Source organism: Thermobia domestica, chromosome 15 (genome assembly GCF_964235325.1).
Source record: "Thermobia domestica chromosome 15, izTheDome1.hap1.1, whole genome shotgun sequence".
NCBI classification, from domain to species: Eukaryota; Metazoa; Arthropoda; class Insecta; order Zygentoma; family Lepismatidae; genus Thermobia; species Thermobia domestica.
Window position 1 is genome coordinate 20643670 of NC_137468.1, and position 144179 is coordinate 20787848.

The 144179-nt window shown below is 35.5% G+C and overlaps 1 protein-coding gene and 1 long non-coding RNA gene across 2 annotated transcripts; one reads left to right on the plus strand and one right to left on the minus strand.

The window, feature by feature from the left end:
• Positions 1–34653: 34653 nt before the first annotated feature.
• On the minus strand, positions 34654–109766 carry LOC145672101 (ly6/PLAUR domain-containing protein 6B-like). Its single transcript, XM_081741369.1, has 5 exons — positions 109149–109766; positions 66199–66319; positions 57887–57967; positions 53992–54122; positions 34654–38449 (listed from the first exon to the last, which is right to left on the minus strand). Exons 2-5 carry the CDS (start codon positions 66299–66301, stop codon positions 38270–38272), a joined length of 495 nt encoding a protein of 164 aa, XP_081597495.1. The 5' UTR covers positions 66302–66319; positions 109149–109766; the 3' UTR covers positions 34654–38269.
• Positions 109767–120915: 11149 nt separating this feature from the next.
• LOC145671824 (uncharacterized) lies at positions 120916–131013 on the plus strand. The gene is made up of 3 exons (XR_014128534.1): positions 120916–121128; positions 126627–126765; positions 130899–131013. It is a non-coding gene; the product is annotated as an uncharacterized LOC145671824 (long non-coding RNA).
• The last annotated feature ends 13166 nt before the right edge of the window (positions 131014–144179 follow it).

The following is a 144179-nucleotide window of genomic DNA, read 5'->3' on the forward strand; positions in this document are numbered from 1 at the left end:
TCTACTGTGGATATTGAGGCAAACTGAAAACTACCACAGGTAGTAGCTACAGAGCAGATGGGTTCGTGTGCTGAATAATAAATCAGATCGTTTCGTCCATAATTTAATTAGGTGAGAGTTTTCTACTTCCCCATTCTCGTCTCCAGCCAACGTTGAAAGCCACGAAGGTTAAAAAAGTTAGATCTTGGAGTCACGAATACACCTTCCAGAGGAAGACTTTGATGTTCTCTTACCGAAGTTTATTTAATTAGTTACTCTCTGTGGTTTAATCATATATATTTCCCAAGGAATCTCTCTTACCCTGTCTAATTATAACAGGTATTCACCTACTTTTATGAAACAAGGCAAAAATGTTGTCAAAATGAATTAGCACAGTAGCGACAACTCCTAACTAAACATTTAGGATATAATATATATCTACCTGAACTTAAAGATCTTCACTTTCGGAATTTCGAATGTGCCACTATTTTAACTTCATAAATCATTTTGTTATACAGCTATCAAACATATAATGAAATTGAAACTCAGAAATTGTTTCTGTGTATAACAGAAAAAAATAATAGTATAACTGAAATCTTTATCCAACTTTTCCATTGCCAATATATAAATAGTTGATCAAGGACATTTTCTTTGTTGGCTTTTAACAAAACTGATGCACGTTATAACGAAAGGTAGTTAAACTGATCGGAAGTAATATTTCTTCTACAAATCAACTACTATGTTTTAAAATATAATTTTGTATCATTTGTTTTTTGAAATTTTATTATGTCCTTTATTTTTTCTAGTATCAATTCGTAAACTTTTACTATTTTATTTTTCTGTCACATTCAAATTTACAGCATTAACACAGCAAGCATTAACATTGACATAATGTAATGTAAAATTAGCTACACAAATAAAGAAATACGCACAATATTCTAGTACGTAAACAAAAAGCTATAGTAACATTTCCCTATTATTTTTGAGAAAAACACAGGTAGGATAGCTATGGTGTTTTCTAGAAAGACACTGAACCAAGAAAGATAACATTCTTGTTATTTCTTAAACGTGGCCTGCTGGGCTTATATAATATACAAACCACACTTTTACGGTGCATGTAAATGTAATTGATTACAAAAACTGTTTAATTTCTGAGAGCTCAAAGGGCAAGTCACGTTTCACACAACAGTCTTTGAACACGGAAGAACTAATTACGTTCTGAACATTTCTTTAGACGCTTACTTCAGAACGGTTTCTTTGGTTACTTGCCAATTAACTCAAGAGTTAAGAGTCAGAGCTCTAACATATGCAGTTTAAATATAATTAATTTGTTGAATTTTCGTGTTGCCATTAATTTCTTCCCATTAGACACAGTTAGGACATTTGCTTTATTTTGTTCGTTTTATTAGAAGCCACGAAAAAGCATTATAGTAAAAAGATTCACACTTTAAAATTGTATTCTCCAAATGTTAATTGCATACATTGACGTTTTTCATATTAGAAAGACAAACTATTTATAATTTTTAACGCATGACTCCCAAATCTATTACTTTTAACATGAATTAGCAAATTATTTTGTTTATCTTGTTTTTGTTTTAAGTTCTTTTGAGAGCCTCTATCAACGGAACCGAGAGGAGGGAGCGAACCAAAATTATAAATATATTAATAGACCTAGTAGTCATGCAAAGGAAAGGTACTGCAAACGAAAATGTTGATGCTTTGCCTAAGTTATAAATTTGTCTATATCTTTTGGCTCACTTCCTTCTTCTTCTTTTCCTTACACATGTACGTGACAGTTACTACCTCGATAACTTCAATTCCTTAATAGCTCGATTTCTCCATATTCCCTTGAACTCTCCGTAACACTCAATATTAAAATAAAATGGGGCTCCTTCAGCCGCTACACTGAGAAAAATCCGTTATCCGGACGAAAATCCGTATGTTGTACAAATGTATGGAATCCTTACGTGTATTACAGAAGTCAGTATGAGGGGCCGCGGTGGCTCAGTGGTAGAGCGTTCACCTCTGGTGCCTGGGGTCCAGGGTTCAAACCCTGCTCCCGCCACGTGAACTTTGTGGTGGACAAACACCGTGTGCGTGGGTTTTCTCGGGGTTCTCCCGTTTCCTCCCACTTTCTTCATTCCACCATTTCGTTCATTTTTCACCGTCTCCTTTAGCCTAACCGGCATAACCGTGGAACGTAAAACTTAAAAGATAAAGAAGTCAGTATGAACCATATGTTATTCATATGATACACACTTATTAACCTTCTTCCCGCATAGATGTTACATTATGCCGTTGCAGGATGTCTGACATGTTACATACGTCAGCTATGTATTGCATACGTCCATCTGTATTTGAGATCTTGACCGCCTATATACAGTTCTTTGGTTCGCCCGGAATATTCATTTATGCGTAACACTAATACGGACAGTACGTATAAAATGTACTTTTTCAGTTATGCGTTTGCTGTTCGATAAGTCCAAAAACTACAGGATTTACACATGCAACCTACGTTTTTACGTACGCCACAAACGTGTTTTTTTTCTCACTGTATGGAGAATCAAAATTTCACTAGGTATCAACGTCTCTGATTAACTTGGAGCAATTAATATTGTTCTATAAATCCAACAAGCAGTTACATCGATTGTTACGCTAACTGCCATCTGGAAAGAATCTATGTAACTGTTTGATGGATTGGTAGATCTACTGTTTGGGTCTATATCTGCAACTTTGCCTTGTAGTGTAATTTGGGTCTCGAGACGAGGACCCGAAAGGTATATTTCGCTTTATTTTGACTTGTAGAATAGTACTTTGTGGTTTGTGGGCGCCTTTTTAGAATACCCGATATATATTAGGTATATATGAGCTACTCGGGCCAAGATAATGATAAGCGACACTTCAGATGAAATTGAGTTATTAGATGAAATGAGTTGCGGTCGGACTAGAAAGAAGGGTACGAAAGTAGTTTAAATCGAGAAATGTAGTTGTAAATGGAAGGGTAACTTTATTTAGTATATGTATATCATTGCGTTGCATTGCATGATAATTTGAACTTTCTTTTCCGATTTCTTGAAAGTTAGTAAATGTGACATAGCACTGTCTGCTTCTGACCAATCGCTCTAAGAAGCTCTGGCTGGCTGACTTTCTGATCAACGTCTAATTACACTGCTTCAGTGAGATACTTCAAATGTAGACAGGACATAGAATTTGTGAAGCAAGGTTCCACTACGGAAGCAGTTATGGAAATTCAATGTGAAAGCGATTGAAAAGAATTGGAAACCCTTCACGTTAGAATCAAGAATTATAGTACTTAAATTTTCCACTTAAAATAAGAAGAAACTTCGCTTCTGTCCGAAAAAATTTCGTTTCAACCATATTAGAAAGCCTATGAAAGTACTATGTTTGTTTGCTTAAAATCGAATCGTTTTGGTTTGGTTTGGTTTATTTAACGTCCCATAAATATGCCTGCTAGGCCAAAGGAGACGTAGACCTACTGATTATAGTAGAATCCGAACCACTTTGGTCATTCAAATATACCTCCACCGGGAATCGAACGCGGGGTCACACGAACCGAAGTCAAGCGTACTAGTAATTAGATCAAGTGGGGGTTCTTAAAATCGAATCGTGTTTAGAAAGTTATCGTGAAATATCCTTATTTAAGAAATAAGAGAGTTTATTCTCTAATGTTTCTGATTCAGGCAAAAGAGATATTTCTGAAGTCTCGAAGAAGGCACAGGATATGCTTAATGGAAACTCGAGAAGTTTAACATGGTTTATTATGAAATGAATCTTTCATGTTTTGGGAAGATACTCTACTTATTTGCTACTTATTTCAACCAGGGCAATGATGGTGATTAGAAAGCTTCGAAACACATATACACAACACAACCAAAATCGATCGTTTTAAATTAAAGTTATGCAACTTATAACTAGGGCCAGGATAATTATGTACTAAAAACAATGAAAATATGTACACTCCTGTCCAAAATGATTGTCGCATATCTATAACTATCTTCTTGTAAGAATATAATTTGATAAAGATTTTGCAGGATACTTTTAATACTGATACTATGTAATATAATCGGGAAATGTATATTTGTGGTAAATTTAAAAGAAAAAGAATTATAAACATGATAGTTAGAGTGAGTAAAACAAAATGTTGCTAAATGGACAAGAGAGTTTTATTTTCGTTTTATTGTTCTTATTTACTGACTGCTTTTTTGACATGAAATTTGCCACATACACGTCTTTGCCGATTATACACATACTAACATTGTAAGAAATACCGGGCGAATTCGTTATCAAATTATATTCCTACAACAACATATTTATAGACATGCGACAATAATTTTGGACATGAGTGTACATATATATGTACATGAAATCTCAATAATAAGAGCACAATATGTAAAATGAAAATACCAGCATTTTTAATTACGTTTTCTACATTTGATGTGGTAAATACAATATTTATTCAATTACAATGTTTACTATCTGTTACTTTCCCAGCATGATCTCCGCAACATTAAGAAACAGAATGAGTTTCAAATTTTCAGTCAGAAAACTTATCTTGTTATCGCGTAGAAAAGAGTTTCTATGCACTAAATGGTCGTTTCACTTCACACAACGTCTTGCTTCATATTTATACTTTCAGAAATCATCCAAAGGTCGTTCAACTGTACATTACAGGAGAATTCTAGAACACTGGCCCGCCTACCTGTACAACAGATAGTAACCTACCCTAACATAGCCTAACCTCTCTAATCTCTAATTAATCTTAATTAACCTTATTTAGGAAGGAATTTTTAAATAAACTTTAACTTTGTTTATGCCATTGTATATACATCTAATGGGCGTCCAGCGTTATAGAACCTTCCCGTACATTACACACTCAATACATTTTAGTAAAAAATATCGTGAAGAACAAAACATTCTCAATTAATCTTTTCACTATTTCAACAGTCGATCTCCGTAACAGTAAGGAACGAAAATGTGTTTCAAATTTTCAAACACAAAACCTCTCCTGTTATCACGCAACAGAGCTTTGTACTGACTGAACGATCGTTCAACATTACACGAATTAATTGGTGCATACTTAAACTTGCACAAATCAGAAGGTGCGTATTCAATAGCCACGACATGGATTTAGCTTCACTTAACACTCAACTAATAGCATAGATTGTCTTATAGCCTGGATTTTTCTCCAAAACGAAAGTTATCTTCTTATTCACTGCATCCTCAACCGATCCTTTTACACCTACCAGAGAAACAAGTGTTGAGCGAACAATTTCAAGATTGTCTGAAAGGCTAGATGATGATTTCTCCAAGGATTCAATAGTACAACTGAGACATAAAAAATTGCTCTGAATGTAGGAAATATCATGCTTCAACTTCCCGTCATCAAACATTCGTTTCGCTATTTCTATGGAAGATGGATCTTCAGAATCAAAATGTAACACTTGTTTCACTGCATCAAAGTTCGTAACATAGTAACACACAACATCAATCCAGCTTCCCCACCTCGTTAGTACCGGCTGAGGAGGAAGAGGTAGTTCAGGGAACAGTTCTTTAAATTTCTCACCTCTACTGGGAGCCTTCAAAAATGCCTTCTTTGTATTTGAAATTAATGCATCCACTTGTGAAAATCTAGAACGAACAAATTTTGCAACACGATGAAATGCGTGGACAAGACAAGTTAGATGTAACAGCTTCGGATACAATACTTGCAAAGCTTCTGCAGCTTTGCACATGTACGGTGCTGCATCAGTCACTAGAAGGAAGACATTGTTATGCTTGATACCATCAGGCCACAAAAGTCCCTTAGCATCATTAAAGAGTTTTGCAATGGCTTGATGGTTGCATCGCGGCAACAAATCACTAGTTAACAGGATAGGCTAGCTGACTTCATTATCTTTCAACAAACCTATTACAACATTACCAACATGTCGCTCCTCTACATTAGTTGTTTCGTCAATTGACACCCAAATAGGACCATCATCGCTTTCCTCACGAATCGAGTTCATTGTTTCCACATATAAATCAGGCACGTAATGCTTTCTGATTGTAGATTCATCTGGAACTGTTTCGTGTGTGTATTGTTGCAGAAATTCACGAAGTACTGTATTGTTTAGTTTCCAAATAGGGGTATCAGCACATACCTTAGCACGGCACAGATCACTTGAAAACTGAGACTTCCGTGACCCTGGACTACTTTGAGCTTGAGATTAAGTTACTAGCAACTGCTTTTGTAGTTTAGGTTTTGAAGCTCAGGTCTGATGGCGTGATGTGGATATGTGTTGCACAACTTGGGAATGTTGAGCGCATGAGACACCCTTCTCACAAACCTGGCAATAAAGCACTTTTCCATCTGTGGAAAAATGCTCAAATTCTTCCGTGAAATGCTTAAGTTTTATTGACAACGGGGTTTTGTCCTTTGGCATCTTGGAAACAGGATTTGCTGACAGCACAGAAGATTAAATATTCAATAAAATAGCTCACACTTTCCCTACGGCATGCGTTGTGGCGGCAGGCGCTTCACTTTTGTAAATCAAGAGTTCAGTGTTATCAATTGCGTGAATGCAAACTTCCCCATCTGATTTAATATTTTTCGCTGAAGGTAAATATTACTGGGGCGAGTTTGCGACAAAAACACGATAGGCAATCGTAAAGCCGCGTCGCGATAGTAATTCGATTGAATTATTAATCTCACGTAAGAATGTGAGCGCTACTACCGCGACCGAGAGTGTACGATTGCTAATCAAATCAGGTTGTGTCCAACTCTCTCTACCAATCCGCCAAACTACGCTTCAATACTGTTTTAAAAGGGTGAAACGCAGTGAAACAATAAATAAATAAGTTAATAAATAAAAATTAAAAATTAAAAATAAAGCAAGCACTTTTAAATTCAAAGAGAGGTGAGTGTTTTCTTCTTTTCAGTCTATTGTTGAACAGTTTTTGTACGAAAAATCCCTATAAAACATGAAAATACCAAGAAATATGTAAAATTATGTGCTCATGAGTAAAATATGTAATTATATGTACATAAATGTAAAATATGTAAATATATGTACTTTTAAATGGGTGTTTTGCAATGGCTTGATGGTTGCATCGCGGCAACAAATCACTAGTTAACAGGATAGGCTAGCTGACTTCATTATCTTTCAACAAACCTATTACAACATTACCAACATGTCGCCCCTCTGCATCAGTTGTTTCGTCAATTGACACCCAAATAGGACCATCATCACAAATGACATTATTACCCTGATTTGGTATAAAAATATAACCGCTAGAAAAATATGTAATTAAATAATTATCCGGGCCCTACTTATAACATAAAATTGTTTTGTTAGTACATTACGTTCTCAGCCTGAATATTTTTGCCCAACCAATATTCATCTAAGTAATTCAAAATCGATAAAAATGTTTCAGAAGCATCATGGAAAGCATTTATTAAGTTTTACAAAAGTTGGATAAACTCAAAATTAATGAGGGAAATGTAGGCGGATATACAAATGCATGTAGCGTTGAACGGTAGATTCTTATTTCAAGTAGCGTGTAGATCTTGACTAAGAGTTAATTAAAAAGAAGAGGTTATATTTTAAAATGAGATATAAAATATTCTTTTCTCATATTCTGTAGTAAGGAAATGAAAGGAGACATCTTACTTTAATATAATTTTTCAGATTGATTTTAAATGACAGCTTCTAGGAAGAAGATGAAAGCTTGATCTTTTGTAGGTTTAACACAGGCTGTCTACATGGTTTATCTGGTTTCACGCTCTCAAAAGAAGGAAAAGAAGAAGAAGCAAAAGAGAAATACAAACGCGAATGTGACAGTTGCTTTTTATCTTCTTTTATAAGTAGAGGTATTATACATTCTGGTAGTCTAGTCATTTTAACCTGGTGCTAGAATCCCCACATATCTAGAAAGTTATCAAGAAATATCCTTATTTAAGAAATAACAGAATCTATTCTCTAATGTTTCTGACTCAGGCAAAAGGGATATTTAGTGTGAGTTCCTAAAGTTAAAGTGGTTTGCACGTGTTTGTGTTACTACAGTAATTAATTCATCAAATATTACAAAAGAGCAAGGTTGTATAACCCATTCAGGACAGTCATTTTTCTGTTTTGCTTTGGAGAAAGGGGAAGCACGATTGCATCAATATAATCAAGTTTCATGTTTTTCGTTAGGAAGTGTGTTACTATACTATTGACTATGAATTACATTAAATCCAGGAGAGGCAATTACCAAAACCTACCTGTTAAATGATGCTCCTATATAACTTACTTATTTTCCAACACATTGTACACGGTTTCCTTTCATCATCCCATAACAACAAGATCAGTCTAAAGTATATCGCTCTATGAATTCCTAATCACCTTTAATATCGTGATAAATTTTATGAAACTTGTTCAAGAAGCTTCGGAGGACTTTTGGGATGAAAATATCATAGCTTGTTCAACTTCTCAAGTTTATATTAACTAGCACTTTTTCTATTTTAAAACACTTTAGTCCATTTATAATTGAAAATTTGTCTGGAGATTAGTAACTAAATGAAATCTTTAAGTATTACGTCCCATGACTATACCGTTTAGGATTAAAGAAATGGTGATGATAAGAAATGAATAAAATGGTGGAATGAAGAAAGTGGGAGGAAAGAGGAGAACCCCGAGAAAATCCACGCACATTGTGTTTATCCACCACAAACTTCACGTGGCTTCAGCGGGGATCGAACCACGGACCCCAATACAAGAGGTGAACGCTGTAGCACTGAGCCACCGCAGCCCCATAATTAAGTAAATAAATGATTATTGGATAAGAATGGATGTTAAACGGAGTGAAGAAGAAATTGGGAGGAGAGGACATATAGTTAAAAGAGCGGAAGAGTAAGAAAACGATGCGTTCGTTGTTTGCCATTAAATTGTATAGTTTTCCTTCTCCCTCCGTCCGTCCAATCAGAAATTCATTTCCATTCAATAATCGAAGCTTAATCTTAAAAAAAAAAAAAATCATTTCCTTAGGGAATCGCTTTTGCTTCTTTCCATGAATGTCCCACATAACCTTCCAACAATATGGCTATTGACGTGCGAAAACTTCTTTCTCAGATGTTTTTACTATCTCCGAAGACTGACGTCGAATATAAAAGGTAGCTACAGCTAATATGACATCCCAAAACACGAATGAAGGTAAAAGCATTGTAATGTTCAAACCAATATCTTAACAATATCTACTAAGTCTGTACGGGCCGGATATTTTTTGCCCGGGCCCAGTCCGGCCCGGCCTGAGTTCGTGTGATAATCAAATGAGTCCGAAAGAAGCCCAAATTACAAAAACTTAATATTTAACGTAAAATCGTATTTTTATTTACAGCAATAAGAGGTTTAATTTTTTAATTGTGTTTTAAAAGTTCTTCAGAAAGAATGGTCCAATAAATATCGTTCTATAGTATACTTACAAAGTTAGGCCGAAAAGGCCCGAGAAGTATGTTTGTATATTTAAAAATTTACGGCCTGAGCCCGACCAGGGACCGAAGTGATATATGTTTTGTAGGTCCGAGTCTGGCCCACAGGCCGGGTCGGGCTTAAGCCCATGCAGACACCTAGAATCTACCTTCTCTTAAGCAGCCATCGCGCTCTTCCCATTCAATTCTGATCTCCATACTATTTTCAATAAGCCACGTAAATGGAGATTTTTTATAGAAGTTTCTCCAAATCTTATTGTGAATGGGGCATTGGAATTAAAATTCTCAAGTTGAATACTCTGTAGTTGATTATCGGTTTAGTAATCACTTTAAATTAAGATTAAAATCTACTCGTATTTAAAAAAATATGAACTGATTTTAAAACAAAAACTAAAATGGAGAAAATAAAAGTTATTAAGAGCAGACATTAATAATAATAATAAAACACTTAAAAGCAAAAAAATAATTGAATACTATTATCTAAAACAACTTTTTAAAGTCATGCCAAGAAAAACGTTAATAATTCATAAAATTACCACCAAAATACTTTTATACTATGCATTATTTATATTAGGAGAAATGTGGCTGAAAAATGTTCTTAACTCTCGGTTACATGCAACCCGCCTTACTTTGTTGAATTTCTGGTTGCAGTATATTTTAGAATATATTTTCTTCAGAGTTTCAGGAATTATTTGAGTTTTTTAAAATTAATTAATTAATTAATAGATTCCTTCAAGATATATATGTATAAAACTTCTTTGGTAATAGCTAATTTTATTAATGAAAACCGCATCGAAATGTCACCAACAGTTCAAGCGATAATAACGTACAAACATACGTACATAGAAACATACATGCATACATATAATATGTAGGTCATACTGAGAACCTCCTTTTTTGAAATCCGTTAAAAATGACATGGGACAGGGTGGCTCAGTGGTAGAGTGCTCACTTCTAGTGCGACGGGTTGCTGGTTTGATTCCAGGCCATGTGAGTTTCTGCTGGGCAACATCATCGTGTCTGTGGCTTCTCCTTGGCATCATCCAGTTTCCTCCCACGTTCGCATTCCACCAATTCATAATCGTTCTCTTTCATTAATTATTCATCTTTATTAACCTAAAGAGCATAAGTGAGGGGCATAAAAGTAAAATTGTTAATTTCATTTTCAGATGATAGCGCTAAAATTAAAAACAGGAAAGAATCAATAATAGTAAAAATGAAATGAAATTTTTGAGTTTTACGTCCTGTGATTATGCCGCACAGGCTTGGTAATGAATGCAATTGTGGAATGGAGAAAGTGGAAGAAAACGAGAGAACCCCGCAAAAACACACGCACACGATGTTTGCACACCACAAAGGCCTCTTAGCGCGAGCTGGGATCGAAACAGGAGCCCCAAGTACCAGAGATGAATGATCTATCACTGAGCCACCGCGGAATGGATAATAGTAATTGACGATTTAAAATAGCATGTACTTGTCCGCTTCGTTGAATGTATGACTTATTTGTTTAGATAAAACTTACGTATTTTTTCTTATTTCCAGAAAAATGTGCTTTCTGTATTAGACAATTTATTTTCCAATTATTTTTTCGTTGACTGTTATCACAAAATCAAAATAAAACGAATTTTCATTGTTCTCTATTTTGCTCTTTGTTAGTCTTCATTTGACACATATTATTGGTTGACTGCACTAAAGTTTAGCTTCCCTTCAGCACCGAGGCTGCAAGAAACGGGGATCTACAGCTGAACTTAAGAGCCCAACCAAACGAGCTGCCACCCAAAATCGAGACCTGGGTTTTTCGCTCCGAACCATAGCCAGGCCCGTGCTGGCCCACCGGGACGTGTCCCGGTGCGCCCTCCGAAATATCACAGTATAAATAAAGTTACAAGTTTTTAGTAATAAATACTTACAGTTATATTGGTAAAGAACCCTCGAAAGGTGCAATGCGCCCTTTACATTAGGCGCCCGTCCGAGACCACATCAAAGATGAACGATTTTATTTACTCTTCTGTATAGCACAGTTCTGTACAATAAATATACAAAGTTACTGTTGGCGAAGAACCCGTGAAAGGCACAGTGCGCCCTTTACATAAGGCGCCCTACGAAACATCACATTATAGATAAGTGGTTTTAGTTATCCTGTATACTAGCTTTGTTTAATAAATTCAAATACTGAGTGGTAGTACAGAACCTGTAAAGAATACAAGACGCCCTTTACGTAAGATGCCCTGCGAAATATAACTTTTTTTTTTAATTTCATTCTTCTATATTTCAGTTTTGTATTTTAAATTCATACAGTTGCTATTGGCAGAGAACAGTATAATCACTTACAAAAATATTATAAAGTTATATAACTATAAAACGAAACAATGTGATACATCAAGAATAGTTCAGATAGCCAAACGTACGATGCATTTATGTAATACTACACTGACACTAGTCTCTAATTTACGATTTTTACAGCATCGAAGCTTTCACAATCTCAATATGCATCCATATATCCGAGCATATTCATTGTTTCTGTGTGTTTTAAAGCAGTGATCGGATAATCAGTACCTGTTGTACTTCTGAAATATAGCTGTATTAATTTCCATAAAATGTGGTCTTCCTGTCACCACAGCACGGCGCGTCCTCAGGTTGTTGATCGAGGAGAAGGCCTCTGGGATATAGAAGTTAGCTGCGAATATACTGAGAAAGCAGTCGCGGACAGACAAGGGGTGATAATCCAGCTTGAGAATTTGGTGTGGGGCTAACAACCTCATCCTATAAAAAAAAAGAAAAGAAAAGAAAAGAAAAAAAAAGATGTTCAGATAAGTTCGCAGAATCCTCGGATCAGAACTGATAACTTGGCACGAACTCCGCAAAGTAAAATCGACATGAGATCTGGAACATGAAATATAAGAAGTTTCTATAGAGTAGGCGCGTTAAAATTTGTAATAAATGAGTTTAGAAATAGAGGTTGGACCTATTGGGATATCAGGAAGTTGGATGAGAAGGAAATGGAGGAGTCAAGTCGGTAAATTTTACGTTCTTTTACGGGGAACAAATTAAAAATTACCAACTAGAAACAGGGCTTTCCATTCACAAACGAATACGTAATATCAGCAATTACGTAGGTTGAATTTGTAAATGATAGATTTTCTTTTACTTCTCTTAAGGGTCGGTTGTGTAATATTATTTTTTAAATGCACATGCCCCAACAGAAAATAAGGATGGCGATTAAAAAAAAATACAGTTTTTATGAAAGAATAGAACGGGTATTTGATCATCTGCAATACCATATGAAAATTCGGTTAGGCGGTTTCAATGCGAAGATAGGACCAGAGGGTATTTTCAAACCGATTATAGGGAATAAATGTTTCCATAAGGAAGGTTGTGACAAGGGCGTTAGACTCGTGAACTGTGCAATATCCAGAAACCTTATTGTGAAGATTACAAAATTCCAACATCGCGACATTCATAAATATACTTGGACTTCATCAGATGGAAAAACACATATTCAAACTGATCATGTTTTAGTAGACAGAAAAGAACAGTCTAACACAACTGATGTTCAGTCGTTCAGAAGAGTTGATTGAAATAGTAAGAGAGAGACTATCGTTGAATAAAGGAAATATTCAATATCTGAAAACGGTGCGTTGTTTTTTTTTTTTTTTTTTAAATAGAGGAGAGTCATGTGAGAGGGGAGCCAGATTGAAGTGTCGAATAGATTCTCGGTTTTAGAAGGTTCGGAGTGCACTAGTGTTCAAAATACTTGGTTGAAAATAGAGATAATATTAAAATTTCAGCATTTGAAATATACGCACGCAGAAATACGTAGGAACAAACCATGTTTCAACCAGGAATGTACTAAAGTAGCATAGAAGAGAAAACAGAAGAAACTGCGTTGGCTACAAAATCCGAACGAAATAACTACATAAAATTTCATTGTCATCTGGCAGAAAACTTCTAAAACTTTTAGAACAAAGAAACGCGACTTTTGAAAGTTAAAATTAATTAACTTGAAGATAATAGTGAAAACAAAAACATTCGAGACATGTATAAATGCATCAACGAACTTAAGAAAGGCTATCAACTTCGTGCTTATATATTAAAGAAACCTAAAGGAACAGTTCTCACTGATACAGATAGCATCTTAAATAGATGGAAAGATTTCTCTGACGATTTGCTTAACACATAGCTAAAAACTAATGCGCGTGGGGAAAGTGAAATGCATGCAGCATAACCGTATATTCCAGAACCTAACCAGACAGAAATAGAAATCGATATTTAAAAAAGTTAAACACACATTTCCGGATGTAGACGAAATTCTGGTTGACTTAATTTTAGCTGGAGGGGAAAAATTGTAAAGCAAGATACACAAACTCATTTTCATTATCTGGAACAAGGAGGAATTACCACAAGAGTTAAAAGAATCAATCATTGTTCCAGTTCAGAAGATAAGCAACAAAACAGATTTAATAATTATCGAAGCATTTTTCTTCTGTCAACATCCAATAAATCTTCTTAAACATTGTATTAGCAACTTTGACTCCATACGCAGATGAAATTAATGGAGATTATCAGAACGGATTTAGGTAAAATCGATCAACTATTGACCAGATATTTATCATTCGACTAATACTTGAAAAGAAATGAGAGAATACAACATCCTGGCATATCAATTATTGACTTTAGACTCTGGTAGGAGGGAAACATTGTACAACATTCTTACAGAATTTGCAATACCGAAAAAGGTAGATTAATTAAGATATGTTTAAATGAATCCCAAAGTAAGGTTCGAGTAGAGAAATTCTTGTTCACGAGCTTTCACATTGAGAATGACCTGAAACAAGGAGATGCGTTGTCGTCATTACTATTTACTTTTTCTGAAGAACACGATAAGAAAAATCAAAGACAGCAATCAGGTCCTAGAGCTGAATTGTATTTACCAGATTATGGCGTATGCTGATGATGTAAAATTAATAGGTAATGATAGAATAATAGAAAGGAATGCAGAAATCTTAATTAACGCTTGCAGGGTTATAGGCTTAGAAGGAAATGTAGGGGTATAGGCTTAAAAGGAACGGGAATAGGAAAGGCGGAAACTTCATAAGGAGGAACTGCATAATTTTATACCGTTTACCAAACATTGTTAGGGTCATGAAGTCTAGGAGGCTCAAATGGACAGTTTATGTAGCCAGAATGAAAGAAATTAGAAACGCTTTCGAAGTTGTAACTGGAAATCCAAATAAGAAAATGACCGTTAGGAAGAACGAGGTGCAGATGGGAGGACAATATTAAAATGGTTCTCGCAGAGATTAAAATATAAAGTAGAAACTGGGTTCAGTTTTCTAAGGACAAAAATCAAAGGAGAGCTTTTGTAAGCGCGGCAATGAGCCTCCTGCGTCCATAGGCGTGCTATATTAAGTTGTTGATACATTTAGCTTCTTTTTACTTGACAGAAATGTTATTACAGGAACTAAAAAGTTTTTCTGTAGTAAAGAGGTTTTCGATTCGAGGTTAAAATGGCACCCATACTTTCTTTCAAAGTCTCTCTCTCTCTCTCTCTCTCTCTCTCTATATATATATATATATATATATATATATATATATATATATATATATATATATATATATATATATATTCCCGTTTGTATGGGCGCCCTTTTAGTAAACTTGTCCACCGCCTTCATTAGTATCCCAGCACGGCCCTGACCATAGCCATATAGCCATAAGGGAGATAATCCATTTGAAGTGCACTAACTCGTAATGATTGTCATTTGAGTCTAAACTGGATGCTCATTTTTGGTTTGATTAGGCTAGGACGGTTTGAGCATAAAATGCTCAATTTTTACACCATGCGACACCATATTACTACTGATGCAACTACTAATTTCTAGCGTTTTCGTTTACTTGGAGATTAACACGTCTTTCATTAGCTCCTAGGCAATTCGTAGCTTAACGTCGACTCCGAATACTTGAACAAAATATAACATTCCAGTCCCAGTGCTCAGGTCTTGTATATCACTTGTGTCAAATTTCTGAGCCCGCCTCTTATTACTTTATAATAATTTTAGATTGGCCTATCAGACATCGAGTATACATCACCAAATTTGAAATAAACCAATTAAATCGTCAAATTTCAAGAATAATTCCTAAAGATAAATAGAAATCCTTCTATGAATTTCGCCGCAAGTTAAATGAGTATCAATGTAGCGACATCAAACAACTTTGTCATTCAATCCGAAGACGATACTAAACGGCTACAGACAACTCTCTTCTGGAAGAACTCGATGGTAACCTCTTCACCACATATGAACAAGAAATTGCTGACTTAGGAACTTTCTCTCCGACAAATTTAAACACATCACTTCAACAACTATGGAACACCACGATATCGAACAACTTGCACATAACATCAAGTTTCTCATCGATTATTACAAAACCTCATAACAGCAGTCCTGACAGGCCGTCATCTGGATGACGTATCTGATCTTCTCTCTCCCATAGCACCTTTCAAAGTGAAAGATACATCTCTCGGCAGAAAAAGTGAACGCCAGGCCCAAATTGTATAATGACACAGCATCTAAAAGCAACTCTACCGATACTCTATACCGATCTCGCCGCACTTTTCACTGCAAGTCTTGCCACAGCATATGTTTCGCATCCTGGAGAAAATCCATTACAATTCTACTTACAAAACCATGCAAGTTCAAGAAATTTATCAAAAACTTGAGTCTCATAGCGCTTACTAACCTCTTTAGCAAATTAATGGAGAAAATTTTGGTCAGTCGTCTGCAAACTGCAACTGTCTGCAACTTTGGATGTATGCATCTCCTAATACCTCGACAAGCAGGTTTACGATCACAACATTCTACATCCGATCGATTCTTCCGAATCAGTCACCATATACAACAGCATTCACTCAAGGGTTAAGTACTGGAGCAGCCTTCCTGGATTCAACCGGTGCACTTATCTCCGTCTGGCATGACGGCCCACTCTCTAAACTGACTCACTACAACTTCCCCACTACCATTATCCGTTGCCTTTATAACTTACTTTTAAATCGGATAAAGAAGAGATAGACTCAACGATCTACTATTGGGTGCCATTCAGATCCAGCGAATGTGTTCCCTAGCGCTCGGCGCATGTATGTATTATATGTAAATGACACTCCCACACTTTCAAATCCAATAATGCAACTGGGACATTATTTTACGGACGATAGAGCCTACTTCATTCTATACACACCAACTGATCATTCTATACACACCATTGTATCCAGGCTTAAGAAACTGATTCATCAGTTCTCATGGTATTGTTCCAGGTGGAAAGCTGGACTAAACTATGACTCGCGGTGGCTCAGTGGTAGAGTGTTCACCTCTGGTGCATTTAGTTCTTGGTTGTTGAGTATTTGGTGAGTACTTCAAATTATATGCCCGTAGCCAAACTACCACTATAAAAATTGTTGCGGAAGTACCTTAGGATTCTGAAACATGGATATTTGGATAGGGCACATATATTCCTAAGTGAAGTCTTGACATGACTACGGTAGATCCCATAGTATTGGACTATGGACTTTTAAAGTTTATTTTTTCATATTTTCAGCAGCATATAACTCCGAAAGGAAGCATTTCTGCACCCAGGTTGGTCTGCACCTTTTGTCTTATCTTGGTGTCAGGAATCACCCCAAACGTTGTCGGTGTTGTTTTGAAACACCCTGTATAGTCTTATAGGTGAAAGAGATGCATGCGAATGTGAGGCTTTGTTTCCAAATCTTTCTTAGCAACTCTTTAGGTGAGAAAGTTATTTATCAGTAAAATTGCCTTCATTTTTACTTAGGGGCCGCGTTGGCTCAATGGTAGAGCATCCATTACAGTGCGTGGGGTTCCTGATTTGATCCCAGCTCGCTCCAAGTGCACTTTGTGGTTGGCAAACACCATATGGTTTGGTTTTTCAGTTTCTTTCCACTTTCTACATTGCACAATTTCATTTCTTCTCATTATCATCGTCTCATTTACCCTACAGGGCATACCTTCAGACATAAACCTGAAAGATTTGTTTTAGTTACTACTACTACTACTAGTACTACTACTACTGAGGGCCGGATTAACCCATCTGAAGTTCCGGTGATAGGAAAAGTATGTGGCCCCTACTGACTTCGCCTAACACATTTCAATAAAAGTACAGTAGGACACTTAAGGGAAGATGTTTCATATTTTTTATCATATTTATCTTATGATAATGATTGTATGCTGTATGATTCGTTTTAGATAACCAGTTAATATTTTGGACAGAGAGGAGTCTTCCATCCACCTGGAGGCCCGGGGCCACAGACACCCTAAGCCCCTTAATCCGGCCCCGCTACTACTATTACCACTACTACTACTAGTACTACTTATAACTATAACTATAATAATAATAATAATAATAATAATAATAATAATAATAATAATAATAATAATAATAATAATAATAACGAACTTTGATTCAATTAAGTTTTTAAATCCTTTCTCTTTTGTTAAATATAATTGATAATGAAAATGTCATAGAATATATTAACATTCACTCCCTGACAAATTCTAACGTTTTGAGAGTGCTGCTGGTTTTCCACGAGATTGCTGCCTAAATAAATCTCTTTCCAACCCATGTTCATTAGAATTCTTTTGTTTTATTTAATGTAAAGAACTGTCTTTCGTTTCAAAATTTTAAATGCATTGTCCAATATGATACAATACATGTTTTAAATTGCATTCATTACACGTCACTTCAAGTACTTTCTGTTATTAATAGCTCTACATATTAAAGCTTTGTCTCTGGTAATAGAGTAAAAACACACACTTGTATCTGCCATTCACTAATCTTCTCTAGAAAACCACTGGAAGGGTACAGAAGGAACGAAGAAAAAACTTAATGACAGTTAAAAATGTGAATCACGACCAGAAGAGCCATTAACAAAGAAAACCTCCTAAAAACAAGAGCGTTTGTAAGCTAGAAGTACTCTGGGAGCTGCCAGAGGAAAGGTATTATTGATGTTCTCAGCAACCTCTTTTTCTCTCTCTCTCTTTTTGTTATTAGTGTTTCTAGGTCTCACATTATGTAGAGACGTCTCCCTTTCCATCCGCCACTATTCGTGTATCTTTACATACTCAGGGCATTATATATAAAATCTTCCATTTGCTCTTTTGTCTTTTTGGTGTCCGAAGCCTGAAGGAAGACTTCGAGAAATGATATGAAGTTAGATGAGATAGGTGCACCAACACTCTCAAACTATCTATTTTTCCCTCCTTTTCACGATTCATTTTTCATTAATTGTTCTAACTTTTTATTTTTTTTGCTGTATCTTAAGAACAAAATTATGGTCTTAAAAATAGTTCAAGCGTAGGCTTGTTGTTTCCATAACTTTGAATTGTTTTCCCTTTCAGGACCGAAGCTATATGAGACGTAAACGTACAGCTTAATTTCTGATCCGAACTACCTGAGCTCTTGCTTGGAAATCGAAACCAGCCACTATCACATAGTCGTAAGAGAGTTCTCGTGCATATGAAATTTCATCAGATTAAAAGTGGTATGACTATCAGAAATAATAATACCTCTATCCATTAAAATATAATTAAAAGCATTTATCACTTAGAATGGAAGCTTGCCCTTCTCAATTAACGCACCTTTCATTTGTGTTTGTATTGCTCTTTGTGTTTGTGTTCTTCTTCATCTTGTTTTGAGTAGCGTTAAACAAGATAAATCGTCTTGACTGCATAGGTTATGCCTATAAAAGATCTAGTTTTCGTATTCTTCTTACCTGCTATTTTGAATCAAGCTCAAATCTTATATTAAAGTAAGATGGCACCTTTCCTTTGTTCACTATTAAGCAAGCAAAGACTTTAAAATCACAATTAAAAACTCTTCTTTTAATAGATTGCAACTCAGGTTCTACACTCCACTTGAAATAAAGAGCTACCGTTCAACGTGAAATGTATTCATATATCCACCTATCTACCCCACACAGTAACTTTGATACAATTAGTTGTATTTAATACATACCGATATATATGTTTCCATGAGGTTTATCTAATATTCCTTGCAGAGCCGGCTTTAAGCCGATTGGACCGATTGCTCCCAGTCGGTCCCCGCGCTAAGGCTGTTTACTCCACCGTCCAGTGTAATCTACGCTCCAATGCCATTTTAACAGCATATTAGGCCCAGAGCAATCATGTTGTGTGTGTGTGTTGTGGTCCCTATGACTACATTTTGCTTCTAATACATGTAATTAATACATGCCATTCTGCTCGGAGGTCTCCAATGCTTGCGGGGCCCCTGTTCAAGTGGCTAAGGTACCGTTAAGATGGCTCTGCTACTCTCGGTTGTCAAGTACACACAACAACGTACTGCAATACAGGTACATCCTTTTACTCCACAAGGGAAATTATGGCCTCTCCCTAATAAGTAAATAAATAGCTTCTATTAAGTTTCCGCGGGAATAAGTAAATATTTTCTGAATTAATGTTGCAGTAGTTCCCTTTTTTTTTACGTTTACAACTGTACAACAGCCTGAACAATCCCTAACACCCCCAAATTTCCTTATACACACCCCTGGGCTTAAAAATATTGTTTTGTTTGAGTTTGCGGAAAATGTAAGATAAGTGCAGGAAAATACGCCATGTTAAGGATGTTGGATTTTTTATGGCCTTAATTTTCATGAAACACAAATAGCAAGACATGTGCGTTGAAGAGTGGTCTTTTCCGCGTGTAGAAAAAATGTGGCAATGATTCTATTTTGTAGACGAGGTGAAATAAAAAAAAGTGTTACAAAATGGCGTATTTAGCAACACGTGCAGGTATTTACGTCAAGTCTAGAATACCACTAGAAACCTGTAATTAATCTTGTAAATACATACATCGTCTGCAGTTTGAATCTGATAAGAAAATCAATAAGATGTTACAATACTTGAGGGAAGGCTCTGAAGAATATGGGATGAAAGGAAATGTTAGAATGACAAAAGTCATGATGATTGGCAGTGTTGGGTAAGTTACTTGTAAAAATGTAACGCGTTACAAGTTACTTTGCTTTCTCTTAAAATGTAACACGTTAGTAACGCGTTACTTGCCCCAAAAAAGTAACTGTTACTTTTAGGTTCGAAAATTTAAAAATGTGAAAAAACTATGACTTCAATTTTCCGTACTACTATCACTACTGCTATTATTATTATTATTATTATTATTATTATTATTATTATTATTATTATTATTATTATTATTATTATTATTATTATTATTATTATTATTAAGTATTATTATTATAACAACACTGTATATAAAAATGAAAGATAGGCGGTTTGTATTTGAATAATAAAAAACTAGTTGATTGCCAACCTCGGTAGTCGTGAAGTATAGGAGTCAAGGACATTGTTCACGAGCTTCTGAATTTGGATTGAGGGTCTAGGTTGAGTATTCGGGCTCGAGCCAAACACTGTTAAAAGTTATAGGGCATTGGCCAAATATCTTCAAAACTGTTCGGCCTGGCCCCAACGACTCGAACAGCTCGGCTCACAGCTGCTCATTCACTATCGACCCGAAGTGAGCCGATCCAACAGCTCACCCAACCGACTCGGCTGCAGCCCTCGGCTCAGTAGAGCCGAACCGAGCAGATGGCTCATCCCTACCAAGCCAGCTCGAGCCGATGGTTCACCCCAAGTGAGCCGGCCCGAGCCATCTTCTCAGTTGAGCCGAGCCGAGCTGAGCTTGTTATAAAAATCTCTTGTAGTCTCGCTATCGAGAAGAGACGAGATGCGAGCAGTGTCCCTTCTCGTGAGCAACACTAAAAGTATTCCATATTACAGTTTAGATTACATTTCTCATGGCTTTCGTTTTCCAGTGTAATCAGGCCATGATTTCAAGACGAGTTAAAACGAACGAGCCATTTATCAAACTCGATTGAACTTGAAACCCGACGCGAAAAACTGAATCGGCTCGGAGCTCGACTCGAGGATATTACCTTTGACTTGACTCGAAACTCGACTTGAATTCGAGTCGAGTCGAGTTTTAGCTTGATTCGTGCTTATCCCTATGCGTTAGAAAAAATGGTTTCTTGTTATTATTCTGCTAAACTAATTATATAATAATAACAATGTTTTTACGTAAAATTAAAAGCACAGAATATAGAGAAACATTACACTACAACGAATAAAATGAGAACATATGAACTGGGAGTGAATCAAAACTTGCCAGTAACTAAAATCGATACATGCTTTTTAAAGCTAGTTTCAAACTCTATAATCAACGGGACTCTAGGATAAGCAAACTGATCTGAAAGAACTCCAATATTACATACGATCAGCAAACTATTTTCTAGCAATAAAGTAGGCCTACTCATCAGAACACAGTTTATTCATATTAACCCCTTACTGTAAATCGTTAATTATGGCACCCTAGCTGTTGATAAATATTTTCCGCCGGGCACTTCAGACACTTTACTTTTAAATTCTATGCACTATCATCCTCAGCTCTTAAGAAGAAAGTATTCTTTCAAATGTTCGAACGGTAAAATATTTTCGTTCTCCATCTTTATAAAAAGAACACCAATCAAAGTAAAATAGACTACCGGTATCATTGCACTCCTAGTTCACTCACTGAATGTATTGATTTGGAGCTGTCAAAATCTACGACAAAATCTTCCAGGTGCTTGCAATCAGTACACGTGATTTCCCTAAGGCAGTCCTCATCTTCAAAAAACAGCAAGTGGCACTACGAACTTATCTATTTCTCTTTGTGTCTGTGACTGTCGGTCACTGACATACGTAGTTCATGCTCGATTGTTTTATTCTGAGAAATTCACTTACAGGAAAGAAACATTTGTTTCCGAAAAAATATATATGCATGTATTGTAGTTACTCATCCGAAATGTAACGCGAAAAAAGAAACGCAAACTAGGTACGTTACTTAAAAATTTTTAAACGCGTTACCGTTACAGTTACTTTGGAAAAAATGTAACGCGTTACTAGGAAACGTTACTTAAAAAGTAATGCGTTACAAGTAACGCGTTACTTGCGTTACGTTACTTCCCAAGACTGATGATTGGAACTAAGAGGTCGGTGTCAAATATAGAAAGTACGAGGAGAGAAAATAGAACAGGTGACTAGTTTTCCATACCTAGTTAGTTTTATTATTGATGATATGAAGCATCAATGTGAAATAAAAGCAAGGATAGGAATGGCGAAAGAAGCTTTTAGAAAGAGAAAAGTCTATTTTATGGAACTTTGAATAAAAAGTTGAGAAAAAGGTTCATAAAGTGCTTCCTGTGGAATATTATCCTATATGGGCCAGAAACTTGGGCATTACTCAAAAATGATGAAAGACAAATGAAAGCTTTCGAAATGTCAGTGTGGAGAAGAATGGAGCGAATTAGCTGGGTCTAGCGGAAAACGAATGACAAGGTGTTAAAAATGGTTGAAGAATAAAGATCAATTTTAGATATTGTTAAGAGGAGGAAAAGAAATTGATTGGATCATTGCTTAAGTAGGAAATGTATCGTCAAGCACGTGCTAGAAGGTATGGTGGCAGGAAAGAGAGGGAGGGGGCGAAGGAGACTACAATTGATGGACTATATTAAAACAGAAAAATCCTACGTGAAGACGAAGAGGTTAGCTTAAAACCGTGGAACACGGAAGCTTCTCGGACGAAGCAAGTGACCTGCCTTTAATGGCAGAATACTTATCATAATGATTCCTTTATGCACTGGATGAACGATAAGAACAGAAACACAGGACCTTTTAAGTCAGTTAAAAAGATATTTCTGCTCTGCAGAAGGACTCGAATTCCCGGACGAGGAGCAAGGTTCAATGGTAGAGCGCTTTCCTCTAGTAGAATGAGTGAGGGGTCTCTAGAGGGATCTCTTTTTAGAGTGTGGGGTCTCTGGTTTGATTCCCGCCTAAGTAAGTTTGTGGTGGAGAACATTGTGTCCACGGGTTTTCTCGGAGTACTTCTGTTTCCTCCCATATTTTCATTCCACCAATTCATGCATCACCATTCACTTTTCTTACTCCTCCGTCTCCGTTAGCCTAGGTCTTAATCGTTGGACGTTAAGCTGAAATATTTGATTTAATTTAATTTCGAATTCCCGAATGTGTTTTGTCTCTCGCTAGTCAGCCGAATACCTTAGGCTTCTTGATTACACATTTGAAGCCAGCAGCTTACGTCAATAAGCGTTAATATAATGTTGCCATGCCACAATAACCCTTATTATTATTACTTCTGTATTGATTAAACTAGTGACTCCAACTTTGTTTACCTGGCGCCCTAGGTCATTTTTGTTCTTTTGTCACTGATTACTCGTAGGAACCCTGACCCCTTCTTCAACCCAGATACCGCTTTGAACTCTTCAATAATAATAATAATAAAAAACTAACTAACTAACTCTATGGCCTATGGAACCCGGAGGTTCAGTGCCGCGTTCACAAAAGCTCTCCACTGACTTCTATCCTTAGCTAATTGCATCCAGTTTCTACTTTGTATTCCTATCTCTGCGAGATCCATCTTAATATTGTCCTCCCATCTGCGCCTAGGTCTTCCTAATGGTCGTTTTCCTATGGGTCTACCAGTCAAGACTTTGAAAGCGTTTCTACTTTCTTCCATTCTAGCTACATGACCTGCCCACCTAAGCCTCCTAGACTTGACAACCCTAACAATGTTGGGTAAACCGTATAAACTATGTAGTTCCTCGTTATGAAGCTTCCGCCATTCCCCATTCTCGTTCCTCTTGGGTCCGAATATTCTTCTCAGGATCCTGTTCTCAAATACTTTCAGTCTATGTTCTTCCCTCAGAGTAAGCGACCATGTTTCACAACCATACAGAACAACAGGCATGATTATCGTTTTATATATTTTAAGCTTCAAATTCCTCGACAGAATTCGCGACGATAAGAGAGTTTGAACCGAATAGTAACACGAATTCCCTGCTTTTAGTCGACATTTAATTTCTTCGTGAATATGATTTTCGTCTGTTAATATTGATCCTAAATATTTGAAAGTATCTACTTTATCAAAAGCATTATTTAATATTTTAACGCCTCCACAATTTGCCATATTACGGTCCCGACGCACTTCCATGTATTTAGTTTTTTCTGCATTTACTTCTAAACCCATGTCCCTGCAAGCGTTTAATAAGATCTCTGCATTTATTTCTACTGTTCTCCTATCATCCCCTATTAAATTTACATCATCAGCATATGCCATAACCTGGTGAATGCCGTTCAACTCTAGGCCCTGGTTGCTATCTTTGATTTTCCTTATGGCGTATTCCAGCACAAAGTTAAATAATAATGGCGACAACGCATCTCCTTGTTCCAGGCCATTTTCGACGTGGAAGCTCGTGGACAAAAATTTTCCTACCCGGACTTTACTTTGGGATTCACTTAAACATATCTTAATTAATCTAATTAGCTTTCTCGGTATTCCAAGTTATGTAAGAACTTTGTATTATGTTTCTCTCCTAACCGAGTCGTAAGCCTTTCTAAAATCAATAAATAGTTGATGTACCGGGGTATTGTATTCCCACTTCTTTTCGAGTATTTGGCGAATGGTAAATATTTGGTCGATAGTTGATCGATTTCGTCTAAATCCGCACTGATAATCTCCAATAATTTCATCTGCGTATGGGGTCAATCTTGCTAACAGAATATTTGAAAGGATTTTATAGGATGTTGACAGAAGAGAAATGCCTCGATAATTATTACAGTCAGTTTTGTCGCCTTTCTTGTGAATTGGAGCAATGATTGATTCTTTCCACTCTTGTGGCAATTCTTCCTTGTTCCAGATAAGGAGAATGAGTTTGTGTATCTTGTTCCACAATTATAATAATAATAATAATAATAATAATAATAATAATAATAATAATAATAATAATAATAATAATAATAATAATAATAATAATATCTTATTCTTACTGGTTTATAATTATTTCCAGCGTGACTCTTGCATATCATTGAAGTTTATTATTGTTATTATTATTATTATTATTATTATTATTATTATTATTATTATTATTATTATTATTATTATTATTATTATTATACATACTTTTGTACGGTACGTGACGTGATTCTCAGGGCTTCGACATTCTGAGAAATACGTAACTACGATATATTTTGTATTTGTGCGACTAGGTGACTCTCTCTTCAGTTTGGAAGTTTTAATTGAAGTAACCCCAGGATTTAAGGTATCCCCATGTTACGATACTAAGTCTTCATAATTCAAACAAATCTTACTTTCCTTACTATTGTATTGCTGCAAAATAATTCAAATAAGAAACTTTTGTGTAGAGCTTTTAACTTTCTTAGCTTCAAATTTAACGGTCTCAATAAATGTAGACGATTTTTTAAAATTTATTCATAAATAATGGTGAAATTCTAATTATTTTCATTTAAATAAAATAATAGTTTTCTTTCACGAAATGTATTACATTATCAAACATTTATTCCTAACAGGTTTTACAAAGTTTAAAGTATATTGCCTATGTGCCGAAACTACTGGATTTTTTTTTCAATTTTCCAAGAGAATACAATAAAGAAATGCCCCTTCTCATATACTGGGAAAACAAAGGTCGAATATTAAAATGGAAACATTTAAAAATGTGCAAAATTTTCCAGTCAAAATGCCCGTGTAGAAAAATATGTATTTTTTCAGAAAAATATTATTTTAAAAAAACCTTGCATCTCTATCTCTCACTCCTGTTTACACTTCCAAATTATGGTTCGAAAAGTATTAAGAGCAAAAACTGTAAGATATAGTGGGAACCGGTTTTCGGAATCGATTTAACGTATCAGAAATAGGTTCCACCTTCTTCATCAACTCGGAAGTGATTCAAATTAACCTTTCCCAGTTTCGACACTCATCGCTATAGAATAAAAACGGTAATATACGATAACGAAAAGTGTCAGAGCAAAAATTGTAAGATATATTGGGAAGCGGATTTTTGGAATCCATTCAAGGTCCAAGGAATATATTCAATCTCCTCCCCAAACCCTCTATCTAAACCGGAAGAGGTTCAAATTAACCATTTCCCGTTTCAGCATTTATGACTGTAGAACAAAAATGGTAACATATAGCGAAAAACGGTTTTCTGCAATCGACTCAGGATCTCAAAAGAACATATCGTTTATCGTTCCAAGACATGTTACCACGACTCTCCCGATCACTCTACTAAAACCATAAATGGTTCGAAATTACTATTACTATTATTTCCACAGAGCATAACCGTTAAGAGATATCGAGGAAATACGATTTGTTGCAATCGATTCATTGTATCAAAAATTGATTATATCTTCTTCATTAACATTATATTCAAACCGGAAGTGGTTTAAATGAGCCTTAGCATCATACAACAAAAATAGTAATATGTAGCAACAAGCTGTTTTCAGCAATCAATTCAGTGTATCAAGAGAGCATATCGTCACAACCTGTAATACTCTTCCAAAACCGGAGGTATTTCAAATTTAATAGTATTTCCGGTTTCAATATTAACTTTACTAGAGTGATAACGGTAAGACAGATCGAAAGGTGGTTTTATTTTTCTTTCTTTTTCCTTTTTTCTTTTACTTTTTTTCAATTAATCCATGTTCCCAAGATAGGTTCCATGTCCATTGTTGACATTATATTCAAACCGGCAGTGGTTCAAATCAACGATTTTCAGTTTCAACATTTATCATCATAGAACAAAATGATATTAGATAGCGACAAGTGTTTTTATTTTTATCTATTTATTTATTGGAAACGATTCACGGTCTCAAAAGAACATACGATCACAACCCACAACATTCTACCCAAACCGGAAGTAGTTGGAATTTACTACTATCTCCGGTTTCAATACTGATTTTCGTAAGAACTGTAAGAGATTCGATTTGGTGTTTTTTGCAATCGTGTCATATTCCCAAGAGAAGATTCAATCTCCTCCCTTAACCATCTAATCAATCTGGAATTCGTTCCAATTAATGATTTCCAGTTTTATTATTTATTGACATAGAAGAAAAACAGTAAGACATAGGTCTAGCGAGTAATTGCTTTCTGATATGAATTTAGTATTCGAGGAACAGGTTTTATCTTACATCTTATGAATCTATTCCAACTAGTAGTTATAAATGTAATGCTTCAAGTTTGAGTATTTATTTCCCATAGTAGTGTATCGTACGAGTAGTTTGTAAGCGTACCGTACTTTCATACTGTGAAACGACACTCACTTGTTTCTCCTAACTTCTGTACGTGAGGTGATTGAAGATACATGACCTGATTCCTGAATCTTCAACAGAAACAAGTTCCAAGTTTGTTCCTGTGATACAAATCAGTATCATTTTCTTCACAGATATAAAGCTCCATCACAGCTCATTACCTGAAATTATCTCGAGTATAGTAAATTATTTCATGTCCAGATTCGTATCACACACACATTCACACCTAGACCCGTCCTCTCTTTTTCTTGTAGGATACATTTCTCTTTTTTATTGTCCGTCTTAACAATGTAGCTGTAGTGGTTATCAGAAAGGCATATTTCATGGTTGTCACTTGGGTGGTACAATGAACTGTGTTGATCAAATCGATTCCTGGAGGCAACTAGAAACCGGACACAACTGTTATTACTTGTTTCCTAACCACAAGTGCATTGATTTAAAAACAATGAAAACAGCAACAGCAATAATTACTAGTAGTAATAGCAGTATTAGTTTTATTATCAAGGTATTTCCTTTCATTGTATTCAATGATGTAAGTTGCCATTTTCAACTATCTTGAGACCACCATTACAGGGAAAGGCAACATGAATAAATAAGACAGGACAGAATTCTTGCTTTGTATAATATATTTATGTGTGCTGATATGTGTGTGGTAAGTATTTCAGCTTTTTTACTTTAATATTCACAGATAATAATAAAAACGAAAACATCTAAGTAACAATGGAGAACATATTACAAACTATCTTTATGGAAAACACCTTGTGTCTGCTAATTATAATTTATTATTGGTTATAAACTCGTCCGAAACTTGTGTCTTGAAGCAATTTTATGAAAAAATATGAAAAAGGTCTAAAGAAAGCAATGAAGTCATTTCTTTTCTGGTGGATTTAATTCTGTAATCATCATTTAGTTCACTATTTCTATCAGGGTCACGCCATTGGGACGTATAGGATTGTACTATTAGTTCGTCTGTCCGTTATACCGCACAATAACCTGAAAGAAAACTATTATTTTGAATTCTAATTTTGACAATAGGTAGGTAGGTTGAGTTCATCAATGAAGTCACCCCGGTATCACGGGTAATGGTGACTTAACCAATGGCTATTAAGGTGGTCCACTTTATAACGAAAAAAATCAAATTTAATCTAGAGACCAAGGCACCACCCCTGTATTTATGCAATTTTTGTAAGAGAAGTGTTCCGTTAAAATTTTATTTTCATATTTCACTTAGAAAGCAGTGCTCAAAGCCACTACAAAAATTGTACCAAGCGAAATTTACACTCTTTTTGCTGGTTTAAAAAAGAACATTAACACTGAACAGCGTTGTTTTACTGAAAAATGGAATTTCTAGCTGGAAATATGTCTGACGTATGTTGTGAGACGAATATGTGTAAATTATCAGCAATAGCTACGAGGCGTTATTGATGCCCTTCACATTCACTACCGGGCAGATATATGATCATGTGAAGGTTCCTAAATGCGTAATGAGGCTACCACTGGCCTGTAGTCATACTACTGTGCACATCTTCAAAAGCTGTTGCCCTGGAAGAAAACATAAGCTGACCAACCCATCGATGTGATGAAGGCAATACCTTGATTCATCAGATTATGCAGCATTGTGCCATTGCTCTGTGGTCCAATGACATTGGGCACGTGGACATTCTCATTGTTATTGATAATGCCGTATGGTTAACACTGATACACATATGGAATGCCGTTTGTGGAGGCCAATGTTTAACAATTTATGCCGAACTGTGTGCTCAGACGCTCGTGTTTCTTCCACTATTAAAGTATGTTAAAATCAACTGATAATTATAGTACACTTTGCGCTCTATGCTGTTCTAACAGTCTACGACTTCCGACATCTTAAATGAGGTGTGAGCTCCCCCTCACCTGTGTTTTGACGCTGGTTTAACTGTCCTTTTTCCATGTTTGGAGACACTAAGTACAGTAGCTTCAGAAACACCAAAAAGTGGTTTTGTTTCCAAGAAGCTCATTCTGAGTCGTTTGACCATCACAATCTCACCCCTATCAAACTCTATTATATCGCCGGGCTTTCCTAACCTACAAACAAGCTAAGTGGCCGAATGAGATTCCTGTTGACGTGTAGGAAGCGGTTCTGTTCGTCTTATGTGAGCCTAACGACTGTATTGGAAAAATAGCGAGCAATATTGTTTTGGTTAGTCAGTGCATATTGTCTTCGTATATATGTTTATGATCTGACAATTGCTCTGAATTAGGCCCTCTGTTTATGTCTTTAAATTAATTAATCTTGTAGTAGACTATTATAAATGAAATTAGGAAAACTAAGAGAGGTGATAGTTTGTTTCAGTTTGTTACGAGTTTCAAAAGATACAGATATTTTTCTTCCTATTTGCATCTTATTACTTACTTTACTAAAACATATATTTAACAACTTAACAATCTTGTGAGATTTGGGATGAGAACCATTGTCGGCTCTCGTGCTCTATTGGAGGCGAGATAGTAGGGTGGAGAACGACCAGAACTGTGAAGGTTGATATTACATAATAGTGTGTACAGCTACCAACTGCACTGTATTGAAGCAGAGGTCGTGATTTGGAGTCCACATTAATAACCTTGGTATTGCATAAAAACAGAACACAAGAACTCAGAAACACAAAATCTTTTAATGAATTTACATCTTAAAATATAATCTAATCCTATAGTTCCAGAAAAAAAGTCATAAATGGTTAATCAACTGTACATTCTAATCTTAAATGTGTTGTCAATTCAATTTAAGATGTTTCACATTGTAAAAATATATTTGTCTATTTGTATTGTAATATCCTAGACGTGGTCTATTTTTGTAAAGAGCAATACGTGCTTCTTATTTGTAAATAAAACCATGTGCTGTGGTTTTCCTACTCGCTTAGCTTGTCTGGAGTTCTGAGAGACACCAACCTCTCTTTCCTTGCTTGGAACACTGAGAATTCCTAAAGCACTTTCAGTTAGCTTGCCTGAAGCTCTGTAGTATCCTTCCCTGTCTGCCTGGGTGTTGGGGTTCCTATTTACCCAAACTACATGAAGAATTTTGTATTGGTCTGCGGATCACACCTATAGTGACTTTGTGTTATAACTGGAATTTTATAATAAAAAAAAGTTGTGGGACAAAACCGAATTCTGTGTATTAAATTGGAATACTTATCAAGGTAATTTTAATGTATGGAAACAAGCAATTATCAAGAAAAGTAAGATTTATTGAAAAATATGAATAAGCAAAGTCAATATGATGCTGTGTAAGACGGGCTTTATTTTATTTTTTACATTTGTTTCAAAATGTTATTCATAATTATTTTTAAAAAGAAAATTTAGAAGAAAATTTAGAATTCTTTGTGTCAGACGTTAATGTTTATATAATGAGTTAGTTAAAGAAAAATGTGTTCATATTTGGACCCTTCAGATTATTGTAACCCTTAATCGATACATGACAAACAATTACATTCATGTTTCTTGAAAGCAATTTTAATTTAGATTTATAATTTATATATTAGATTTAGGCCTGGGAATATTTCTTCCACGTTTGTCAATTTTCAGCTTCCTCTTTTAACTCCAATATTTTTTTCTATTTTTCCAATCTTCATTCAGAAGCGTTCTTTTCCTACTCCTCGTTTTCACTTCATCTTTCGCTCTATGGCGGTATAAATAAGACAATTTCTTCGCAAGGTGTGTCCAATGCCATTGATCTTCTACGAAGAATGCTGGCTAAGAAGTCCTCTTCTCTTCTATCCGTTTTAAAACATATAACGACTCTATAGAAAAGCGTCGTCAACCTGGTCCGTCTTGTAATATATAAGTTATGAAGCGATAATTACTTTTCTTTATGCAAAAATCAACTCAGATATTCAAAGATCATTAGTCTCACCTTTATTGCTTGATATGTCTTAAATATTCTTTTTAAGACCGTAAAATACATAAATTCACTTGACTAGGTCAACACATAACATGTACATAGCCACAACTATCCCATAATAATCTCTTACATATATTAAAAACATTCTTCTTTTCTGTTAATTTAAAATGAACATTCTACTAAGTATATTACATATTTATGAGCACTTTTTGCCCACGGTACAGGTAAATATTATACAAACTAAAGTATTTCGTTATAGAAAATGTCGCCCGACAAAGGGACTGAATATAAAAGTCATGAGTAGGCTCGGCTTTTATATTCAAGAACCACTGGTCTGATTAGATTAATGTTCGTACATTACATATGTTCTTTATATTTTGATCACACCTCGTATATATCTTTATTACTTTTTGGTTAACCCTCATATATATATAAAATATTTATTATCATTCACATAAATACATTCACAATAAATCTTTGATTTCATTAATATTTATCTTTTATTACATTATTATTTATTCTTTATCATTAAAAACATCGTCGCTTAGAAATATAATTAACGAGGGTGAAACACAAATTATCAAGATTACTAGTTTCGATCATTATTACAAACGATGATGTGACAAATAATATTTGTTCTTTTCGGGCGCATTGTATAACAAATAAGTTAGATGTTGCAATTGTAATGTATACATAGTAGCACTAAGATGTCCAAAATAAAGAAGAATTTCACTCAAAGTAGTCATTGAATAATTGATTTTATAGAATGGATCTTATTCTTAACATAATCTTTGATAATTAAACACAAATCAATCTGATATAAAATAATTTTTGCCTTTAACTAATTATAAATTGAATTATGATTCTTCACATTAATAAGAAAGAATAAAAATTAAACATAACCTACGTTTGAATAATCAAATGGAAGTAAATAAATTTATTTTACAGAAACAAAAGACACCTTTTTGTTATTAAATAAACACATTTTTCATTACTATTGTTATTTTTCATTCTTATTTATTTGATCAAGAATGTTGGGTGCTACTAACTCTTTAACTAGATGCATTTCAAATATTTATAACCATCGTTTTCATTATTAATATTAACACAAACTTTAAAACGAAAATTCACAAGAATCTATAACCAACATGGGTTTAACCTAATTTCGTTAACGGTAATCATGTTACATTCGCACTGGCATATGAATCTAATAAAGTGCACTGTACTGCACAATCGTGGTTAGGTTCTACATTAGGTTGTACATGTCTTTCATCGTGATTTGAATTTGGATACGAAGTACCATCTCGTGAACAATGATTATGTCTATACATAGGATTGGTAGCATCTCTAGGATTTCGACATGTATTTCTATTATTTTTGTGTCTACTTCGGTTGATTAGGTTAGGCGGATTCCCTACATAACCTTGTCTATTTTGTTCATTTTGATTGCTAGAGTATACTCGTCTTAGGTTCGGTTCATTATTATTCATACTTCGGATATTCAAATTCCGAACAGGGACCAAATGATCTGAATTACTCTTATTTTTACCCATTCCTGATTGTGTTAGATTCATAGCATGGTATTGAGTTTCGTAGCATTGCACAAGCATTAATAAATGACTGAAACTCATACACTGTGTGGAAAATAAGATCTGCTGTAATTTAAATGGAAGCAAATTGCGAATCGATGCAATTATTCTTGATTCCGATTGCAAGGGATTAACAACCTTTAATTCATTATAGACATTTACAACAAACTCTACAATAGATTTGTGCAATCGAGGATTGAAATGTTGATTTCTAAGAGTGGCATCTCTGTTTGCCAGCAAAAAGTCATTTTCGTAATTCGCGATCAATGCCGCTTTAAATTCCTCATATGTACTAATGTGATCACGTATTGCCTTAAACCATAAGGAACAAGGTGGGAGTAATACATGGGGTATTAATTTCATGTATTGTGATCGGTCGATAGACATTATATTACATTCGTCTTGGAATTTCTCCAAGAAAGAACTAGCATTTTCATTGCACTTACCACTAAATTTACTCATGGCTTTGATTTCGCTCATCTTGACACTTAACTTTACCTTTCTTTTCTCACTCCTTGTTCTTGTGGTGTGATTGTTCCGGTCCGTGGCGTGTTGTGTCATGATACCATTTATATTTCGTTCATCAGTGATCTTCGGACAATTTTCCTCTAATATAATATCCTCCTCAGATTCCGGCGAAGGCGTATTTATATCCGGTGATTGGGGAAACTCGAAGCGATCACTACCCAGATTATTGCGATAAATGGTGTCTCTAGCCTGTAACGTTTTAATTTCTTCCTGCATAGTAGCCAACTGGATCTTTTGATGTTTAACGGAAGATTCTATTAACGTTAAATCCTTTTTTATAGCACAGATTTCATGATTTTGATGATCGTGCTTTTCTTGACACTCATCGGCTAACCTTTTTAACTTCTCTTCAAACTGCGAGGATATGTCGTTCATCACCTGGACGATTGTTTGTTTCGTATCGTCTGATTTCAGTTCTATCCGTTCTATTCGTTTACTTAATTCTTCATACTGCTTGCTAGCTTCGTTGAATTTCAATTCTATCTTCTGTTCCATGGTCTGGTTAGCTTCATAGAACTTCTGTTCCATGGTCTTATTAGCTTCGTTGAATTTCAATTCTATCTTCTGTTCCATGGTCTGATTAGCTTCATAGAACTTCTGTTCCATGTTTGTGTTAGATTCATTGAGCTTCTGTTCCATGGTTTGTTTTATCTCAGTCGTCATTTGCATAATTTGTCGCTGCACAGCTAACAAGAGTCGATCCTCAGATGACAAACTTGGTGTTGCACTAGTTTCACCTGGATTACTGGTATTTGATTCCTGTTGCACAATTTCACTATCCATTATTCTTTTGATGACCTTACCGCTTCGTAATACGGTTAAGTTCGTATTCATAAATGGTAATATCCAAGTAAATTCAGCCCTACTTTCCTTCTTCGGGAACTGAATTTTCAAAAGTCCCGGGTTCCGGCACCAAATTTTTATAACGACTCTATAGAAAAGCGTCGTCAACCTGGTCCGTCTTGTAATATATAAGTTATGAAGCGATAATTACTTTTCTTTATGCAAAAATCAACTCAGATATTCAAAGATCATTAGTCTCACCTTTATTGCTTGATATGTCTTAAATATTCTTTTTAAGACCGTAAAATACATAAATTCACTTGACTAGGTCAACACATAACATGTACATAGCCACAACTATCCCATAATAATCTCTTACATATATTAAAAACATTCTTCTTTTCTGTTAATTTAAAATGAACATTCTACTAAGTATATTACATATTTATGAGCACTTTTTGCCCACGGTACAGGTAAATATTATACAAACTAAAGTATTTCGTTATAAACATCTTCATTTGTTACTGTTTCTGTCCATTTTATCTTCTTCATCTTACTTCAACACCACATTTCGAAACTCTTTAAATGTAAGTAAAGGAACATTACATCAGAAGTGTGACAAATAAGTATTTGATTTTTTATTTGTCTGTCTATATCTTAGTTTTGCTATGTACTTAGTCGTGTCACAAAATAATAGTATTAGTACTCATATTGCATTTGATCGTTGATTAAAATAAATGTACGCATTTTTTGTAATAAGTTATTACAATAAATTAATACATGGTTCTTTATGAATTTGCAATATACTTTAGAAACACAAAGTTCACTTGGAAAAAATGACTAGACAAATTAAACAAAATTACATACATTTATTTTATTTATTTCTTTTACGAAATAGAGGTAAACTCAAGTGACTAGATAAAAAATATGTTTCAAGTTAGAAACATTGGAATATTTACCGTTTATAGAAAACACGGTAGACGTCCTTGTATTGGCTTCTAGATATAAAAAATCATACACACACAATTATTATTATGAATTGAAATCAATCAGATTTTGTGAATAAACAAAAAGTGGTATTTATGTTAATACATTTAACGATATTAAATATTTCCTACTGGCCTTATTTTCAGGTTGGAAACTTTTGACCACCTTTTGCCAGGAATATAGATTTACAACAAAACTATATATATTAATCATTTTTTGTATATCATATAATTTACACAGAATAATCTAAATGTAAATGAACAGAAATTAAAAATTTTTATAAGGAAAAGTTTGAGAGTAATGTGTTTATGTTAAATTTTATGTTCAAGTTATGTTGTGAGTTTCTTTACCGCAATCTTTGAAATATCGTAAACATAATTATGGGCCACCCTGTATTATAAGTGATAAGTATTTTCTTGTTGATTTTCTCGTGTTAGTGGTACAATAGGTATATATTTTTTTCATATAGCATTGTATAAATCTTATTTTTTAAACTGTTTTTGGCACAAAAATACTATTTTGAGCAGTCGTGCATATAAATAAATACATTTTTGCATTATCACACGGTTTCACACGTACATATTTCTCTGATAATCCACTTTAAATGTATCGTTCACTTAGTTTTTAATCGTAAAAACGTTGCGACCCTATTTTTGCGAGGTCTCTTCACTTGCATGCATACAAGTCTCACATATACACATACAAATAGTTTGAATATAAGCACATGTTTGGACCATTAACACATTTGGGTATTTGAAAACTCTTCCTTGAGTAAAAATTTACACAAATTTGGGAAAGCAGTCGTTCCGTTTCCACACTTCATGAACCCGCTACTTCAGTGAGATTTGTGGTTGAAATCCTCTGAAGACAGCGTTTTCCAATTCCTTACAATGGAATGACACTCTCGTTTGAGAACAGAGGTTGCGTTATTATATTTATATTGATCTCCTACGACCAATTTTTATTTACCTAAGCTGGATAATGACTGACCATTGATACATTTGATTGTCAATTCGATATAGTATTAGCATTGGCATGTGTGATACAAATATCTATTTTTATATAAATATATTGAAGGATGTTCCGTAAAATTTTCAAATATTTCTTACAGATTAGTCATTTCCACTGCAGTTATAATTGTCCACAAAGTTACGTAATACCAACAATGACGTCAACTAGAACTTCAGTCTTTAGCAATTTTTTTTATTTTAAACTAAACAAACAAGAGGTAGATGAATTATCAAAATATTATTAATCAATAACTTCTATAATCAAATTACGATTGATACACTTTCTCATTACTATTTTGATAAAACTTGGATATATAGTGAATGAAAATATGAAAATTTAAACAAACATTGTAGTAAAACGAAGGCGTAAACAATCACTCCAGTAGGACAGATACTCATAAGTCACAAAGAGGTATGACAATTATGCGGTGGATTTCTTTTATATTAAGATTAAAACTATATTCATGCATATTGTGTCCTATGCATTCTTTTAATATTAAAGAAGGTCCTCATGTAACTGAAACTATGGTTTCAGCTTTAGAGCTGGGAGAAAAATGGTTGACAACAGAAAAGACGAAAGTAAAGAACCAAAATAGATATCATAAGAACAAATTTAGCTATGATTGGGAGTTCGTTTACAGTAAGTTGGGAGTTCCGAATTGTAAAGCCCTCCACTAATCTGTTCGTTTCGCAAAAGAGTTTTCATCTTCAACATCTCCATCAATTTATTAATCCTTTTACCCTTGCAACGTTACGTTCTGAAACATATTTTTATACATTTCTAACAAGCAATTTGTTTTCAAATTCTAAACAGTTCTTCTCTTTATTTAACCATACTTCAAACTCTACTTATATTTCCTCATTAGTACTTTGTTTCATCCAGCTAATTTTTCTTCAAAAACATTTCGAATACCAGTAGTCATTTGTTGAAGTAATACGATGTTAATCTCCTTTAAACAGTACAAAACTTCACACGAAACGATTGATGAGTCTTTGTCAACTATTTATTTAACAATACACAAAATACTTACCTCTTCTCCCCAAAAGCGTAACCCTAGTATGGGATTATTAAATAATGATCTCGGATGAACATGTTGTTGGTAATAATTTCTTATTACTTTCCTTGTTTGGTGTGACGGTAAATTTAAGTAATATTCTTAAATTTTAAATCAAGTATTTCGATGAGAATAAACTACGAAATTTACATGTTTAAGCAAACAACCTCTGTGATGCATCGATTTCAGTTTTATTCCAGCTTCAATGTGCTATATGAAAACAGATAGATATCCGACTCGTATAAACTTCACTTTACCATATAACAGTTCTTTGATTGGCAGAAAAGAAGCGTTGGCTAATGTGTCTGGACTATCAAATATGGCATTAAATGCTTATCCTATATACTTTTAAGACCTTTGGTACTTTTTGACTATGTTTATCTGTGCTTTTCAACACGGAAACATTAAGCTTCAGTGCTAACCATTGAACCAACGTCCTCCCTTAAACGTTGGTCCTCAGTATGGTAATAGCAGGTAACGACAAATCTGATAATCAGTGCACAAAGTGTTTACAATTAAACCCATTCTCTATTAACACTAACATCATATGTCAGGTACTTAACAAGAATTTGTAAATGCTGATTCTATGCAGAATCTTCTCTTTTGTTCGTATAGGTTAAACACTTCTGAAACTGACATAGATGTTTTATCAGAAATATAATACTCGTACAATAGGAACAAATGAGTTATTTCTTTAGTGATGTGTGCGGGATATGCAACGTTGAACACAAACAATTTCTTTCTTATATTTTTTCCGCCAGGCATATTAACAATAAATGACTAGAATGATGAGTGTCCTTATTGTCACGTCAGCTCACACTGTCTCCGAATTCTCGACATGGCTAATAGAATACAGAAGAGAAATAGCCATATACTCAGGTATTTCTGTTGACTGTGTGAGTGAGTATTAATTAAAACGGCATTGGAAGAATCTGTAGGGACTTCTTCATTGCAATACTGTTCATCACAGCAGGAGGTGCAAATCTGAAAGCAAAAATAATATTCGTTACAGCTATGCGAATAAATATGATTATACATTTTATGCTCTATACCTAGGTTACTTATATGTTTTAAAGACTGGTCTTCTAATTTCAAAACCATGGCGAAAATTTTGAGTTTACAGAAATATCTTGAATACTATTTAACCCTAGAACGGTCGGGCTGGGTCTGTGAGACTCATCTACTTACATTTTAAGTAAAATTTTCAACTTAAAGTTAGCGGTTTGAGTTGTAGTAACTTCCTATACCTTCCTAAAAGAACTGATAAGAGACGCGAGTGTTGCAAACCAGTTTGATTTATTGTTAGTTTGCTTTTAATAGAGCTCTAAACCTTGCGTGGATCTGTCAAACCCAGCCCGACCATTCACATAACTTTTTTTTGTCAGTGTTAAGAATCTTGTAGGAAGTTTACCTTTTAATTAAGACTACCTATTCGACATTTTTTTGAGTGCGTATATACGAACAACATTTCAGTTGGTATTTTGAGCAACTTTAGAACATAATCGAACGAGAAACAGTTTCTGCAAGTAAAATTCATAGAATTTTATATGATGATGAAAGTGAACTGGAAGATTCCGATGTAGATCCTGATTATGAATTACTTAGTGACCATGATAGTAACAATGAATGTTGTGAGGAAGAGGATTCATAGTGAAGAATATTTATCTATTGCCGCTGCTGAGAAAACTCCACCCACTCCGCCATTAGATAACAATCTTGCCAACAATGAAAACTAAAAAACTTTACACTCTGACATTCAGTACATTTCAACATAGGCGGTGCCTTAGGTTATGTTAAATAAACTTCTAAGTTTTCTTTATGATATTACTTATCTATAGCAACATGTAAGTAAGTATTCCTTTTATATAATTTTCTACAAAAAGCTCATATAATTTACTAACAAAAATGTGTAAACAATTAGAAATATGTTTCTAAAAATAAGCGAAAACACCATTTTTGAGCAAAATGCTTTTTTCTGTTTTAGAAATACTTGTAGTTACAAAAAGTATGTTCTATTTTTTTAAAAATATTTATTACAAATTAATTACGCAGTTTTATTTTCCTGGGTCTCTCAGACCCAGCCCGACCGTGTATGAAACTATCTTCCGCCCGACCGTTGTAGGGTTAAAGACGAAACGTTATTTCTTCTGAATTAAAAAATGACTGAAAATAATAAATTCATGAATTTACATTTAAAATGCAAATTTTGAAACATCACTATCGATATTTTGATTTCGACAAAGACTTACAAAAATTAAAAAATAAAATCGAGTTTTACGTCCGACGGTTACCACGTCTAAGCTAAAGGAGACGATGATAATGAGAAATGAAAAAAGTAGGAGGAAACTAGATACTTTTAAAATCAAACTAGATAGAACAATCTAAAAATTAGATTGAAAATCAATTGAAAATGTTTAAATTATATAAATTATGAATAGCAATACGAAAAGTTTATATATCGTCGCATGAGAAACAGAGTAACTTAACTCCAAAAATGCGGTTTTCGGTTTCTTCATATTTTCTTCACATCTTTGTAAGAAAATAATATTTTTTGTCCTCTCGCCTGTAAACGTACGAAAATGGAGTTACCTTTCTCTGGTTCTCATGCGACGCTATATATATATATATATATATATATATATATATATATATATATATATATATATATATAAAGTTCTGCATTGTTTCAGACATTTTTTTAAAGTTTTAGTAGTTTCTATTTTCAACAAACTAAAACAAAAATTATCTAATTATTAGAACATCATGAATATAATAATAATAATAATAATAATAATAATAATAATAATAATAATAATAAGTAGAAGACCATTTGAAATAATAATTATAAAATTATTTTCTAATCTTCGTCTTAGCTTCAATTCGAATTTATGTTACATTAGTATAAGAATATGAACTTTTTCCAAGAGAAATAGGAAATTGCTTTTAGCACTAATAGACAATCGTTCTAGGAAGGTAATGCGTAATGTTTTCTCATTCTTACTTTTATTGTTTGTACAAAAACATTGAAAACTTCAATATTATCAACTTTTCTTTCTATTTATCGACTGTTCATTTAATAACCTTTAACATAAAGACTCGAATATACACTACAATTAATCACTTACATAAGGGTCAGTCCATATGTCGGTACTGTTGTCATTTTTATCACTAAGGTTATTTTTTTATTTTTTATTTGGGAAAGAATCAAATTGTAACATATGTGTAAAACTCATGACGATACAAAAAAAAAGAGAAAATATTGTCGCAGTTGCATTAGTGTCTCTAATTTTTGTTTGCAAACAGATTCGTAATTATTTCCCCTGTGCTCACTGATGCATAACGAATGTTTTCCAGTAAATGTTAATTCTAATTTGGAGAATTTTATAGTTTCACAATGTTTCTCACTACATAGTTTTCTATCTACGTGTTTGGATATTTTGATAACAGATTTCCCTATTAAATGTTTAATTTTCTCTATAAATATTTGTCTTAAATTGAAATTGTTTTGAATTTACTACATAAGCAAAGTTGCCCGAAGGAGGGGAGCTCAAGTAATAGATATTCTACGTAAAAGCAACCTATTGTAGAATGATGATGCTTCTTACCTTCAGCACATAATCTTAACGTTAGAGAGTCAGAGAGAGAAAAATCCTGGTTTTTCCTCCTCTATGACCACCCATCTTAAACCTCTACATATCATTGTTCGTCTCACATAATTTCGGCTCTCCAAAGACATTCATATTTATTATTATTATTATTATCATTATTATTATTATTATTATTATTATTATTATTATTATTATTATTATTATTATTAATGAATATGCCACCCTTACATAATGTTGTAACTTTACACATCTTTGTTTAAAGTGCTTTCTTTAGTAATAATTTGAGCAACCACGTCACAAAATTCAAAATGTATGAGGGGGCATGACGTTTTATTTCCCCTCCTCTCTTTTCAGCACCCTCCAACAGAAGGTATATAATTTCTGAGAAGCAGGGCAGACAAAATGAATAAGAAATATATTTAGAGCATCCTTTCCTCCTTCGTGAATGTAATATCACGTAGCATTTTTTATTCTACTGAAGACGACCCTAGGCCGTTATGGTTAGGTAACAAAAGAAATACCTAATATATTTATAGCGCCCCTTATCTGTAATATTACCTCTTCTTTATTTGTTCGAGGCTTCCTTACACAACCAAGGGTGACAAAAAGAATAGGAAAAGTGTCTAAAGATTACAAAAGACTTTATATTTTGTCAGAAACAAGGCAGTATATACACAACATTGCTTTCGTTAACAAGTGTTTCACCCTTGAGTCGCTTATAAAATTATGCAGAATAACTTTTGCCGATCATTGTTCTAGAGGGATTTGTCCAGGATGGTTTGGTGTCGAGCTAATAACGATAAGTATATTTATTTACATCACTGTTAAAGAAATAGCAAACTTTCTGAAAGGAACTTACTTAGGAAACATCTTCCTTCTACTTAGCCAGAGCCCACTCTGAAAAATTGCATCTGGCATTCTGAGTAAAAGTTCTATGGGACTATTAGAAAAATATATTCCCGTTTTCACGCTGATGGTAGAATTTCTTAAACAGTTATTGAATTACGTTCGAAGGGTAGGCGTAAATAGCGCCCCCGCAACAATGTGGCGTGGGGACCGCACAAGCTGCAAGGCCAAAAAATATACAGAAAGTACGCAGGGGCGGAGCAGGCCAAATTTTCACACACAACCAAAGTTACTTTTTGGCGCCCTTCCCCTAGTAGTAGCCTATATTTTACATTTTATCATAGTGTTTTTAAAAGTTTAAACCAGGAGCGTCATTTCAGATTTTGCTTTGAGGGGGGGACAAGACCTCTTGATATAAGTAAAATTTCGCGTTTTTCAGTGATTTACTACTATTCTAATGATAAAATCTATATACATCTCAAACTCACGGGGGGCAAATGCCCCTCCCTGCCCTCCCTAAATGACGCCCCTGTTTTAAACCCATTTTTTTTAAAAAGAAATCCATTACCTAGGAAAAGTTCACAAAGAATATGGCCCGCTATAAACAATACCAACTCCACCCCCCTGGTCTAGTGGCTAGCACGCCTGCCTTCTGTGGTACCGGGTCCAATTCCCGGTGGATTACTGTTGAACGATAAAAGTGGTTCGGATTCCACTATAATTAGTATCCACATCTCCCTTGCCCATTAAGGCATAACCGTGGAACGCTAAACTCAAGCAAACAAACAAACAATACTTAATTCCCGGCACTCTTTATTCTACATGCCATCTCTCAATTTTTCGATACAGTCCCCTTAGTACTATGAAACTCTCTTCTTCCATAGTGAAATGGAAAAAGATCATATAATTGCCACTACTTTACAAGAATATAAACCAAAAACGTCAGTAGAAAGCACATTATAAAATTTACTTTTTGAGGCTCGTTTTGGTGCCCCTCTTTCTCTGGCGCCCCGGGCAATCGCCCGGCCCTTAGTCCGCCCTTGAAAGTACGGACGCATAACTAAGGACTGCGGAGGAGAGGTTAACCTTCATGTTATGCCACTGGTTTGACGTGTTTGAAATGTCTAGTAAGTGATCAGTTGGTGAAATAATTTCGACGGTTACTGATGTTTAAAGTTTAGCTAAGACAAAGCTACCTAATCAAATACATTTGATATCGCGATGTCACAATTTGATTTTTCCTCACATAAAAAAGATAAAAACAAAAGTAATAAAAACCCTTACTCGTACTGGGCTCCTAACTAACTAACAACCTAATTCTTACAGACTAGTTGCTCTGACCAACTGAGTTTCGATTTCTTACGCGAAGAAGTCTGTTATATTAAGAGGCATGCTTTTCATTATCAAAACTGTTCGAAGTAATACGAACATGGCTTAAGAACAGAGACGGAACTGAATTACCACTCGATTGACCTTGAGGGCAAATCACCAAAGCGTAGCTATAAACGTAAGTTCAGCATGCATTTCTCTGGAGTTGTGTTCAGTATTCCTATCTGCCAGTCATGCTTGTTCGTAGGAGTAATATGTTACAAACCTAACCTTTCGATAGAGCACAATGACAGAGAATCAAAATTAATGAATTCTTGCCCTTGTGAACTTGGGATACAACCATGTGCAATAAAACTGTCGCGTCTTCTGAAGTGATATTTTATCGAAAATAACTCGTTTTCCTTTATATATCCGAAGTTTTTGAGGGTTTCAAAATGAGGAAACGTTACTGACAAACAAGGACGCATTTAGGGGTGGGTCCAGGTGGTCCGGACTCCCCTCTGAAATCCCAACTTCTCTGTAAATTTAACCTAAATTTAAGGATTATCTTTTAAATTTTATTATAATTTATCCTAATATTGAAGTCGGACTTCTCCCGAAATAAATTACTGCATACGTGCCTGCTGACAATTTTCAATATATTACTTAAATAAGTAAAATAACTAAATTAGGAGCAAAAAGCTTCAACACGGGCTAACTTTTGTCCACTGCCAATATTGTTAGAAGGGATATTAATAGCAAAAACTGCTAGGCAATGCTGAACCTTGGAACTTCACTCCGAACAGCAAGCTTATTATTGAGAACTACATATGAAACATTTTATCAAAACTTATCTAGTTTTTACCTGGCATGAAATTATTATATACACCAAAATTCACTCTCCTAAAATGTGTATCTAAACATTGCTCTACGTATCTACGAAGCAATGAAAATTATTTATCGAAATATGTGAACAGGGAATTCTAACAGCCAGCTATTTTATTTAAATCGTAGTAAACCCTGTAACCGGGCGTTAACGTGAAGACAAAGCTTGGTCCATTGGAAAAGTGTTGGAAGAATATAAACTCAATGTTCGTAGGTTCGAATCTATCCACTCACCATAACATTTTGTTCTTATGTGTAACGATGAAATAAGAAAGAAAAAATGTATAACCGTTAAGACAAAACTTCAACCAAGTCTGAAGAGAACAATACTAAAATAGTAATACAATGACGTCAACCAAAAATTATTTCATGTAGCGTTTGGACGAAATTACAGCTGTTAACAATTGCAGAAATAAAAACAGGCTGTAATGCAGTCTAGACTTCTGAATGCATTTACTTCCTGAAAACTTCCGCCTCGTCATTGGTATGCCGTTAATCATTGTAAAACCTTTCAATTGGAAGTGAAATGACACAAACTAAAACAGTTTTAAATCAATAAATGTCTATGTGTAGAAGTAGGTGTCTTTTATCTGTAGTTCTGAGTTCCTTTTACTTTGAAGTGACAAATGAGAGAAGAAAGTATGGTGTTCGAAAAAAAATCAAATTTGAGATTTCAACGAATTTACACGTATTATAGCCCCTAACACCGAAAAAGTTATTTTTCGATTCATGTCCATCAGTTCGTCCGTCCGTTCGCTACACTTTTCTGTGCACTCGCCTAGAAGCCATACCTGAAGCCATACCTCGCCTAGAAGCCATACTTGAACATACCGTAAATTAGTTGAAAAATTTACGGTATGTTCAACTTATCTGCACCAAATTTTAGTTTAAGATTTTCATAGTATTTCCTATAGTTTTTTTATTTCCCTCCTACTCCCAAAACAAGGGTAGTTTCCTGTACGATGAAAATAAAGAAAAGATATTTTCTCATAACTGGCTCTAACGATCTTGTTTTCTTTCTTTTTTTATAAATCAATATTTAATTAGCAACCCTATTTTGTGGTATAAGGCATTTATCTGGGAAAAATCTACAAGGGGTAGTTTATACTAAGGGGGTGAGTTTTTTCTCAGTGATTTTCTCAAAATGGACTCAAATGTTTTCGTTCATATTTCATAAATAAAGATTTCATTAATAACTTATCAATATGGCATAACTCGTTTGTCCTAAAAAAATGCGAGGGGTAGTTTATTCTTGGTGGAGTGTTGTCTGGGCGATTTTCTCAAAAACGACTCAAAAGAGTTTATTCATATTTCAAAAATAAATATTTCGTTAATAACCGAACAATATGGCAAAACTCGTTTGTCCTGAAAAAATATGCGAGGGGTAGTTTACTCTTGGGGGTGTTTTTCCTCCACGGTTTTCTCAAAAATGAGTCAAGCAATTTTGTTCGTTCTCAGAAATAAATATTTCATTAAAAACCTAGTAATATGGAATAACTCGCTTACCCTGAAAGAATCCTCAAGAGATAGTTTATTCGGGGAGTTATTTTTCCCTCACGATTTTCTCAAAAATTACTCGGACAATTTTATTGATAATTCATAAATAAGTATTTCATTAATAACCCTATATTTTAGTATAAGTCATTTCTATGAAAAACAATTACAACGGATAGTTTATTTTTGGGGTCAAGGTTTTTTCCCCGACAATTTTCTCGAACGACAGGCGATTTTGTTCAAATTTCGCAAATAAATATTTCATTAATAACCAAAAGTATATCTTAACTCATTGTTCGAAACAATTCACAAGAGGTAGGTTACTCCTGACGTGTTCTTTTTGAACGACTTTCCCAAAGTGACTCATTTGATTTTTTTCATATTTCATAAACAATGATTGCATTAATTGGTCTATTATATGTCTAATGAAAATGTGCTCAAAGTGTGAGTTAGTTTTGTAGTATGGATTTTCTTCAATCGAAGTTTTTTATTCGATAATCTGACATTCGATGTATTTGAATAATACGATAATTTTATTCGTATTATCCAAATACACACTTCAGTAACAACTCCGGCCTAACACAGTTAAGAAATTGAATTGAAAAAGTTTAGTGCGGTGGCCCTGTAATTGAATATTTTTTGAGAAACTCCCTAGCTTTTTGTGGTAAACTCAGGCTTTTCTTTTTCGAGCGACAAAAGAGAGAAGAAAATATAGTGATTGTGAAAATAATATCAAATTCAGATTTCAACGGATTTACATGTTTCATGGCGTCTACATACCGAAAATGTGACTTTTCGACACCCGTCCTTCCGGTCCGTCCGTTCGGCACACTTTTATATGCACTCGCCTAGAGGCCATACCGTTCAACTTATCTACACCAAAGTTTAAACTTAGGGTTTACTTAGTATTCTTACAGGAGCTTTTCCATTTTTTTTCCTATCACCTAAAATAAGTGTGGTTTACAAACAGCCGAAAATCGAAAAACGCTATTTTCTCAAAAATGGTTTTAACAATTTTGTTTATTTTTCATTAATCAATATTTAATTAACAACCCTATATTGCAGTATCAGATATTTCTCTTAGAAAAATTTACGAGGGGTAGTTTATTCTTGGAGGTGACTTTTTCTCGACGATTTTCTCAGAAAAGACCCTGGCGAATTTTGTACACACTTCATAAATAAATATTTGACCTTACAACATGGTATAAGTCAATTGACCTGAAAAATATATGAGTAGTAGTTTATTCTTGGACTTGAATTTATTCCCAGTGAGTTTCTCAAACACGACCAGTTGGCAACCCTGTATCTCGGCAACGAAGCTGAATTCGAAAACTGCAAGAGGACCATTTGTCTCCTTTTGATGTCACGAATCACCTCCCGAAGTTTGTGGACATCTTTCAGGTTCACCCTTAATGAAGCTTCTTTTCGAAAAGTTAACTATTAACTTTAGGCATTGTTTATCTTTTTTTAAATCACAAATGTCGTTATTAATTTTAAGGCAGAGAACTACTTCTGAGAGAATAGATCTTGAAAAATAATTTTAAAACTTAGACTTTTGTTTTCGAGACATTCCAGACAAGACGAGCCATTTTACAAGCTATCTCGTGTCCAAAACATTTGTCTCGTATTATCTTGGATGTCACAAAGCGCGTCTTGTCTCTTTCTCGAGACATGTCTTATCCCGTGCGCATTCGTTAACACTTGGGAAGGATTATCTTTCTACTCAAAGCATTGTTTTTATAATGGATGCATATTTATGATAATTGCTGTCCACATAAATTACAGTCCTTTCAGTTGAATTAATTTTTATTATTATTTTTATTGAAATTGCAATATCTAGTTTAACGTTGGACGATTATGCACCTACGCTAAGGGAGAATGATGATGAATGAAATGGTGAAATGAAGAAAGTGGGAGGAAAATGGAAAATCTCAAGAAAACACATACCCATGCACACGGTATTTGTCCACCTCAAATTTCACTTGGCACGAAGTGGAATCGAGCCACGGACCCCCTGCACCAAAGGTCCCTGCAATGCTTTATTATTATTATTATTATTATTATTATTAATAATAATAATAATAATAATAATAATAATAATAATAATAATAATAATAATAATAATAATAATAATAATAATAATAATTGAAGCGAGGTTAACGAGTTTCAACCGTACGACTCAACCAATGTTTAGGTGCCTGTTCGTTCGTCTGCTCCTCTCATAAAAGACATTTCATTTTAATGAAACTAGTAAGTGCCTTCTTTTAGCTCTGAGAAGTAACTATTGCTTGGAATATGAATCTGCAAAACATAAGAGGTAAAATTAACCAAATGGTGCAAGTTTCCACTTATATATACAAAACAATTTTGCAATATCAACTACGTGAATCTTGTCCCATAAAGAAGCCGAAACCCCTACACCGAAGAGCCCTCCGAGATTTGATCATTGTCCACACGGACTGAAATTGTCATTTGAAGCCAAGACTTTAATATGAAGCCAATAATTTCTTTAAAATAGACGGAAAATTCGGAAGTTATAAGCATTTTCATATTTTTGCCTTTTCCCATAAGGGAGCCGTAGCCCCCTATACTGAAGATTCCCCCGGAGATTTGATCATTGTCCACTCGGACTGAGTTTGTCATTTGGAACCAATACTTTAATACGAAGCAAAATATTTCTTTAAAATAGACGAAAAATTCGAAAGTTATAAAAATGTTAATAATTTTGCCTTTTCTCATAAGGGGGCCGTATTAGCCTACACTGAAGAGCCCCACGAGATATGATCATTGACCACTTGGACTGAAATTCTCATTTGAAACCAAAACTTTAATATGAATCCAAAAATTAAACTTTTACATCAATTTAAACTGACTGGGTTCCGGTTCCCCCCACTATTGTTTAGTTTAGTTAAGTGGTAATTTGTGACAGCTCCACATCATCAAAAGAATGTTTCAATTCCCCTCCCCTCCCCCAGGAGTTCGTGCTGGATCCACCACTGGAATCAATAGACACTCTTCCTATTCTTTTTGTCACCCTTGATTGTGTAGGGGCTCCCTCGTACAAATAAAGAAGCGGTAATATTACAATCAAGGGGCGCTATATATTAGGTATTTTTTTTAGTTACCTACCCCTAACCGCACAGGGCCATCTTTCGTAGAATAAAAAATATTACGTGATATTCCAATCATGAAAGGGGAGAGGATGCTGTAAATATATTTCTTATTCATTTTGTCTGTCCTGGTTATCAAAAATTACTTTCTGTTGGAAGGCTACTGAAATGAGAGGGGCAAAATAAAAAGTCGTACCCCCTCCTACATGGTTGCTCAAATAAGTACTAAAGAAAGCATTTTAAACTAAGATATTTAAGATTTAAACTAGGAAACTAAGATATCCTACATTATGTAAGGATGGCATATTCAGGATTATTATTATTATTATTATTATTATTATTATTATTATTATTATTATTATTATTATTATTATTATTATTATTATTATTATTATTATTATTATTTGAATGTTTTGGAGCACCGAAATTTTGTGAGACGAACAATGACATGTAGAGGTTTAAGATGGGTGGTCATAGAGGAGGAAAAACCAGGATTTTTCTCTGTCTGACTCTCTAACGTAAAGATTATGTGCTGAAGGTAAGAAGCATCATCATTCTACAATAGGTTGTTTTTACGTAGAATATCAATTACTTGAGTTCTCCTCCTTCGGTCTACTTACCTTATGTAGTAAATTCAAAACAATTTCAATTCAATACAAATACATTGTAAAACTTTTCCGTAATTAAACATCTAGGGAAAATTAAACATTTAATAGGGAAATCTGTTATCAAAATATCCAAACACGTAGATAGAAGACTATCTAGTGAGAAATATTGTGAAACTTTATAAAATTCTCCAAATTAGAATTAACATTTACTGGGAAACATTCGTTATGCACCAGCGAGCATATGGTGAGCAGTGAGCACAGGGGAAATAATTACGAAACTGTTTGCAAACAAAATTAGGGACGCTAATGCAAGTGCGACAACAGCATTTTTTCTTTTTTTGGTATCGTCATGAGTTTTACACATACGTTACAATTTGATTCTTTCCCAAATAAAAAAATAAAAAAATAACCGTAGTGTAGTGATAAAAATGATAACCGCACTTCCACGGGATCGAACCCGCTACCTTCAGCATACAGACTCGTTGCTTTAACTAACTGAGCTCTTTGTTTTTTTACGTGTTCCTGTTCCGGTAAAGACGATATTTCATTACGATCGTCCTACCAATTCGTCCTTTTCCATAGATAATTTCCACTATTTGCTCTATCTTTATGTTAATACTTAGCATATATTCATATATTTGGAGTTTGCAGATAATGCATATAATAAGACATACTAGAAATATTCGTTAAAAGTTTAGTTTGTAGATTTAATCTACATTTCTCTCAATGACATAGATGTCGCTGCTTCGTGTTGAAATGCAGAATTCCTTCGTGTTCTTGAAAATTTCCCACTTTAGCAGAGTTGGTAATTCTCGAGATTTCTGTCGATTTAATGTTTTTTGCTTCTAATTTCTTTATTTTAAGCTAATATCTAACACAAATATTAAAAAAGGGTTTGTTATTAACCTGTCCTGCTGGGGAAACCTTCCGAAATTTCGAACATATAAAGAAAACGGAGATATTTTCAAAAAACTTCAAAATAAAGAGACGCGTCATTTATTTTGCTCATGGTAGTACATGCCCAGAAAACCTGCGAAGTATGGAATTAAGATTGTAGCCCTATGTGATTCGAAAACCTCTTAGTTGGGTAATGCATTTGTATATACAGCGAAAGAGGAAAAGATCCATCCAAATGTCAGCATTCCAACAGAAACAGTTTTGCGACTAACTCCACCAATTGAAGGCACGAACAAAAATGTTACTGTGGACAATTGGTTTTCTTCTGTCGAACTTGCCAGCAAACTAGAAGAGAGACGCCTAACAATGATTGGCACTTTAAAACTTAACAAACCACAAATTCCAAATGAATTCAGGCCAGAAAAAAAACGTCCTGTGAACTCGTCAGTTTTTGATCACACAGAAACTCTGACCCTGTGCTCTTTTGTTCCAAGAAAAGGGAAGGCTGTGGTGTTACTTTCAAGTATGCATCATGATCAGAAAGTGGACAGCGAGAGTCACAAACCTGATATTATACTGGATTACAATCGCTCAAAAGGGAGGGGGGGAGTAGATACACTTGATCAAATGTGTGCGAATTATTCCACTTCTAGAAGAACCAGACGCTGGCCCATGGTAATTTTTTATGCAATCCTGAATATACGAGTAGCAGGAGTAAACAGCCATGTAATCATGAAAACAAATAATCTCCACCACTTACCAGAGGCTACTATGACATTAGAAAGAAGAAAGTTTTTGAAACAGTTAGGCTTAGGTCTTATAGAAGAACATATGCAAAGAAGAGGGATCCGATACTTGCTTAAAGATCTTCAAGAAGTTGTCAAAAAGGTTCGTGGAGACAAAGAGGAATACGTAGAACCAACAGCTGAAGCAAGCTCTTCAAAGAAGTTGCAGCTGCCGCTTTTGTCCAAGGTCAGAAGACCGCAAAACTAAAGTGATTTGTTCAAAGTGCCAGAAGAACATCTGCAAAGTGCACCAGAAGGTTCTTTGCCCATACTATGTATAAGTTAGTCTCTCTTTTGCACAGACTGTTGTATGTCAGCCTCTCTTTTGCCCAGGCTGTATCTAATCTGTCTTGTATGAGCTAGTCTGTATTTTGTCCAGGCTGTTTATGAGTTTGTCTTTTGTCCAGACTTTGTATAAGTTAGTCTGTCTTTTGCTTAAACTTTGTAAGAGCTAGTTTGTCTTTCGCCTACCTGTGTATAAGTTAAGCGTAGTACATACTGCAGAAAAAATTTCAACTTATTAACGAACATTTGGTAAAAGGGCGAGTCCGTTGTACCAACCGCTGATCCATTGTAACAAACCGGTTGCAGCAGTAGTGCATTTCCTAGAGCTTGTGGAATTAATGGTTTAGCAGCGGGTATCCCGAACTTTCCTTATATATACATATTCATAACCAGTTGAAAGTTTTTACTGCAGTATGTACTCGTCCATAGATGATATCTTGGCAGTAATAAAAAGAAATAAACTCATTCGACAACAGTATTAATGTATGTTTTTATTTTGAGTATTTTATAGTTACGTATTTTTTTTCACGATCATAGTTGAGAGTTAAAGAAAAATAAATAATCCGAGCCCGTTTGTGAGTGGCAGTCATTTTTGTTGAGTACGTCGTGCAAGTTAGTGACTTTGTGGACGTTAGCATGAAGTTGTATTTATTAGGACTGATTTATTCAAAACCATTGCAAGAAACTACTGTCATTTTATTCAGAACTTTCTGCTCTTCAATGTTGTGTCTTAGCATATAAAGCCACAGGTTCAAATCACAATAAATGAAAATTAATTCTTAACTTTAGTCTCAAAATTTAACAAATTCCCCTATTTGGAACTTATGTTTATAATAAAGGGGTAAAATGTAAAATTTTATTCTTTTTGTTTTAATTAAATATGGTACTATACTCACTATAGCTATAATAACAATACTGATATAAGCTTATATTCTTTTTGAAATTTTTGCAAAGTTTGAAGTATGAAATATCTGGTGGGACAGGGAATATGAAATTAATTATATTAGAGAATATAAACCATATAACACAAAACTATACCAAAATTTGAAAAAAAAATCAATATATTTATATTTGAATTTAAACAACGTTACAGATATTCAAATATTGCATAGGAAACGCATTTTTACACTACTCCTAACCATTTGTTTCTGAACTAAATACTATACCAACTCGAATCATAGAACACATTGTTTTAATTTGTTACTTCCATTTTAATGTTGAATTGTTCATAGTTTAGAATAAACTTATGAGATTCAAATAAGAAGCTAATTTTGAAAATTAAGTAAAATTGATAACCGATCACTAATAAAAATTAAATAGACATATAAAAATCAGAAGGAAATCAAAAGAGCACTGATAAACATGAAATTTGTTATTATAACTGAATTAAGAATAAGTTGAAGCAAGTAAACTACCATGTCATTGCACGCTCATTATTTACATCTGTTTATCATTTTCAACTTTGACTTTCCAATTAGATATCACTAATTCATTCATCGCTTTGCAATAACATCTAACACTTTTGATTAAATAGTACTAATTGCATCTAAAATGTCAACAATATCTGGATATTTTAAAATTTGTTTTCGTAAATATAAATAGATTTCTCGTAAATAAAAGAATAATAAAAATATTGTACAAAAAGATCTTTGGCGCATGGTCCAGAGCCAAAGTCGGATTAAGTCGAGAGCCAAGCAAAATTTAGAAATCAAAATATGTTGACACATGCCCTTATTACCCACTATAAAAAATATGATTAAGTTGTATTTATCATTGCACTGATACATACGCCTATAATACAAATGAAAGATTGAGTTTTCATGGTAACATTGTATCATAAATTGAAAATGGTCAAAAACTAATTTAAGCTCCTTCGTCTATGCACCAAAGAAATATGTATTATACAAATTCGAATTACGAACATAGGTAAAAGAAATTTCAGTTATCAGCATCAGAAACAATTGATCGAGACATGACGAAGGATGGCCAATAGAACATAAGCCCAGAACCCATTACTTTAAATTTGCTATTAATGAATGAGGCAAGATGAAAAAGTTCAACTCCTTTGAGGCTGGAATTCAGTGAAGTTGAAGAGTTATGAGTCTTAAGTTAAATGAAATTTATAGGAAATGAAATGGCACAATTTTTTATGATTGAAATTTTAATTGCAAAAGACATTCGGATATTGATAAATAACTAAGTTTAATATATATACAGATAAAAAGACTTCTAGAAACCTTTTTAAGGAATGGGAACGTGCACTAGATGGATAATTAAATAAATATTTTCAGAAAATAAAGAACATCGCAGCAGTAGATCGGGGCACGCGGTGGAAACTTCTTTGCAAATGATGACCTTGAGATAATCTTTAGTGAAATGACTGCTATCTATTTTTTTAATGAATTAAATTCTGTTTGGTTGCAAGCGTTACGATTGTGCACTGTCGCTAGCAAAAGGGTAGCAAATGTAAGTGCTTAGAGATAGTAGGAACCGCGAAATGAAGAACTTGAGAAGAAACCTTTGGGAGTAAGATGTTGTATATGACACGCAAACATAACCTTGGATTGAAATGATTCCAGGCAGTAGAAGACCACACTGTAATCACTGAGATGTACCCAATATCAATTCATTTGTCTTCTATTTCAATGCCTCTGATATTATTGATATCAACAGGTAATTAGTTACTTTTGAAAGACTTACCGTTTCATTTTTGGTTGATTTGCATCCAACAGTCTTCCACGTACACTCCAATGCGAGAGCACACCTTTTGTTGACAAAAGTGCTTTGCCCTGATGTGTCCATCACATGCACGGTTTGGCAGAAGGCTGTGCCTGAAAAAATGAATTCAAAATAACGCATTTGTTAAATATTTGAAAATAAAGAACTTATTCAGTTATGAAGATAATTTCGCAGTTATATAATAATGTTATTTTGCAAGGATAACAAATTTGTGGAAAGGATACGGTCATGGCTTATGATACATTGAAAAGCAACATGTTCCGTCCAGTAGAGTAACGTTCATTCCTATGAACTCAATTTACGTTTATAGGCACGAACTTTATTGTCTTCAATGTTGCCGTAATAGTATTTATTTAAAACAGACAAAATGAAAATTCTCCTCAAATATGATATGGAGGCTATCGGAAATGCATTTACATTAGGAATCGAGTTACAAGAGTGTTTAGCAATATCTTATTTTCACTCTTAAACGGCTTCCGTTCACAAATACTCAAAAAAGACCGCAAATCCTATGCTATTTCCTACACAATTTCATGAAGTATTACCAGGTTTATCGAATACTGTATCCCTTTGTTGTGTTAGTGAGGTACGAAACGACTCATTAGTAGCTCTAGGGAACAGTCCATTTTAATCCCCTCATTACTGGCCTTGCATATTTACAAAGCCGTTGGATAACAAAACTCTCCGGCGAAGTGTATTTTGTGGCTTAAGCATTCTAATGCACACACGCTCATGCATGCACATGGAGACTGAGAAGGAGATGGTGACAGAGTAAAATATGCATTTGGGAGAAGAAGGAGAACCTAAATAAAACACTAAAGTGTATGTCTGATGAAGATCTTGGTTAGAAGATCGAAACGTAACATGTAAAATATTTATTTTTATGTATAGTACAGTCTTGTTCAGCAGTTCAGTTTCTTATTTCTGTTCTTATTTGCAAGACGTGCAGCAATGTTCTGTTGTCAGGAAGAACCTATGAATAAATAATTGAAAGCAGAAACGCGTTTTTTTTTGTTTTTTTAACAAGATTCCCGTTAGCATCACCATAAGCACACATTAATTAAAGTTTCTGTATTAACGTAAACGAAAGTCTGGTAAAAAATGGTTGGAAATAAAATATAGACCCATTCGTTTTGTGAAAAAAAATATTAAAAAATCCTATATGTGTTATATTTGAAACAAAAACTGGAAATGTAATTATCTCTTTCGACAGCAGCAACACTTTACCTAAAACACACACATACACACAGATATATATATATAATATCAGTCTGTATGTACGAAACCTACATAAACAACTCGTAAATTAAACAACTCGGTAGCTTTTTGAAGGAGATACTATAGCGCCATACCCCTTTGGAATTGAGTATGAAATATGACCTCTCAACTGCCTTCAGAAGAACAACAGATTCCATTAATAATGAAGCAAAATGGTATTAGATCAGGTTTGGAAGTGTTGTTTTTCATTGGTTTTTAAACTTTCCTTGCTTAATATACGTAGAAATAAATATTTACATTGAGACGTTATATTAACTTCTTCAGAGTTTTTCAGAGAATCTGAGACTCCGACAGAATTTTTTCAAAAGGGGAAAAACCGATTTATAGGGCAGAGAACCGATTCGAAGGGGAGCAAAAGAGATTCCAAGAGGAAAAGAACCGATTCCATGGTGTAGGAAGACCGATCCAATGGAGGAAAAGACCTCTCTAAGGGGACAAAAAACAGATTCCAAGGGGGTAAAAGATCGATTCAAGGGGAACAGGACCGATTCAAAGGGGGTAAAAAATCGATTCAAGGGGAACAGGTTCGATTCAAAGGGGGTAAAAGATCGCTTCCAAAAGAAAAAAAGACAGATTCCAAGGAGAAAAAGACCGATTCTAGGTGGGGCAAAAGACAGATTCTAAGGCGATAAAGACCGATTCCAAAGGGGAAAAAGATCGATTCCAAATACAAAAAGAGCGATTCCAAGGAGAAAAAGACCGATTCTTGGTGGGGCAAAAGACAGATTCTAAGGCGATAAAGACCGATTCCAAAGGGGAAAAAGATCGATTCCAAATACAAAAAGAGCGATTCCAAGGAGAAAAAGACTGATTCTTGGTGGAGCAAAAGAAAGATTCTAGGTGGAGCAAAAGAAAGATTCTAGGTGGAGCAAAAGACCTATTTGAAGGGGAAAAAGACCGAGTCCAAGGGGCTAAAGATCGATTCTAAAGGGAAATAAGAGCGATTTCTAGGGAAAAAAAGCCGATTTCAAGGGGGAAATGACCGATTCCAAGAGGGTAAAAGACTGATTCCAAGGGGAAGAATGAAAGATTCAAAGGGGGTAAAAGATCGATTCCAAAGGGCGAAATAATAGATTCCAAAGGGAAATAAGAGCGATTCCAAGGGGAAAAAGACTGATTCCAATACGGTAACACCAATTCCAAATAGGGTAAAAAAAAAAAAAAAAAAAAAACGATTCCAAGGCAAAATTTACGAACCCTGGAGAGTCAAAGCAGTATCCGGCTACGATCACACTTCTCTCTCATCGCTTAACTGATAAATGAAATTCATGATAAACGAAATCTGGAGGTTGTGGTGCGAACAAGTTTTTAACCATACAATGCACCACCCGAAGTCCTCCCTTTAAATAAATCGTCTCTCTAGAGACAAAAGGCCGTATCTCATTTTCTTAACTTTTAAAGGAGACAAGTTTAAACCTCTTCTCATTACTTATTCTATCGTCTTCTTTTAAAATTTCGTTTGATCTCCTTGTCAGGTATGTAACTTACGAGATCAATTTAAATTTGGTCAGAACACGATAAAATAAACTTATGATAACATCTTTAAACTTGTTTCCTGAAAAAGTTGAAAAAATGAGATACGCATCTTTGTCTCGAGCGGGACGAATTGATCGAGATGTCAAAAGAGGTTGTAGTCGTTGAGAAAAACGTCCGTAGAGTATGCGAATGAGAAAAGGATTAAAATCACAACTCACGAAATGTTTACAGACCTTTCACTGACTCGTTGTTATCCATTGTAATGCAATGGCATGTAACCGTGTTTGTTGGTCATTGGTGAGTGCTCGCGGACAAGTCTGCGGTGCATTTAATGGAATTCAGCACATTTAACGATCTGCAGTGACGGTTTCATCTCGCCCGAGAAAGACATGATTTTGATTTTGTGTTTAGTGTCCCTTTCAGTAGCGACGTTATACGAGACGTAGAGCTACAGCTTAAAGTGGGATCCGAAGCATATGAGCTCCCGCCGGGAATAGAACTCGGGTCTCCCACGCCAAAGGCGCGTACAATAACCCACTAGAGAGCTCAAACACATTATAGATCTCCTCAAAATAGAACACCATATCACAAATAAACATATAATATGGAAACATTCTAGTGGTTAGGTATATACCTTTGGGGTGGTTGACCCTGGTTCGATTCTCAGTGGGAGCTCATGTTGTTTGCTTCCCACGTGAAACTGTGTGTCCACATGTACCCGCAGTGATGAAAGAGACGCTAACACCAATCCAAAAAAACAACCCAACGCCTTCTGTGGGATTTGAAAACCATCTAGTCAGTTTCCACACACTGTCTCGGGCGTTTGCGATTTAAACATAATTCGTCCATTGAGTTGATTTTGAGTTTAACGTCCCGTTCAGCAGCGAAGCTATATGAAATGTGGACCTACTGATTAACGTGGAATTAGAATTACACAAGCTCCCACTGGGAATCTAAGCCGGGTCTCCCACGCCAAGGGCGCGTACGATAACGTATATTAATTGGGAAACTACGGTATTCTCAAGAGTGAGTATACAACATGCATGCTGACGCATAGAAATTATTACAAAACAAATAAAGAGAGAGGTAGAGGAAAGCTTACCTTCTGGGCAAGGCCTGTCAATAGCGTACTTGTTACACACCTCATTATCACTAACGTTGACACAAGTGTAGCACGTGAGAGCTGAAACAAGTAAACAAAACCAAAATGGCATTATTTAAAATACTAAATGATGTTTACACAATGAAAGTTTAAAGCGCAATCACAAACATGCTAATTAGAAACCTCGCTACGACATAATAAACAAACAATGCATGTTAGAATACATTACAATCTCTCTCACAATGAGATGAAAAGAGGATGAAATTCATATAAAGACAGCAACGAAAAAGTTAAGCTTATTTTGGGTGCTACGACTAAGAATAATTAAATAGCAGAAGAGAAAGTTTTTTTCTTTTTTGTTTTTTCTTTTTTTACTATCATTGGATATTTTCATCGCTTTACCACAGTTGTTGACAACCTCGTTTACCTGGTGCCCTCTTCGTTAGCTTAGCGTACTTCTTGCTCCCTTTCGGAAACCCTACATACGTCAGGCTCCTCCCCTTAATTCTCGTTCATTGTATATCTTATGCTTTAACCGTTTTCAGTGGCGGATCTAGAAGGCAAAAACTGCGGGGTTAGCAACCAGACCCCAGAAGTTAATAGGTATATCATGAGCCTACTATTAACTTTGAAAAATATATAAATAATAGCTTAAATGATTTTTGCCAGTTAGAAAACTGGGGGGCCTAGCCCCTCCGGATAGATCCGCCACTGCTGCTTATGTGATTAAATATTCAGCATTAAATTCGCAAAGTCGACATTAATAATAATAATAATAATAATAATAATAATAATAATAATAATAATAATAATAATAATAATAATAATAATAATAATAATAATAACTATATTCTTACCAATTTATACTTATTTCCATCAAGCCTTCTGCATACCAATATCGTGCAGTATTATTCTATAGCCGCTTTGTTTTTAATGAAACAATAATGCTTACTCAATAGTTATATTGTGTTTGTGAGATGTTTAACGGCTCATTGTTACATTTACAATACAGTATTTATAACTAAGAATCAGAGGCGAATAGAGGTAAAAACTGAGGGGGGGGGGGGGCAGCAAGAAAAAAGACGATGAAAGATATATCATGAATTTACTAAAAACATAAAATAAATCATAAACAATAGTTTAAATAATTTTTGTCACTCAGAAAACTGGGGGCCGAGGCCAGGTCCGGGCTAGATCCGCCACTGCTCAGAATTTCGACTTTCTTCCATTTCAATCACGTTTAAGAGGAGTAACTGTTAACCTTCCAAGAAAACAGAAATTTGTTTTATATCTTCAAAGACGGGAGTCACACTGACAGATTTCTTAACAGTTGGAGTAAATTTGCATCTTGATTTTGAATGATTCCAACCGAAAGCAATATATCCAATTGGGAAGTTTCGGCGATTGATTGGGATTTAATAGGCACTTTTCCACTTAGGTACTTCTATACCCACTTACTTGTAACAGATTTCAATTCTAAGAAAACGGAATAATTTGGAAATTTTAAAATTATTACATTGTATTGTATCAAAATTGTTTGGCTTCCGTGTACGTTATACTAGACTGTGGCCTTTTTTTTACATTTTGTATTTCTGCAAATTTCCAACTACGTCGAATTTAGTCTTCTTTCACTATTTTTGATTGATTCAATACAAACACTCAAGGTCGATGGAAGGTAAATACCAACTTTGAATTAAACTCAAATAAATGATACAAGAGATATCATGGAACAAAAGACTAATTGGCGTGGGAGAGCCGGGTTCGATTCCTGGCGGGAGCTCATGTGGTTCGGATTCCACGTTAATTAGTAGGTCCACGTCTCATATAGCTTCTCGGACGTTAAACTTAAAATCAACTCAAAAAGACAGATAGACAAACGGTCAGATGAAAAATCCCATTGAGTCGAACGATAGCCTATCTATAGAATGAACTTAAAACCTCATGCACTAATCTAACCTAACTTATACTATGGAATTAACTCATTCACTAATTTAACCTAACCTATACTATGGAATGAACCTAACCTTTTACAAAAATCTAAACTACTATATACTAGGTGACCAATATCTGTAAAACTGTATTTCGACATTGGTCGTTCGAATTTTCGTATTCAGATAACGATGACAGAACAAATTAGGAATAACCGATTCTGTAACCTTGGTGCTAAAATAGGATGATAAAAATTCCAAACAAACAAAGCGTTATCTGTTTCCTCTCAACGAGATATTAATTATCATATATTATTTTATTATATAGTTTCTTCTATTATCAATCAAGGCTCATGGGTTGAAATCAAGTTATCGTGTTGGGATTCCATACACATCCTTCTAGCGTCTGAAACGAGGTTCAGTCAGATAGCCACGAACAATTTCTGGATACTGATGTCACAGTCCTAACACAGTCAATTGTTATAATCTTTATAGTACCCACTTTTTATGTGAAAGACATAAGGATTTACTAACAAGGAAACTTTTTCTGATATCACACGAAATGTGGAACGAGACAAAGTCAATCGATTTGTGTTAGTGAATAAGAAAATCCAGAGGCGGAAAAATTCCTCGATCACAACCGTTCCGTACTTATGGGGGGAAGAGTAGGAACACTGCCAACACAACATCTTGTGGATAATGAGACGAAACATGGAGAGAGTTCGATGAAAATATGCATAGAAGCGCAGTTAAACATACACTACAATGTGACATTACATTCGACAATACTCTGACAAGTGAAAGAAGAGGCGTAGCACGTAACGACATTGGAGGAGGGTGAGTAGCGTGGAATATAGCGTAGGGGAAAAGTTCCATAAAAGGTATGAACAGATACGAGCCGCACTTGACGGGGAATAGCATAGTAATATATCATAGACATGGTCAAGTACATGTGTGGAGAGGAGAGAGAGGGCAACGGCCCCCACCTTCCTGAACTGATCTTTTAATGTATAGTGGTGTATTGGACTTTGCAGTGCAATTCACACAGGGGCGTATATTGTCTTCTTTTATGTCATTATCATCATAAACATATCAAAATGAGTGCCTACATGTATACAATAGTCTATAAACATTGGACGTTACGAAAGGAGGAGGTCCGGACCCTATGGAAAATCCCCTCACACATGGGCGCCCGAAGGGGATGGAAGGGTGGGGTCTGACCCCCCCCCACAGCCGGCTCACGAAAATGTATTATATTTCATAAGATTTTCTTAATACAAATAAAAAATGCCAAATGTAATATAGCAACCAGGGATTTGAGCCCCCCTAGAAAATTTTCTTCGGGTGTCCATGCCTCCATTGCCCTGCTTCACGGTGCCGCCTAAAGGCTATCTATAGTTTTTTTTATTTATTACTTGACCATGTATTTTTACTGTACCATTCCCCTGACGTCTTGCTTCTCTGTTTTCCTCAATTATGACCATTTTTACTTGCGCTTCCTTCCGCCCCCTCCTCTGTCGTTATCTGCTACACCTCTACCCTAACTTTTCAGAGTATTGTCGAATATAATGTCACATTGTAGTATATGTTGTGATTCTACGCATATTTTCATCGAATTCGCTCCATATTTCGTCTCATTATTCTCAGCGTGTTGTGTTGGCAGTGCCCTTACTCTTCCATCCATAAGTACGGAACGGTTGCGATCGAGGGTTTCTCCCGCTTATGGGTTTTCTTGTTTGCTATCACAAATCGATTGACCATAGTCTCGTTCCACATTTCGTGTGACACCAGAAAAGGTTTCCTTGTAAGACCATAAAGAAATGATAAATAAATGTTTAACTGTCTCAAGTACAATGAACAATTAATAGTTTCGAGAGATACTGTTTCATCCTTCTATTAAAATCTTTTACTAAAAATAAGAGGCTACTTTTATTTATGGATTTTCTACATTATGGTTATTACTAGGTTTAATAGCCATATACTGAGTGCAATAAAACGCTTGATACCGCATTTCTCTATTGCTTATTGATTAGTATATTAGTCTAGTAAACAGTACGAAGCAATAGCACTTCAAATATTCTTCATTGACTAGTGTAGTAGCAAGATAACGAGAACACGATCTATTTGCCTACTCTTAATTGGTATGCGTAGTAGATACTTAACAAGGACATTATACGTACATACAAGCTGATTCTAATATTAGTGAGCTCTTACTGTTAAAATGCCTTCCTAAATCCACTCAGTGCATTGCAGTCGATTTGTGTACAACTTTACAATTAACTGGGACTTCTAATGCAAATTTTCTTTTCAATTTATTAATAAACTTAATTGTTAGTAATATCTACAGTATGATATATAGTGCACAGCGTACAGCATATAGTCTACAGTATACATATCTAGAGTTTTTTTTTCATTTAACACTTTTTCTAAATCTAATTTTATCTAACATTTTTTCCTCTGAATGTGTCTTTCCTAGTAAGATAGTGAAATCGTTCCTTGATTCAAATTGGGTTGCTATTCACCAAATGGTTACCCTTAACCTAAAACTGCCCTCCAAAATTGAAGCCCTACCCCCTCCCCTTTTCGAATTATCGTATGATCAAATTTGAATAGTTTTTTTATTTTGGTGGGGGTGGTCCAAACATTTTGAAAGTTTCAAAGATAGTAGATACTATCTAGATGCAAATGTGAAATCTCACTTTTAGGGCCCTAAAATGGTGGAAAAACTTTGCGAAAAACACTTTGTTTTCAGTTTTGTTTCTTTTTGACAATGTTGCCATCACTTTCAGGCCCCGAAAAAGTATATGTTGTACTTAAGGGTATAACAAATTTTTTAATCAAAATATCAGGGACGTGTCCCTCCCATTTTTTCCTACATTTTTTTGAAATTTTTAACACGCAGAAAAACAAAGAAAATATTAACGACAGTTTTGAAAAAATGCGCATTTGCATCTAGATATGTATCTACAATCTGTGAAACATTCAAAATGTTTGGACTGCCCCCACCAAAATTTTAAAAAAATGTTCAATTTTGAGCATGTATGATACGATAATTCGGTAAGGGAAGGAGTAGGAGGTCACTTTTAGGTCGTTTTAGGTCAAGGGTAATCTTTTTGGCCAATAGCGACCCAATTTGGATCAAGGCCCGATTTCACTATCTTACCAGGAAAGACCCTTTGAACGATTAAGGGAAAACAGTAAGCTGCTCCTTGTAGCTGATTTGCAATGCGCATGTCTCTGGGATGTGAGGTTCTAGCTTTCATTTCCGCATCAAAGTTTTGATGTTAACCCACCGTCGCGAACCAATTCAAGATCTTGTTGAATTAAGAGGTAGTATAGACCGGTCTAGAAAGCCATACATAATTGAATTTGATGTGTAGACAACCCATCATACTGTTGGACATAAACAGCATGGCTAGTCTGACTTCACTATGGCTAGAGCTAAAGAATTTCGTTTAGTTTAGCATAATACACTGAAATTATGCAGAAGATGCATTTTTGGCTTCAATACAGAACAAGTTATGCGATTTAAAAATGTACCAAAGAGAAAAAACAAATTTACAAATTAAAATTTGGGAACCCATTGACTCACGATTGAGCGTTTACTGTATTAATTTTGATATTGTATTGACATATTTAAGCTCATCTTTATTCTTATGATTAGCGGAATGGTTTGGATTTCATAAGTTCAAATACAGTTTGAGAGATTTACACCTTGTACGTAGTAATAAGAAATAAACTGAGGATTATTCAAAGGTAGTGATTTATGTATTATAGCATTACAGTCAGTTGAGTTTTTTTTTTTTAACAAATTTTCTTGTACATTTTGTATTGGTTCTAATAAGGATACTAGTTTTATTATAGGTTAATTAGAATATTAGCAACTTCTAAGTACTAAACTGAAATCTTAAAGGCGATGGCCACAAACTCATTTGAAGCTTATAGCAGTGGTAATTTTCAAACACCTCTGCATTCAAGCAAAAGCTTTTACTGTAATTCAATTTGCCGTAGAAAGGCCTGTCTCTACAGAATATTTGTTTCACGTTTCAGATCAATATTTCCTATTATTTTAAGGAATATAGATAGTTCTCGGCTTACTGTTGGGGTGAGCAAGATCGTGAGCACAAAAATCTTTCAATTTAAAGTTCTGACTAGGCATAGAGAGATGATAATTAAGGCAAGTGAATGATGATAAAGGAATGGGTGGAGTGGCAATGTGGGAGGAAGCGGAAGTACCCCGATAAAGCCCACGGGCATGATGTTGTTCACCACAAACTTTCTTGACCAAGGATCGAACCAGGGACCTCACAACCAGAAATAAGCACTCTACTACTGAGCAACTCTGCTCCCAGATCATCTGCAACCACAATTTATTTTATAGCAATAGAAGTAGGAATGTAGGAATGTGATTGTCGACAGTTACCTTCAAAATTATAAAATGCACTCCTTTTTTTTTAAAGTTCCGTGTCAATTTAAGTATTGCGAAGAGATTTGATTTTTTACAAAAATGCTCTTTTTGCACTATCACAGAAAAAATGGCTGATAGTAAGCCTCTCGGAATCATTTCTGGATATATATATATATGTTAAGGACTGATAAGATTTCAAGGTATGCTCGAGCAACCCACAATATGTCATTAAAAAAAAAAAAGTCGGTATGAGAACTTGGATATCTAACCATAACAGAAAAGTAGATCTTTCCCTCTGATCTGGTTGCAATATTTTTATGTATAAGAGATTTGATCGCTTCTTTTGTTTCTATACCCAAAGACAATGCGTACGTAACATCAGCCCACCAGAAGTAGAGAACTTCTTTCTGTCTTACATTGTATAACTATGGTTAGGTAAGATAGTTAAGCAACGAACACCATCTGCTTCTAACACGTTTTCTGAATTGAAATTTCTAGAATTTTATTTTCATTTCTTTTCGAAGCAAATGCAAAGGGATAGGAAAAGAGAAAAAAACTAAAATATTTTGCAACTCGCTTACAAAATTGATCAAATGGAAGACAAAGTGTTAGTGTTTCAGTGAAAGTGGTAAGGAATAAGAATGGTCATCGAATTTTCGAATAACGTTTCTTTCTTCGTCTTATCTTCTGCTATAGATCTTCCAAAATTTAACGATAACTCAATATTAACAGTAGTTAGTTAATTGGTCATTCAGTCCGGAAGTAAGAAAAACAAAGACAAGAGAGTAATTGTCATTTTCTTCGTAATAGGAAAAGTCAATATTATACTGTACACAGATTTCATGTAACCTTTGCATGTTTGATATTTTTGCCCTGTACAATAAAGGAGACGAGTGATTAGAGAAACTGAACGTTTATGAAATGTTTCGCGGAATGAGAATGTCGGAGAAAACAGGATAAACTCGATTAACTCTATTGTCACAATGTCCACCACAAACTCACATATCGTAGGATCAAATCAGCTTCGTAGTTGTGTAAGAATTACAGGAGAAGAATTGCGCATCTCAATATAAAACAAAGACCAAATGCATACTATGATTTAAATACTTTCAATACATTTTCAAACGCGACTTTCTTCTCATGTTGTTTAACTCTGCAACAAGTGAAGTAAAACACCATCATCTGAGACATATTCTCAAAATTACTAGACTTCTATAATACTACAGTAAAAGTTTTTGAAATCAGGTATTGTGGAATTGTATGTAATATAAAATCATGGAAAAGTCAAGATATCAGCATTAGTACAGTAGAACGTCTGTAATCCGTCGCCTTTGTGACTGGGGATATGGTCAAAACGCAAAAAGGTCGGACTATCAGAAAATACAGAAAAATTCAGATTTACAATGAAATAAACAATCTCTAAACTCAAAAATGACTGTGTTGTTGTCTACAGAAAAACCAAATGAACAGTAAGCACTAAAACTGCACAGTACACTACAAAAAATGCGCACAACGAAAGAAACGATACAAGACATGACATAGCACTAAAGCGGGCAGCGGTAACAGCAAGGAAACAACAATGCCTCAACGGCAGTAAACCACAATGGGCCTTGTGAGTCACCGACGAGTCGGGACAAGTTTGGCTCGAGCACGGTCGGATCAACCGGAGTGACGGACCAGCCGAGGTCGAACGAGAGGGGTTCTACTGTATTTAGAAATAACATTTACTATTATTCTAGAATTTCCACTTTATGATAAGACTTGTAAATAATTACAAGACTTAATTGTTTGAGAAACAGGACCATGGCTGTAACAATGTCATTACGTTATTGGGTATTTTTTTGATCATGAAAACGTAGAAATAGGAGAATCAAAGACAATATGCCCTTATGACTGTCAGCCTTCGCTATGTTTTATATGCCTATAATTGAAGCATGGTATCATTACATTCTTATGTATTACTGTAGAGTACTTACCCCATTTTGAGGATTCACTGTCGGGTGTAGTGGTTGCCATAGTAAATAAACATCGGAAGTAAAATACACAAATAATCCACAGAAGCCTCTGGCTCCAATCCATAACAGATGAATATTTCACCTTTGAAAGAAAGAGAACAATATTATTGTAATTATTGGAAAGTAGAAGAGACACTATTTCATCTTCTTATCTATTAAAGTAAATTTATAGCCTGTAAGATATATTCATTGAATTTTTTTACATTTTTTTCTTTTCAAAGGATATGATTCTGATTCAAAAGAATTTCGGAGTTTGTGCTGCCAGAAGTGTTTCAGTTCAACATTCTGTACAACAGTGTACTGAATCCTGACTATGGGTACCACTTCAACCGCATCTTGCACCACCCAATCATCAAGGAATATCTTCCCTTCGAAGAAGTGATCAAGATACCGGAAGAGGCGGTAGTCAGTGGAGAGATATCTGAGGAATACAATGGGTGAGAAACGGTTTTTATACTGCAACTCATTGAGAGCCTGTAGCCTAATTTGTGAGCGAGCATTACCATGTAACATGAGGACGCTATTTGGACCATTGATGCATGCTCACTAACAAGTTTCATATGCATTCATGTAATTCTCCACTACAAAAACCTGCAATGATGGTTGCATTTCGTGTGAGAAAGACATAATCGATTATTCCCACTGTAGACCACTACAGCACTAACAATAGATTTTTTGGGTTTACAAAAACCGTCCTTGATCACGATCCAGTTATTGTCTTGACCGTCTATAATTGTCAAAGCAGATTCATTTTTCGTCTGAAGTTATGATCTGGTGCAGGAAATTTTCTCAGTTGTTCCTAAAACTCAGAAAATGCACATTCGCAGAACATGACTCTTGTTGGGCACTGTCAATTCATGTAGCACTTATGAATGCAGCATTTTCCCGTGCCGAATGCACGAAGCCCCAGAACGACAGTGGTAAGGTATATGCCTAACTGATCTACAATGAAACGAATAGTTTTCGGCAGGATTTATGCTACTGTATGCATGAGGAGCTCGTCCGAATACGATGTTGGTCAGTGTTTACGTCGTTAATTTTGAAATGTCGTCCCACTGAAATGACATTTGATCAACATACAACAAATGGTGCGTTTATTCACCATTCCTCGACCAAAAGCGCTGTTGATGTGTTTTGTTGCTTCTTGTGCTGAATATCTCAATTTGAAATCCTATAGGAGAATCATTAGCAACTATGTGTTATCCGTAGTGCAGATTTCACACGACAGTGTTGAACAACGGACTTGTCTACTGCCAGCTTGTGAGTACATCAGCCTGTTTGCTATGTGTGTATAGTTATATTCTCTCATTAGATGTGTGACTTCTGTGTTACGTTGCTGAGGTGAGTTTGAACCAGATCAAATGAGGCTATAACCGAATCAGGTAAATTTTCAACCAGACCAAGTGAGATTTTAAGCAGAATAGGGAGGATTCAATCAGACCAAGTGAGGTTTCAGTCAGACCATGTGAGGTTTCAACAAACCAGGTGAGTTTTCAAATAAACCAGGCAAGGTTGACAGCACATACTGAGCACATTTCCAGAATTTATTATAAAACTACACTAAGAATCAAATCAGATGCACATCTCCCGCAGTCTAACTCACTCGAAAAGTCCACTGAGTGTTCGAACATTCAGGACTAAACGGTAGGCGGAGAAGAGCGTAAAGCTAGTTAAAGCTTAAAGGAAATTTGTGATTCTGTTCAATAAAGGAAAACATCCACACCATACGTCGCGAAACTGAGTCAACCTCATATTTTTGAGCACGAAGTCGCAACAAAATATATCTTCTAGTATTCAGAAAAATACGACATTTCATGGAGCCATTATGAAAAATACATTAGTGGTGAACTTATGTTGAGTGGAGTTGAGTTGAGTTGATTTTAGTTTAGCGTCCCTTTCAGCAGCGAGGCTATATGAGACGTGGATCTACTGATTAACGTGGAATCCGAACCACATGAGCTCCCGCCGGGAATCGAACCCAGGTCTCCCACGCCGAACTTATTTTGAATTTTATCATTTGTTGTCTAAACTCTTTCTGTTAGTAATTGTTATTGACTTTTACTTTCGTACATTCGTATGTGTCCCTTTCATCTCTGAATTCCTTCAGCGTTTTGATTCGTTTTTAGAACCAAACTCTTGTGTTTGACATGTAACCTTTTCATACAGTATTAATAATAATAATAATAATAATAATAATAATAATAATAATAATAATAATAATAATAATAATAATAATAATAATAATAATAATAATAATATCTCCAGCCAAATAAGCGCTTTTTATTGCACTTTCTCTTGCTTCAGTAAGGAGTTCATAAACCAGATGATAAGAAATTAACTATTTCAATATATTTTATCTGAGCAAATATCACTGAAAAATATTATAAGATTTTAGAACATTATTAGTTTCCGTATGTGTTAAACAGGGTAGTTACTTTTACACAATAAATATTTTAGAATTAGAGTACTCTGACTTTATTTCTAATAGGGTTTTGAAAATAAAAATTCTGATAAGAATTTGCAATTCGATAACTACGTAGATGAAACACTTTCCAAAAACTCAATATGACATGTACGTTACCGTTGCAAACATGATGTAAAGAAAGTTTTTCTTTATTTCGCCTGTAATTGCACAAGAACATAAAATTGTTTGCTGAAGCAAGCACCTGTTAATACTTCCGATTTAATGTCCGCAAACGTAAAAAACATTTCTATTATGAAAGCTCCTTAAATATCTTTAGTATTTAACGTTATTCTACCTTAAAAATAAAATATTACAATATCCAATCTAAAAGCGGAATCAACTTGTCAAGTGACAATAAATTTTGATTTTGAAATAAAATATCGCAAAAAGTATTATATGTCTTTGTATCTTTCTTCTTGAATTAACATTTAAACATTGCTCGAGTACATCTTGTGCTTCTCATGCAAATCAAAAATTAAGAAAAAGCTATAGAACCAAGAAAAATCTAGACAATAAATCTTCCAAAGCATAGACCTATTAAGGCAACAGCTGACAGAATTGTCTACATCCCACACGTGTTTATTTTCTTTTTCAATTGCATATTGCACGTATGTACCTTAAGATGTACACTACTTCATGATGCATTCACATATCAAGAAATAGACATTGCTTCAAGGTTGCCAGAACTATCGGGTTTAATATTTTCATATTATCATTGGTAAAAAAAAGATGAATGCACCGTCGACAAATGCAAGGAAATTAAGGATTTGAGTGCTCGGTAGCTTAAAAATAAGTTGATGGTGAAATGGATTTCTAAAACTAGATTTATAAACTATACCAAATGTATAATGTGGAGAAACAAAACATCGCTTATTTATTTTACTCTCTAGACGACATCGCTTCTTTTCTTATTTATTACATTGTAAAAATTCATTGCCCCTATATCTTCTCTAATATGAATAACTTAATGAACGCACTGTAGAGGAGAACCGAGAAGTATGTACTGGTAATAAATTTCGGATGTTCAGAATGTTCACTAAGTCTGTAACCCGAAATTATTCCCTGACAAACATGATTCATGTCTAAATTCGTTGCATTGCCAACAATGGTACGAGCTCCACCTACCTACTTTACATCCCAAGAACAGTAAATATGCCAACTCATTGCTACCATAACCTGCTCCGAATGGTAAAAAGAAAAACGTGCCGTGCATGCGCAACTCGTCTGTAGCAATTTCTTTTCTTGTTTCTCTGTTGTAGGGTCGGGTGGTTGATGGTGATGACTTGATTCCATGAACTGTTTCCCATTAACACTTCATTATTCTTTATGAACGATTGCTGTTGTGCTTAATGAATACGCTTGTTGGTTTATTAACACAACTTTAAAGCACATAACAGAACACTAAACAAATAATTGGCGTGATGCACATTACCGGAAAATGAATGGGAGAAGCGTAATATGTTAACGATTCCACAACAATAATGATGATGGATACAGTGTTATAACAGCCGCTAAATTAATCGATAGAGGATATTAGAATGACCTTTAAAGAGCGAGGTTCCATCATTACGGATTGACAAAATACTTCCGAACGTCTAGTCAAAAAGATAAGTTTTTCACGCATTTGTCCCTATGTACCAAGGGTCTCAATTTTTACACCATAGTAAACCGTTACTATTTAAGTCACGGCTTTGCCTGAAAGTCTGTTTTGTTTTGACATTTTAGTAAATGAAATATATATTTAAAAGTCCCGCAAGAATATTTTGGAATTAAAAAGAGATGGACAATGAAAAGAGATTAACGATTGAAGAATTAGTAAAATAAAGGATAGTACTATCTACAAGACAGGAAATTTCTTGTCTAGTATTTATTTGCATCTCGCAATCAAGTCTAGTAATCTCACTTTAAATTCGAGACGAGATTCGAAACGAGACGGGAAATTTCTCGACTTTCGTAGGCAATAGTAACTGATTCAAGTCTTAGATCTCCAGCACTATTTTAGTATTACATGACCCATAGTATAAAAACTATAAATTGATAAAGTGATGGCACGAATACAATGAAGAAAATTTATCAGCATTTAAATATACGTAATTCATTATACAATATACTTCAATTATCAATAAGGTTTAAATCACACTCTCTCCATATCTTTCGTGACACGGAAAGTTTTTGATAATTTTAAAATTCAGGATATAAATTTAGTACAAAGAACGTTCAAGACGTTTTGCACAACGGTCCATAATCCTTTAATAGTTGCACCAGGAATCATGAAATCTTGTATGCGTGTACTTATGTTCTTTATGTACATGTGCATCTTACTCAATATATCCTTCATATCCTCCATTTGTTGTGATACGTTTAGTCCACTATTCTTTCGATGCCGGCGTGGGAGACCCGGGTTCAATTCCCGGCGGGAGCTCATGTGGTTCGGATTCCGTTTTAATAAGTAGGTCCACGTCTCATATAGCCTCGCTGCTGAACGGGACGTTAAACTCAAAATCATCTCAACTCAACTCTTTCGATGCCGTGAATGCACTTCGGTAAAACCCTGGGCGCTGACTATTACACCATTGTATCACAAAAAAAAAATCTTGGTCAATGGCAAACTACCTACTATGAAGATGGGCCTTCAGACGACCAAATAGAAAGAAATCGGACGGGGACAGGTTCGGTATTTAAAGAGGTGTATGAACCATTCCCCATCCCATACTTCTGATTTTCTGTTGTGTGTGATTATCAGAGTGAATTTGTTTCCGATCGCATGTGAGCAGGTGTGGCACAAATGGGTACAAAGTTTTCTGTAACATAAAGACTGTATTAATGTTAGAATAGTAGCCACAGATAACCCAGTCGTTTCAACAAGTTGCCGTGTTTAGACATTTGCCAATATGATCTTTGTTAAAGTTGTTTACTGCAGTTAATGGTCTGCCGTACTGTGTTTGTCCACCAGACTGAAATCGCAACTATGGAACCTTTGTACTCATTACTAGATATTACTACGGTCCAATATTTCATCCCAATATACAAGAAACAATCTTTGTCCAATTGATGTGACTGAGTAATTGCTGGTCTTGTACAGGAATTGAATGGCCAACCGTTGGCGGGTGTGGTTGTATTCTTTCTTATTCATTTTCCGCGTAGCTGTAATTACAGGAAGAAAATTTGCCACACAACTTCAACATAAAGGCCACAGTACACATACACACACACAAAATTTCATGGTTCTAGTGCAACTACTAAAAACGTTATGGCTCATGGTGCAAAATACTTTGAACCCCCTTTGTCACAAAACAAAACGAGAAAAACTTTTTCCAAAATCGAGACGTGACGAGAAAGGATTCATCGAGAATGAAAACGATACGAGACTTCTACAAATTTAAGGGACGAAACGAGAAAATCTTATTCCTCAACTAGTTGGAGAACAATAACTCGGGGTGTTAGAGGAAACGAAACGACAAAGAAGAAGTCCATAATGTTCGGGGATTTAACTCCAAATCCTTCCCACTTGAAGAGCCAATTATGATACTAAGCACAATGTTCAATTCCTTGTTCATATTGCAAATGCTTAATCCAAGATAGACTTCAGTGTAGAATAGTGTATTTTCCATCTAACAAAGAGAAAGCAGACTTTGTTAAATGAGCTTCAAGACAATTTATCATGATGTAGTAGTGCACATTTAGAGTGCTAATACTACAAACTTGGAGAGCAAAATAGCCTAAAACAGCGGAGAAAAAGTGTCTTAAAATTTCCCGAATCACCGCATATATGATACAAGTAAAATATTAATTCAGCATATGTTTATAATGCATAAGACAACAGAAATGTTCAAATCAGTTGTAAAATCTTTCAATGATCCATACTAACCAGCAACGGAATGTAACTTATACCGTAAATATATTGATATCAAGTGTTATATTATTGTTACCACAGTCGTGTAAAAATGTTCTTGACGCTTCGTGTCTATATTCGTACAGTGTGCAAATTACAAGAGGGATGAGGGGAAATCATCTTTGGTTATAGCACACATCCAGTATTGACATGGAACGTTGAAAGATTTTACATCTAATTTGAACATTTGTATTGTCTTACGTATTATAAACATATGGTGAATTAATATTTTACTTATATACAAAAATGCCTACTTTACTGGTTAAAGCAAAAAACAGAAGAAGAGGCGGAAATCGAACTCGGGACCCTTTACACGTGAGTTGTAGATTCTCTTCACTCTGTCACATCGTCACTTCGTAACTTACACATCATATCAAATATGCGGTGAGTCGAAAACTTTAAGACGCTTTTTCTACGCTATTTTTGGCTATAGCGCTCTTGCTGTTTGTAATATTAACACTTTAAACGTGAACTACTACCTCGTGAAAGATGATCCCGAAGTTAATTTACCAAAGGCTGTTTTCACCTTGTAAGAGCCAAATTCAGGGTAGAGTTACTGATGTAAGATTTAAGTCTTCTTATTCTTCTTCTTTGTCTTCGCCTTTTCCATGCTATATGGGGCCGTAGTTTTCGTATTTAATTCTTTTCCTATACTTTTTTCTATTCTGGAAATCCTCTATTTTACATTCCTTGAATATCAAATCGCCTTGTATTTTTATCTTTGTCCTTCTATCCAATCTTGACTCTTCTCCTCTTCCTTTTCACGTATTTGCAGCTTTTTAATTCTCTTTCTTACATAGCGGAGACCCGGGTTCGATTCCCGGCGGGAGCTCATGTGGTTCGGATTCCACGTTAATCAGTAGGTCCACGTCTCATATAGCCTCGCTGCTGAAAAGGGACGTTAAACTCAAAATGAACTGAACTGATCTTTCTTACATAGTCATGGTTTCAGTCTGCATTCTTGAAGCTTTGTGAACTCGTTTCACATCCTGCATAACCTCGTTCTTAGAAAGAAAGATTTAATGCCTTTTTGAATAAAGGTATCTGGTATCGAATTTAAATATATCAATTATTACATTTTTATAGTATTGTAGTGTTCTTTTTCTTTATTTATTTCGACAATAGAAAAAATTTTGTGACTGTTGAAAAGATCGAATTGGAGACTGCAATAACTTTACACATTTCTTAGGCAACACATTTACACCTTTCATGGCCTCGAAATGTCATTTTTGGATGTAGATCTACTGAATTATTTCACAGATGAATGAATAACTTTCAGCAGGCCATTTTTCTCTTTCTAAAAGCGACGTTAATGAATATTAGTGTCGTTGATAAAACCTTGTCTCACATTTCACTCACTTGTATATGTAGGGTTTACGCAGTATCTCTCAATCATTACCTTTATTCACCCATGCATTCATCTCACTCCTTGTTCCATACGATAATGTTTAGATTCGTACACAGAATGAATTATAGGCATGTAAAGATGTATATAGAGCTATCACCTAACCACCCAACAATCAAATTATTCTTAGAAAGTAAAATTCGAAGAGAGAATGTGACCAAAGATTAATGTGACGTTGTGCGTTTCATGTTGTAACCCTAAAGTGATCGCTCATACTTCGCTGTTAAAACTCGAAAGTAGGCTTCATCCGTGACGCTAATCACTGGGAACTGGAAAGTGTTTACCAAACTAAACACTTAGCTCTTTCTACTGTTTGACATTCATGTTTGTTTGTTATACGTGAATGGCGTAAATGTAGTAGGCTCACCATTGAGTATTCTATTGCTATGTGCATAGTAATTTCATAGGAATATGGATTTCCATAAGCATAGGAATTTCTAACAACTTCCAGTCTTGATAAAGTGGACTGTGTTGCGGCCTTTAAAGGCATTGTTCTTGCTGTCCTTACCATGCTAACGAGAGTTGGTCAGTTATCAACAATTCTGTAGGCCGCCTCTGGTTAGCTTTCCTATGATTATGTGAATAATGATGTACACAAATTTCAGCCTTTTTTTTTGCCGTTGTTATACCATTATTTTTAACTTTGACTTTGCTATAGGTTTCAAAGGCATTGTTGATGTTCCTAAGTTATGATGCCAATAAAGGTATTGTTGCTATCGTTACCATGAGTTCCCTTATGGATAAACTGTTAGTGTATACGCTTTTGGCGTGGAAGACGCGGCTCCGATTCCCGGCGGGAGCTTATTGATAGGCCGATTCTATATTAAGCTGTAGGTCGACGTCTCAAATAGCCTCGCTACTGAAAGGGACGCTAAACTCAAAATCAAATCAAATAAGTTATCTTTATCATGGCAAAGAAAGTTACTATGGTATCAACTATTCTGTGGATTATATACAATTCAGTATACAATCCGCTCTGTGAATAGTGGGACGGGTTGCTTCTTTCTTTTAAACATCAATTTGTGTACTTTAACAATCATGAAATACCAACACGATTGTGTGCAACTCACTTTCAAGGCAAATAAATAAATTAGAAAAAGTTTTGCCTTATATACCTGAATACTGTTACAAATAATTTTTGTATGAATATGCCTAGAGTATGTCTGGACAACCTGTTAAGAATTCATGGTTACTTGTCATTTCAGAAATCACTAGTCTGTTTATATGTTTACCAGATTTGTAGAGAGAATCAAACCCATGTTTCCCGGCGGGAGCTCATGTATTATTTTCTCCAATGTGAGCCAGAATTCCCTCCTCTATTCGTCTGTTGTTTCCATGTCTCCTGCATCATACCATAAAATAACTACCCTAAACTTGGGTACTTTCAATCTCGGATCAGAAGAGAAGCAATTTTAAGCAGAAATGCCCACAGTAGCTGTAAGAAAGTGTTATAAGGAATAGTCTGCTTGCATAACTCATTCTGTAAGCACATTTGATCACATCTTGCGGTAAAGACATATATGTAACGTTTTCAAGAAGAAAAAGTCAATGTACAGCTGTTTCTGTACAGTGTCAGAAAAAAAAACATTCTTGTGTACAGCTGATCCATCAATTTCTTTTATTCTGACTGTGTTGGAATAAGGTAAGCAACATAAGCACCTTGTTCCGGGAAAGGCTTTTATCGTATTATATGTGTATTATTAGAGTATCATATAAAAAAAGGAGTCATAAACAGTAAACAAACAAGAAAAGTAAATTTAATGAAATTCATCTAACCATCCATTTTGAAATTTTCTACAATTTTCTTTATTTGCTTTTTGTGTTATGCAAGCGTTTGTATTTTTCTTATAGAGTTACTCAAAGTGCCTCTCTTATAAGTATTTATATGTCTTACTAGTTACATATCTTAGACTGTTGCAAAAGATGATGATTCCCACAATGTATTCCAATGTTCGTTACTCAAGTTTTCGAACACAAATATTGATTAATTGCTACAATAAAAAACAATTTTTTGAATGTCCCTTTGTGGTGAAGTGGTCAAGACTATACTTTCTGTGAGTGTAATACAGTTTCAACACAAATTTTATATACAAATTTATTATTGCTTACTCCATTCTGTATAATCTTTTGTAGAAATGAGAATAACAGCGAAAGCATTTACGTGAAGCATGAAGTTAAATTTGTATTGATGAAACTCATTTCAGATGTTGACTCAACATTGTGATTCAGCCGAAGATGTTCTTAAACTCAGAAAGTCCAAACTCTAGCAAACAGAACTACAAGGGTCGTTCAAGGTTGACCGGGATTTTCGTACGTAAATAGTCGATGAATAGCCAGATCATGATGAAACTTGCGGGCGACGCAATATATTCATTCTCGAGTAACTAGCGACCGCCACTACGTATTTGGCGCATGGGCACCAGTTGCAGCGAACATGGTGGCAAGCAGTGTGTCTGTGGCTGTAGACCAGCGGTGTGTAATCAAATTTCTTGTGAAGGTGAAAGTTAAACCAGTTGAGATTTTCAGAAGATTGCAAGCACAGTATGGTGAACAAATGATGTCATGGGTAAAGACTGTACGAATTGTATGAACAGTTCCACGAAGGACGGGAGCTGGTGACAAATGAAGCACATGGACACATTCGCCCGACTGCAGTCACACCAGTGAACATTGCACGTTTTGGGCAAATGATTTTTGAGAACCGGCAAGTAATAGTGCGGGATATTGCTGCCGAAGTGAATATCAGTGTCGTGACTGTTGAGACAATCATTTACAACCACTTATGCTTCCGCAAAATCTGTGCAAAGTGGGTTCTCCGTCAGCTGACATTTAATCGAAGCGAACATGCATGACGAGCTGTGAACAGCTTCTGAATCGGTTTCGTGCCGAAGGTGATGAATTATCATTCGTTTCCACCCCTTTAAGACCATCTGGGAGGAAAGAAATTCACGACAGTTGAAGCACTGAGGAACGATGTTCTCCAGTGGCTACGACAACAACCAAGTTCTTTCTACGCCAAAGGAATCAGGGAGATGCCACAACGATGGCAGCGGACGCGCGCACGAAAAATACCTACTTTGAAAATCTGACATAGTTTGGTGCTTCTTGTACTATCCGTTTTCTCTGAAGGAATAAAAGTCCCGGTCAACCTTGAACGACTCTTTTAGAAGTAATGACGCTTAAAGTCAATGTGCTGTATACTACTCAGTTGAACAGATGTCACACATCTTCATGTGTTGAAATGGTATGAGAATTATTACACTTACAAACAATGCTTTGCATAAGTGTTAAAAGTCATATAGAATGATTTTGTCCGTCTGTCGCCAACTATTAGAGAAAAAGCGGTAAGAGAGATCGAAATTCCTTTAAAAAAAATAATTCAGCGTGTAAAATATATATTCCATCTCCTTCAGTGACACCCTATTCAAACCATAATTGATTCAAATTAGTCATTTTCGACTTCGTTTATCACCATAGAACGAAAACGGTAATAATAGCGTCAAGCAATTTTCTGTAAACAATTCAGCGTCTCAGGGTAACGTTTCATCACTATCCACAACACTCTCCAAAACAAGAAGTGGTTCAAATTTACTCTCACTTCCGGTTTCAAAACCAATTTCCACGTTTATCGCCATAGAACAAGAATGGCAATAAATAAAAAGAAGCGGATTTTTGCAAACAATTCATCGTTTCGAAGCGACTATCTACAATGCTTTACCCAAACCGAAAATGATTCAAATTTACTATTATTTCCGGTTTTAATATTGATTTCTTTACAGTGAAAATTGAAAATACTATCAAGTTGCGGTGTTTTGCAAACGATTTAGCGTCTGAAGACAACATATCGTGACAATTCACAACACTTCACAAAAACAAGAAGTAAGTGCTTCAAATTTAGTATCACACGCGATTTAAACGTTTATCACCATATAACGTAAATGGGAAATGATAGCGAAAAGCAGTGCTTTTGCAAACAATTCAGCGTCTCAAGACAACATATCATGACTATCTACAACACTCTTCTAAAACCGAAAGTGTTTTAAATTTACAATTACTTCCGGTTTCAATGTATATGGCCATAAAACGAAAATGGTAACGCATAGAGAGAAGTGGTTCTCTGTGAACGACTCGACGTCTCAAAACAACAGATCATGATTATCTGCAACACTTTACTGAAACCAGAATTGGTTAAATTTGCTATTACTGTCGGTTTCAATACTGATTTCGTAGAGCAAAAACGATAAATGCTATAAAGATGCAGTTTTTTTTTTGTAACCAAATTAGCGACCCAAGAATTGGTTTCACCTGATCTGTTCAATCAGGAATTGATTAAGATTAGCCATTTCCGATCTTAACGTTTATCGCCATAGAACGAAAACGGTAACAGGTATGAAGTACCGTTTTCTTGCAAACAATTCAGTGCCTTCAGACAACATATCACGACTATCCACAACACTCTTCCGAAATCTAAAGTGGTTCAAATTTACTGTTATGTCCTGTTTTAATACTGATTTCCGTAAAGTAAAAATTATAAATGCTATCAAGATTACGTTTCTTGCAATCGGTTCACAGTCCCAAGGATCTTTCATTTGCTCCGTTAAACCTCTATTAAAACCGAAAATGATTAAAATTAACCATTTCTTGTTTTAACGTTTACCACTGGAATGAGCGTCCGAGAAGCAGGTTCTACCTTTGATCTTATTCCTATCTTTGCAACCAGTACTCGCTCCCAATAGATGCACTACTTCAAGTTTGAATATTGAATTTGCATAGTTTGGAAGTGTTAGTTTCACACTTTGAAACGCTATTCACTTTTTTTATCTAGTAAATGGGTACATGTTAATTTGCATACGTTTCATTACTATTCCCTTTCTTCTTTATTTCTTCTTTTCTAAATTTCTTCTGTTTGGATGTTTCTATTAGCATTTTCTTATTCCTACTTGTGGTAAGACTATTTTCTCTTTTCCTTACTTTTTCTTTCGTTTTCTTTTTCCCGTAACTACTTGATTTCGTTGTTTCTCCTCGTTCATGTTTTTTTTTTCTTCCTGAGATGGATATGTTAAACGTAAAATTACAGCTCCACACATAATGACAGAACAACATGCATAAGAAAGCGTATTTATTTCTGTCTACTTTCATGTTTCTTTTAATATTTTTCCTGCATATACCAACCTTTCTTATGTATTTCATACGTTTATTTATATTTTTGTTACTAGTCTAGTATTTCATTTTCTCGTTTCTGCTAAGTAGTCTGCACATAGATCTAATCACGAGTTTTACAAACTACATTTTATATTACAGGTATTTGGTTTCGATTTCCGATTGAAATGTTATACCTATATGAATATATACAGGGTGTTTCGTTGAAAATTGAATTAAATCTTTAAAAGTCCCGCCGATATACCGTGCAGGACAATAGTATTTTGTAAATACATGTAGCATCGGAGAAATTGAGCTGAAGACTTTCCTTCTTATAACAACCATCTTGACATGGTAGAAGATAGAAAACACAACAGTGAGTTTTGATTTTGCAACGCTGAACCTTCATGATCCTCAAGCCATAGATTTTAATGTTTTAAAGAAGTTTGTAACAGCTAAGTAGAACCTCGTTAGAGTTTGGACGTCGCAATTGATTCATCGATGAACTCAGAATGTAACTTATAAGCTAAAAGCTAATTCTTGTAAACACGTTGAAGTTATATGCCAAAGTTACATTCGGAAAAATCCAATAGAATATTTTAAACTTTGTAGTTGATAGTTTTTATTGTATAGCTCAACGTAATATTCAACCAACACTCTTCCGAAATAAGATGACTATCTAGGAATGTCCAATGTTAAGTGAGAACCATCAACTAGAAATTGCAGACTTAAAACTGGATACAAAAATGACATTTTAAGTCCCTAAAATACTAGTATCCCTGGATTTTCACAGGAACGTCCTTTAAAATCTTATCATAGCATCTAAAGAGAACGAGAGAAATAAACCAAGGGAAACTATCTCCCTCTTCAGAGGCCAGTAAACCATTTCATAATAAGAAATTTCTTTCTCAAAATTTTACTGAAAGTTTGAGTCGTTCTTGCAATGTAAACCATAAACTGTAGAAACCAAATCACGTTTCAACTATTATTTTTGTTAAGTATTCAGTCTTTCAGCATTCATTTTCAATGAGGATTCATTTTCAATTTTAGATTTGGGTCTGGAAAGGTTTCTTCCACGTTTCTCGATCTCCAGTTTAATCTTTTAACTCCCAATATTTTCTTCTACTTTTTAAATCATCGACCATTGCGTTCTTCTTCCTATTCCTCGCTTTCCTTCCATCTTTCCTTCTATTGGCTTTCCTACGAATAATGGTGGCTAGAAGTGTTCTCTTTTCTCCTATCCGTTTTAAAACATCTTTGTTGCTCTCTCTGTGCACTTTATCTTCTCCATTTTCCTCCAGCACAACATTTCGAAGCTCTCCAAATATTTTTGTCTAGCTTCTGTAATGGCCAAGTCTGTGAACCATACAGTCCACTGCTCTATACATAGCACTTGACCAACTTCTTCTTAAGTACAATATTAAGTCTGCTAGTTAAAAGTAATTTTATTCTTGTTAAATGCTTCTTTAACTATGGCAATTCTTGACCTGGTCTCTTTGGTGCAGTAAGCGTCTCTTCTCAAAATATTTCGCGGATACTTGAAATTATCAACCTCTTCAAGTTCTTTTCGACGTCCCTACTACAATTTAAAATTCAGAAAACTTGTTTCTATTAAAATAATATACGTAGGATAAACGATGAAAGAGAGAGGCTGCTAAAGTCATAATACTGAAGTTACAGGGAAAAAAAGATAGAAAGAAGAGTAATTTTCCCGGACACTCTTATTAAGTGACTCTTATGAAGATAATTAAGCTTATCGCAGAGGAAACATTTTAAGAAAGAGCAACGCTGTTGGTGGTACTTCCTAGGTTTTAAAAATATGAATTTTTTATTATATATATATATATATCTCTTTTTTTTGTTACAAAAAATATACAGGGCTGAGACTTAATTACCAGTGAGAATAGAAGTATTAAGCATCAGGAGAACCGTTGGGTAATGAAAACGGGATAAGTTCCCGTCAATCTTCTACTCTGTACGCTTCATCAAAGTCTTACATGATTGCCAACATCTTTTTCTTTCTTTGCTTCTTATTTCTGTTTACGACTCAAAGTTGGCGACGCGATGCAATTTCAAGTTCGCACATCATTCAGCCATGTTTTTCTAATACTGTATTTGACTGACATTCAAGAGGGGACACGCTTAATTAGAAAGTCAATGACGCAAGTAATGACACAAGCACTCGCAGAACTTGTTCCTCATTAAAGAACACCAGACAGAAGATGCTCTCATATTATATTCTCCTGCTTAAAGCATAAAGTTTTATCAGCCCCCTTTCCCGAGAAAGAAGAGAAAGTAAAAATATTTAAAGCACATCAATCTTTTATATTTAGCTCAGAGAGTTTGATTATGTGAATTCGGAGTTATTGAATATCCAGAACTCCCTGCTCCAAAATCATCATTAAATTAACTTTTCGAAAGTCGATATCTCATTCAATCGCTATTTTTTTTTACCCAGTTTCACAACAATTTACAAGTACAATCGTTGAATTCGATAACATTACGTCTTGTAATGCCTTCTATAAGTGACTTCTCCCAGTGTCGACCTAAGGTGTTGTCTCTATACTCAACGGAGATTAATTTCCATTCCATGCATTGACATGCTCAGATAATTTCATTTTCTGTAGTATTTGTGAAATACTAAATATTAAGAAAAATCTATAGGCGCAGTAACCAAGTAATTTAAATTTCTGTTTTTAAAATTCTTTATATTTTTTATCTTGAGATTTGGAAAAAAATAATTCATTTTCTTACTACAAGAGGAAAAGTTGGAAAGAAGTTAAGGAAGTACTTTTTTTCTTACTCATTGTCGTTACTGCTCAGGCGAATAAACGCAGTCATCAAAGCGGAATTCACGCCATCAAATGACAAAGGTATGATCACGGAGTGACGACATTATGCTCTCTTACAGGACAATATTAACTTGAACATAATCGTCATGGATAAAGCGTAGGGAAGCCTACATTGTGCATGATTATGATGCTGTCTTTCGCACGTATCACTGAATATATTAAGTTTCTGAACTTTAATGAGAATGTAACTTTTTTTTTATAAACATCAAAGAACGCAGGACATACCTTATTAGATATTCTGCTTCTGTCGCATGCTATGTGTGTAGGTCCTTGTTAATTTAATGCAAACACACACTCTCCAAAAATGTAACTTACGAGATTAATATGCCATTTTACCATAATTTGCTTTCACAGCAACTCGAGACATGGAATGGAATCATAGAGGCCGTGAATTGTAGCAAGTGGAATATTACACCATTCCGTGTTCAATTTACCACTCAGTCTCGTGACAAAGAGAGAGAGAGAGTGGAGGCGGAAATCGGCTGTGTATTTGCACGAATCACAAATGATTAATTATGTTCAAGTTCGGATATTGGGCGGGCCACGGCAAGTGTTCAGCTTCATTCCGATTTTCCTCAAACCGATCTGCAATAGTTTTAGCTGTGTAAATGGGCAGATTATCTTCTTGGAATACAGAGTGTCATTCCCTAGAAATAGTGTTGTCCACGAAACAAGTTGAGACAAGAAAAATAATGTTTTTTTTTTCTTTTTCTCGTCACGTAATTTCTGCTGTCGAATTTTGGTTTCGATTCTCAAGTAATTATTATTTTTTTTTTTGTCTCGTCTCGATTTTTCAAATAGCTCTTCACCTCTCGTTTTGTAAATGTAGTCTATGTATAAAATACATGCCATGGCTTTCTTAAATTCGTTTAGAAGTTATCAGTATACTTCTTCGCCAGGGGATGTTCACGAAGGGTATGACATAACAACATTTCAAAACCATATATATCATTAAAGTATGTTGTGTAATGACTTGCATATCTTTAAATGTTCATAAATATTCCTCATTGTGTTTGGACAATCAGTTTATCAATTTATCATTTTTTTTACTATAAACAGTGTTTGAGATATAAGATTTGGGTGAAGAATTGTTGCTCACGAGGCATGATAAATTTCTCGTCTTGTATCCATTCTCGTGTTGGAAACGAGAAGTGAATTATTATGTTGCTCAAATTTCAAAATGCATTTCTTGTTCTGAGACGAGAAAGTTTTCAATTCATGGCCAATACTACCCGGAAACAACATCTGGACCATAGAATGCACATGGTGCCCTAAAATAGTGACTCAGTCACGGGCAGTAACGCGACCTGTAAGCGTTAGCACACAACCCACATTGAAAATCAGGCTATTTCGGCATATGGAATCACAGAATCGACGGGTTGCTATGCAGGCACAAAATGGATCAAATTCTTCATTGATAGCCGACACACATCAACACGGTTCTGCTTTGAAATAAATTGAACGACAACTCGTAAGACCATATAACTTACATTTCAATCATCAGCGGCTCATCTTGCACGTTTGTGGTACTATTGGCGTCGTGCTAAAACGATATTGCCATTATCAGCTCTTCAGTCCATGCAATCTGACTCTGTTCGTCCATATAATGTAGCTTGCGTCGAACTGCGATTAGAAACAGTGGTTGTATAGTTTGAGTTTCTCCGCTAGAAGCACCACTGACGGTTCCTAGTGACGGTTTAGGGCTCGGCAGGACCTAGTACTGATGATTGACTTTCGACAACTAGGTCTTTTCGCCAACGTAGTTTTGGCGTGAGTTTTGTAGACTATCATGTTGGACACTGTTCCTTGCGAGACCTAAGCACATTTGTAATTTTTGTTATACTTGAACAACACAACAGAGCGCCATAAATTACCGTTTTCGTAAATCAGAAAAATCATCCACTTGAAATTATCGAAATTTGCTCAGTTCACCGCACACTGTCATCCTATTACTACTCACACAGTACGAAGATTACCCTAAAGCACCAACATTAATTACCTGTCGCTGCGGTCGCCGCATGACCGTCTTAAACTCAAACACTTGACGTGTTTTCAACTTCAAGTTTTTCTCTTTAATTGATAAGGATCCGTATCTAAAAGAAAGCCTTGTGATTTTTGAAGTCATGAACATTAAAAAATATAATAGCACAGTTTTCTGAGACAACCCTTCTGACATTCGAAAATGTCTAGTAACTACTAGCACAGCAGCGAGCCCCTACAATAGTAGCATAATGCTCGTTGAGTGCGAAAAGGAACATATTCTCGGATATGTTGTTGTTTCTGTAAAGGTAACCAAGAAAGTTCTGTGGCTTTTGTGGAGGTTTGTGTTCAATTGGCCCTCATTCCGTGAGCTGAGTACAAATGGAGATAAAGCGAAGATCAGTTGTTGATGGGAGTATATCAAACGTAACACTTTGTTGTGGGAGTTCAGTCGTAAGGACAGAGTGAATATGGGACCTACAGAGAGTGTCGTAAGGATGTGTATGCTCTACGAGTTCAAACTGGGTCAAGTACCGCTGCAGAAGGGTAGAAGATATGCCAGAACTTTGTTGAGGGTGTCGTAATTACGTGCACAGTGCAGCGGTGATGAAACAAGTTTAAGGACGGTGTCAAAACACTCGAAGAAGCACCACTTCTCTTAAGACCAACACATGTACAAAATGAAGATCTTCTGGCAGCAATTGAGGCGAACAGTGGCCAGACATGTGACGAACTGAGACTACAATTCAGTGTGAATGGAGAAACAATTCGGCAGCTCCTCTATCAACTTGGGAAGCACTACAAGTTGGGTCGATGGATCCCACATGACTTGACTCCGGGCTAGAAGGCAACGCGAGCAGACATCTGTGTTTCTTTGCTGTCTCGTCTGAGGAAGGAGCAATTTCTGGACAGGATGTTGACATGTGATGAGAACTGGGTCCTGTGCGAAGCTCCACGGCGCCGTCATCATTGGTTAGTATCACATGAACCGATTCTAAAATAGCCGAAATCAGCACTGCACCAGAAGAAGGTCCTCCTGTGTATTTGATGGACTACTCACGGCATCGTGCATCGGGAACTGCTACCAACTGGACAGAACATTAATACAACTGTGTACTGTCAGCAGTTCAAGAAAAAAATCAAAACTCTGGAGCCAGCACTTCTGAATCGCAAAGGGGTCCTCCTGTTACAGGACAACGCTAAGCCCCTCATGGCTAGGATGAGCAGGAACACCATTCTACACCTTGGGTGGGAAATATTATTGCATCCGCCATACTCCTCGGACATCGCACCGTCCGATTATCACCTGTTCCATTCCTTGGACAATCACCTTAAAGGATGCTAGTTCAAATCCCTAGTGGAGGTGGAAAATACAATTGAGAACTTCTTCGGTTCACGGCTGACCAAGGTCTACCGCGATAGACCCTATGTCCTTCCAGAACGTTGGCAGAAGAACGTCGATGCTGATGGAGACTATTTTTGATCTTCCAGGTATGTCTTAGGTGACATATCGATGTTCGAAAGTGGTGGGTGATAAAGCGACAGAACTTTCTTTGTTACCTGTATACTTACACGTTTCTGTAGACCTTAGAAAAGTAGGGTTAAAATTAAAGAATGTGTTTCTCGTTTCTCATAACGGACACAGATAAAAAAAACAGCATTCTTACTTTTAGTTTGTCTAGGTTTTGGAGTGTCTATCGTTTTTAGTTCACTCACTTAATTCTTCCAAGCGAATAAAACTATTTTTGTATCTTTTCATCTACAATAAAAAGTTGCCAATCACATATTGAGACATGCTATATGCTGACTGTTAGCTAATTACAGAACTTTATATAATAATTGTTGGAGTTATTTCCGCCAAGTGAACCTTGTGGTGGACAAACACCGTGTGCGTGGGTTTTCTTGGGGTTCTCCCGTTTCCTCCCACTTTCTTCATTCCACTATTTCATTCATTACTCATCATCACCGTCTCCTTTAGCCTAACCGGCATAAGCGTGGGACGTAAAACTCAAAGATGTCATTTCATTTTTTTGTTGGAGTTACTAAATTTTTGTTTTAATATCTTATGCAAAGTTGCTGGAACAATTTATTTCCACTTATTGCGTTCGATCTATGATAACTACATAATTACGTAAATTTTCGGGGTCATTGAAAGAAATGTAAAATTATTATTATTATTATTACTATTGTTATTATTTAGCGTCCCACAATCATAAGCCGAGACTAAGGACGATGGTTATGATGTGGTAAATGATAATGTTGGAATGAGAAGAGTGTAAGAACACGAAAGAATCCCAAGAAACCACACGCACACGGTGTTTGTCCACCACAATTCGCACTTGGCGTGACCAGAGATCAAACCGGGGATCCCACGTACCAGAGTGCTCTTACACAGTAAAAAATGGTTGTGTTAATTCAACTCAATTTTAACACAAGGCAGTTGTTCCAGCGTGTCTACCACTATGCGGTGTTGGCGTTTAACACAGGGTATGTGTTACGTCTTTAACACACAACCGTTGTTGAGCCGTACCGTACGCGTTAATGAACCATAAACTTAGTCCTCCAAAATATGTTAAATCGCCTCTATGCGTAATGTGTTTACATTATGCTTGTTTAAAACACTTTAAACAAGTAAAACAACGTACTTCAGTGTCGGGGGAGGGAGGGCACGAACCACTAACCTTTCAATTACTAGCCGCGTGCTCTTCCGACTTGACCATTTTTTTCATTCTTTATTAACAGTTCTATCACATGTACATTGGATAGTTATAAAAGCAATACAAGAGCCAGTTGATTAAAAAAAAACTGGTTACAAATCTGAAAAGTTTACAGAATTATTATGGAGCTAAGACAACAAAATAATTTGCGAAGTGCTGTTTATACTGCACATTCATTTGCTGCAAATGGTACCTTAAATAAGACAAATACACATCGACATGATATGGTCGATGTGTGGTGAGCACATAAAGAAGCGTATATGCAGTGAGCCAGACTACGCTGTTATTTTTTGCTTTAGGAAAATAGTTAAAATCTGGATATGTCAGAACATCTTTAGCAGTAATATGAGAAGGGAAAAAATGAGAAATCTTACTTATGAGTGTACTAAATTTGTTCCATGTATGTTGAATCTCTGTACAATATTGTAAGCGATGCTCAAGAGTATCTATATTATGACAGTAGTCACACAGATTACAAGACACTATACCGAGCTGATATGGTCTGTCTCGCGTTTCGTATTTATTATTAACGATAAAATACCAAAGAGATCGTTGCTGGTAGTTAAAAAGGGAGCATTAATATTTTCCAAATATAATTCCAATGAAGTTGTGGTTCTTTCAATTGAATGTGGGGCGTGACGATATGTTGCATTCTGAGATAATGTAGAGTGCTTTGACAGTCACTAACTCAATTTGTGCTCGTGCAATCAATGCATAAGCGATATCTAAGACGGGTTCACACAAGTGTGGGAATTTAAGTCCCCAAGGAAAACTATGAATCGGAGCTTCAAGGTCAATGCAACCTAAACATGCGGAGAGAACAGATAACGGCACACTGATCCTATCGTTCGTAAACAACTCAATACTTCTATTCAGCAGTAGTGATTTTGCCTGGAGGGCTATGTTTACATAAGCTACGCCACCCTGAGCTGGTAAAAGCACAAGTTGATCACAATTCTCAACAGCTTGTGTTGCCACAGAAACAACAAAGCGTGACTATTGAGGAATTTATATGTTTTTGTGGGAAGAGGGAAAATCTGACAGAAATACACAAAAGACTCAATGCTTTTTGTTTGAGAAATGAATTCCTACTGATCAGGTTCATATTGCGAGGCTTATGCTGTATTAGAAGACCACGTATTTTGTTTGTAATTATGTCAGAATTGTAGTGAATGGTTTGTTTGGTGTTATTGAACCATTCAATACCTAGGATTTTAACTGAGTCAGCAATTGTATAGTGCGATCTGTATGTAGTCCGGTATTCGGGGTGTATACATAACAGTTTTGTTTTGTCTTTATTTAAAATCGCTCCAGAAATTTGTTGATACCTGTGTAGAAGGCTCTGAATATCTTCTAAGGTAAAAATGCTGTTAACATAGAAATGAACGTCATCAAGATAACTCGCGACAGAAACGGAAGCTTGATAAACTTGTATGCCAGGGAGTCTGGTTTGTGCCGCGTATATGAGAGGTGTAACCGAGAAACTGAATAAAAGGCTGGACATGCTATCACCTTGAAGAATACCATTACAGAAAGGAATGACACAACTGAGACTACGATTGAGTTTTAATTTAGTTGTCCTGTTATGATATTCTCCTTGGAGCATGGACAGAAAAGCGCCATTGAAAACAAATTTTTGTAGAACTTTAAAAAGATACTCGTGTGATGCCCTATCGAAAGCTTTTGAGAAATCTGTAGATAAAATAGCAACGGGCGTAGGAGAGGCAGTCTCATGATAGGCTATAAAATCTCTTATGTTAGCTAAGGCTTCATGAATTAAAGCTTGTTGCCCATGTCCATATTGACAGGAACTTAATAACTCTGCCACATAGAGTTTTATACGAAGCGCTAGACATAATATTAAAATTTTTAAGTCCGCACTTAAAAGGCTGATAGGACGATAATTGTCTATGAAGTTAGAGTTAGGCAGTACAGTAATACCCGTGGATAGAGATTCCCCTAATGTACAGGTATCTCGATATTCATTGAAGAGGTCCGTAAGAAACGGAGCAAGAATATCAATGAAAGTAATATACAATTCTAATGGTAAAGAGTCAATACCAGTAGATTTACCACGTTTTCCTAATTGAATTGATCTCTTGACTTCATCAAGTGTGAAGGGACTGTTGAGATACTCTTGAGCATTTACATCTAGGTTTAGAGGTATAAAGTCCAAAAGAGATTGATCTTCATTATTTACATTAGGTTTTGCATACAATTGTGTATAATACTGAACAAATTGGGGAAGGATCTGCAAACCTTCATAAATTTTGCCATCCTTGCCCTTAATAGAAGAAATTAACTTTTGTTTGCCTCTTAGTCGTTCTTTTTGAATTTGTAAAATGGTAGCTTGTTCCTTGTCATCGGCCTGAACAAGTTTGCTTCTAGCAAAAAAACCGCGCATGCGTTGTTTATGCAACGACAATAAATGTGCTTTGATTTCTTGAGTTTGAGGCCTGACCTCGCAATTGTTCCTGCATGTATTCTTTGAGGAGACTCGAGTAATAGTTGTACTGAGTATTGTATGCCCGGGTCCGTTGAATACAATATTGTTTACTTATGGAGCGTAGTCTCGATTTAACTCGCCTGTCCCAAAAATACATAAGTTTGCCCTGATAGCGTGATATTAACGGAAACAAGATCCGCCATTCCTCTCGAATTACATGCTGATACTCAGGGTCCATAAGTATAGAGGTGTTAAAATACCAAAGGGAACTACTTCTCAAAAATTTGGATACTGGTAGGGTTATTCTCATAATTAGAGCATAGTGATCACTGAAACAAACAGGTTCGAGCTTAATATTGCGTACTTGTGCAACAAGTGAGCGGCTTATGTAAAAACGGTCCAAGCGACTAGATGATTGTGAAGTATGAAAGGAGTGACCCAGTTCAGCGGGTCGAAAATGACGCCACACATCCACTAAATCATATGTATTTACTATGCGCTGGAGTTCGGGAGAAAAGTTAAAGTTCGGAGTCTGGTCAATGGTTTGTAAAACTGAATTAAAACCTCCAAATAATATACAAGGGTGTGGGCCATTAAATAGAGCCTGAGCAAGGTCAGTGTTGAATAAATCTTGGCGCTCTCTCTTGTTATGAGAACCAGAGGGGACATAAATATTACATAATTTGATGCGTTCAAGCATACCAAGGGAGATTCGTTCATTTGGGTAATCATTAATTGTCTTAAAAGCTAGATCACTACGATAGATAATAACTGTACCTAGCCCATTCTCTGTAAAACGAGAATAGCATATATGATTGGAAAGAGAACCATATTCTGGAAGGGCCACTTCTTGAGCAAACAACACATCAATGTCTGCTTTGTAAATAAAATCTCTTAACGCTTCTTGTTTAACAAGAGAAGTAAATCCATTGAGGTTAATGGTGGCAAAACTAAAACTATACATAAACAAAAGAAAGTAAAACGAAGTGGTAAACACTTCATGAAAGGCTGAAAATGATACCATAATAATACAAGGAAGATAATTATAAGTCGTCCACAACAGGGGCACCAGCTTTCAACTTTTTCAAGGTGGCCCGTGTTCGTGCATTTGAAACAGGTGTAACATCTGAAGAACGACCTCCTTTAGAAGTTTTTGAAACTCCAGTAACAGTTGCCTTTAATTTGGAAAGTTTACGTTTTTGATATACAGGGGCACTGAGATCGGATTCACTGGCGAAATCACATGTGTATGATTGCACATTCCGGTCACGGGTGGTATTCGAGTCGGCTACCAATTGCACAACAGACTGATTATCGTGCTCCAGGGGAGCACTAGAATCCATTTGTAAATCCTTTACTGACTGTTGGTAACCTACCTGAGCTAGTTGTTCTTCCTTGAGAATTTCTTGAGCCTTGCATTCAGGAGTAGACTGGAGTACTGCTGTAGATTCCAGAGGGGCAGTAACATCCGGGTCAGTAGTACGATCTTCTTCCATTGGTAGGTCGGGGCGAATGACGGGATCGTGGGATGTTTCAGGTGCTGGAACGTCATGACTTGAAGAAATACCAGGGTGAGCAGAAGTGAGCAGAGGAAATTCCGTATAGTTATCAGTACGCAGAGACATCTTTTCATGTGGGAGATTATAAGGGGTACGAAGCGGTGGCAGTTGAGAACTTTGAACGGCGGACATTTTTTTCGGGGGCATTCTTGAAGAAAATGGTCCTGTGAATTGCACAACGCGCAAGTTTGGATTTGACCGGAATAACTACAAAAGAGGCGCAAACCACACACTGTAATAAATGAAAGAATATTTTGTTTAACCTTCATTTTAATTAATTTACGTCCAGTACGGGTGACATATACATGATCCGCAGAATTCTGTTCGTCTAGGATTGACTGTATTTCACCATACTGAGAAAACACTCGTGTTAACTGTTGATTACTAAGTTCCATGGGGCACAAAGACATCTTAACGACGGTAATACTGTTGTCAGCGAGATCAATAGGAAGTAAATGTTCCTTGTCACTATCGGTGAATTTGACTTCACCATGAGTAGAAGAGAGAATTCGTTCACACAGAAACTTGTTGACTAACTTAATATACAGTTGTTTCTTGATATAGTCCAGTTCAATGCTATGTATTTGATCTATTGTTAATTTGAACGTGTTTCGGATCCATTCATGGACAAAAATTGTAGTAGGCTTTTGACTTATTTGACCAAAATTTATACGTAAGGTATTTTCACGCAAACAACTCATGTCGAATTTTCGTCATAGAACGACCACAAAATCACTCGAAGAAACAAATATATGAAGAGCTAGAAGACACTAATAAATTCAATATCCCACTAAGATAATTGCACAGTACACAAACTTAAATCGACTCGTCGTGTGTTACAACACTAACAGTCAGCGAGCGAGAGACGATGTGAATAGCACGAAATCTCACGAACGTATGGTCATGGAGGTGATGAAGAAAACGTCGCTTGTAGAGGGATAAATTATTGAGGTCTTTTGAATGTGGCTAATCAGAGTGCTCCTTTAAGCCGCGTATATTCGACTATAACAATTCGGGATAAGATAAAATCTGCTCGCCATGTAGACCTAATTTTATAAAAAAAATAAATAAATAACGAGTGTCTATTTACTTGATTTTATAGTTCTTCCATATTCACTTTCAAATGATCGGCGCCAGTTGCCATCTAATAAAGTTGATGCGTTTGTTGCTTCTAGTACACAATCGCTTAGAGAAAGAAGCAATAAATGCATCAAATGTAGGACATGAATTTAGAACACCTAAATAGCACATGCCTAGACCATCTTGTGCTGTTATGGTTTCTTCAGAAACGTTATGTAAAACAATTGAAAACACATCGCGTAGTTTGCATTTTGAAATTCTACGTATACCTGGATTAGTTTAAGTATTTCTTTCTACTGTGTTTGTCTGTAGCTTCAATTCATAAGCCTTTATAATTAGATGCCCAACATATTTGGCAATCACGCAGAAAACAACACCGAAGATTCTACACTTGTGTTAATTTAACACACATTCTGTGTGTCATTTCAACTACCGGCATTTGACACACAACTCCAAAAGGAGAGTGAGTTGTTCTAACCACTTGTTTGTGTTATAATTTAACACAATCGTGTTAACACATAGGCATGTCATTGAAATTTTTACAGTGTGCACTGAACTACTGCGACCTCATTATTATTATTATTATTATTATTATTATTATTATTATTATTATTATTATTATTATTATTATTATTATTATTATTATTATTATTATTATCGGCTACTCTACTTCTAAATTTCATCCTTGTTTTCTGGCCAATTTACAACTATGATAGCCATCTCTTCTTGTAAGTGCGCCAAAGTGTTTTCTTTTGACAAGTTTATTATCTGTTGTTGTTGGGAGTTGGTAACACTGAAGGCAGTCAGTCAACCGGTTATGTAACATAATGTGGCATGAACTGTGTGTTGCAGAAGGGCTCTCAGTGGCTGAACAGGAACAATTCCATCACTGTACATGAATCATATCATTAAGGCTCATTGTTTGGAAGGGTCGTGAGGTCTTTCTTCTTTTAGATCCTCTGGCAAATGAAGAAACGAAATCACATTTATTTTTTAATTTTTTTTTGTTTGACTTCATTCTATTAGTCAATAAAAGTTTTTTTTTTCTTTTTGATCTTGCAATGTATTTTAATAGTGTTGAAATAAATCGCACCTGCATCAGATGATCGTCCTAAATGTAAAAAGGAAATGTATGGGAGACAGAAAACTATAAAATGCATAATATGTTTAAATAAAAGTTATCTTCCATGTCTAGAACAGTTATGTAAAGCTGTAAATGTTTCTCAAATTAGTGACTATAAATGTGATACTTGCATAAACAAATTTAATATAACTGATCCCCATATTTGGGAGCTGTTAGTAATCCATTATTTTATAATCCGTCTGATAGTCAAAATAATGAACAGAGAAAGATTAGTCAGTCAAGTAATGATAGCAACCAATTTTCTATTGATTCGGAGTTTCTTTTAAAACTAATGAAATACAGTTTGTATAGATTTTGTCATGTATTGTCACAGGAACTTCAAAATGTTATTGCAGAAATTATCACTTTGAAAACAGAGATATGACAATTGATAATTGAGAAAAATATATCCAATAGAGATAGTATAATTTGAAATTTTGCTCCTTAAGTTGACTTTAAAACTGCTTGATATTAATAATCAGGAACTGTATTCTATAATGAACCTATCGATAATCAACGTTTGAATCAAAATTATGACTCTTGGTCTCAGCCAAGAAATTATATATATATATATAAAATAAGCAAATGTATATAAGAATTTTATAGGCCCTAGAGCATGTGTAATGATTTCATTGAAGAAAAAAATGAGGAAGTCTGCAGTCAATTTGCAGTGTAAATAGCGCCACTCATTTTATAGCGGGAATAGTTGGTACTAGAACCCTAGGTTGTTCGTTGTTCGTAGCCGTATGCTCATAATTACGACTACGATAGAAAAGTGGACAGTCAAATTCACAAGGTTCAGTATTTAATAAAGGGTCTTCATTTAAGTTTTCTACAAGTTATATCGTATATACAGTCAAAAGTGAAATAGTGGAAAATTATATAAACTTATGAATAAGGTCCTATTTATTGAATATCGCCAAAAAGTTTTTGTGTAATAATTTCATTCTGGAACTGGATATAAAATTAATGATCCAAAGGCAAGAATTTAAATGTTGTCGTGTAAAGTTGAATTTTAAATAAAAGTTTGTGATACTACGTTCGAATTGTTACTTTATAGGTAGTATTGTTAAATTGATTTTCTTCCAATTTCACAAGAATTTACTACATTCTGTGAGTGGTTAGAAAATATTTGTGATTTTGAAGATTATAAATATCAAATTCAATACAGGTTTTCATAATTATTGTGATTACGGCTATGGGGTAGTGCTCTCAACGGGTCGGGTCGGGTCGGGTTGAAGACCAACCCGACCCGACCCGTGACCCGAATTGACTGACCCGACCCGATGACCCGACCCGACCCGACTGACCCGAACCGTGATCCGATCTGATTGACCTGACCCGATAACCCGACCCGAGCTGACCCGGTTGACCCGACCCGACAACCCGACCCGAATAACCCGACCCGACAACCCGACCCGAGCTGACCCGATTGACCCGACCCGACAACCCGACCCGAATAACCCGACCCGACAACCCGACCCGAGCTGACCCGATTGACCCGACCCGACAACCCGACCCGAATAACCCGACCCGACAACCCGACCCGATCTGACCCGACCCGACAACCCGACCCGACAACCCGACCCGAGTAGCCTGACCCGACAACCCGACCCGACTGACCCGACCCGACAACCCGACCCGAGTTGACCCGACCCGAACTGACCCGATCCGAGTCGGGTCGGGTCGGGTCACGGGTCGGGTCGGGTCAACCCGACCCGTTTGAGAGCACTATGGTCACGACACTGGGTGAACGCCAAAATGCACTCACATTGGGAAACTAGTTTTAAAAGCATAATTTTAGAAAATAAAGCATAAAGCATAATTTAAAATATATAGCACAATCTTGGAAAATTCTCTTTAACTGAAAGTTTAACATACTGTGTTAATATTTTTTAAAGCCAATATTTACAATGCAAAATCATTGAGAACATAACAATGCAACAATGAAAAGCTTATTTTCATTTCTGTAAATTTATCGGTAAAATCCTTTGATGTGGAGAAAAGAAAAAAGTAAAAGAAGATTTTTTTCTGCCAACAATGAATAGTATGCAAGAACTCCATACTATATTGTTACAGTGACGACGCCAGCTTTAAGTTCTTAGGGGGGCAAAGGAGGGGCAGATACATTTTCGGGGGGGAGGGGCTATTTGCCATACCAAAAATGACATAGGCTATATGATTATAAATTAAACTTATTTCAAATAAAATTTGTAACTAACAAATAAGTAACGTCTGCACATGAAATATTTTTCAATGAAACTTTTGAAGCCTAAACATAAATTGAATTACTTTCGCGTAAGCTACAAGTAACACATTCGTCTATATGCTACGTCTCTCTCTCTCTCTCTCTCTCTCTCTCTCTCTATATATATATATATATATATATATATATATATATATATATAGCCAGAGAGAGAATTTACGAGGAGCTGCTGAAAATGTCGTAGTCCAATCCAGAAGGAGTGTAGGTACTAGGTAGAAAAATGAAACCGTAGTTTAGAAAAACATATCTATGTATGTACAAATATAAATTTTCTTATTAATAATGAAATTCTTATTGTTTCTCAGGCCTCTGAAGTGATTATGTGTGCCCAAACAGATAATTTCACGAACATCCAGATCCTTACTGTTATAACATTTTTGTTCCAGCAAGGAAAGTCACCGAAGTAAATTAATGAGGAAATCAGTGAAACACCACGGGACTCTCCTCCGTTATATATGGTGGTGAAGAAGTAAGTGGCTTAGTATAAACGTAGCAATTTCTCAACAAATTATTCTTTACATCCAGGATGATTAAAAGCAATGACTCTTCCTGGAATCATGGATGCAATTTGTGACATTATTCTTGAAAATTGCAGCATTTCACCCAGTGGTGGATATAGCCCGGGGCCGGAGGACCTAGGCCACCCCAGTTTTTGTATGACAAAAATAATTTAAGCAAAATATATGTCAGGAGAATAAAAGGGTAACGGCATTAAGAGAAGTCTTCTTCCAATTTGACCGTAATGCTGATCAATTTCGCTGACGAATAGTAACCATAGATGAAATATGATTGTACCACTATGATCCTGAATCGGAACAACAGTCAATGGAGTAGTAGCACTCATTTCTCCATCGCCCCAAGAAGTTCAAGACACAGAAGTAGGTTGAGAAACTGTTTGGAACATTCTTCTGGTATAAGTATGGAGTGGTAGACTACCTCCTCAATGGTCAGATATTTAATCCAGAATCTCTACATTACTTACAAAACTGAAAGAAAAATTCAAAGTTCAACGCTGCGGAAAATGAAAAGAAAGGAATTCTGTTCCTTCAGGAGAATACACCTGTCCATCAAGCCCCTGCGAACATAACTTACATTGCATAATCTAGGATTTCAATGTCTAGATCATCATTCTTATTCCGCAGATTTAGCTCCGTCTAACTATTACGTGTACTTATTTCCCAAACTTAAGTAACACTTGAAAGACGCCATTTTAGATCTGATAGGGGTAGTGCTACGAACAGTGGTGCGAGGAAATCTAGATTTTTTTAACTTTTCTGCAAAAGCTGGAACACTGTACAAGGTAGTATATTGACTCTCGGGGGAAAAGAAGAAGAAGTAAAACTTCACCAATCCACGTGCACTCCTTCTGGGTTGGGCTACGAATTTTTCAGCAGTTCCTAGTCAATATGGTAGACGTCACGTCAGTACTTTGAAACAAAATAAGTAAAGGAGCACTAGTATAAACCAATTACTAACTAAAGATCAGCACTCTGACAATACATTTTATTGGGAATCAATTTCTTCCATAATTTTATTATTATCATTTGCAGGAAGGGAAAACACAACTCTTTTTATCTCCTTCAAAAAATTAAGCCCTGGTAGTTGCAAACTAAGCTGTTATAAGCACATCCTCTGAATATTGGAAGCCGAGAATAATGTTTCAGAAAAAATAAGTTTTAAATAAAACAAAATATGAAACTGAAAACTTCAAACCTGGATAAATACAAACAAGTTACGTAACTGGTTTTACCTTTCTTTTGTTTCCAATCGAAGTTGATCCAATGAGGAGAAAACAAGTCGACCAAATCTACTATTGTTCGCTAGGCACAATTATTAAAAATCATAAGAAAGAAGTATAACTAAAATTTACCTCAAAAGGGGCTAAATTAGAAAACAGAAATATGCGTGTATACCCAGACGCTCAAAGAAGAAAGCTTGAGGATTAATCTGCCACATAGTAAATTCATGGAAAGTAGACTACAATTTGTCAATGAGATTGGTTATGATACTGATATAAAATACTACGTGAAGAATGTTTAAAGATTATACGAGTCTGGAGGGGCAGTCTAGGTGGCAGTCAGGGGGGCAGAAGTAGCTACTAGGGGGGCGCTCTCCCCCCTTCTCCCCTCTGGCGTCGTCACTGTATTGTTATGTTTACTTTTTGAACTTAAGCACTTTCTGTACTTTTTGGTGGCATCTTTTACTTTCCCTTTCTGTATATATGTACCTGTAAGGCGCACACAAATGATAGAAAAAATTTATTCGAGCAAAGCACATCTCTTTACAATGAATTAAGTAGAAAGTTCATTAAATATGAGAGAAACTAGTTGCAAAAAAATATCAATAAATAGATCAAGATATTTAGAATATTTAATGTATAATAAATATACATTATACACGATTAATGTAAAATAATCATTGAAATTAACAATAAAGCATAATTTAAAAAAAAAAGCATAATTAAACAAGAAATAAAGCATAATGTGGGTTGCTCTAACAATTAAGTTGTATGAAGACGAGAAGAAAACGAAAGCTGATTCCTTAACGAATTTCGTTGATCTTCTTTGTGTCTACAAAAACGCATTCCTAGAAACCTACAAGCTAGGTATCATCTCTGTGATTATATCAGTTTCTAGTGCTACATGTGAAAGGTCATTCTCTTCTTTGAAAAGATTAAAGACTTGTATACGCAATTCAATGACTCATGATAGGTTGAAAAACTTAGTGTTACTTTATTTTGAGAAGAAAATTGATAAATCGTTAGATCTTTAACAAGTTGTGGATATGTTTGCTGCTGCCCACACGAATAGAAAGATCCTCTTCAAGTAGAGGCATGAACCTATAAGTTATTTTCTTTACCTGTAAAAGTGTATTTGCTTCCACTTAAGTCAACCAGCTACACATATTTTAAACGCCATGATTAAATAACTATTTACTTATATTAGAAATCAATTGCATTAATGAATCCTAGTTGTTTGAGGTACTAAATTCTTATATTTTCACTGTTTTCCAAAGAGTAAAATCATGAACAATAAAGATGGAAACATTCACCTTGAATACACACACACACACACACACACACATATATATATATATATATATATATATATATATATTGGAGATGTCCCCCTCAAAATCCTCTTGGGCCCTTCATTTCCCCCCCCCCTGAAAAAACTCTAGCTACGCTACTGGACACCATGCACCAGAGATGAATTCTCTACCACTGAGCCACCGCGGCCCTGCTTGGGCTTGGTCGTCCATATCCAATATCTCTTTTGGCGTTGCTTAAACAACTTCTAGTTTTCTTCTAAATCCAGACTCCATATTGGCGTAGATATTAATATTACAGTCGATTGGTAAAATCAATCTTCCACATTTAAAAATTAAAGTACACACAAGTAGAAAAATAAGCATTTATCATAAAAACACTAGCTGCAAGTGTTCAAAATAGATTTATGGTTTCTATAAAATCAATTGAAAATTGCTATTTTTAATTAGGCAGCTAGTGAAAAACAGCAGCTTTCGACTCCAGCCGAGTTTAAACTCAACCTAAACTCAGTTGACCAAAGTGAACTGACCCGACTAACCCGACCCGACAACCCGACCCGATAACCCGACCCGACAACCCGACCCGATAACCTGACCAGACAACCCGACCCGATAACCCGACCCGATAACCCGACCCGACAACCCGACCCGAATAACCCGACCCGACAACCCGACCCGAGCTGACCCGATTGACCCGACCCGACAACCCGACCCGAATAACCCGACCCGACAACCCGACCCGAGATGACCCGATTGACCCGACCCGACAACCCGACCCGAATAACCCGACCCGACAACCCGACCCGAGCTGACCCGACTGACCCGACCCGATAACCCGACCCGAGTAGCCTGACCCGGCAACCCGACCCGAGCTGACCCGACTGACCCGACCCGATAACCCGACCCGAGTTGACCTGACCCGACCCGACCCGTAACCCGACCCGATCTGACCCGACCCGACTCGGGTCGGGTCGGGTCACGGGTCGGGTCGGGTCAACCCGACCCGTTTGAGAGCACTACTATGGGGTGTGTATTAGTCTCGTTTGAGTGAGTATTGTGTATCAATTAATGATCCTTAAAGTGGTTTTGGAGATTCTTATTTACTTATTTTGGAATAAAACCACAAATTCATTATACAAGTGTAAAATTTGCTATGGAAGAGGTTGGAAAGTATTATTGAAAAGTATTGGTAAGTGTTTACTTTTGTAATTAAATATGCTTTAGTCTCAACATTATCCCATTAAATTGGTATAGGATCTGTTTTGTTATAGAATCTATTTTAGCATTTTTAAATTGTTTATAAAATCATTGAAGTTAAATTCATGCATTTTATTTTCTTTATCAAATTTACATATTATTTCATTGCATAATTCAATAGCCTATTGAATGATATATTCACTTATTTTTAATATCAATTGTGTATGTACTTCAACAGTACATGTCCAATAGCGTTGGTTTTGTGGAAATATTTTTACCCTCACTCAGAGTACGTTACACCTGGTAAGAATTTAACGCCGTTCTCCTGTACCATTTCTTTTTTTCAAAATCATCTATTTGTAATCGCGTAGCAATTTCATTGTGCTTTTGAACTTTCTTAAACTGAATTTTATGTTGTTTACAAACAAATTACTAATTATATAAGTCTTTATTTTTTCTATTTATTATCAAGTACTGTATATATTTATTTTAGTTGCTTGGTTATATATTTGTATTCTTTAATTATGAAATTTATTTATTCTTTGATGCAATGCCATAAACCAAACTTTAGATTCTTACCATTATTTTATTGTTTTAATTTTATCGGTAAGATGTTTGTAGTTTGTATATTCTATTACTTATATATAATATAAAATATGAAATGTATGTAATGTTTTATCTGCGCCTGCATATTTGTACAGTTCTTCCTTTCTGTATTTTCTTTCTCAATTTGCTCATTGCCTATTACTTTTCAGTGGTTAATTGTATATTCGTGTATACTACTATACTTTGTTATTCCACCTTACCACTTTATTTCCATAGTATTTGCTGTTGCAATATCTTATACAGAGTGGCCCAAAAATAGTTATACAGCCCTACATTGATTAAGTATGGCGGTTTATAAAGAATGAGGATATTTGCTTCAGTCTATTCCGAATTTAGCGTGTAAATGAAAAGAAAAATAGATAATAAACTAGGCCAAGTTAAACTTGTATGGATAAATAAATTATATAAAATACCGTAGTCGACCAGTACGAGGCTGTATACCTACCTTTGGGCCACCCTGTATATGAAATGTTAACAAAATCGCCTGGATTGTTTTTGAGAAAACCATCTGAAAAGAAACTCACTTCAAAGAATAAACTACCTCTTGCTGATCTAACTTTTTCAGGAAAATGATTTATACCACAGTATAGAGTAGTGATGAAATTTTGACATACAAGATTCAAGTTGACTTGATTTTGAATTTAACATCGAGGTTAGCAACGAGGTTACATGAGACCTGGACCTACTGATTAACGTGGAATCCGAACCACATGAACTCCCGCCTGGAATCGAACCCGGGTCTCCCACGCCAAAATTCGAAACAAAATCGTTATTAGAGCTCTTTTCGATGAAATGGCACTTTCATACCCTGCACTAAACTACCCTTTCTGGAGTAGGAAAAATTGGAACACAACCCCCGTAGAGTTTTAGGAAAATCTTAAGTTTCAAACTTGGAGTGGATTCATTAGACAGTATGGCCTCTAGATAAGGGTGCACACATATTGGAACAAACGAACGGACGGATGTAGGAGGCCATTAAACAGCTAAATCCGTTCAAAATTCGAATTTGATGTTTTCACCACTCTGTTTTCTTCTTTTGTACCGTTGTTTGAGCCTAATAATGATTGTAAAGAAAAAACAAGTGTTTCCTTGTTCACGCACTAAGAAGCCAAATGCGAATGCAGCGTCTCTAAGGTCTCTCAGAGTGCTTTCTCAAATCTATTTATTCATGATTTTTAGTATTCAGTAAGATGAAGTTGCTTTGTTGGTTGCCTTAATACACGATTCTTCTTCTGTGTATAGATATAATCCAGGCAGTATAAAAATATTATTTATTATTTTTGATATAATCACCAGGTAAAGAGCTGGAAGCAAAAGATGAACGTTGCGGTGTTTCCAAGAAACCTGTTTTCGGATGTTTCAGATTAGCTCATGCAAGACTCCGTTACGGTCCATGGGGTAGAAAAGACCCCTACCATCTTTATAAAAAACAGTTTTCATCTGAGTACTTACTCCCTTCAGTAACAAAACTTTGTTTTTGTGGATTTCAAACAGACTCATAAAGATGGTAGGGGTCTTTGGAAATGCGGTTTATAACACATATTTTATACAAAAATATAACAAATATACCGTACGGTATATGACTTCATTCACCAAGTTTTTTCGTTTATAGTTATCGCAATACGGTCAATTGCATCAATAATACACTGTTTATTACATGATTATAAAAGCACCCAGATTTCTTATAGTTGTAAGGTGCATCCTTATATTTTAACTTCACCATGACATGAAGATGAAATGAATTAATACAAGATAGACATATTCACATTATGAATAAATAATATATGTCCACATCTTGAAATAAGAATGTTTTATTCTGTATATTAAATGTATTTAGACATTCAAATTGGTAAGTACATAATCTATGAAATGTTTTTAATATCAGCGTCGGCTGATTATATAAATAGACTTATTTGTTCTTATAATGATGAAAAGCGATCCTGCCATAGAAATATCTTCTGTTTTTGGAGATGTCTATTAGGCAGGGAGAGACCAGTATTAAAAGACAGCTGGGAGTAATAAGGCGTGAAATATGAAATGAAGGGGAAACTTGGAACAAGTTAACCGGCATCATTTAAACCATGATTTAGTACCTCTTATTACATTTTCCATCTTTTTTGTCCTCATTCTCATCCAATCGTCTTTTATTTGTATTCTTCTCCTGTAATCCCAATTGAGATTTCAAGCTCCTGCTCAACTCCACCAATGTAAGGTTTTGCTTTCATAAGAAAGTGTATCTTAGATCTCTAAAGAGGACTCAACTGAAGAAAGATCCTTTTCTTCCTAATGAATATATTCTTTCGTATTAGCTATATCCATGGTTGGATTCAATCTACGAGTTTTACTTCTTTTCATTTCTTTTCTTAACTCAATACGATAATGAGATAAATAAAAAGTATGGGTCACCGCAATATACTTTCTCGCTTCCCCTTCCGTAAACTAAATCATGCTATGCTGCAACTATTACTGAAACATTTTATTTGTTAATTTCGAACAAAATTGCAAGGCATTTCCGGCAAACTTTGGAAGAAGAAACCCCACTCCCAAAAGTAAACTACTTCTTGTGAATATATTCATGAGGAAAAATGTTTATTATTATGTTAGTGTTATTAATATAATGCTAGTGTATGAAATATCAACAAAATCGCATGAATCGCATTTGAAGAAATAGTCATAAAAGAAAAAAATATCATTCCAGAAAGTAAACTACCCCTTGTGGATACTTTCTTAAGATTGATTTATGCAATAGTATAAGGGTAGTAATGAAATATAAACAAAATCACCTCAGTCGCTTTTGAGAAAATCGTCCGAAAACAACTAACCCGTAAGAATAAAATAACCTTTCTCGATTTTTTTATTTTATTTTATTTTATTTTATTTTATTTTTTTGGATTGAAATGACTTATAGCACAAAATAGGGTTGTTAACGAAATATTGATGAATGAAATGTAAACAAAATCACTACAGCTGTTTTTGAATGAATGCAATATCATTGCAATGAATGCAATGAACAAAATCGTTACAGCTATTTTTGAAGGAATGAAATGTAAACAAAATCATTACGGCTGTTTTTCAATGAATGAAACGTAAACAAAATCGTTACACCTGTTTTTCAATGAATAAAGTGTAAACAAAATCGTTACAGCTGTTTTTCAATCAATAAAGTGTAAACAAAATCGTTACAGCTATTTCTCAGAAGATTGCAATTTTTGATTTTCAGTCTTTAGTAAACTAACCTTATTTTTTAGGGTACGGCGAAATTTCGAAACAGAAAGCCTGGAGAGAATTATATATATATATATATATATATATATATATATATATATATATATATATATATATATATATATATATATATAATACCTTAAGTTTAAAATTTAATGTGGTTACATAGAACAGTACGGCCTCCAGGCGAGTGTGCACACACCAGGACAAAAAGTCATTCAAAAATAACTTTTCCAATATAGGGGTCATGGAAGGTGTAAATCAGTTCAAATCTCGGATTCGATAATTTTTTCCACGATTACTCCCCCACCGTCGCTAGACATTTAAAAAAATCTTGCCTATAGTAAATGAAATAAAATAAAATTTCCAAATTTTACGTTTCATATTTATGTCCAATAGGCTAAAGAAGACGGTTGATTAATGATAGTAATTGGTTATCAAATAATTTGTGGAATGAGAATGTGGGACGAAGCGGGAGAACTCCGAGAAAATTCATGGACATAATGTTATCCACTATAAACTCGCATGGCTGGTATCGAACCAGAGACTCCTTGCATTACTTGTTTGTTTCTGAGTGTAAAAGATTCTCAATCTACGAATCAATGTATTCATTTGCATTCTTATTTTTCTACTGATTACTGTTTCTGGTTGGTTTGTCATTTAGCACTCCTGCCAGCACCAAAGCTATATGACGCGTGGACCTACAGCCTAAAATGGAATCCGAACTACATGAGTTCTCACCTGGAGTTGAACCCAGAACTTCTGCAAAGAATTCGAGCATGGTGACAATGCAGCCACGAAAGATCTCTGCGTACTGCTTTTATATTATTGGGTTTCGTTATCTTTAAATTCTTATTTTCTCTTTTTTCGCGATGTCTTGAGATTTCACTCTTGGTCTCTGTATAAGGGCTACCAGTCTTTCTTTCACCCAGACCGATCTTTGTAAGTGACAGCAGGATTAGACGGGTTGCTAAGGGGGAGCTGCCATAACAATACTGTGGGACCATTCTAGCCGCACCTTGCTTTGCTATAAAGGAAATTGTTCACGAACGTACTCATAAAAAGGGAGCAGTTGTGTTGTTATATATAGAGAGCATGGGTGGAAGGGAAGGGGAGTTTCTCACTCAATAGTGATATCGATCGGTTATGAGTCATCGAAGAGAGCGGGGCAACACTTTCTTTACTTAAAATGGTTGAGGTATCCCTCTCTGGAAGAAACCAAGGCGGTTTTTCTCCAGATGTCTTAATCAAACGTTAGTTTATCCTTCACTGTCTATTTGACATACATATAAAGTAACGCCCATAAATTCGCGTAATAGAAAATGTAAATACTGAAAATCAATTCTGAAATAGACATTATGTTAACCGTCTAACTTCTTCAAATATGAAAATGTAGTTTGCCCTCTCCCTATTTTCCAAAATGTTTGTAAGTTTATAATAAACTCATGATACACCTATCATAGTCTGGGTTCTGGCTGCGCTCCTATTGTTTACGGCCTAAAGGGCTGTCCACTTCGCCAAATTTTGAATACAAATATATTTTTAACCAAATCTAATCATGTACGAAGATCTAATAAACAAAATACTAGATTTAATCCTTTTTTCTTTCAATTTTTGGCTCGAGGGAGGATTGGTAAAAGGGTCAAAATATAGGGTTATGGCACTATATATCGAACACTTAAGGACATTCCTATGAATATTTAATCATTATTTTCTATCAGTGAGGAACAGGGCACTGTTTTAGCGATAAAACTGTAAAAGTGTTATTTATTGGTTGAAACCAACCCTTTATGACAATTATAATTAACAATTTTGAAATTTGAAGAACATTTAAATAGCAAAATTGTATTACTTCATGTATCGAACGGGTTGTGTTATATATCGATCAATGAGGTTTAAATTATCGAACAGGCTGTTTTATATATTGAAGAGCGGGGTTTAAATATACAAACAGAATATTTTATTTTTAAACAAGTTCCCTTTAAGGATAATATGGATGTAGTTTCATTGTAAACACATTGCAATAACTCTAAAATATAAACACACAAAGAGAAATACATATTAAAATGTTCTAAGCTACAAAATGTTTGTTTCATATCGTCACTATTCAGCACAGAGAGGAGCATCTTACGTTAACCTTTTTGGTTGCCTTTCTTCTTATTCGGTTCTTTCCGGCATTCCTCGCAAGATATTGCATACACTTTCTTCAGCCTAAATTTATGGGGTTTCTCCGTGGCTTCAGGAAGTTTGAGGAACTCTTTAAAAAAATCGTCACTACTACTTGAGGAAGGCGAGCATAATAATTCCGAAGCAATCTCATCTTGATGCAATATTGTGACTTGTGGATTTTTACTCCAGTTTTCAAAATGATGGCACCTAGAAGATCCTTCTTGGGTGAAGGTGCGTACACATTTAATCCGTTCATTATGCCATGTGAATTCACGATTATCACTTTCTTATCTTAGTTTTCTTCTTCTGAGCTTCAATCATTTGTTGTTTAGTTTTTATCAGCCAATTTAGTTTCATGTGTCACACTGTACCGGGTTTTAACACTTTTCCAATAAGCATCCAAATCTGAATCACCATCACTCTGTTCCTCTTCGTCACGTCTTAGTTTGTCACGGGGCATATTAAGAACACAAGGAGGCATGAATTCTTCCAGATCATCAAGCACGAACTTCAGTTTTTGATGAGGAGTAGGGAAGTTTTGTTGAGAAGATGAAGGGGTACTCTAGTCACTCTCTTGCTGTGGTTTTCCCACTGGGATCTTCCGAATATCGTCAACACACTTGGTATAGTCCACAGCAGCAGGACTCAGTGGGTAAAGACCACACTTACGAAATTCGCTTTTCACAATTTTTGGTTTGACGGCATCATTACAAACTTTCTTCAACTGGGGTGCAAACTATACCTTCGTTACCGAGAGTTTTGATTTTCTAGTCCTACAGAGCATTCTTCAATGCTCGTTTCAAGGGTGAAAATACGCCGACATCTGCTGGTTACAGAAGATGAGTGGCATTGGGGAAAAGACAATACACCGGTATTCGATGATCGTGATAATATCCACTGACTTGAAGTGATAGATGATTCCTGTACCCATCAAGAAAGAGAATAACAGGCAGTGTGATTTTCTCAGTCTCCAGCTAAAACCGTTGGAGGTAAGTCAAAAATGTTGTAGTCTTCATTCAGCCAGTTTCTGTTTTCTTATAGATCCATAGCTCAGGTACATTCTTCTTCATAATTTGCTTAAGTCGTATGTTGCTGTAGATAATCATGGTTTGGGCGCAAAGCTCGTCAGCACAGAAATTGCCAAGTACTGTTATGCCCTCTTTTTCTTTAGATGTTGCTGTAATTTGACGCTGTACTTCTCTCACACCAAGATACTTTCCTGAAACCATTTGGAATAGAAAGTTTGTTTTGTCTGCGATAAGGATCCTTCTTGGGTCTTCCATTATTGCACTTAATCCCTTAGATTCAAGATAGCTCTAAAGTTCAGCAAACCAGCCGCGCATTCTCTTTCAAAACCGCAGCCCTGCCCTTGCTAGTAGTTTCAACCTTCTTCTGAGATAGACAAGGATGTCTTCCCATAAAACACCTGAATCAAATTTTTCCTGATCTTCCATGCTTGAACGATGTGCTTCTTCCTAAAGACTGTACAATTTCCTGAACAGTGTTCAGTAAATTACTTTTCTTAAACGGAAATCCTCTCTGCCATGTTCATTACTCATTCAGAAGTTCCACCTTCTTCTTGTGGGCTCAGGAACGGCTTCTGGCCAAGAGCAATCTCAGTCTTCTGACGCCCAGATATTTTATCATTTAAAGTTGTGATTTGGAACCTGGAAGGTTCTCGATGCCTGCCTTTGGGACATCATATCGGACCTCACCTGCTGAACAGCTTGTCAAGGCAGATAACGAATAATTGAATGGTTTCATTTTCTGACAGGTTTGATTTTGATTTTGGGGACACCTTCCTTGTTGGGTTTCTTAACTTTGCCCATTGTCAAATCCTGAGCAGTAGTTAAGGATACTCAACAAAAATGTAAATAATTATTTATGATTAACTTCAATTGGGTTACTAGTCTATACATTGAGGAGAAGAGCCCGGGTTAGAAGTGTGAAATAATGCGATCAGCACGACGTAAGACCTCGATTAGATAGGCTCTCTCTGACGAAACATTACTAAAAGTGGAAATCTAAATATTTTTATAACGGTTTGAACCCATGAACTATCAGATACAAGGTGGATGGCTTACAATTCAGTGTAAAACTCGATATTCAGTGCAAAAGAAATCAACAACTTAGTTAAATTAATATTTAAATCACCAATAGCCCTTCCAATTACAATAATGTTCGATTCAAAAGAACACTTTTCCTTAAAGGAACCTCTTTTATCGAACGGCATTTCGATATTACGAAATGGGTCTCGAATATCGAACATTATTTTTTTCCCTTCAAATAAGATGATAGCTGAAAAGTAACATTATAACAAATAAATATACATATATCGATATTAACACATCATATTATTAAAAGGATACCTTATAATGACACCATCACACATAAGAAAAAAGATTATTACTGCGGTGCTGCACCTTACAGAAAATATAGCGATTTCTCCAATCTCCCACCAAAACCAAAGACTAGGAAACTTTCCTGCGTTCGTTAATATCGAAACGTATCGACCTATTGATTTTTATAAGGCCAGGTTTGGAAGGGTGTGTTCACAAATTTCAGATAGTACGCAACGTTTTTGGTTTTCTTATTTCTTAACGAAATGACCAAGGTGTTCGATATTTAGGGGGCGTTCGATATTTACTGCCATTACCCTATGCATGTTTCTGGAAGTTTCTAAAACTCTTCATTTGTATGCAACCAACAACACATATTTGTTACAATGGCTTACATAAGAGGACAGGATAAAGAACTTTTCATCTCCTCGTTATTTATTCAATTCGTTCATTTTTTAGTATCAACAATTTTCCATTAATCTTATCCACCCAGTGCGAAAAAAAATGGCATTTCATCTAGTTTAAAAATAAATAGCACTCAGTTCTTCATACCAGACCCACAGCTAAGGGGTAGCCGAGAGAAATCAGTCACCTTTGCCTCCATTGAATTTCCAGTTGTTCGCTGAGATGAATATAGCTATGCTTTTTTAAAAAAGTATAATCAGTGGAGAATGTGAGGTGAACTAAAATCAGCGCCTACAAATTATCTTGTTTCCATCCCTCTCACGGACCTGAATCTTATCTGGAACCTGAAATCCAAACTGGTGTTTTCAATGTTATTCAAGAATGGGACTATATAACGCTAAAACATACGTGCAGCTCATTCAAAGCAGAATGAATTTTATGGATATTTAGAGCGATATTTCTGAGAAGGGGATCAATTGATTTTTTTTCTTTTCTTTTTTTACCCTTGCACATATGTAACGTCTTTCCGGAAAGAACTTCCTGTTTCTTTCTTTAGTTCAACCCTACGAAGGGCTCTGATAACATAATGGAGCGAATCGCTTGAAAAGTGGCTTTACTAGGCAGAAATTGATATTCGCTAGGAACGCAAAATGAATTGACCAGGCGTGTTTGCACAGCTCATTATTGTGACTAAGTGATTATCCTGATTGACTGAATAGTTAAGGGATCATCAAACCTTCTTTAATTGATTATGCAAGATTATGCGTTTTTCGCTTCATATCTGTAATATACTCTAGTTTAGCTTCTCTTTAGTTGTCAGAGCACTTCCCGCTTTGTCTAGTGGCTACTACGTAAACGTTTCTTCCACGTAGTCCCGGGTTCGACTGCCGGGAGAATATAAAAACATAATTTTACCTAAACGATATAACTAAAGGGCGTTAGCAATAATAATGCGTATTACCTCGATAATAATAATAATAAAATTTCGAAATTACTTACCTACAGAAGAAGAAAGTCTCCTTATCAGAATATGGATTTCACTCGCATCAAATGAAAAGAAAAAACACTCATATTACGAGAAACATTGTCAACACTTGAAAACACTAATAGTTCATTAAAAACTTTCTTCTTAAGATTGACAGCTAAATTAAACATTAATACACGTATGTCGTACCAGAAAACACATCCCACGTCAAAGCACACAAAACACGAATTTTCAGAGAGTACAAAATAAATGAAGAGAGCTGTCACGTGTGTTTGTGTTCACGATATGAAGCCGTGGTGGTGTTTTTTTAAAATGTCGCTCTCTGGATAATGAGTTCACTGTATATGCATCCCTTCACTCTCACAGATTTCGCACGGTAAAATAATAATTAACAGAATTGCACATCACTTCACTTCAATACTGAAAAACACTTCGTTACTTTCACACATTTTGACTTTTTTTCTCTGCGGGATATTAGAACAAATTTAAAAAGACGGAGAATGTTTCAAATGTTCTTAATAACGTCAACACATGAACTCAACACAATACGGCCCGGCTGTTTTCGTTCCGGCAGCGGTGATCACAGCGCCATTTCAACCTTTTGCGGCCGAAGCCCGCTCCCGACTGGTCGTCTGTTGGTCGCTGAATCATCTTTAAAAAGGAACGGGAAGCTCTTCAGTAAACGCGCATGGAGCCACCAGTCGGAGGGACTAATCAAGGCACATTGACTTTTCACGGAGAGAGGAAGGGTGGAGAAAAGAGAAGAACACGATACATCGTTACGTATATCATTTGTGTCGTGAATCCGTTCCTATAAAGAACTGACAAAATATTCGCCATTTTTTTTTTATTTTCGTCGTACGAAAATGCTAATCGTATTCTAATAACTTGAATTGATCATTCTCTTCAATAAGTTCCCTGTCACTTATAATAAATTGTATCCTATTTCTTTCATATGGTTACATCATTGAAATTATCCCAAATTTTGCTGTACTTTCTGGTAATTTATATACTTTAATGGACGTGGCAAAAAGGTTAACTTCATTTTTTAACCGGAAATTCCAAATTCGAATCCTGTAGACGGAACTCATGACAACAACTCCATGCTCTAAAATTCATGAAGATTGAACATTGTTAAAACCAAAGCATCTTATTCGATTTTATCCTCTGTTAATCAAATCTAATCAGGGTCCTTATTATTAACCTCTCTAACTATTAAGTTATTTTCTCAATTATTTCTATTGGCAACTCAAAGACCTCTTCCTCAAGACTTCAACTAAAACTATGCTAGCATATGTTTTACATGGGAAAGAGTATTACCAACTACAAGAGAGATATCAACGTTACTATTAATATTCACGGTACTTATATACTTATTTCTTCAGAAAGTTCTAGGTACTGCTTTAACTCTACAGTGGAAAGAATAAGCAGTGAAATTTGAGAAGGAAATGGAGAAAGTCGGTAAGAAACTAATTTCTAGGCACTATCCCTAAATTCATCTCATGAGACTGAGGAAAGAACCGTGCCAAGATTTTAATCTAGATATATGGTCGTAGGATTTGAACCCGGGAAACCTCTGTTTAAAAGCTAGAACTCTAACCTTTCATCTACGTTCCCTCGTTACAACATATACCGAAGGCTTAATTAGTTGAATTTCAGTTTAGCATTCCTTTCCAGCAGTGAGGCTATATGAAAAGTGAGCCTACAGATTAAAGTGAAATTCGAACCACATGGGCTCATGCTGGTCATCAAATCCTTGTCTCTCGGGCCAAAGGCCAAGTGGGAGCTTAAGGGGACAGGGTACTAAAACAGATACAAAAGCTAACCATTTTTCTTTAGCCCGTTTTTCGTAAGTGAAAAGAGATAATAAAATGTAACTTACCATAATAATAGATAATATTATTCAACACCCTAAAATACAAATCGGAAGAGTTTTTCAGTATTGTCATCCATAGAAATTACCGTGTGACGAGAACATGAATTATTTAAAAATCTAGGTTAAGGCAGTGACTAACGGATAACAGAGACTTTAAATACGATTATTTATAGATAACTCATATCTCGTACATGTAAGCTATTATTTGAATTATGTTTCCTACAGTAGATAGCTAGAGTGGTTATCTCAATCGAGTTCGTTATTGATGGCAATCTTTAAACCCCTCAACGAGTAACGTAAGTAAGGGTGGCTGTTCCTCACGTGGAAATATTTTTTTTTTTTAATTCCTTCTGCTGTCTTTACTAGAGTTTACATAATTCATTGAATTTTTATCATTTTATAATTTAAGTAGATTTCATAGATCTCACAACAGAATGAATACAACTTTATGTAGTTCTATGTTTACTATACGACAAGTTGCGTAATTAAAGTTAACAAAGTAACAAAAGCTATCTTTGATTGGAATATGTTAACGTGAGGTATTGCCTAACTAAACTCAAATAAAAGTTCTGAAGCTTCGACATTAGAACATAATAAACAAGTAGTAACAGGAATTAGAACGAAAATTAATTTAACATTTGTTGTGTGAGAAATTAGCGTAAAAAGAATTTAGAACCTACAATTCGTATCTTCAGGAACGTGTTCGTAATGTCCTAATATTCTTTGGAAGAAATGGAAGACATCTATTTATTAAGCAGAATACTCTTTCTTACCTGAAAGCAAGGGCGTCATTTAAGGAGAGGAGAAGGTGATTGTGTCCTGAGTTTGAGAAACACCCTTTTCTCTCTTTTTTTAAAGTATATTAATACAGGGTGTTTCAAAACATTACCGACAACGTTTGCCAATTAATTCCTGACACCAAAATAAGACAAAAAGTATAGATCAACCTGGGTGCACACATGCTTCCTTTCGGAGTTACAGGCTGCCGAAAACAGATTGAACTTTAAAGGTCTATAGCTCAAAAACTATGGGACCTATAGCAGTCGGGTCAAGACTTCATTAAGAAACTGATATGTGAAATATCCAAGAATCCATGTTTCAGAATCCTAAGGTACTCACGCAACAATTTTTATAGAGGGAGTTTGGCTACGGGCATACAATTTGAAGTACTCAACCAACTATCTCTATAAAAATTGTTGCGCAATTGCCGCAGGATTCCGAAACATGAATATTTGGATAGGACACATACTAATTCCTAAGAAAAGTCTTGACCTGTCTACGGTGGGTCCCATAGTAATGCAGCAATGAACGTTTAGACGTCATTTTTTCATGTTTTAGACAGCCTATAATTCCGAAGGAAAGCATTTGTGCACTCAGGTTCGTCTATATTTTTTGTCTTATCTTGAGGTCAGGAAACTCCTTCCAAACGTTGTCGGTGTTGTTTTGAAACGTCCTGCATACTAATAAAATTCGCGAAACTCTTTCGTCGGTGAGCAATCTTGTCCACGTCCCTTGAAAAATCTGAAATGACGCTATAGTGCCAGAATAAATCACTAAGGTAAAAGATAGTGAAATTGAGCACAAAAGACATGAGGAAAAAATATATTATGATATAACATTTCAATCTTCCTTAAAAGTGTTTCTTTAATTGTGAGAATTGTTCAGAAAACAAAAAAATTATGGTAAAATAAGCTACCCTGATTCTGCTCTTTGTTTTCCGCTTCGTCATGCATTCTGTAAATGCGGTTCTATCTAACTTTACTTCAAAGCTGAAAACTTAGAAAGTGTTATTATTATTATTATTATTATTATTATTATTATTATTATTATTATTATTATTATTACTTTGAAGGTTTGGGGCTTAGTTTTACGTTTCATTTTTTAACTAGCTTATACGTGTTTATGAAAATCAGTTAAATATTTTAAATGAGATCCCTTTTGACCACCTTGACAATCCAATTGTTCCGATTTTGATTTATATCGTAAGTAATTGATTTGTAACCTACAGAGTAGCATTTGTGCTTTCAAAAGTAATGCACTACAAACCGAGGGGCTTCTTTCTACTTTACTGGAGAATATACAAAATATGTGACCCTACAGGACTTTAAACGAATCAAATTAACTTTGGTAATTTTGAAAACTTATCTATCAGACTTCTATCTCAAATCCTTTCAAATCTTAAAAGATCCATCTCCAGATATTGTCAACAACTCTTCATTTTTCCATCTACTTATGTTCACCATACAAACTTTATATATATATATATATTTATCACAACATTGGTAATTGGATTTGATTCCCTTGTATTCTGAATGCTTCATATTTCAACGCACTTGGACAGTATTTTTATTTGTATTTGTTTGAAAATAGAAAAAAAGTTTGAAGTACAATTCATGTTTGATGGACACCACAGACGGATCGTGATTGCATTCCTTTCCCTTCCTTTAGACACATCCTCGGCAGTTGTTATGCTTCTTTGGTTAGTCTTCAATTAGCTCAGAAATTAAAAGTACACGGGTACAAGATAACACGTTAAGTATAATTGATTACTTACGTTTTAGTGTAGCCTTCAATTTCTGTCCATTAGAAAGTTTGAATCTTTGTTATGCCTAGGTTCTATTCCTTTTAATGACGAGCCATGAGAAACTAATATTACTTTAAATGTATGTATATGTATATATATAACACAAATTTTATTGCTCAGAATTATAAAGAATTGGGAGTTCATTGACATCTGGGAAAGAGTAAAAGCTATATGAGAATGACAATGCATTCATAATTATTTTATGCGTGATTTTAAATTTACTTCTCTCCTTGAGATATGCATTAGCATCTTGTAGTTTTATTTTGCTTTCAGTATCATGCTAGAAACTCGTTTCAGAAAGCAATTTATGTAGAATTTGTAAAATCACCCAGATCAAGTAACCGCGAAGTTGCTATAAAACTATTAAAAATTAATCGAATCCAACGAAAGCTATAAAAAGTGGAAAATCATAAAAGCGCTAAAAGCAGAAAATAAGAAAGCACTTAAAAGCAGAAAATAATTCATTGCTATTATCTATATAAAAAAATGGAAGTCACTGTGAAACCAAACAAATTAATGTCAAATATAAAATTAATTTGAATGGTAAATTTACGAGATATTAGTTTGTTTCGTTTCACACAAACCTCCTGGTTTTCAGCAATTTTATTATTTTCTACTTTTAGGAACTTTTATTATTTTCATTTTTATCCCTTATTATTTTCTACTTGGCACATTTGTTATTTTCTACTTTTTAGATCTTTTATTATTTTCCACTTTTTAGCACTTTTATTATTTTCTACTTTCTAGCACTTTTATAATTTTCTACTTTCTAACGTTTCTTTTGAAGTCACTTAATATTGTTCTTTTTTAACTTTCATTTTCTGCTTTTCATTGCGTTTCTGAAGGCGGTAATTTTCCTTTTAAGTTTTTTTTTCAATTTTTCGTTACCTCTAGTAGTTAAATATCTAAAGTAAATGTAAGACATTAACTTCCTATAAACAAATGAATCGGCCTACTAAACATGCGTAACCAAATGTATACATAAATCGGTCAGCGCATTTCATGATTATACGTGAACATACACATGGTATTAACACTATCATATATTGAGAATAATCATGGTCTAACTACCAAAACTGACGGAACCTTCGAGAAAAGATACTTTATGAAACTGAAAAAAGAATAATCAGAATAGGTATAGGTATGGTGATGTTATGCCTGAACAAGTACAAAATAAAGTCAATTAATTACGATATGAACAGTCAGCTGTTGAAGACTATTATTAGATGCTAATAAAGTTTATATGAAATCACCGCGAAATCATATATTATTTTAAACAAACAAACGAAAGGATTATGAAGATCGGTTTATCAATGTCAAGGCATGTCTGATCATACACAAAAACACAGCATGACTACTGTGAGCCACTGAAAAGTTTTATAGTCTAGTTCCGAAGACGAGTATTACTGCTAATAAATGTATTATAATTTCGATTATATATCATAGCCTCTCAGACACATTATGAGAGAGAGCAAAAGCTGGGTGACTGCAATCTTTTGTACCTGTAAACAGTACTGTATGAAAATTGACATCTGGAGTGTTTATGTTTTAGGAAATATGACTGCATTTTCACCTGTATTAATTCAATATACAACATAAAATAGTTGGTAAAATATTAACAACGTAAAGAAAAGTAAAATATTAAGAGCTTATTTTTGGAAACGATTTTTATAAAATGGGCAAGTTTACGCTTTCGGGGCATTTGGCAACGATTTCGAAATAACTGAAGAAAGAGATGATAAAACGTTAGTAATTGTTAGTTTTTTATTCATTTTTATAGTAAAAGAAGAAAGAAAATATAACTCTGTATAATACAATAACCTTATACATAGTAGTGCTATGTCAACTGAAGCGAACATCATGTGAAAATGACTTCTGAATCAATGTCAACCAAATATTTAGCTACTAACTTATTGTTAACTTCGCCCTTAACCAGATCTTCCTGCACAAAGAGAGAGAGAGAGAGAGAGAGAGAGAGAAAGAAAGAGAGAGAGAGAGAGAGAGAGAGAGAGAGAGAGAGAGAGAGAGAATTCTGTTGCTGAAGACGTGACTATACTCGAGAATCAATACACAACAGATTCAACTTTCCAGTTTGCCTTGTTTATTCTTCAACAGCTGGCCTTAAGTTCAAACACTGTGTTAGAGCATCCACAAAGACGTATGTTATTGTGATTCATGCAACTTCATCACATACAATGTAAAAGCTACAGTTTTCATGAATTACAATACAACTACTAAATTACTGTAGAGGATGTTCACCGATACTTATTTAAGCATCTGATCATTACCCATCTAATTGCATCCATAACGTTGAGGAAACCAACTGAATAAACAATAAAACCAACCACTCTAAATTTAATGAAATCTCAAATGGAATAACTTCATCAACATTTTTATTTTTTAAAGTAATACCATTTTATCCAGTATTTCTTCTTTATGTATAAACCAGATTAATTCTATCAAATACAAGAAGTACAACACTCCATACATAAAATATACAACACCTCAATCACAATAAAAACATCACCCCATTAGTAATTACTTCAAGTGTCATTTATTGAGATTCTTTGTAGAAGAAGTTAGTATTTAACCAAAAATTAAGTAACTTACTACACAAATATGAAGTCCTTCTCCATATTGTAGTGGCTAGAGTGTTTGTCTTTGACGCACGAACTAGTGTATTCAATTCCCAATAGGAAAACCTCGAAACTTCTACATCGGGCAAAATCGCAATTTATATTGTAAAGTTTGTTCTATATAGGCTTGTTGCTGACAAAGAGTGCAAATATAAAACAATTAGTCAATCATAGTTCTTTTTATAACTGTTGGAATATGATATTGTACTTGTAAATAATCTGCTATTCTTCCAATGAGACTGAGGAGAAAGAAAAGGAAAACAAATTCACAATTCTGGCCGTATGACTTAAACAGGTAGATTCTGATTGCTAGGAAAGATTGTTAACCTTTCATTAATATTTATCTTAGCATCTGATCATTACCAACCTAATCGCATCTACAACATTGACGGAACAAGCTACACAATGTCAGACCTTTCCATCCAACCAACATCTCCAAATCCAATAAAATGTCAAACGCAATAACTCCATCAACATATCCTAGATCAAAAACTTCAAGACAATATCTACACCTTCATGTATTGATGATACATGTATTTTAGTTTCTAGAATAGTTCTGAGATCTGTAATCCAATTAATCCTGATTTTCAATTCCATAAGTTCCTCTCCTAAAAGAATAGTCACATTGATCCCGAAATACTGGTTTAACTTCCCTCTCTCTCAGTTCGATGTAAGGAAACATGGACGACTGTGAAAGAAAACTTTTATGAGAGTAATAAGAGCGTGAGATCATCTTTGTGGAACAGTTGGTGGCCTGACATAGTATAGCTGATTTCATCAATGCTATAGATGTTATTAGATTAGTAATGACCAGATGCTAAAATATGTATTGATGAAAGACTAGTGATCTTTCCTAACAAATTAGGAAGTACCTGTTTAAGGCGTGTGGCCAGAATTCTGAATTGTTCAAGCTCGTAGATGTAACTGATTTATCAACAGACATTCTCTGAATTTGCATGCTTAATATTTTAATTTTATAGGGGAAGCAAATATCAATACAAGACATATCACTTAAGTCAGGCATGTGCAAGTTCTAGGAAAGGGTGGGCCAATCGCAGTAGATTTACTGACATCGAAGGCCGTACGAGAGAGTATATAACTTTTTCAGAATAACTGAATAGCCATTCAATGGAGAAAGTCCTTCATCGTACTCTAACATTAAAGGTTCACAGCAATTGTTGTAACAGCAATCAAATATTTACTTACTAAGAAAAGTAGAAAACAATCTATTCATTTGTCATTTAGTGAGAAACCTAAACTTTCACGTTCTGAACTAGTCTCTCAGTGGTTGATGGTACACTGAAAGTTCCAAAGCTGAGGATATTTTCAAGATCTATATCAGTTATTAAGGAAGAATTATAATTCAAATTAAGAGATTATGTAATTAATACAGTTTCCGGATAAAGGAATTGATTGGCCCGGGACCGGCCCAGCAGCTGACTGTTACACATGGCTGATTTAAGTAATGGTATTCTAAATTCTAATGGTATCTAGATCAACTTTCATTGTGTTTGGAAAGTCCTAAGAATATGGAAGAAGTCAAAACACTGTCAGCTACTCTTCTAGATGTCCATCCTCAAATGTATATATAGTGTTTATTTATTTTGTTAGACATTTGATAATAAGTGTTACATTTAAATATTGAATATTATCAAATTATTGTTGTTTTTTTTTTACGTTTTGAAGAAAATATATTTGTTTAGAAATTCTTGGTATGAGTGGTATGAGTCATTCTATACTAGAAATTTTGAAAGGTGAAAAAAAAATACTTTTAGTATGTCGGTGAATGCTTATATATTTCTCTACCACCAAATCAGTGTTTCCCTGATCAATCTAAAGAGGAAACAGGATAAGCCTGTGTCTGATCAGTTGTTTTCAAGATTTGTATCCAGTATTAGCCAGTTATGAAACAACAACACCAGGTACCCTGCTTCTACTCGGGTTTTGCAAGTAATTGTTTCGAAAGTTAAAAGCCGAACATTTGAGGAAAACTTAAATTACGTTTAGAAGTAAATCAACACATCTATAAAGAACAATTTTACTGATTGTGATTTCTTAAAGATATATTTCGTTTTTCTTTTGTTTTTCATACTAATCGTACTAGCATAGATTCTTATCTCTAGTATCACTAGTAAATTAAAAAAAAAATCAGACAAAAGAATACGATTGAAAAGAACAAGATCTTCTCTTTGTTATCCCCGCCTTTCCCTAAATCTCTTTCTAACTTTCATTATATTAAACTAAATTTGCTATGAATGACCAACAACTATTTTCAGGAAATTGACAAAAAATATTAGCATTACCTCTAAAAGAAAAAGAAAGTAAGTTATTAACTGCTTTCATTTCTAGAGACAGGCTTCCTATTGTATCATTCTCTGAAAAATACACACATATACGTACGTACGCACGCACATGTAAAACGTAACTACAGCATTACTTAATTTTTCCTTTCAACAGTTAGAGATTGTCATGTTCGAATAGAGACAGAACAAAGTAACTCTAATTACACGGGGGCGCGATGGCTCAGTGGTAGAGCGTTCAACTCCGGTGCTTGGGGTCCCTGGTTCGATCCCAGCTCGCGCCATGTGGACTTTGTGGTGGACAAACACCGTGCTCGTGGGTTTTCTCGGGGTTCTCCCGTTTCCTGCCACTTTCTTCATTCCACCATTTCACTCATCTCTCATCATCACCGTCTCCTTTAGCCTAACCGGCATAAGCGTGGGACGTAAAACTTAAAGATTTCATTTCATTTTCTAATTATACGATAATAATGATACAACATGCACTGAGAAAAATCCATTATCCGGACAGCGGTATATTGTACAAATACAAGGATTCGTTATGTTTACTAAGGAAATCTGTACGGAGCGTACTTTATCCATATGCTACACAGGTACTGCCTTTTACCCGCTTAGATATTACATCATGTCGCTGCAGGATGTCTGACTTCTAACAATCTTCTGTATTTTACATACATATACGTATGTTAAATACTTCAGCTATATGTTATATACGTCCATCTGTGTGTGACATCCAGGCCGCCTATAGACACCTCTTTCTTTCGCCATGGCTGACGTCATTGAACTACCGTCTTTTGCTTGCGAAACGAGGTTGTTTACAAACGGAAAAGAAGAGAGGAAGGAAAAATGCTTGGGTAAGTACACTAGTTAACTATTACTTTAGTTAAATATTCCATTAATTATATATTCTTTTAGTGTAACTTGCTTTAATATAGTACTAAGTAAGTAATGTAGTTTACGAATACAATTCTTACTATTGTAAAACTCGTTAATGATTGAGGACAATGGAATGGGTGAATCTGAATTTTGAGAAATCTTTGAATATTAATGTTTTGAAACATTTTACATTTCAAGGTAGCAAAATGAATGTTATGTGTTTATTCATTCCGTTTTATATGTGACGATTTATTACTTGGTGCAGATTTACTACAGGGCTGCTTAACATAATTGCTAATAAACCGTTTTCAGCGCGAAAATTCCCTTGTGTAGTGAAGATTTAGGATTTAGATTTCTGGGCTTTCGGCATCAATGGCCTTGTTAGCCCGTCGCATATGAGGGATGACTTCCCTCGGTGATCACACTATCCGGGGAAAGGAAGGGAAGAATGGATTGGGGAAAAATGGGGCCGCGGTGGCTCAGTGGTAGAGCGTTCACCTCTGGTGCTTGGGGTCCCGGGTTCGATCCCAGCTCCCGCCAAGTGAACTTTGTGGTGGACAAACACCGTGTGCGTGGGTTTTCTCGGGGTTCTCCCGTTTCCTCCCACTTTCTTCATTCCACCATTTCATACATTACTCATCATCACCGTCTCCTTTAGCCTAATCGGCATAACCGTGGGACGTAAAACTCAAAGATTTCATTTTCATTTTTGGATTTCGGAAGGGAGAAAACGGCTTGGGACCTATATGTTAGGTACCACTCCGGCATTTGCCTGCTGTGAATGAGGAAAAGCCAAGGAAACCTCATTCAGGATGGCTGGACTTAAAATCTTTTGATACTTTTTCGACCGAGTTCCCCCACCGGGATCGAACCCGGGACCGTTCGCACCGAAGGCGAGAGCGTTAGCGAATACGCTACGCGGGGCCACTAGTGTAGTTTAGAAAACTCATTTTTACTAGGATATTTGCAAGATTTTTTTTTCTTTTAGTTTAACGCCCCATGATTGTACATCAATGTAAGAGAGAAGGTGACGATGAGATACATGATAATGGTGGAATCAAGAAAATGTAAGGAAACTGGAAAGTCTTAAGAATAACCACAACTACAGTGTTCACCAAAAGCCTATTTGTCGGGAGCAGGAATCGAACCAGGGACCTACCGCGTCAGAGGTAAGCGCTCTCAGAGCTTTCTTTTGTTTAAAGAACTTGTTTACAATGTTATATATATATATATATATATATATATATATATATATATATATATATATATATATATATAACGAAGATATTGACATATTTTACAGCCTCACTGAAATTTAAAAAAAAAAGTAGTCAGGGAGAGCTTACTTGTCAGGTTTTTATTTTTTAATTTAATTTATTTTTATTTATTTATTTTTGCTTTGTTATGTTCCCTAGTTAATTAATGTTTGGGTTACTGAAAATTAAAACCTTTTTAGTATTATTGTTATGTCATCACTTTGGAACCAAAACGTTAGATTTTTTTCTTGTGTTTTCATATAGGAAGTTGGTGAGTTTGTGCCTTAGCACTGGTTTGGTTTCTAGAACGTAATTGAAGGTCATGTTGAGTTGAGTCTTGGTGGGTTTGAGTTCGTGAAGTGTCAGGCACTGCTTGTGCCCCTGTCTTCTGTTTGTGATGTTTCCTGGCTTTGGGCTGTGACGTATTTATGTTGAGGAGTACCAACGAAGGCCGCGTGATATACAGGTAGCTACAACACAGCTTCAACAGTTAACGAGTGCCATGTCTTTGAATTTCAGCTTTCGTTACGGCGTGATAATGCAGTATAGTGCTAGATTGAAATTCTATGGGTGGTAAAAACGGTATGGTAAGAAATACAACGTAATTGTTATTAGTTTAATTAGTGTTTCTTCATAGTATTGTTTCACTATTTCTAGAAGGAATTAAGTATTAACGAAGTAATGAATAAGCAAAAGAACACATTGATTGACGTTTACTATTTCTCATACTCCATTGAGAATGTTTTGATCCTCAGTTGCGCAAACATCCAGTGTGCGTTTATTTTCTTTCTTTTTTGGGGGGTTTACACTGCCTCACAGATGAGCTCTTTCGTGGCTAAGTGGTTAATGAACACGCCTTTGGCGTGGGACACCCGGGTTCGATTCCCGGCCGGGGGCCGCGGTGCCTCAGTGGTAGAGCGTTCACCTCTGGTGCTTGGGGTCCCGGATTCGATCCTAGCCCCGCCAAGTGAACCTTGTGGTGGACAAACACCGTGTGCGTGGGTTTTCTCGGGGTTCTCCCATTTCCTCCCACTTACTTCATTCCACCATTTAATTCATTGCTCATCATCAGCGTCTCCCTTAGCCTAACTGGCATAACTGTGGGACGTAAAACTCAAAGGTTTCATTTCATTTTTTCTTAATCTCTTGCACCGACCGACCGATCTCGATCAAATTTCCAACGTAGATGCGCTTCTGGCCTGGGAGTGTTTTTAGCTATTTACTTTGACAGTAGAACTTAGGGGAGGGGGAGGAGGGGGACAGAAAAAATAAATGACTTAATTTACTTTGAAGTGTAAAAGTGCGAGCGTTTTCTTCTCTCTCTCTCTCTCTCTCTGTCTCTCTCTCTCTCTCTTCACTCCTCCAGTCTCCTCTCACTTTTAGGGCCGCGGTGGCTCAGTGGTAGAGCGTTCACCTCTGGTGCTTGGGGTCACGGATTCGATCCTAGCCCCGCCAAGTGAACCTTGTGGTGGACAAACACCGTGTGCGTGGGTTTTCTCGGGGTTCTCCCATTTCCTCCCACTTACTTCATTCCACCATTTCATTCATTTCTCATAATCACCGTCTCCTTTAGCCTAACCGGCATAACCGTGGGACGTAAAACTCAAAGATTTCATTTCATTTTTTCCTCTCACTTTGATTTCATGATTTCGCACTCTGATGAAAAGTATTAAATACCGCCAGGAAAAGTACTAATATATAACCTCTCTTTTAGGCGCCCCTCCAACCACGCGCCCGGGACACGTGCTTTGCTTGCTTGCCCATAGCTGCGGCTCTGTGAGCTACATAAGTAACATACAATGCTTACGTAATACTTTGGGTCATAAGCAGTGGCGGCGATTGGACGTTAAAAGTGGGGGGGCAAGACATGATCTGAATATTTGTATATCAATGTTAATATACAAACTTCCCTGGTTGAAACTATATACATTAATAGGTCATTTGAGAAAAGTGGGGGGGCAACTGCCCCCCTTTGCCACCCCTAATCGCCGCCCATGGTCATAAGTACTATTAAGAAAGGAAGAATTGCATTTTTTTAACTTTGGGAAAGGAGCTACCATGGGATTAAAGTTAAGGTAGGAAAGGCAACACATTCCAGTCTATGCTTTCACCCAGCAGACATATTGTTTGGAACCAAAAAAATGTGACTTTTGGAATCTTGTACTTAGGTTCACAGCGGAAGCGACGAAATAACTTGAATCATCCATTGTAGCTCTCCCCGCAACCAGTTTCTAAAATGTTGGCAATAAGTTTGCGAAACGAGAGGTGACGACTCCAATTTTGGGTGAAAAGTCGCTATAAGAAATAATCGAGAAATTCATTGTCTATAAGCATTGTAAAAGTTGTAGATGTAAACTAAACAATATGTTCTACTCACTGGCGCAAATCCCGGGGGGGGGGATGACGGATACATGTCCCCTCCAATCTTGGAACTGAGGGGGACTTCTCCCAAATAATCCGATTTGAAATGTGTTTTTTGGGAGAAATTTGATGATTTTTGTCCGATTGCTACAAAGGAACGTGAGATGTCCCCCAGAATAAGCCTCAAATCTGCAGCCTCCTAACGCTAAAGACAACTCTGATCCTCCACAACATTGTTTTTCAACTTCATAAGTATTTTGGACATCGCCAAAAAAAGTATGGTAACGGTCTTACCCTCCCCCCCCAATGTTGAAGACAGATTTGCGCCGCTGGTTCTATTCACATCTTTGTAAACAGGGCGCAACCAATCCTTTAATTCAGGGATCATTTCAGGTTGTTTCGGGTACTTTTGTTCATGTTGTGGTCAAAATAGTTCCGAAATAATTAACACTACAGTACTTACGTTAAGCAATTTTTTGTAAAAGAAAAAGTGCAGAATAATTAAAAGACCCCAGAGGACAAATATAACAAACACCTTCTTCGCCTTTTTTCACGCATCTATAGCTAATCTTGTTGCTATCGGTAATGATGTATTACGTGTGTCTCTCAACGGAAACTCTGCGAACTAAAGGACATCAAGTTTGTAGTTATTCTTCGTTAGAGGGCAAGGGTAACATAACAATGCAGGATTGTGGAGTAGTGAGTACGCTGTATTTCCAAACTCTTCATCACTTGCGCTGATTAAAACAAACAAACAGAAAAAAATAACGTAAAAACTGTTTTGAACTAATAATGCTTCTCTACAGATGAACATTTTGTTTGCAGCAAAAAGTCGCTAAATGTGTAAGTAGGTAAATTGTTATTTAAAAATCACCCAAAAAAGTCTCCAATCGGATTTTTTTTGTCGTTATCGTAGGGCGACCATACGTCCCGTTTTGACCGGGACAGTCCCGTTTTAGGGGCGTGTCGCGGCCGTCCCGTCAGTAGATGGAAAAAAGTAGTATTCGTCCCGTTTTATGTAAATGAAAGAAGTAAATAACAAACCCAGTACCTTTACTCCTTTTAAAAGTATTAATAATAACAAAGCGGCAAAAATTGAACTGAAAATCCCTATATTAAAAATACTCTATAGTTCGCAGTACTGCTCGAAAGGCAGCAGAGGTTTTAGCAGTTGGTTGTGTGTTAAACAAACTTCAACGTGTCTTTCCTTTTTCATAAGTACCCGCTCTGTAACGAAGAGAGAGAGGGGGAACTCTGATATCAAGGCACTGATAAGAACAAAGGTAGATCTAAAAGTCTAGTGTTGCAAGAACCTGTCCCGTTTTTAACTGAAAATTTTATGGTCACCCTGCGCTATCGTTGAGGTCGAATTCCCCTTATTTAGCGACTTTACCCAAAATTGGCAACATTGACCCCCACCGAACAACACCCCGTCATCTTGAGCCTAGCCAGCATAATAGTGGGACGTAAAACTTAAAGATTTCATTTCGAACAACACTCCCAGAAACCTACTGTTATACTATTCTCAAACCATCCTTTCGTACAGTTCTCCCTATTCGAAAAAAAAAAATTGTAAATAGCAGTGTTCATACATAAATATGGAACTCAATTTCCCTGAATTTTGCAGGTTTTCCAGGTATTAATTTTGCAATTTCCAGGTCTAGTGGAAGAAACTAATAGTACGACAACACATAAATTTTAAGAATACTATATTTATATATTTGAGAATGGCCACCCTTCTCCCCAATGAACGATTGCAATTAAATATTGAGTCACAAGAAAATAAATAATTAAAATAAATAAAATTTAAGTTGAAAAATATTAAGTTGAGAAGCCTACTAAGGGAATTATATAATACTTTTGTTCCATACTTGAATACATTCAAAATATACAAAAAAATATTGGCTTGGGGAAGAAAAAAGGGCCCGCGAGATTTTAACTGATTCTTGTAGTACTCGACGACAGAAATAGATTACTGAAAGAATTTTCAAAATCGGCACAGGCAAACATGAAGAAAATCGCATTTTCAGGTACCGGTTCAAAATGGGAAGAAAAAAGGGCCCGCGAGATTTTAACTGATTCTTGTAGTACTCGTCGAGAGAAATCGACTAGTGAAGGAATTTTCAAAATCGGCGCAGGCAAGCATGAAGAAAATTGCATTTTCATGTACCGGTTCAAAATGGGAAGAAAAAAGGACCGCGAGATTTTAACTGATTCTTGTAGTACTCGACGAGAGGAATCGATTAGTGAAGGAATTTTCAAAATCGGCGCAGGCAAGCATGAAAAAAAATCGCACTTTCATGTACCGGTTCAAAATGGGGAAGAATAAAGGGCCCGCGAGATTTTAACTGGTTCTTGTAGTACTCAACGGGAGAAATCGATTAGTGAAGGAATTTTCAAAATCGGCGCAGGCAAACATGGAGTAAATGGCATTTTCATGTACCGGTTCAAAATGGGGAAGGAACAAGATTCCGCGAGTTTGAACCGCTACGATGTATGTTTACGAATGTGCCCGTCTTCTCAAATTTAGTTAATTACTGTGACACTGAAACATGTGACACAGAGTCACATTGTGGATGACTCTGCAATCGGCAACCACTGCACATATACTCCTCCCGCCCCACAGTTTGATTATTTCGATCCATTCCTCACGTGCTAACGGCATGGTTCAACATCTGCAAGAAAGAGGTAAATGTAACGTTCAATTGGCAATAGCTTTTCACCAAATTAAGCTGCATGAAATCTGATTGCATATTTGACATACTGAGAAAATTCTAGCCCGTGGCCATATGTATCACATATCCCACCAGTTCATAAAAATTTTGAACACAAAATTACGGTCGTCCGTGTGACGTACTCCCAAAAGGCCTAATGTGTATCACCCACCTCACATTCAATGAAACCACATCCGTGTAGAATTAAGAAAGGAACCTCTTATGATGTATACAGGATGTCTCAAACGTTCCCTGACATAGGGTAACTCTGTTATTATCAGAGTTACGACAAAATGTAAGAGGAAAAACATCTCGAAATATGACGTTTTCAATCTAAAGTGAACACTTTTTTAAAAAATCGGACAAGATGAATGTGCTGTATACTCTTTATGCACCCAATTTTAAATGAAAATGCAACGTTGTCATTTACCTGGACCCACGACATAAGTGAATGAAGTTACTGTTTGAAACGGGGGCTGGCCATCGACATGTTAGCGTAAAAGACAGTAACTTCACTCACTTCTGTTGTGGGTCCAGGTAAATGGCAACGTTGCATTTTCATTTGACATTGGGCGCATAGAGAGTGTACAGCGCAAACGGGTCATCCGATTTTAAAAATTCCTTCACTTTAGATTGAAAACATCATAATTGGATATGCTTTTCCCTCCTACATTCTGTTGTAACTCTGATAATAACAGAGTTACCCTATGTCAGGGGACTTTTGAGACACCCTGTATACCTTATTTAATGTATGTTTGATGTCACTATAACTGTAGTATAATTTAGTTTGTTTAAATTTACAATTTAATACAAGTAGATTCGGATTTACATGCGTAGGATTTTGTATGCATCTAACTAATGAATTCTTTTATTTTTATGCTTAACTTAGTGACTTGGCTTTGGACTGCAACTGATTATTGTAACCCATTATTGCTTGAGAAGAAACAAGATATCCGAATCTTCATTTGGAGAAATCAAAGGTCTATTGGAAAGCTGGGGATTACAATCATTAATTTCTACATTTCAAGGTGCGTAGTAAATTATATATTGTGTTTATTGTTAAATTACTATTATTGGGTTTAGAATCAATGAAGCACTTCATGATATTTTATGGGGATCAAGATGGGTGCCGGATAGATAAGTATTTGAGCGTCAGGCTCTTATTTATTTTCAATTTAATATTTAATCAATGATTATTTTTCTCCCTCATTATTCCACCAAATCGTATTCCAAGATCATATATCCATTTTTGTTCGATATATCCATATTTTTGATCTCTTTCATATTTCTATATTTTCGATTTTTGATATTGTTTATATTTCGATATTGCTGTATTTTTCGATATTTCGAACAAGTTTCGATAGTTTGTCGACATCGATTATCTATATCTAAATTCGGATATCCCAAAGCCCTATCGAGCACCCTCCGAAATGAAGTTTTTGGCTATGGACCTGATTAGGGATGCGCACGAGACAAGACGAGACAATTTTTGTTACGAAATTCGAGGCAAGGTAGAGCTTTTCCAATAGAAACGGATCCAGTTTTCGAGACGAGACAACTTTCGCGGCACCTTTTCGAGAGGAGACAACCTCAAATCTTTTCTCTTGCGCATCCCTAGACTTGATCATGAGTTATCAAAAAAAAAAAAAAAATGTTAATGAGAAATAACATGTAAATACAATATAGGTAGCTAAAACATTTTTGTTTTCATTCTTCAGTAATGCATTGTTATTAATCTCAGGGGGGCGGTGGCTCAGTGGTAGAGCGTTCACCTCCGGTGCTTGGGGTCCCTGGTTCGATCCCAACTCGCGCCGTGTGGACTTTGTGGTGGACAAACACCTTGCTCGTGGGTTTTCTCGGGGTTCTCCCGTTTCCTCCCACTTTGTTCATTCCACCATTTCACTCATTTCTCATTATCACCGTCTCCTTATCCTAACCGGCATAACCGTGGGACGTTAAACTTAAAGATTTCATTTTTTATTAATCTCAGCATTTTATAGTGTATTCTTAAGCTTAAGGTGATGTATAATTAAAGTTTGAATTCAGTTAACTTATTTTGTTTCTCAGATTGTTTTTAAAATGTATGTACAATTGTTTATGTTCATTCTCGAGAGTTTAAAGTGACGTATAGTTATTAAACATAGTATTTAATATTGTACTCTTAACGTGGAAGTGATATACAGTTAACTTTTGAATTCAGTAAACATTTTTCTTTCTGAAATTGCTTTAAAAAGTATGTAAAAACGTTTTTATTTTCTTTTTTGAGTGCTAAAAGTGATGCAAAGTTATTAAGCTTACTACTTTATATTGTATTCTCAACCCTAAACTGATACACAGTGCGTTTTTGAATAAATTGTCAAGTTATTTGAGTGATGAACACTGGTAGAAAATCCTGACTACTACTGGAACATTTTGATTTTAAGGTGACGACTACTGGTGCAAGGATTTTAAAATATTGTTTTTCCTTCAAGGGCTACTCCTTTTTGAATTCTGACTACATGGTCACTATAGGAAGGATCAGTGAGTCTTTCCAACTATGGTACAGCTCCGACAGAGTCACGATGCTCAGAGAAGAGACAAAATAGTATGTTTTCAAACTTAAAGTGAGAACCACTGGCGTTTTTACCTTGCTATGCAAAAGTAAGTGAGTACTCCAATGGGGTTCCAATGCGGTACCTAATTTCTGCATTTTAGATATATGGAAATACATGTCTCTAAAATGTAAAGAACTGATTTTTTTTAGGGGGGGGGAATAAACTATAGGTATGTGGGGCTTGCATACTTGACGCTACAATTCGGAAATTGAATTAAAATATGACTAACGGCTATCAAGATGTTGTCAAATAAAGGGAGGACCAACACAGTTAAGGGGTTTTCGTGTTAGATGCTAAAATTTCCGAAATCGGTCATGGAAAGTTAATAAACACCAGTAGCAATTTCATCTTAAAGTAATTAGATATCTTCATGGGGTGTTAGAACATCATGGAGTCTACCAAAATTAAATTTTAAAAGCTTTTGAAAATATAATCTGACATTTGTAAACAGTATTTGAAATATGTATTTACCCAAAACTTCCAGCTAGTACATCTAACATCTGGAGAAACACTGTGAAATAAAAGCTTGAAATTTCGGAAACAATTATTGGTCGCAACAAAATTAAATAAGATGGTACTTCTATGGGTTAAATCAGTACCTCAGTACAATTTCGATCGAAAGATTAGTTCAGTCCTAGGTTTTCTTCAGGCAATTCCAATGGTTCATCGAGCTGTACAAAAGAATGAAAATTCGCTGTCAATATCTAAGATAGTAACCAAGATAAAAGGAATTATATATTTTATGGCGTAAAAATAGAGATCTTTATATATTTGTACTTTTGGGTCTTTCCTATAAGAAAAAAAAAATCAGAAAACTACTGTATATACCTTAATAGACAATTCAATGGGCGGGGACACAGTGGCTTAGTGGTAGGGTGTTTAACTAATCTTTTTTTTTGCAGAAACTATTGGAGTATTCACTTAACCCGTAGAGATACGATCATACTTAACTCCCTATTTAATTTTAAAATTAAATAAAAGGAAATATTTCAGTGTAGCGACCCACGATTATGCATTTTAGTCTCAGGGAGATTATGATTAAAGCAAGTGAATGTTGTTGACAGAATTGATGGAATGCAAAGGTGGGAGGAGAGTACCCCGAGAAAACCCACGAATACGATGTCCACTACAAACTGACTTGGCCGTGGATCGAACCAAGAACCCAATACACCAGAGGTAAGCACTCTACCACTAAGCCACTGTGCCCCCGCCCATTTAATTGTCTATTAAGGTATATACGGTTGTTTTCTGAAATTTCTTCTTCTTACAGCAAATACTCAAAAGTACAAATCCATGTGGGTCTCTATTTTTACGACGTCATAAAATACATAATTCCTTATATCTCGCTTGCTATATTAGATATTGACAAAAAATGTTCACTTTATTTCAGAGCCCGATGAACGCTTGGAATTGTCCAAAGAAAATTTAGAGCTGAATTAATCTTTCGATCGAAATTGTACTGACGAGTCTGAGGTTCTCACTTAACCCATATAAGTACCATCTTATTTAACTTTTGTTAGGATCAATAATTGTTTTCTGAAATTTCAAGATCTAATACGCTTTTATTGTATGGTGTCTCTCTAGCTGCTAGATGTACTAGCTGGAACTTTTAGGTAAATACATATTTCTAATACTCTTTACAAATGTCAAAATATATTTTACAAAACTTTTAAAATTTAATCTTGGTAGACCCCATGATGTTCTTAAACTCCATGGAAATACCTAATTATTTTAAGATGAAATTGCTACTGATGCTTATTAACTTTACATGACCGGTTTCGGAAATTTTACCACCTAACACGAAAACCCCATAACTATATGGATCCTCCCTTTATTTGACAATATCTTGATAGTCATATTTTAATTAATTTTCTAAATTGTACTCTCTAATATGCAAGCTCCACGTACCTATGGTGTCGCTTTTTATTTCACCATATTTCGGTAACTGTTAGGCGTACCGACTTGCGGTTTCGGTAAACACACACCTCTAACGTTCTTTAAAACGTTATTAAGACATATTTTAGAATATTTAGAAATGAGAGTTCTGGGAATATCATGGTACCCGAAAACCCCCATCAGGGCGTGTGTTTAGTGTATTTAATTGAAACTACTTTTGAGGTTGTTGTAAGCCCTCGTAATTACGTTTCCGAAACTGCACCATCTAGTACGCAAACTCCACAGTTCTGTAGTGTCGCTCTTTATTTTCCCATATCTCGATATCCATAAGGCTTACCGAGTTGAGGTTTTCGGTAAACAGATGTCAGTTCCTTACATTTTAGAGACATATATTTTCATATATCTAAAAAATACAGACATTAGGTACCCCATGATAGCCCGAACACCATTGAGGTACCCACTTACTTTTGAATGGTAATACATTTTGAGTTGTTGTTCAGCATCAATAAACACTTCATAGTTTTTCTACGTGCAACCCAAAAGTCCATACCTGACCGAACATATTTTGTCCATTTAATCTCAAAAATGTTAAGATACTTTGTATTGTTAAGTACAACCAAATTAAGCACACTGAATATAACATTTTAAATATTTTCTGATTTTTGTTGCAGGTATTTCGTGCATCAAACCAGAATTCTGCTTGAAAGACAGTCAAAAGAAGCAGTGTAGGTTGTGGCTAAAAGTACGCCCTTTCTGAAGACAGACTCAGTTGTACTTACATTATTTTGTACGGATATATAACCCTAATAAAGATACTGTACTACAAATTATTTCTTTCTTCCATAAATTATAATAAAATATTATCTCTGTTTAAAGAAAATGATTTGTTAATGTTAAGTCATTTTAATTATTTTTCTCTGTAATAAGAACATTATCCCTAGCAATATTTTTTATCTTTGTGCTATTGCGATTGGATGAAGTAAAATTCTATACGAAGCACTATTATTTCAGACATGCATTAATAACTAATGTATTGTTCTGTATGTAAGACAATGTGTATACTGAACATGTCTAGCGAAGGTGTTGTTTTAATACAGAATCTATAACTCAGCTTTTCAGTAGTCAACTTTATTGGGAATCCGAAGAACGAAGTTAAAAAAAAAAAAAAAAAAATGTTGGACTTACCAGCGTGTGTGTGTTCGAATTCTGGACTAATCCAAATTATCCAGAGAAATCATTATATATTTCTTTGTTGCTATTTCAGATGTATCCTTTATCCAAGTCGTATGAAACGGAGACTTCATACATCGCTATACTTTGTATGAACTATGTTCCGTATTTACTTAATCACTTTGTAACTTTCTCTAGTGTTGACAAGGCCGCAGGTGTCAATCGAATAGTTTAGTGTTTCACTCATGTCACCTTGTGACTAAGGTACGTCCTGTCGGTATATATATGGTACTGGGTTCAATTAGCGATAAAATACATTTTTAGCGTTAAACAAATGCAAAAATTTACACGAAATGAGATACCGTGATCTCTGACTTACGGATAACACCAAGCAACTAATGGTACTGAGTGTGATTGAGTTTACTAATTACTATTTGGCTAAAATCAGTGTTCCTTTATCTATAGTTCTTTTCGTGCTTTGAATTGCAAAGTTTGAAATAACCGTTTTAAATTATTGTGTATATATATCTTCCGAGTAATTCTGAGAATCATTGCTCTTTCTTTAAGCAATGTATGAGACTGTTAAATTGCTCTTTCCTTAAAATGTTGCACTAAGAAGGATGCATCCAGGAAAGTCCAAATTTGCAGAATGTCTATAGCAGGGAAGAATAAATATGTTTAGTCGATGGCTGCACAACGCCTCCGCTGTCACCACGTTGTCACACAGCGAATACAGCGAACGTTTAAGAGTATTCTGCACTTACTATTAGGTATCGGCCTGGGAACTTTGGCGCATCTACCCAGTCTCCTTCTTGGTGTTTCATTTTTAATGGCGAGTACTGAGTAGGAATAATATTGTAAGCGAATGTGTTTCCGGCTGACACCACACTTTTAATTATTGCGACATTTAAAAAAAAAATACCTGTTAATTAAAATGTACAGAGAAGTTATTTCTGGAAAATTCTATTCAGGCCTCTTGTGGTAACAACTGCACTTTAGTAGAAGATACTATTAAGGAAAAGAATGAGGTAAAATAATCTTTATATCGTACAAGCAATGGATGATAACAGCTTAATAAATGATTGTACGTAAATCTTGTTTGAGTTTGAATATAGGATTGTATAAGGCTGTGCATTTTGCATTATTATTGAGGTGCTGCAACTAACTAACTGCAAACCATATGATAAATTCTTACAGTAATATATCACATATTGATTTACTCTGTATGGAAACGAAAATAGTTTAATATATGGTTAACCTCCTTTGTGCCAGGGGCGGATCCAGAGGGGGGCGATCGGGGCGATCGCCCCCCCCCCACAAGAGGAAACTTTCTTATTTTATATATAAATAAACCCATCCATAACAAGTTTGGAGCTCTTAAAAGTAGCAGTATTACCGCCGACCGCCCCCCCCCAGAAGTCCGTCCTGGATCCGCCCCTGCTTTGTGCCCATAATTTTAAAATTAACGTTTGTCACTTTTCAACACTTGACTTTGCAGTAGCTTTCCAACGAATTAGCAGGAAGCCCAAACTTATAGGACACCCTGCAGGTAAATACATTTCTTTGGACAGTTTCACTGCTCCAAACTAAGATTTGAAAAGTGTAGTATTGTTAATTTTATTATTATTGGCACAAAGGAGATCAACCATATTTTAAGCTATTTTTGTTTTCATACAAAGTAAAACAATATTTGACAACATTACAGTAAGAATGTATCATGCACTTTGCAGTATGTTGCAGCACTTTAATAATGGTGCACTATACGTACACTCTAGATCCTGCATATGTCCGATCCATACATTACAAGAAGGCAATACGTATTCGATACAGGTAAAATCTGTATATTTCATATGGACAACCTATTAGCTATATACATCCAATCTATACATTACATATGGACAACCTGTACGCGACATACGTATAATCTATATGCTGCATGCAGACAGTCTGTAAGCTACATATATACACTCTGTATGGTGCATACGGATATTCTGTATGCTGTATCTGGACAAGCTGTGTGCGACATAAGGAAAATTTGTATAATACATACGTACAATACGTATACTGTATCTAGTCGTACGTATGGGGCACAAGTACAATATAGATGCTGTCTCGGGGTTGAACGCAAGAAACATACGTACAGAACGTATATTGCATACTTCTTGAAATCATGCTCCGTCCTGATAGTCAGTGTATGTCGTCATTATTAACCCACATGCTACATACGACCCTGACGTCACAAAGCTAGATATCACCTCCGTATATACTTGTTACTGCAGATGACGTCACACGAATGACGTCATTGCACTTATGCAGACAGTACGTATAATACATACTTTTTCAGCTATACGTTTGCTGCAGGATGTTATATACGGTTGTACGTTAAGTCCAGAAACTACAGGAATTACGAATGTAACCTACGTTTTTAAGTATGCCACCTACAATTTTTTTTCTCAGTGTGGATATGTCTCTAGTACATGCAGGATGGCCCAAAAGTAGGTATACACCCCTGCATTGATAAAGTATAACATTCTAATGCTTCGGCTCCTCCAAGCTTCAGATGTAAGTAAAAACACATTAAAACAAATAATAAACAAACTAAGTTTATTTAGAAACAAATAATAAAGAAACTAAGCCTACTTGATGGATAATAATAAGAAATTATATAAAATGCAATGAGCTGATCAGTACGGTAGTGTATAGATACTTTTTGGGCTACCCTGATGTATATATTAGAGACAATACAACTTAAAGGAGAAATACTATTTGAGACACATGCATGTAAGTTCGAAACGCACATTTCAGAATTAACTATTACTTTAAAGCATAAACTTCAGACCAACAGACCAACATGTAGACTTTTTTGGTTCAAGCTAAATCACAGTATTACATTCGAAACAGAGTCTTAGCGGAGAAATAAGCTCGTAAATCAAAACATTTGCTTAAGACTGAAACACGTGCTTAAGACTACAACACTCATCTCTGACAAGTGACCCTCTCCTTTCGCTCAAAGATATAACCGTACGATAGAGAATATAGTATCCGTGGGTTTATGTAGGTACTCTTATTTCACCTTTTTTGTTAACACCAATTCTTACATTATCGCTAATTTATATTCTATCGTTCATTTCCTCTACTTTGCAAGTCTCTGAACTAAAGATTGAACTTTATTTCATTCTCATATTCTTTTCAGAAAAACACGCCTTTCATCTAAAATACATTCTTAACACTAGAACACACTTAAAAGTAAAGTATGAACTAAGGCAGAGAAATTGGTCCAGTTTGTTTCTCCAGTAATTTCGTTTATAACATAGAGCGCTCTCGTAACTATATGGTTAGGTATGCGATTTTTGGCTTCGGAGGTCTGGGATCGGTTCCCGGCTGAATCTTATATAGTTCCGATCCGACATTAAGCTGTAGGTTCATGTTTCATATAACCTCAATGTTGCAAGGAACGCCAAACATAAATTCAATCCAGTAATTTATGTTTGGATGTATTTTTCTTCGTTCTTGCTAATATCGGAGCTTTTAATGGTTTAATCTTACTGTTCCCTCTCCAGATATTTTGGAAAGTTTCTTACTTTTTGAAAACTTAACTCTGTAATATATAACATTTTTTGGATTGTTTTTTGACAAATAAGGAGAGTATACAGATCCTTTAATGAAAAAAAAATGGAGTTGCAATCACATCAGAAACTTGGGTTTACATAGGTGAGGTGGCAACCGAACTGGTATGTTGGTAGTGGTATGTTAGGACAAACTCCGTACTACGTAAGAAGCAGTAGAACAGCAGCGTGCAGCGACTGAATAAACGGTGATAGTGTAAACGACGATCCCTTTGTTTTCCAAAGAAGGCTACAAATTATTGATGTTGGATTATGTGGTGCGAACACTAGGAAAGTTGCAGTGTGTTGGATGTATCACTAAGGATAACGTTCAAGTTGTTAACCACCTACAAAAGTCACAAGAATGCCACATTGGCAAAGCGGAGCAGTGGTCAGGAGAATACTCTAAGTGACAGACCGTGCTGAACACTAAAGCAGATTGCCACTTAGATCTGTCGTGTACTTCGGTGCAAGTGACAGAGGAATTGAAGCAGCACCTGTCACAATCTGTGTCGATAATCAAAGTCCGCCGAGAGTTATCATTACATGACATAGCCGCAGCACATCGGTTATACAGCGAAACAGTCAGATCTGCCGTGACATGGACAACTGATGATTGAAAACGTGTGATACCCCGAATGAATCATTGATATGCTTATTTAAAACCACTTTCAGTGATTATGTTGATGAGTCCAATTAAGAGTATGAGCCCAACCATGAAACATGGACGCGGATCTGTTGTTGAGCTGATTTACCTGGCTTTTATTGGATCTTGTTTTTATCCTTACCGGTAGCCATTTTATGGTTCGCGTGTTTCCAAGTAATGACTCCATATCGCATTATAATAATGGACTCATTCATACAGCTGGATCAATTGTGGCCTTTTTTGAAGATCATTGGGATGGATTTGAACACCTTCACTAGCCCACAAAATCTGAATACGATTGTACATCTGTGATCCGTTTTGGAAACACAAATCTGGAGCAAATGTCTCCCTGCAGACTCTCTAAAATGTTATTGAGACACTGCACGCGGAATGGTGTACGTAACAATCCACTTGCTACTATGCACGAACTCGATGACTGCATTCCATAGCAAACAAGAGCTATTTCGAGGACGAAAGGAGATCCATCGGCATAATTATCTGATAAGTTGCACTAGAAACTGGATTACACAAAAATGTATGGAACAATCGTGTACCTTTTTCTTTTGCTGTTTACGAGTCGATCCGAATGATGCAAACGATATTGTTTCCAACTAAATAGTCAGTTATTGTGATATTCCCCACCAAAATGCAAAACCAGGTGGAAAATAATACATTTATATCTCGATGGCCATTTTGCTTATTCGTTAAATAGAGCATGTGTTTATAAGGTAAAATGCAGCCAACAAATCTATTCTAGAATGGAGAATCTTACAAGTTATATTTATAAATCTAATTTCATTGTAAAGAAATAGATAACTTTTATATAAAGTTAACCAAGAAAGTTCTATCGCTTTTACACCCACCACCTTCCAACATCGATATGTCACCTAAAACGTACTTGAAAGATCAAAAATAATCAGCATCGACGACTTTCTGTCAACATTCTGGAAGGCCATGGTTTCCAGTAGAACTTGGTGGGCCGTGAAGCAAAGAAGGTATCAAATGCAATTTGCACCTCTACAAGGGATTTGAACTGGCGTTCACTAAGGTGATTGTCCAATGAGTGGAAAAGGTGATAAATGGACAGGGCAATCTCCAGAAGTATGTGGGATACAACAGTGTTTCCCATCCAAGGCGTAGAATAGTGTCCCGGGTCATCCTAGCTACGTGAGGCTTAGCGTTGTCCTGTAAAAGAAGGACCCCTTTGCGATTCAGAAGTGCTGGCTCCAGAGTTTTGAGTTTTTCTTGAACGTGGTTGAACTGCTGACAGTACACAGTTGCATTGATGACCAGCTGGTAGCAATTCCCGATGCACGATGCCGCGAGCTGTCCGCCAAACACACAGGAGGATCTTAGTCTGGTGCAGTGCTGGTTCCAGCTGTTTCAGAATTGATTCATGGGATGCTAACCAATGATAAAGGTGCCGCGGAGCTTCCTAGAGGTCCCACTTCTCATCACATATCAATACTCTGTCCAGAAATGGCTCCTTCCTCAGACGTACATGCGGACGTGGATGCAAGTATGTATATCAGACCTCTACATATGAGTCATAGTTACATTAAACTAAAGATTTCATTTACGTATATTGTGGGCAAGCTGGCTCAGTGGTAGAGCTCTCAGGAGTCATTAGTTCGATTCACGGCCAAATTAGTTTGTGGTGGACAACATTGTGTCCATGAGTTTTCTTGAGGTACCTCCGTTTCCTCCCACTTTTCATTCCACCACTATTCACTTCCTTTAATCATCGTCTCCCTTAGACTAAAGGGTATTATCATGGGACTTTAAACTGTAAGGTTTCATTTACGTATACCCATAGTATGGAACACAAAGTGTTCTGCATGTATGTTATTTTGTGTTCTGCATGTCTGCTACAAAAAGTGAAAACTAACTGACTTTTTATAAGGTCAAGGATTGTTAAGTATTCTCAAGTTTTATAATTTCTTATAAGACGGAACTTATCAATATGTTGTAGCTCGTGGATTTTAACTTTGTACTGCACAAATGCAAACTTGAACTGGTTGCATCATTATGAGGAATACAGTCTGACCCATCGGTCATTTTGAAATTACGGCTTTCTCGAGAGGCACGGGCTCAGTTTCGTTGTCCTTAAAGGAGATCGTGCTCATTAATCTCAATGAAACGTACGCCTTTTTAGGCTTGCATTCGCTCGAACAAGACTGCACTAATTCCGTGTCTCATTTATATATAGTGTTAGATTCGTACTAACTATTCTTAAGAGGACTCCCACCCCGTGCGCTGCGCTCTAACATCATTGGAGTCCGAAAAAGACTAGGGTCGCTCTCTACTACATAATGCATGTGCTCATACATGTGCTCGCGGTTAGTTATTCAGTTAGAAGACGATTGAGTCATAGAGTCGAACTCACGAGCCTAGACACAGACGGTGGTAGAAGGACAGACTTGAACTTTAAATTAGTAGGAATTAGTTAGTAGATTTCTTATCATTAACTATAGTTTAAGAGTGGAGTTAAGGGAGTTGAGTAACAATCAATATAAAGAAAAGTAAGAGGGACAAAAAAGAATAATGAATGAATGAATGAAAGAAAGAAAAGTAAAGAAAGAAAAAGATTCATTTCTATATAAAAAGCAGGCTGTAATCTCTTGCCTTTCTTCCTTCATCAACGACTTTTACGAAGAACTTCCACTATATATCCCAACTGGTCTGGGTCTTAATAAACGCATTAAGCAAGAACCCTATAATTATTGTTATTAATGACTGTGGGTTGGGTCTTGGCGGCAGTTGTTTTGTAGGTCGTTTATCGTTGTTACCTCTCTGCAGCAGACTATCCATTTAAAGGATTTAAACAACCACTTTAGTATTGCACTTCCACCCTCCCATTCAGTTCACAGAATAATAATCAAGTGCTTTAAACATTATACTAGTTCTCGGTAGAAGTGTAAATTACGCTGATTTTGTTAGTCTCACCCGTCTCATTTTAATGCCAAATTCTGTTTATTACGATAATATAAGACTGAGAAACTTAAAAGATGTAGTTCTCATTGAAGGACTGAAATCATTGCAGATGTAGGATGACACATTCATTTTTTCTTTCCTCCTCGTAACTTACAGAAAAACCAACACACGGATGATAAACTGAGGTTACTTATTTTGGAATATGAGTTCACTAATAATTGGATGACTTATTCAAAATGTCCACCGTTATCTTATATACACACACATACACACACACTGAAATCTCTGTGGCAAGTGGCTCAGCGATAGTACACTGACATGTTATGCATGAGTTTCCTAATGTTCGATCTCTACCTATATAAATATGTGTGATGGACAACATAATTCCACGAGTTCTGTCATTCCCGTTTCGAAGACTAATTTGTCCATGCTTTTTGAGTTGTATACCTAGTTAACAAAACACTTATCAACTTTTTGTTACTATTAGTATATATAGTAACAAAATATGATTGATTTATAAAATATGATTGATTCTATCATGAGTAATTAAACACTCTCTTGACAAAATTATGTATATACCTCTGGTATACTGCGTGACTCAATCGTTTCGTTATATCAATTATATTATACATTTGTGACCTATAAATGATAAGATTTGTTTCCGCAAATTTAGGCGAAATAAAGATCATTTTTCCGGTAAACTTAATTTTGCCTAATATGGTGAACAAAGAAAAAAGTTGCGGAAATGATACTGAAGAGTAGTTACAAAACATAGTTCGATTGTACCGTAGTAGTAGATAATTACAAACATTCTATACTGTGTGGAAAATTGCCAAATCGATATTATGAACATTGCTCCTGGGTCATTATTTTTGATTGTGTAGAAAGTTTGAGCTTTATAAGCTAAACTAGAAGAAAATGTGAATGATATGATTTTTTCCTTTTTTGAATCATTGTTGTAATGAAGTTTACCTTTGTTTCTCATGACTTCCGCAATCAATTTCATTTATGCATTGGAAGTAAACAAGTTAACATCTCATTAATCTATTCTTTTGAATTAATACAATATGACAGTGGGAAGCTGTGTCTCAGTGGAAGAGCGCTTACCTATGATGCTTGAGGTCCTTGCTTTGATCCAGCTAGAGATAAATAAGGTTTTAAAGCTTTGTTACACCAAATAGCACTGATTGATTCTATTAAATGCAAGACCAAGACCAAGACTCTTGAGTAAGAGTTTTGCACAAGTATCGGTATTATTTGATTTATTTTATAGAATGTAAAAAAGAAGGGGAAATATCATTACATCTTTTACTTGAATTTCTTGGATTCAGTAAAAATGCCACTGGAGTGAATGTGTTCCCAGTAGTTTATGCAGTCCGTGTAACATATAGCTACAGTATATCGTTTTCTGAATTGGTTTGCGCTTTCTAGATATTGCTTGTTTTCAAGCCACACAGGAGTCATCTTACGCCATATAAGATTTTCTGGTGGACAAACACCATGTGCGTGGATATTCTCGGGGTTTTCCTATTTCCACCTACTTTCTTCATTCCACCGTTTCAGTCATTTCTCATCATCATCGTCTCCCTTAGCCTTGATGCATAATCATGGGACGTTAAACTAGATACTTCATCTCATTTCAAAGCATATTAGTGGGGTTCTTCTTCCAAACCTAAAGAGAAATGTAGCATTGAACATTGGTAATTTCGTACACCATAGGTGCCGACTACATGGGTATGGCCTTGGCTCCGAGACTCAAGCATCCGTTGGGAATGTTTGTACTCATAAAATTAATATTGAAATAACATTTTCATGACATTGACAAAAACTTAGTGCATGTGACCGCAAGTTTGATTTCATGGGTGGAAGCTTATACGTTGAAAAATAATAATCATCATCATTGCTATTCTGCCATTATTGGCAGGTTGCTTGCTGCAAGTGAGAAGCTTCGAGGTACGGTGGTCCTCAGCTAGTCTCTTTGGTTTCACATAGTAATTTTCTGTTTTAATACCTTCCTTCAACTACAGTCTCCTTCACTCTCTCCCTCTCTTTCCTTCCACCTTACCTCCTAGCATGTCCCTCATAATACAGTTCTTCTTCATCCAATGTCCCAAGCAGTTCCTCTTCCTCCTCTTAATTACTTCTAAAATTCTTCTTTTTTTCCCTACTGCTAGGCCTAATACTTCTAACACCTTCTTATTCGTTTCCCGTTCAATACAGCTACTTCTTTCCTTTTTTCTCCATGCCCACGTTTTGAAAGCCTGCAATTTTTCATCACTTTTGCGTAATGTCCATGTTTCTGCCTCATAGAGTATATATTGAAATCAGTAAAACAAAATCGGACGCCTTTAGAGTGTAAAAATAATTTTGCAATTCATGGTATTTCAATAATCTGTGCCGTCTTGATTTTCTTTCATGCGTCTCAAGGGTAGCCTCCCCAATTTGGGACTCAGTGGAGTATTGGATCTGTTAAAAAGTATAAAAAGATTACTAAACGTTGTGATGTATCTCATCAGTAGTGAAGCTTGGGCACCCACTGAAAAAAATAAAGGTAATTGCCTATGTTGTAGGCTATCATCATACTTACACGAAGGTAAACTATATTACATTTAGAAACATACATTGTACAGTATTTCCGTTATTATTGATGCATTGTAGAATTTATTATTCCTTATATCCAGAGTAAAATTTCCCTACGAAAAGAATAAGGTTGATTAAAAGCAAGACTTGCAAGACTCTTGTAAGCAAAACCAAGACCAAGATCAAGACTGAGTGTGCAAGACCAAGACCAAGACCACCCCGCTCTTGGTCTCATACACTCACATTGATGCTGATATCAATTATTATTTTTCTTCAATTTAAGTTTTCTTTCTTATGGCAATTGTATGCGTAAAACTTACTACTCTATATATTGTTCAACTCAGTAAACATGTGGAACACTTATAAATGACATATATGTCACATAATCGAAACAAAAAAGTGACACACGGACATATAACACTTATGTATGAGTTATACTTTTTGTGATTTATTAACTACCCTCTAAATCTATATTGAATACCGTTCTTTCAAAAATGGCAATGAGCTACATTCGTAACTTGCTGGAAAAAGTCTCAATAGAGTCGAATGAATCACGTTGTGCTGTAATTATTAATGAATGATTTTCTTCTGCTGTACGAACAAAATTGCAAGACGTTTTAAGAAAACTTCTTCCTAAGAAGAATTATCCTCAAGTGTAAACTACTCCTTGTAGATTTTTCAGAAGAAATGACTTATGAAATATATTATGGTTATTAATGAAGATGTTTACTTATAGACCTAACGTATGAACAAGATCGTTTAAATCATTTTTGAAAAATCTTTAGAAAATCTCGCTCCTAATAATGAACTCACCGTCTTAGATTTTTTATAACCTTTACTCCTACTGCAAATTGCAGCACCCTGAATCACGAAAGCTAAACACATCTAAATTGCCAGGAAAGTAATAATAATAATAATAATAATAATAATAATAATAATAATAATAATACAATTGAGCTTGGAATACAACAAATTCACTTAATTGAAAACATCAACAGAAGTCGAAAGAAGGAATTGGTGTTAAAGAGAGGATTAAGTTGATGGTTAATGGAGAAATTGAATGGACACACATTCTCATTAGTATTAAAGAAAAAAACTCTTGATCCATCTTCTAATGTTATAAGATCATTGGAATTATAATAACAATACGGTCAATTCTAACGAGCAGTTCTAGCTAAGTATGTAATTCCAAAGGAAACTAGTCCAGAAGTTGTAGGTAACTATTTGAATGAAAGAAGCAAACATTATAAAACAAAATTCGATAAAAGTTCCAAGTTTTCCCCCCTAATCATCTTATAGTAGAAGGTGCGAGCGTGCTGTTGTGTTTTAAGTATTCATTTCAGATTTTTTTCATCAGCTTAAAATACCATCTCACTTTTTCAGTTGTACGAAAGAATGCATTTTTTCTGATTAATTCATGCTTGGTTCTTCTTTCTTTTTACCTCTTAGCTCTATGTGTATCTCAAGAGGGAAAGAATAGAAATATTCTTGAATTAAAAAAACAAATTCATATCTTAAAAGGGACTGAAATTGACTTTATCTTTTTTTAAGAAAACGGATATGGCACTATCGAAGGAGTGAATTGCATCTAGAATTATACATCATTCACAGAATCATTAATAACTGACCAACTCTTGCTTCTATGCTAACAATAAAGACAATACCTTTAAAGGGAAAAACAAAGTCAAAGTTAGCAATAATGGGAAGTGAAAGAGATTCCTCTGTATATATTCCAGAGTAATATAATTCTTTTCATTCACAAGAGCTAATCAGCGGTGTGCCTACAACACACCAGAGGATCATTAATAATTGACAATAAAACAATGGTAACGAAAGTAACAATATGTTAAAGGACATCAGAGTTAAAGTTACCAACAATAAAAATTGCCATAAATTCTTATACACATAATACTAAACTAGCATGCACAATAATAGGATAATGAGCTGTGAGTCTACACCATTTCCGCCACTCCAAATTGGTGTAGGCTCACAATGATGAGGAATAGAAAGAGCTCAATTTTTGGTTTGCTTCTTAAAAGTTAAAAGTTAAAAGTTTTATCTTTTTTAAATAAAAATGTACTATTTTCAAAAAAATAGAAAGCAAAGTAATCGGCGTTTCCGATCCTAGAATTATGAACATTGCAGTTCAAAAATTGTATTCGTTAGGTGTCGGTAGTTGACTATGGATTTGCCCCCTTTCCAATAGATTTGATTCAAATCTGATGCAGTTGTTCCCTACGAGGCCAAAAGTATTGTTTTAATTGCTATAAGATACTAGAAATGTCACGAGTCTCGTGGAGAACACAAATTCACCGAATACTTACAAGGAAGGGTCACGCAGTGGCTCCGCTGAGATCCGAACGAGACAATTGTGTTTGCATTTGAAATGTTATAACTAGATGAATTCCAAAGTTATACGTGCCACCGGGAGGAATATCGTGAGTTACAACATATTTTGTAATGTAAGAACTACAAAAAAAAAAATACATGGCAGAATAGTTTGAACCGAGTCATTTGTTCGGAAACGGTTGGATAAGTGGAAAACTCGACTAACACGTATCCCATCATTTTCAACGACAACATTTTTGGGGTAAAAAGCTTTGTCCCAGGGTCCCCCGCAGGGTCCCAGACGGGGTCCAACTCAAAATTTTCAAATGACAAGGGGGGTTAAGTGGCACATCATTTGAAAGCTGTTGTAAAATGAAAGAAAATGCAGCAAGTCTCAACTCTCTACAACAACCCTGTGCAAAATGACGGAGGGTCAAAATGTAAACAAAAACTTAATTGAAAAGTCCATGGTCACCCCTATACATTGGAAATGATGAGACTTGAAAATAGGAAGGGAGTCTGGAATTATGTTCAAAGTACAACAATTTAAGTGAAAACGTCTTGTCCCAGGGTACCCACAGGGTCCCAGGTGGGGTCCAACTAAAAAGTTTCAAATTGTAAGAGAGGTTAAGAAGCTCATCGTTTGCAAGATCTTGTTAAATGAAAGTAGATGGAGCAAGTCTTGACTT

Excerpts from the sequence above, each read along its gene's own strand:
- LOC145672101 (XM_081741369.1), bottom strand. The coding sequence starts at position 66,301 with ATGGATTGGAGCCAGAGGCTTCTGTGGATTATTTGTGTATTTTACTTC. Across the intron at positions 57,968-66,198 it reads CAGTGAATCCTCAAAATGGG|CTCTCACGTGCTACACTTGT; the intron begins GTAAGTACTCTA and ends TACTTGTTTCAG. Across the intron at positions 38,450-53,991 it reads AATCAACCAAAAATGAAACG|ATTTGCACCTCCTGCTGTGA; the intron begins GTAAGTCTTTCA and ends TTTTGCTTTCAG.